The sequence below is a fragment of the Psittacula echo genome (genome assembly GCF_963264785.1).
Source record: "Psittacula echo genome assembly, chromosome: 16".
Taxonomy (NCBI): domain Eukaryota; kingdom Metazoa; phylum Chordata; class Aves; order Psittaciformes; family Psittacidae; genus Psittacula; species Psittacula echo.
In genome coordinates, this window is record NC_137752.1 from 9,150,304 (window position 1) to 9,271,914 (window position 121,611).

Below are 121,611 nucleotides of genomic sequence, written 5' to 3' on the forward strand. Positions count from 1 at the left end.
TAAGTGACCACTTAAATGCTGTCGTTTGTACAAGGAAAGGGAGGGCATATCCTGAGCCAGCAAGGCTATGGACACTACAAGAAGCAAGCAGGAGCAGTGGGAAGCCAAGGTGGGACTGAGCACTCTGCACTTCCACGTCCCTAATGGCTCAGAAAGCCCATCTGTGAGATGCAGATGGGGAGCACCCCATCTGAGGTGCCCTTGCAGCTCTAAGACCTGCTTCTGAGCTAAAAGAGCAAAGGGAACAGGAATACACTCACACAGCAATAGAGCCATCCAGCTACACCAAGAGCTCATTTACACTCAAAGACTCAACAGCCCTCTTGACACATCATCTTCTCCCAGGGAAATCCTATTGGGGGAAGCAAGAAGGAGCTCAGGTGGTGGGAGACTCCAAACCCTGATGAGTGTTTATTGGGAGAAGGCAGACCGGCTGGAGGTTATAAGAGGGGAGGGTAGCAACCAGCTACTCCTAGGAGGAGTGTAGTGTCTGTGTCTGCCTTGGGTTTTGTTGGCTGGAGGAGTTTGTTTTCTAGTGAGATCTTCTTTAAGGGTAGCATCTTTCCAAAGTAGTGAGAAAATGTGGCTAGAGAAGGTGTTCTGTTACCATCTTACCTTTGCTGGAGCCCCAGTGCAGCACTGTGGTTGCGTTTACCACCCTCCTTGTGTGCGCCCAAGGGGAGAGAGGATGTCAGGCACCTCCTGTCTTGCTCCCTGCCTGTCGATTGGCAGCACTTCTCCTTCCTCATCCTTGCAAGTTTTATTGCCAAGTTCTTAGGCAAAGTAAAAAAAGCCTCATTAATTGATGCTGGAAGTGCTCCTCTGTTGATGCTAAAATGTGGCAGCTGTGTAAGGGAGCGCAATGTTCTGTTTGGGCTAATGCCTTGTACGAGTACAAAATGACCCTGCAAGGTGCAGAGCAGGGAGAAATCAGGCCTGGAAAGGAAGGTGAATGGGCTGAGTTCTCCAAGTGTGTCAGTCTCAAAGCTGGGAAACAAGCCCAGACACCCTCACTGTAAGTTTAATATCCAGCTATACATGCTAAGTGTCCTCTGATTTCTCTTACAGAGCTCCAGAGAGCAGATCCAGAAGGACAACTATGTCCCCTCTGGTTTGCTCTGGTACATCAGCATTGCGTGTACTCCGTGGACATAGAGAGCTTGGTTTCATGAGGCCTTTGGGGTTGCACTGTTGTGATCCTTTGGGGTCTGGTCCTCAAGCTGATCATCAAGTAGCTCTGATGCAGCCAAAGGTGCTGTTGTGGCTTATGCCAGCTGAGATCGTCCTACACTTCTTCATGGGTACAACTCCTTCTGTCCATCCCCTGCAGCAGCATCTGACCCATAAAGCATCAGCTGAGAGCAAATCCTTGTGGAGGAGATCTAGGAGTTATATTCAGACATGGTTAACAATTAGAGCAACACTAACCATGAGCTGGATACCCAGATGCTCTGAAGAGCCCAGGACCTCCTGCCTCTGTATGCAGCCTCCATGGAGGGTGGGGGGAGAAGTTGCAAACTCTGGTTTTTCAGCTTTAGATATTACAACAGAAACCCATCGAGCTGGGGGATCACTGATAACACCACTGTGCAGAGAGCTCTGGTTTCTGCTGCTGAAACCCTGCAGCTGCTTTGCCTGGGGAGACACTTCTGGGCTGCTGCCCCCAAAACAGGGCTGGACAAGAATTACATCTTCCACTGTTTGTGTTTCCTTTATTATGGAAGTCCCAAAGATTACAGAAAAGGCACCACTGCATTAAGTCTGGGCCTGGGAGTGGGGATCTGATTGCTTCTCTTCTGCTTATGCCATGTAAACTTGTTTTCCTCTGTCTGTGATGGGCTGTGCTGGAAAGCATAGAGTGTATAACTGCAGGATTTGTCAGCTAAAGTAGTGCTTACAATGTCCCCTCTCGCTGCATCCCATTACAGCCCTTCTCCCTGTTGTTTGTCTCATTCAGGCTACTATTAACTCAATTGCTTTAGCGGAGGCTCTGCTTTTACAGCACATCATCAAGTCAAAATATAGCAACAGCTGCTTGAGAGGCAGCAAAATTCATCTCCACTTTCTCTTAGCTGGAGGCTGGCGGCCCACATGGGGAAGAAGGTAAAAAGCAATTCATAAACGAAAGCTGGGAAATTAAATGTTGTACCGCAGAGGAAGATTTAGACCACATAAGAATCCATTTACTGCAGTCGTCCCTGCTGTCATTCCTGATATCCAGCAAGGATGTGATGACTGGAAGATGCTGGCATGGAGGAGGCGATCTTCATTCAACTGCCCAGGTGAGCAGCTCTTCAGGACTTCCTGTGTATTCAGCTGTCTCAATACAGCTTAGGCTGAATGGAGATATTCCAGGCTAAATGAGATGTTTTTAATGTCAGCTGCTAAATTATCTCGTGTAATCTAGCTGCTGCCTCCTGCTGCAGCAATGTCTTGGTGCACGCAGAGACGGAATCATTTCCCTCTGACTGTCTTCAGAGCAGTGTGATGGTGACCTTACTCTGAGGCTCCTTTCAAAGGTGCTCTGGCAGCTATGCCAGGAGCAGAGATCTCCTGCCCAGCCCGGGGTAGGGGATAGGACAGTCCATGTGAGGGACTGGGATGCTGGGCTGAGACCTGTTGCTGGCTCTGCCACTGAATGTGACGGGATCCTTTCCTCACTTAGCTTTGATTTAGCACTTACCAGATTTATTTAGGTGGGAATCTCATTAATAGTATGTAGGGGCAGAAACTGGATGGGATGGGCACCATTACCTCAGGGTCAGGCCGGTGATATAGGAATGGTCACTAACTGTGCCCATAGAGTGAAGCCAGCTTCCGCCTTCAGTGTTTGACTTTTGATGGCAGAGGGAGAGAAGAGGCAGTATTAGGAGCAAGCCTGAGCTTCCTTTTCTCTGCTTCCCACATGGCAGCATTTCCCTCTTCTCTCGGAGCAAGCCACTGAATTGTTCCACATACAGCAGTGACTCCTGCAAGCCCTCCATCCACATGTGCCTCTGCGGGCAGCTCCTCAGGCTGCTCATGCATCAGTGATGCAAGGACCATGGCCACTTTTAGGTGCTGCAGTCACAGACCCTGTCCTCAAAGATTTGCCTGCAGGGATCTCTCCCCTGTACCAGGGGAGCTCTGCTTTCCTTACGATACGGGGAATCAGTTAACTGCTTCATGGGTGGGAGCTGTGCTCGGAGCAAATCTGCTGGGTTCAGAGCTTCCAGGGCAAGATAATCCTGCTCTAGAGGAGAATAAATACCTTTAAAATTGTAATCAGAGTCATTGGGGAAATGTGACAGGCTTTAAACAATGACATAACACGCTTGTGTCTGCTGTCTGTGCTAATGAGCATGAATTGAGAGCATTAGAGATCTATCCATGTGCATTAGTGTGTGTGAGTTGAGATCACAGGCATAATTAGTCTCATCTCTGCTGGCAGCCAAGGCACTGGCCTGGCTGCTTCAGTCACAAATCATAGAATCCCAGCCTGGTTTGGGTTGAAGGGACCTTAAAGCTCCTCCAGCTCCAACCCCTGCCACGGGCAGGGACCCCTTCCACTGGAGCAGCTTGCTCCAAGCCCCTGTGTCCAACCTGGCCTTGAGCACTGCCAGGGATGGGGCAGCCACAGCTTCTCTGGGCACCCTGGGCCAGCGCCTCAGCACCCTCACAGGGAAGAGCTTCGGCCTTATCTCCAACCTGAACTTCCCCTGTTTCAGTTTGAACCCGTTACCCCTTGTCCTGTCGCTACAGTCCCTGATGAAGAGTCCCTCCCCAGCATCCTTATAGGCCCCCTTCAGCCACTGGAAGCTGCTCTGAGGTCTCCATGCAGCTTCTCTTCTCCAGGCTGAACAGCCCCAACTTTCTCAGCCTGTCTCCATACAGGAGCTGCTCCAGCCCCTGATCATCCTCGTGGCCTCCTCTGGACTTGTTCCAACAGCTCCATGTCCTTATGTAGAGGACACCAGAAGTGCACACAGTGGGGTCTCACCAGAGCAGAGCAGAGGGGCAGGATCCCCTCCTTCGACCTGCTGGTCACGCTCCTTTTGATGCAGCCCAGCACATGGAGGGTTCTGGGCTCAAGCACATATTGAAGCAGGGTCATGTTCAGTTTCTCACTGACCAGCACCCCCGGGTCCTCCTCTGCAGGCTGCTCTGAATCACTTCACCCAGCCTGTAGCGTGCTCTCCAGTGCTTTGGTGTTCCACAGACTTCAGCATGCCACCGCGCTGCTGTCCGTCACCTCTCCAGGCCAGACCAGGCAGTGCCTGCACCTGGTTGTAGAGGGTTTCTCCTATTTGTCTCCTTAGGAGGAGTCTAAGTGTGGTTTCTTCTGTGCTGGGGAGTTTCAGAAATGTGATGACAACTCTGAGACGGTTTTATTCCCCATCTGTTTTCCATTGAGCATTTTTCACTTCAGGAGAACTTTCCACATTCTGAGCAGCTTTTTTTGCTAAAACCTATATTTATTCTCCCAAATGCTTCATTTCTACAAGAAAAGGGGGTTTGGGGCTGGAGGTGAACAAGTGAAAGCCAGCAGAGGAGAGATCCAGGATTCAAGCTTATCCTGGCTTCTCTTCCCATCCCTGCATGCTCCTGATTCCTCACTGTGGCCTTCCCAGTGAAGGAAGAGCCCCATCAGCAGTGATGTGGCTGCTGGGCAGGAGCTGAGGCTGTGGCTGGCAGCCAGCCCTGCTCCCTGGGCTCCTCTGGCCTCTCTCAGCACCTCCCTGATGCTATGAAATCAATTCTGAACAAGCAAATCAAACGGCTGATGTGATTGATTAGATGCCTTTGCCCAGCTGTGTGTAGTCAATGGCAGTGGGTATTTATTGCATTATATACTACAAATCAATAGTGATTAGTACATCATTAACCTTTGCTTTTGATTGTCTTCCTGTAGTGTTGTACTCGCAGATAATCCCTCTCCAGCCGGGCAGAGATGGGCTTGTAGGCTGAAGAACATGAGTGTTGATCTTTCAATGAGGAGCATGACCCTGCAGCCCTATTGCTTCTTTAAGTGGAGGAAACACGGTGTAAATCACCCCTACCAGAAGAGATGCTTGTGGGAAGTTTCACTCACCTCCAGGCTCCCTCAGCAGAAGCTGGTGAGGGCATACAGGCATATATGTCATAGATCTCATACAGGCTGGGTGCAGGTTGGATGGAGCACCAATGAGGAGAAGGACTTGGGGGTGTTGGGTGAGGAAAAGCTCCCCATGACCCGGTTTAGTGAGCGCTTGAGCCCAGAACCCCCCCGTGTGCTGGGCTGCACCCCCAGAGCGTGAGCAGCAGCTCAGGGAGGGGATCCTGCCCCTCTGCTGTGCTCTGGGGAGACCCCCCCTGCAGCCCTGATCCAGCTCTGGGGCAGCAGCACAAGAGGGATGTGGAGCTGCTGGAGCGAGGCCAGAGGAGGCCATGGAGATGCTGCGAGGGCTGGAGCAGCTCTGCTCTGGAGCCAGGCTGAGAGAGCTGGGCTGGGGCAGCCTGGAGAAGAGAAGGCTCCTGAAGGGGAGACCTGAGAGCAGCTCCAGTGCCTAAAGGGGCTGCAGGAAACCTGGAGAGGGGCTTGGGACAAGGGCCTGTAGGGACAGGCCAAGGGAATGGCTTGAACCTGCCCGAGGGGAGACTGAGCTGAGCTCTTAGGCAGAAGCTCTTCCCTGTGAGGGTGCTGAGGCACTGGCACAGGGTGCCCAGAGAAGCTGTGGCTGCCCCATCCCTGGCAGTGTTCAAGGCCAGGTTGGACACAGGGGCTTGGAGCAAGCTGCTCTAGTGGAAGGGGTCCCTGTCTGTGGCAGGGGTTGGATCTGGAGGAGCTTTAAGGTCCCTTCCAACACAAACCAGGTTGGGATCTCAACCCTGTAACTGTGGCAATGGTTGAATAAGGAACAAAACTCAGCAGTGCAAAACCTCTGGTGTGATGAATATGCCTGAGGAAGGAGGACTGCCTGATGTTCTGGTGGCATTGGAGGTTGTCACAGCAGGAGTGAGCTGTGCTGTTTGTGTTGCACTCGCCATAGGACAAGGGATAGTCTCCATTACAATGGTGCACACAGAAGGAGATAGTCTCAGTGAGAAGCTCTAAGGAGTAACCCTCCTTTCTCTCCTGATGGGTTTATTCCTGCACATCAGACCCTGAAGTTGAGTTACCCTGCTTGCTCAGCTGTGCTGTGATGCAAACCTGCAGGGATAACATGTGCCACTGTGCTCAGACAGCTGGAATTCCACTGCTGCAGAAAATAATGTGGGGAGAACAGCCCATAAATCCTGCCAGGCTTCCACAACAGTAGATTTACATACACTTACTTGAATGAGATAAAGGTCCTCAAATTGCATAGCTTCAAATTAGATTAGCTCTGTGTGAGTTTGTGAATCCTCAGTGTGAGTGAAGCCATGGAACTTCTTGCCTGCTGGGAGGCTGAACTTGTGCAAATGAGCTCTGCAATGCTCAGGCCTGTTTGGAAGCTGTCAGGTATATAGAGAGCTCTTCAGAAAGGGGCTGTACTTCCCCCAGGTTCATTCAGGTGCTCTCAAGCCACAGGGATTGATGTAGGTATGTGTGATGTGCTGCACTGGCTTAGGTGCCTCACCTGTAGCTCCAGGAGAGGTCAAGGCTCTGAGGTGCAGACACCCAGGATGAGGCAGTCCTTGTCTGAGGGGTAAGTGAAAGCCCTTGACTGAAAGGGGAAATGATGTACCCATGAGAGGGAGAATGCAGGAGTGAAGGCACCCACCATGTGCTAGGTAGACCCTAGAGCATGTGTAAAGGCAACGCTAAGGAGAGAGTCCGAGTCTCCCCTCTGTCAAAGCACCCTGCAACATCACATCCTCTTCTGCTGCCCAGCTCATCACTGGGAGAGGGTTAGATTTGCTTAAGAGTTGATATAAATAAGTCCAGTCTTGTGGAGTGAGTTACTTGCACCCCTAATGTTGGCTCCTTCTGCACGTGTTGCCTATGCCACTGCTCTGGAGACTTCACCTCTTGCACCTCAGGACCCTCTTGAACAGGCTCTGTGTCCTTTCTACACAGAGTTGAACCGCCAAGGTGCCCAAGTTGGAGCCCAGGCAATGGCAAAGGCTGATCCTCAGCAAGGCTCTGCTCTGCCTGGCTGTAACATCCAGGGCCACATCGTGCCTTACAGATGATTTGTGCTGGGCATAAAAAAAGAGCCAGTGACGCAAGTGGCTTGTTCAGGCATTCAGGAAGGGCTGGAGAGGGGAGGAGGATTGCAGCGTTTACACCCCCTGGCACTGCTGCAGGGTTATGCTGTGCTGTTGGCACGGTGGAGAAATCACTGCAGGCAAACCTGAGGGAAACTTCTTGATGTTGGTTTTTCTCACCAGAGAACAGAGCTCTATCTAAAGCAAATGCTTTCCTAAAATGTGGGTTTGGTTTAATCGGAATTGCTTTGGCTTTGGGGTTTAAGATGTGTCAAAGCATTCCAATGGCACTAAAACAAAGGGTTTCTGTTACAATAGGTGAAACGCTTGCTCTCTGATTCGATTAACTTTTTAATCCAGGCAGTATCTAAAGGGCTGAAAACATCCTGTGATGTTCACCCTATGGAAACTCCAGTTTGGAGCGAAAATTCTCAGCTTTGGTAGTCTCTTGCACAACAGAAACCAGCCAGTTCTCACCCAGTTGAACCTGTTTCAGGCTGCCTTTGCTCAGTAACGGGCTCAGTGTGGCACTGAGCAATATGAGCATGAAGATTTGTAGATACCCAGATATAGGAGGATTTAAAAGGTATCTGAATTCCCTCCCTTTGCTGCCTGCTGGAACCATGCTCATAAGTATCTCTTCTGGCTGTTGGCTGAACTTGGTTTGATTAAGCATGGCAGCACCCATAAATTGGAACATTTCTATTGGGAGCAGATTACGTTTGTGCTCATAACTCAGGGTTTAGAGAATCACCTTTAAAAGAGTGATTTCTCACTGCTCCTTGGGCTGTTCGTTAAGTCCCCCTTCTGCCTGTTCCACCTGGGGCTGAAAAGATGGAGCGTGCAGCTTCCAGCGCAGCGGGGAGCTTGTGTTGCATTGTGCTGGACTCAGCTTTAACGCAAGACACTGGTGAGGTGGTGCTGGAACGCACCGTACCCAGGGCTTCTGTTAGAAAACCCTCAGGATGCGTTTTTCCTTGCATTGGCTGTTTCTCTAGACCACTCAGCTGATTCTTGCCGATGCTGAGGGAAACGTGTATGGAGACAGGCAGAGAACGCTGGGGCTGTTCAGCCTGGAGAAGAGAAGCTGCGTGAAGACCTCAGAGCAGCTTCCAGTGGCTGAAGGGGGCTACAAGGATGCTGGAGAGGGACTCTTCATCAGGGACTGTAGGGACAGGACAAGGGGTGATGGGTTCAAAGTGAAACAGGGGAAGTTCAGGTTGGAGATAAGGCAGAAGCTCTTCCCTGTGAGGGTGCTGAGGCGCTGGCCCAGGGTGCCCAGAGAAGCTGTGGCTGCCCCATCCCTGGCAGTGTTCAAGGCCAGGTTGGACACAGGGGCTTGGAGCAAGCTGCTCCAGTGGAAGGGGTCCCTGCCCCTGGCAGGGGGATGGAACTGGATGAGCTTTAAGGTCCCTTCCAACACAAACCAGGCTGGGATTCAAACCAGTCCAGCCAGGCAGGGACAGAGGATAGGGAGCCAATCTGCTAAATAAGGATTTAGCCCAGAGGCAGCCCTGTGAGCCAGCCATCTCCTAATGCTTTCTTAAGGAACCTGGCAGCACAGGCTGCTTCCTCTTCCTCACAGTTCGACTCAGTCCTCCAGCTCTGCAAGACGTTTCCAACCAGAATCACATTTTGTTGTCTTCTTGGTACAGTGCCTTTTAATTAGGAGCACAGCTGCTCTGGAAACATGGAGCTCACTTCTCAAAGAGCACTCTGGAACGTGATTACAATGGATTAAAGCAGAAAGGTTGAGCAATTTATTCATGTGGCGCTTAGAATGCAGTGGATTACTTCGTGCTGTAAAAATGATTTAAGAGAAAGAAGGAAAAACACCTTTCTGGCTCTTGCTGGCCTTAAGGCTGCTAAACAGGAGATTGAGATGAGCTCTTAGGCACAAATTCTTCCCTGTGAGGGTGCTGAGGCGCTGGCACAGGGTGCCCAGAGGGGCTGTGGCTGCCCCATCCCTGGCAGTGTTCCTCATATCAATGTTGTGTACAGTTCTGCTGGCTAGCATTGGATTCAACTTCTCTTAGGCTTGGGAAACTGGCTTTGTGATGGTTCCTGGTTGAAAAGACCGGGGACCCAGAGCCAGCACTGGGCAGCTCTGGTCCTTGAATACCTGCTGTGGCTGTGGTTTGAGCCATGCCGTGCTCTGCTGGAGCAGGGAGAAGTGGATGTGCTGCTCCAGCCTGGAGCTGGTGCGGAGCAGGGGCAGCTCTTGTTGCTGTTAACACACTTGGTGCCTTCTCGTAGGATAAAAAGGCGTCGAAGCTGCTCACATACGGTGCTTGTGGGAGCAGTAGTGCTTCGGAGGAGTCTTTGAGCGGAGTGCTAAGCATGAAGATTGTGTTTGAGTGCAATTCAAAGCCAGGCAGTACCTTGCTTGCCCTTATTTTGTTTGGCTGATGTAGGCGTGTTTTTGTTTTTACTCACTTCTCTCTCCTATATTGTCCCTTTTTCCGCAGCAATGTTGACTGTTCCATCTGCTTATTTATCACCCCCAGTTAGAACCTGCATTTCAATTAGCAATCTGCTTTGTTTAGCTTCGTCTTCGACAAGGCACTGAAAGCACCAACAAAGCTTTAGTACATAAAGCTACTTGTAATGCAGCTGTTCCAGCTCTTCCATCATATCCACGAACAGAATGAATTCTATTGCTATCAAGATTTACCTGATAAATTGGGTTTAATCCTCCTGTGCTGTAGCGGATAGAAGGCACTTCAGCAACTACAGAAGGGTTTCAAATGACTGGGATGGAAAATGGTCTTTGCTCCAGAGATGTAAAAGAAACTAAAACCTCGTGTGGTAGGAAACAATTCATCCAGCAATGAGAACAGCAGCCCCTGGGTTCCTGTGCTGGTTTCTAATCCCGATCTTTCCCTTTTGGATGGGATGTCACAGGTTAAGGAGGTGATCCTGCCCCTCTACTCTGCTCTCGTGAGACCTCACTTGGAGCATTGTGTGCAGTTCTGGTGTCCTCAACATTAAAAGAACATGGAACTGTTGGAACAAGTCCAGAGGAGGGCCACGAGGATGATCAGGGACTGGAGCACCTCCTGTATGGAGCCAGGCTGAGAAAGTTGGGGCTGTTCAGCCTGGAGGGGAGAAGAGAAGCTACGTGGAGACCTCAGAGCAGCTTCCAGTGTCTGAAGGGGGCTACAAGGATGCTGGGGATGGACTCTTCATCAGGGACTGGAGTGACAGGACAAGGGGTAATGGGTTCAAACTGAAACAGGGGAAGTTTAGATTGGATCTAAGGAAGAAATTCTTTACTGAGAGGGTGGTGAGGCACTGGAATGGGTTGCCCAGGGAGGTTGTGAATGCTCCATCCTTGGCAGTGTTCAAGGCCAGGTTGGATGAGGCCTTGTGTGCCATGGTTTAGTGTGAGGTGTCCCTGCCCATGGCAGGGGGGTTGGAACTGGATGATCTTAAGGTCCTTTCCAACCCTAACTATTCTATGATTCTAGATTAGGGGTGTGGAAGCAGGATGGAGGGGGGCCCTGCATCTGGCAGGTCCCAGGTAGGAATGTGGTCCCCTGAACGCCACTGATCCATGCTGGGTTTGATCACTGGATCTAGATCAGCGGGATCCCACACAGGAAGGGGTTCTCCAGGCTGGATTTGCTGAGTGAAGGGGGTAAATTGGCAGGGAGTCGGGGATGGACTCCAAGACCGACATCATCAACTGCTTCACCGCCGTCAGTAACGCACTGACCTGTTGATTTGGGATTAAAACGAAGCCTGTGCTGAAGTTCTCATTGACCCATAAGGGGCTCACCGGTGCGATGAGCTGCGCGCAGGGCTCAGCCTGGGGGGAGCCGCGTTAATGAGCGGGAGCGCTAATGAGGGGCGGGGCCTGGGGGGGGTGTGCAGTCCCGGGGCCGCTCTGTATAACCCGTCTCCTGGCAACGGCGGGGACGTCACTTCCTGGGGAGCCGCCGCGAGGCGCCGGCCAGCGAGCGGGCAGGTGGAGTAGCGCGGTCGGCGCTGCTCGGGTCCCAGTCGGGTCCTCTCGGTTCTGGGCCGATCCCGTTCGGGTCTGGTCGGGTCCCGCTCGGGTCGGGCCGATCCTGGTCGGGTCCGGCCGGTCCCGCTCGGATCCATTCGAGTGCCGCCGCGATGAGCGCGGAGCTGGACGGCGTCTCCGTGCACTCTTCCTCCTCCTCCTCGGGCTCCCTGGGCTCGGCGGCGGGGCCGGCGCCTCGGCCGCTATCGACCAACGTGCGGCGGCTGCACCAGGCGCTGACGGCGCTGCTGAGCGAGGCGGAGCGGGAGCGCTTCATCCTCTGCCTCAATGCCTACCACGGCCGCCGCAACGTCTGCGACCTGGTGCGCTCCCTCCGAGCCCTCCTCGACGGGCCCCGCCGCCGGCAGCTCCTGCCGCTGCTCCGGCTCGTCCTGCCGCGCTCCGACCAGCTCCTCTTCGACCAATACACGGCCGAGGGGCCCTACCTGCCGCCCCTCGTCCCGTCGCCGCCGGTGGTCCCCGGCGAGCTGCGCCAGGTCACCCTGCGGCGGAGCAAAGCCCACGAGGGTCTGGGCTTCAGCATCCGCGGCGGGGCCGAGCACGGCGTCGGGATCTACGTGTCCCTGGTGGAACCGGGCTCCTTGGCCGAGCGGGAGGGGCTGCGCGTCGGTGACCAGATCCTGGGTGTCAACGGCAGGTCCCTGGACAGGGTGACCCACGCCGAGGCGGTCAAGGTAATAACGGCTCCGGGATGGGCTCTGGCGGCCGTGCCCGCTTCACCCCTGCGGTGCGCCCTGTCCCGCTCGGCTCCCCCCGGAGCCGGCGGCTGTGCGAGCCCCGCCGGGCGCCCCGTCCAGCTTCGCCCCGTCCGGCCTCAGTGGTCGCTCTCCCGCCCCGTCCCATCCCGACTCTGCTCTCCGGACGTGGCGGTGAAACCTGCGGCGCCCGGTTCGCACCGTGCCGGAGGGATCGGGCCCGTCCCGCCGGGGAATGGGGCAGCAGGAGCGCGGGGAGCCGAGCCGGGGAAGCTACCGGTGTGTGCGGGCAGTAACGCGCTGCCGGGGCCGGCCGGGCAGCGACTGCAGCTCCTGTCCGAGCCAAGAGGTTCTCCTCTGTCACAGCATCTCTGGAGCGCAGCGGAGCTGCTTGCGTTTTCCTTTCAGTCCGGGAGGCTTGTGGAAGTTGGCAACCCGCGTGATCCAGGTCCTCAGGCGGGTACTCGAGCTGCTAGACCGTGTTTTCTGCTCCAAAAGGTGGGCAAACTGAGGCAAGGAGGAGCAGAGCAGTCTCCCCAGGACCGCAGGAGCAGATCCTAGATCCCCTTCCAACTGTATCAGGGAGAGGGAGAGCAGTTACACAACCGGGGTGCTCTTCCCGCTGCGCAGCGTTTCCCTGTGTCCCTGTTGGTTACGTTGCATCAGGGTGCTATGGATGGAAGCTTCCCTGTGAGGCTTGGTGTGGGAGCTCCGTTAACTGTGCGATTTTCCCCTGGAACTCAGTGTTTTGAGCCAAAGTTCATGTCCGAGTGACCCATCCCATTCCCAGAGATCATCTTGTGCCTGGTGGGCTCAGCTCAGGGCATTCCCATGGTATAGCAGCGCCAGGCACAAACCTGTTAAGCTGAAGAATCAACTTGTAGGGCAGCAGTTTGTAAGGCAGAGTGTGGTGAGCCAGGGTCTGGCCTGAGCAGAGTTTTCCAGCTGTTTGTGCTTTAATTTTCCCATAATAAGCTAAAGCACTGCTGTTTGCAGCCTGCTTCGTGTGGTGCATTCCTCTGACAGCGCATTCATCTTGCACGGCTTTGATCAGCATCTTCACAGCTAGCCTGTGTGGTCCCTGCCCTGGCTTTAAACCTGCCCCACAGGCAAGGGCATGTCTTCCATGCTGGAAACGAGTCCCTGCTAATCCTGGGACCAGAGAAAGGATTGCATAGAATCCCAGCCTGGGTTGGGTTGGAAAGGACCTTAAAGCTCCTCCAGTTCCAACCCCTGCCACAGGCAGGGACACCTTCCACTAGAGCAGCTTGCTCCAAGCGCCTTCCAACCCGGCCTGATTTGTAGGAATTCCTTTGTTTTTTCCTTCCTAATGCTATGACAAAAACAGTGTGAGAGCTTTTGGAAGTTTGTCTGCAATTTTGTGTCCTGAAGCCTGCAAAAAACCACCCCAAACTGCTGTATTTTGGCTGTGGCTTTGGGATGGGTAGAAATGAGGTGGCAGGAGTGCTCTGGTCTGTTAAATGACCTCATCTCTAATTCATCCCAGTCTGCTGGGTAATTCACATCACTTTGTTTGTTCTCTATTACAATATGCATGATGTCTTTTAGACGCTATTAATACTGAGAGAAACTAAGGGCTTCCTGCACAGAAATCATTCCTTTAGGATGTGGGTTGCCAAGGGTTTGCTCTGTGACATTGCAGGAAAGAAGGAAAGAGAAGCTTAGAAATGGTCTGCTTGTGAGCAGAACTTCTTTAAATGACAGCTCTGTCACTCACCCAGTTGTGCTGGCATCTTGGAGAGCTCTTGCACTCTTGTTACCTATGGGAAGGGTTTATGACCCACAGAGTGGTGGGAGAAACACTTTCCTTGGGAAGAGTCACAGTGATTTACAGGGCAGCTCTGATAGTTCCTCCCTAGGGTTTAGAATAAAGCCAGTGTCCTTGCGTGCTGCAGTGAGGAGTGGATTGCATTCAGTGATGCTAAAGGGCAGTCTCTGAAGGATTTCCCTGGGGTTAAGATCCAAATACCTCAGCCTAATGGTCTGAACATCATGCAGGGTGTCAGAGCTGCAGGGAGGAGAGGTGGTGATGCACAGGGCGGCTTGACCCCAGGTTCTCTGCATCCCCTTCAAACCTGGGAGCTCAGTGTCGGTGTGTTAACAGCTCCACAAAGGCCTCTGGCTGTGGTCTGGTCTCCTCGAGCAGGGCAAACCCCACCATGTCCTGGCACCCTCACTAATGTCTATTGGTCTGCTCTGTAGTGGATCAATGGAGAGAGAAACAGGATGAAAACAGCTGGGTTTGGTCCTGGAATTTCCACGTACACTGTATTTGGGTTCAAATGAGGGGGAAAAAAGGTGAGCAGAGGCTTTCTTAATACAAAACCATGGCTACGTAGCTCCCAAATGCTGTCTGCCTGCTTTAGATGGGGAGATGTGAATTCTCCCTCGGTCAGAAGCTGTCTGATTAAAGCGCGGCTCCCATTTCTGTGTGTGAAGGATGCTCTGGCTCTCCATCTGTCTGAGCAGGAGCACGTTCCTGTGCTGCTCTACCATCTTGCCTGTCCTGCAGCAAGAAGCTGTCCGTCCAGGGCAGCATTGTTATTCATAATATGCAGTACGTGCTGTTGTGAGAGGAGTTGTCAGAGCTTGCTCTTCAGGGCAACTGCAGTAGATGGGAAGGCTTTGGCTGAGGCTGCTCCTGGCTATGTCGCACTGTTGTGAGCACCACAAACTTACTGAACTGGAGATCAACTTTGTGCCTGTTAGGATGCTCAGCTTCAGGCATGAAGCAGCTCTGCAGATGGAACATGAATGAATGCATCGTCTCGACTTGTTTGAGTGATCTAAGAGCATTCACACTAGATATTGCATTCATTGTACAAGTCGTGGTAGCTCACTTGCTGCCTTCTCATGCCTGGCCGTGCAGCAGTACGCCAGCACTCCTCTCAACGAGGAGAGAGGCACTAAATGTGGAGCAGGAGCAACTTCTATCTCATCAGGCATGGCTCGGAGCCGTGATGTACCAAAAGTGGAATCCTGGCACGAGATGACAACGGCCACAACACTGTGCAAGGATGCAAGTTGGGAGCTGCATCCCATCCCAGCCAACAGCTGATGTGTGCTTTGTCACCGCTGCAGTGGGGCTTGTGGATGTTTTAGTGTAAATAAGTTAAAAAGTGGAATTCTGCCTTAAATGAGAAGATTACCTAAGCACTCCAAACCCATTCACTTAATGACCAGCTTCTTAACCTTTATGTGAGCAGTGCAGTTTTATGCCTCGCCTGCTTCGTGCTCGCTGTTTCATCCAAATCAAAATGAAATGACTCCATTACAATTATAGCTCTATCACTCCAGCATTCGAGAGTGCACTTCAGTAATAGATCACTCTAATTTGAATTATGGGGTAAGTGGAGAAGTTTGTATTGGTTGTCATATATTTTTAGAGCTTGCTTGGCTTTCAGCAGCCTTTCTACGTAGCACAGGGTTGATACTGCAGCAGTTGTGCTGAAAGTTTGCCTTGGTAAGTTGTAATATTTTGCCCAAAGTGGTTAAAATTGAGGTGCTTGTGTGTTTAGACCACCAAAACCCTACACAGGGAGGTATTTGTCCTCTGCTCTGGGGTTTGCATTAAGCTCACACTCCCTTTCCCCTGACTTTTGTTGCTTTGCAGTAGGGTTTTATGTCCTTTACATCATTTAGGGAGGAAGGGGAGAAGAGAAAGTGTTAATGTATCATGACTGATGGATCATTCCTGCTTGAGGATTTGATTTCGTGAGCAGCACCAGCTTCAAAAGAGCTGCACTGATTCCATCATTTGCCCTGCTGTGTCTTTCTGTGCTGGCAGCAGGGCAGATCTGGATAAGCTTGATCAAAATCCCCTCAAGTAGACTCATTTGTGTGTGTTGGGCAGGGAGCGTGGTTCTTTTCATCTTGATGTTCGTCCGTGGTAGCTTGGTGAAGTGGGTTTATTCTGAAGGACGTGAGGGGGGTTGAGCCCAGCCTATGGGGCTCTTCAGATGGCTTTGGAGAGAAGCTGCAGGGTTTGTGCATGGTGGGGCTGGGGGAAGCTTGTGAGGAGGTTGGATGGGGCTTGGAGCAAGCTGCTCTAGAGGAAGGTGTCCCTGCCCATGGCAGGGGTTGGAGCTGGAGGAGCTTTAAGGTCTTTGCTCAGAGGGTTTCACCCCTTCTAAACCAGCCTTGCCTTCTCCTGCTCAAAGTTGGCATTGAAAAATAATGAAAAGAAGATTAAAATTGGTTTTTTATTATCTTCTAATCATTTGGACTTTGATGGTGGCAAACAGGGTGATCTCTTCCAAGGAGGTGATACTCCATATGCTGTCAAAAGAGCTCCAGCTGCTTGTGGTACTGCTACAAGACCAGTGAGAAATGACACAGGAGCTGTGCAGCCTTGAGCCTCGGAGGCATATTTAGAGTGCTTTTACTTTCCAGGCAGCTTAAAGAAGGCAAATCTCATTTCATTGTTTCTTGTGATGCCCAGTGAATTGATTGTCATCATCTGAGACTGCTGCTTTGCTGTAGTCAGTAATCACCACTGCTCTGTACAGGCATTGGAACAGCCAGTAGGAATGAATGCAGCTCGGTTTGGTTGGGTTTTAACCCTTTCAAGTACTTGGAGTTGTGGACCATCACACACAGTCAGGGGAAGAATGAGGAGTGAAAGCAATGCATCAGTCCCTGGATTCCATAAGGATACCAGGCTTGTTCCTTTAAATGTCTGCTTGCTTGTTGTCTGTATTTTTAGAAGTCACTGATCCAGAGGTTGAAAACCTGTCCCCTTTCCAAGGGATCTCAGGTGGCTGGAGCATGGAAAAGAAGGATGTGACTAGCATCTCCCTCAGTAGATACAGTGGTAATGTACTCCTTGGTCTCTGAGTCGGCTTAGAAACACAAAACCCCCCAAAACGTGCCCACAAAAAAGGCCCTGCAGCCTCAGATGCAGGTGCTGTGCAATGCCATGCACAATGCTCTGCCTTGCTGTCCGGCAGACAGTTCCTGTTTTCAGTTTTGTAGCCAGCTGAGCTCAAAGGAAGAGGGTGGGAAGTGTAAAGTCACCAGGATCTCCTAGGAGAAAAAGGGGGAAGGAAAAAGGTCACTCTGCAACCTGGAGACATCTGCATTTTAAATTGGTTTGAATGCTCCTTGAAGGGAAGGGCACACGGCAGTGACGGTGTCAATGGGACAAGTGATGCTCTTGGTTACGGAGGCAGATCTGATGACATGCAATGAAGCAGGCTGGACCTCACCTGCCTGTCGGGTGCCCTGCAGCAGGGTTGGGAAGTGATGCTCCATCCTCACTGTGAGCTAACCTGAGCTAATGAAGTTAATACCACGTGTAGCTTAGAGTGGAGGGAACTTGCACCTACAGAGAGCATCTGTGGGAATGCAGGTTTAGTGCTGGAGTTGGGAGCAGGTTGTATTTGCTGCTCTGCCACTCATTTCTCTCAGTGGGCAAGTTACTCAGTTGTCTGTTTCCCTTCATTACACCAGCAAATCACAATCAGCCCTAATGAAATCAAATGACATTATACTGATGCGAAAGATGAGAATGAGGTCCTTAATCTCTCCTCTGCTCATAATGCAGGGATGATAGTACTTGGCATTGATATTGGCTTCTTCATGTTAGGGCATCCTTGAGTTCTTGTAGTGTTAATGTTATTTAGTGGGCTCCTTGTAGATAAACAGTTCTGCCTCAGTAGAGCAATGGATAAGAAAGGACAAAACCCTCTTTCCTTCCAGTGCCTATTAGAAGAAAACAGACGTGTTAACGTGCAGCATAACCTGGAATCAAAGCATCTTCTACTCAGTTCCCCTGCCCTCAGGGAGGACGATGGATTTTGTTGACACCTTCCTCAATGCCACGTCTGCTTGGAGAATCATTCAGCTCCAAATCCCCTTGCCTGAACTGGCAGCACATCTGCTAAAAGGATCTGGCTTCGTTTCCTTTGACTGGGTGCTCTGTGAATGCTCCCTGTCGTGGACCACCAAGCGCTCAGTAAATAGAGGTGAAACAGGGACCTGGGCGGCCTGGAGGAGCACTGCTCCCGCCGGCTTCTTGTTCAGGAGCTGCAGCTGAGCCTCTGAGGGTGGGATGTGCTGGCAGGGCCTGGGTATCACAGGGTCATGGAATGGTTTGTGTTGGAAGGGACCTCAGAGCCCATCCAGTTCCAACCCCTGCCATGGGCAGGGACACCTTCCACTAGAGCAGCTTGCTCCAAGCCCTGTATCCTTGGTGCTTGGTCAAATGTGTTTCTCCTTCCCCCCCACACTGATTCCTTCCAAGTTGTTTTTTCCACCAACTAATGAACCATCCTATGATTCTTTATTATGGGTTGGTTTGTTGGTGGTCCTTATGATGTTTTTCAGCATGGTTTGATGTGGAGTGGAAAAAGAAGGTGACAGAGGAAGCAGGGGCAATGCTTTGGTCGAGATTCCATTCGTGCATTACCGCCCCTCTGAACGCACCTAAACAAGCTTGGAATAATGGGATGTGGACTTTCCTGCTCTGTTTTAAATTGTTCTGGGCTTGCATATGGATATTCTGGGCAGTGACCAGCTGTGGGAGGGGTGGCAGGTTACAGAGCTCTTGTCTTAAAGAGGGAATGAGGAATGTCAGCAATTAGAGGAAGGCAGACTTGAAGCTAAGATTTCATTTAACCTTTCCAGGTAAAAGGGACACTGGCTTCCCGATGCCTTGGGGCTAAATATGTGCAATCACCGTAATTATGCATCAATTTGCATTCATTTGCATAAGTGCCACTACTTGAAAGCCAAACTGCTGCCACCTTTGCCTTGGGAAAGGGGGAGAGGTTGGACTGTGCCTCCCGCAATTCCCATTAGTCTTCCTGACAAGGAGGACATCTCGCACCCTCCATCCCCTGCACTGTGTCACCACCGCTTCCTTCTCTGGTTCCTGTCACCCAGCATCCCATCTGGAGTGTCTCCGTTTCCCGTTATCCCTCCTCTTACTGATTTCTCTCTCCACCTGCCTCTGTGTCACCTTTGTCTTGTTCCACTTGTCTCTGTCTTCCCCATGCAGGGATGAGCTGTTTGCAGGTGTCAGTGCAGACCAGTCTCCTGGTTCCTCTGCACAGAAGCAGTTCCCTGCTCGTTGTCAGGCAGGATGGTGGGGATACACTTGATCCAAAGCATCTTATTCACTGCAGCAGACTGATCATGGGCTGGGGACAAGCTTTCCCTATGCATTTGTGCAGCGCTTGGCAGGCTTTAACCTGCCCGAGGGGAGACTGAGATGAGCTCTTAGGCAGAAGCTCTTCCCTGTGAGGGTGCTGAGGCGCTGGCCCAGGGTGCCCAGAGAAGCTGTGGCTGCCCCATCCCTGGCAGTGTTCAAGGCCAGGTTGGACACAGGGGCTTGGAGCAAGCTGCTCCAGTGGAAGGGGTCCCTGCCCGTGGCAGGGGTTGGAGCTGGAGGAGCTTTAAGGTCCCTTCAACCCAAACCAGGCTGGGATTCTGTGATAGTGCAGGAAAGAGCGGTTCAACTTCTGCATCTCCATGGTGCTGGAGCGTGCTGCAAAAGCTCCCTCTGCCTCCCTCCTGTGGCATCTCTGCAGTTCTTTCCCCTTTGCAGCTTTCCGTTTTGAACTCCGTAAAGCATCCCTTTGTGGGCACTTGGTGCAGCGTTGAGTGGTGCGCGGTGACTGGTAACCTCCACACTGACCTTTGCGGCTTGCAAATGGAGCGAGTGCTTGGATGCCCATTATCCGAGCAGCCCAAGAAGCCAAAGAGCTCTGGCAAGGCTATTACTGCCGGAAGAGAGCAGCTTGAGTCTGTAGCGAGGGGGAGGATGGCTCAGAGTTAATGCTTCTTACATCAAACTGTGCTCTACCCACTAAGGGCACAAATTGGAATAGATTGCTCGTTTCATTAGCACTGAAGGTAAAGGAGTGGGCTGCATCCCTACCAGAGACGTATTTAATTCAGGCTGCCAAAGGAATAGCGGCGATTAAGTGCCATTGGTTTCTGACATCCGTGTTCCTACTGGGTGCATTTTGGAAGGCCTGGAAGATGCTTTTACACAGCGTTCAACCCTTTGGCACCTTCAAAGTGGCAAGAACAAGGGGAGCATTATGAAGGTGGGAGGGTTAAGCCTTCAATAACGCAGGCCATGCCAGGCAGGAATGGCTTGGCATCATGGGTTTGGGAAGGGTGGCTGCTGCCAGGTTCATGTTAGGAAGGAACAAGCTGTATTGGTTTGGTTTTGTGGGTACATGAGATGTGTGTTTGCTTTTTTTTGACTACTTGAAGCAATCTACTTCATTCCCGAAGTTCTTGCTAGCTAATTCCATAGAGTGTTGTTAGGGGATGGGTGGCCTCATGGAACCAACCTGCCCTTCTCTCTGACACTTGCTGCTTCTAATAACATTTCTAGGGAGTCGGGGGCTCTTTCCCTGCTGAATGCTTTGGCACCGATCCCCATATTCAACTGAATTCTTCCCTTCGGCTTGTCTTGTAGCAGTGTGCTTACACGCTGTGGGGCCAGCGTTAAACCTTTCATAGCAGCCTTCACATGCGTTATTGATGGGGAAAGCCAGATTCTATCTGAGTTTGGAGCAGAACACAGCAGCTTGGAACTGGAGGAGCTTTAAGGTCCCTTCCAACACAAACCAGGCTGGGGTTCTATGAATTGTCATCTGTATGGATGGCCCCACTCTGCCCCACAGCAGGAAGTCCTTTGTGGGTGTCACTGTCCTCCGCTACCTGTGATCACCCAAAAGGTGCATGTGGTCGGGAAGGCAGCAGAGCCGTGTCCTGAAAGGCTCCTGAGTGTAGGGAAGGCCTGTGGTGGGGTGCCATTACCTTCCTGCCCTAGCTCTTCAATAGGCATCAGCCATGGGGATGCCAACCTTCATCAGCCTCCTGGTGCCCAGTATGGAGCTCTGCCTGTGCTGGTCACCTCTCCTGTGCCTGGTAGGGTTGAAACCCCAGAGGGCTCTCTTTGGTCCTCACTGCTCTGCTAGGATGGGTCCTCTGTGGAAGGGAGGAACAGGATCCTTGCATCAGTCCTGAACAGATCCACGAGGGAATGTTGTGGCAGTGAACGTGGAGGGAAAAGGGAGCTAGTGGAGGGGCCAACCCTTAGCTCTTGAGGTTTTCCTTTGCTCCTTAAATGACAGTGTTGGTCAGCAGCTGGCTTTGAGGGAGTCTATGAACATATCCAGGTGAAGAATGCCTGGGATCAGTGCAAGTGGAGGGGAAAAGGGTAGGAGCGCAAGTGTTAGGATGCTGTGGTGTTTCTGTGGCAGGAGGAGCACTGTAACCATGTACAGTTGGACAAATCACTGTGTATCCTCATCAGTGCCTGTGCTTGATGAGGAGCTGCAGCCCCATTCAGAGACGAGACTGTTCATGGGACTGTCAGTGCTGTTTGCTGTCTTGGTACCTAGGGAAGGAAATGCCATTATCCAGGCTTAAAGCAGGTTTTCAGGGAGATGACTCTAGTTTGAATGAATGGAGGATGTTTCAGGGGGAAGCTGAACCCCATCTTATAGGGGTCACTCTTGCACTAGTAACTTGAGGGTAAGTGAGAAGCCTCCCTAATCCCAACGCATTGCCGTGGAGTTCAGATCATCCTGAGCCTGTCTGCGGGGCAGCTCATAGAATCATAGAATCGTTAGGGTTGGAAAGGACCTTGAGATCATCCAGTTCCAACCCCCCTGCCATGGGCAGGGACACCCCACACTAAACCATGCCACCCAAGGCTCTGCCCAACCTGGCCTTGAACACCACCAGGGATGGAGCATTCACAACTCCCCTGGGCAACCCATTCCAGTGCCTCACCACCCTCTCAGTAAAGAGCTTCCTCCTTATATCCAATCTAAACTTCGCCTGTTTAAGTGTTAACCCATTACCCCTTGTCCTGTCACTACAGTCCCTAATGAACAGTCCCTCCCCAGCATCCCTGTAGGCCCCCTTCAGATACTGGAAGGCTGCTATGATGGAGCTTTGGGTCAAGCAATCCCAACTGTGCCTTGAAGCACAGATGGGTCCCTGCACTGTGTTGCCCTAGGGTGGACAACGGGTTCAGATACAGCTCCATCATCCCAGTGAGACTTGGAATGATGCCATCAAGCCTGGATGTGCTGCACATCTCTGTGAGAAGAGATTCCCGGTTGGCGATGTTTGTGGGACCAAGGGGACAGGGCCTGGCCTTAGTGAGCAGCTCAGGATGCTCGAGTGCTCTGTGCTTGCTCTGATGGAGCTGTTGGTTTCACAAGCCTTGTTTAAGCTCTCCAGGCACGTGGTGACCTTGGGAGCATGTGACAAACCTGCAGCCAAATTCCTATCTGTGATGGAGATGCTGAACTGGGAATTGGTGAGCTGGATTCCTGCCGGCTCTGAAAGGGAGAGACAGGAGTGGTGCCAGGGCAGAGCTGGGATCCAGCCAGCCCAGTATTACTGATGATATTACTCTTCACCAAAGAGCTGCTGGGATTTGTTCTTCCTGGTCACGAGCTCTGCTCAGCAGCTTCTCTGGTCAGTGGGAAGAGATCTTGTGGGATCGGTTCATCAAAAGGACATATATATGTGGGAAAACAACCCCAAAGCACTGCCTGAGAGCAGATCCAGAGTGTTAACATTCCAGAGGCCTCGGAGCACTTACACTTGTCCCCAGGTAGAGCTCCTACCTGTTCATTTAACTTTACTATAGTGCCTGTGGCAGCTCCTCACAGTGGAAGCTGGAGGAGCAATTGCAGATCACCTTATCTGCATCCCAGCATCATCTCTGTGCATGCTGCTTTAAATAGATATATATATACTTAATAACTATTGTTCTCATTAATTGCTTGTGCTGGGGAAGGCAGCTGGTAATGGAATGGCAACAGAGGCTGGATTTCCCTAAAGCATCAGGATCTCTTCCAGTGGCAGAGTTTGGGTTGAGGGGGAACCAGCAGTGGCAGCGCCTCAGCACCCTCACAGGGAAGAGCTTCTGCCTTATCTCCAACCTGAACTTCCCCTGTTTCAGTTTGAACCCGTTACCCCTTGTCCTGTCGCTGCAGTCCCTGATGAAGAGTTCCTCTCCAGCATCCTTGTAGCCCCCTTCAGCCACTGGAAGCTGCTCTGAGGTCTCCACGCAGCTTCTCTTCTCCAGGCTGAACAGCCGCAATGTTCTCATCCTGGCTCCTTAGTGGAGGTGCTCCTGATCATCCTCATGGCCTCCTCTGGACTTGCTCCAACAGCCCCACATCCTTCTTCTGTTGTCTTCCTTATGTAGCTCAGTCGTTCAGCCGGTGGGTGCAGAGTAGCTTGGAATCTTTGCACCTCAAGGAAGAGCACAACCACGCCAACCTGGAGTCCTGAGCCCTCCAGAGGCATTGACTCTCTGCTCTCTTTGGTTGCCTTCCAGGTGCTGAAGGGCTGCAAGAAGCTGAACCTGTCTGTGCACTCGGTGGGCCGCATCCCGGGGGGGTACGTCACCAACCACATCTACACGTGGGTGGACCCGCAGGGCCGCAGCGTGTCCCCGCCGGTGGGTCTGGTGCAGCACCAGCACAGCTCCCTGCGCAAGGACAGCGAGAAGAGGAGCCACCTCCAGCTCCTGCAGGAGGGAGATGAGAAGAAGGTGAGCACAGGGATGTGGCACGGCCCTGGGGGTCTCTCTGTGGTTGTTGCCATGTGTGTGCCAACCCTTTATACTGCTCATTCGTGTGATATCTCCATGGGGATAGCCTGTCTGTCCTTCTGGATATACTGGGTACTGGTTTTACCCTTGGTCTGTAGCTTCCCCCTGTCTCCCACAAGGAGTCATAGAATCCTAGCCTGGTTTGTGTTGGAAGGGAGCTTAAAGCTCATCCAGTTCCAACCACCTGCCATGGGCAGGGACATCTTCTAATTCCCAGTACTCTTACTGTGTAAACTGGCTTTACTGTAAGTGAAGCCAGCATTTCAAGTTCAGGTTTCAGTCCTGACTTGAGGGATTTGGTGTCTCTTCTCCCTTGTGCTTCCCATGCCCAAGCAAACCTAGAGACTTGTAGGTGCAGAGCAGCAGTGCCTCTTGCACTGGAGGCAGAGGCTGAAGGGACAGATTCTCTCTGTGATGATGGATAGGGAGCTTGTTTGTCTTGTCCAACCGTGACATGGTGTGGCCTCACTGGCATGCATGAGATACTGGCATATGGCATATGGGTGAGCATCGTGCTTTTCCCAAAGGTACAATGTTGCTTGGAGCCTGTTTCCATCCTGTTACCCTGAGATCTCTGAGGGTGCTGAGGCGCTGGCCCAGGGTGCCCAGAGAAGCTGTGGCTGCCCCATCCCTGGCAGTGTTCAAGGCCAGGTTGGACACAGGGGCTTGGAGCAAGCTGCTCCAGTGGAAGGTGTCCCTGCCCGTGGCAGGGGTTGGAGCTGGAGGAGCTTTGAGGTCCCTTTGAATCCAAACCAGGCTGGGATCCTATGATTGTATGCCCAAAGCATCCTCATATCTGCCTGGAGGGGGCTGTAAGCTGGAGCTTTCCACCTCAGCCAGAGAGGAAACAAATCTAATCCAGGCTGAGACAGTTTCTGATGTAAAATTCATGTGAGCCACAAGGGAGAAGGCCCCGTCAGTTTAAGGAGAAGAGCAGCTGTGGCTGGCTTGCTGGTGTCCCGTACCCCTCCATGTCGCCTTGATACAGCAGGCAGCAGCTCTTTGAAGCTGGAGGTAGGTGTCTCTGTGCACATTGTTCCTTTAGTCCTTGCTGTGTATGAACGTGAGATGCTTAGAAGCCTGTATGTGTGCCCTGTACCTTGTGTGGCACCAGACAGCCCCTTCCCGACAGTCCCTGCAGAGATGGGATTCCACGTGCCCTGGCTGTCCCTGGGCACCTTGGCTGTATATGGACCAGTTACCACCCCAAAGCACCCTCCTCTGGGCTGCTCCTGAGCTCCTCAGGGGATGCACAGGAAGAATCCACCTGATCTTTGCAAGTTAAAAGAGCTTTAATTACTGCAGCCGAATCTGCTTTGGAAGGAAATGAAGCCAAGTTGAATGAAGGCCGCATTAAACTTTGACGAGCATCGTGCTGGGCTTGCCTGCTGTTGGATGCACTCACAACCAAGGTGTGAGGGGTCCCCAGCTCCAAGTGGTCCCATTCTAGCTTAGCCAGGCTGCGGGACCTTGGCTCACTGACCCTTCCACTCCTTGCTCTGCCTTAAACCTGCCTCCAAACCCAGCTCTTCCTCACAGTCCTGCCCACTGGTGTCAGTGTGCAAGGCTTGGTGATAATAACCTCCACTCCTGAACTCCCATCTGCTTGACCTGCAAAAGCCAGCGGATGCTACAACTTGCATCATAGGATCATAGAATAGTTTGAATTGGAAGGGACCTTAAAACTTATCCAGCTCCAACCCCTGCCACGGGCAGGGACCCCTTCCACTGGAGCAGCTTGCTCCAAGCCCCTGTGTCCAACCTGGCCTTGAACACTGCCAGGGATGGGGCAGCCACAGCTTCTCTGGGCACCCTGTGCCAGTGCCTCAGCACCCTCACAGGGGAGAGCTTCTGCCTTATCTCCAACCTGAACTTCCCCTGTTTCAGTTTGAACCCGTTACCCCTTGTCCTGTCCCTACAGGCCCTGATGAAGAGGACCAAGGCCACTGACCCTTCTGTACCCAGAAGTTCCTTGCTTTGATCCCCATGGCCAAGCTTGCTGCAGTGAGGAGAGCCTTTCCTGGCTGGCTGTGACTGCCCCTGTCATTTGCTCAACTTCTGCTTCAGGGCATGAATTAGCTGAGCTGCTTTGTCCTGATGTACTGTGGACCATCAAGAGATGCAAATGTGTCCCAGAGCACAGGAACAGCCTGCCTCTAGTTTTCTCCCCTCTTTATTTGTATGTGTGGAGTTGTATCTATTTAACTGTTGAAAGTGGGGTCATTCTGTTCACAAATATCATGTAAATAAATGCCACGTACCCCTGGTGAATTCAGCCCAGTCACCCATAATCGACAGGTACTGCTGCGATCAACTGGTATCTGGATAGCTTTACATTGTGAGCAAAGGGGTGGGATTAGTTGGTTATTTTCCCCCCCCCTATTTCTGATTGATCTGATTGCCCTAGAATATGCATGCAAAACCTTTCAAACAGGGTAAATACAGCAGAGATCAGACTTCAGCCTTGCAGCTGAAGTGATGGAAACCAGGGAGGTTTTAATGCATTGAGATGCTGCTGTAGTTAACCTGATGTTTCCAGCTTTTCCAAGGTGAGATTCAAGGTTGGTGGAGACATCCTGCATGCATCAGGCAATAGAGATATCCCGCCTGGCTACCTTTTCCTCCATACAACTGCTCTGTATGTGAAACAAGTTTGCTTATCTGTAGGCAGAAGCATTCATTATCAAAAGGCTTGAAATGGAAACTGCTGCTGCTGATGTGTGTGTGACGGGGTAACTGATCTGCCTGGAAGAGGAGGGATCCGTGTACCTGCCCCAGGGCTGGCGCATGCCTGGTCCATGGATTTACAGTGTGTTTTAACTGGGAATACTGAGATTCTTTCACTGTCAAATGGAAGCCATTATGGGGATTTGGGCAGTTAGCAAAGCCCATTGGCTTTGCTTTCGCTATCCTGGTGTCCCCAGCATAAAAAGGACATGGAGCCATTGGAACAAGTCCAGAGGAGGCCACGAGGATGATGAGGGACTGAAGCACCTCCTGTATGGAGGCAGGCTGAGAACACTGGGGCTGTTCAGCCTGGAGAAGAGAAGGCTGCGTGGAGACCTCAGAGCAGCTTCCAGTGTCTGAAGGGGGCTACAAGGATGCTGGGGAGGGACTCTTCATCACGGTTCACATGATGGATTTTTCATCATGGAAAGCACGGGAATGTGCAGCAACTTGCCTGCCTCCTTCATCACTCCATTCCCTTTAATTCTTGCATAGAATCATAGAATGGTTTGGTTAAGATCATCCAGTTCCAACCCCCTGCCATGGGCAGGGATGCCTCACACTGGACCATGTTGACCAAGACTCTGTCCAACCTGGCCTTGAACACTGCTGGGGATGGAGCATTCCCCATGTGCTGGCTGTGGCAGGTTGAACAGATGACTCTCTTCCCTCAGGTTTGCTATGATTCGTTTCCCCGCTCAGGGCAGCCTTCCCTGTGGTTGGAATCAGTGAATCCAGAGTTTCCTCAGTGTCTATCTCCCCATAGGTGAAGTAGCCAGTGGTGGTGGTCAAGGATTTGTATGATCTGTCCAGTGAAGTCCTCTGATTTTTTTCACCACATCAGGGACCACTTGTGCTGTGAATTGCCCTTAATGTCCTTCTGGGATCCAGCGCTTATTCCATTAAAAGCACTTTGGAGACCATCAGCCAGCAGAAACTTGTAGGTGCTGCTGAGCTGGGAGGAAAATGAACTGTGCAAAATGCTCTGCAAGCGTTGGGCTGCTAATTCTCTGTGAAACACCATTTCATCAGCTGGATCGTGGCTGTAATGTGCTTATTGCCAGGGGAGCTGCTTATTCCTTTAAGCTTTTGGTTCAGCAGAAGAGGGGAAAGATACACAAAGAGAGTGTGAGCATCCCCTTGCCTCCAGGCAGTTCTGTTTCCACAAGGAGCTGTTGTTATTAGAAAAGAAGACAAATTTGATCTATGGTAACAGTGCATGGCTTAAATGTTTGAGGCACTAATGGTGCCTACTTGAGCATGAAGGAGAAGAGATGCAGGAGAGATAAGGAAGGATTTCTTTCTGTTAGATTCTAATGACATTTGCAGAGTGAAGTGATAGAGCCCACCACACCTCTCACTGTTTGCTTGCTGGGTTTGCTCTGCTTTACAGCAAGAAGCATGTTCAGAGTGCTCAGGGGTATGTGGTTTGTTCCCTGTGGTGACTGGGGTATGTGATATGAGCCACTGATCCCCAGCTCATTGGATCCTTCTGTCTGGAGCAGCATCGCAACAGACTTAGCCCAAAACGTGCTCCTTGGGGCAGAGCTCAGCTCAACTCATGCTGGTGGGCACCAGAGCATCTCCTTGTTATTGCAAGGGTTCTCTGCTGCATCTGCGCTCCTGGGGGTTGCTGCCAATGGAACTGTGACAGCCAAGTCCCCAGCATGGCCTTACACATCCTGCCCTGGGCAGGAGGGGTGCTGTTGAGGCAGCAGTGATGGATGCAGCACCCCCAGCAGCCGCGACTGCTGCTTCCAGTGCATCAGTTAAAGGCTGTGAGCTGGCTCTGTGCTCCTGTGAGCTGTGCCTGCCCATTTGCAGGATGTCTAGACATCAGCCAGTGGGGTTTCCTTGGTGAGCAGGAGCAGGATGAGCCCTGCGAGCCTCCTTAAGTGTTGTTTGTGTTGTGTGGTAGCACTAATGGCATGGCAAGAGCTGTCAGCATGGGCGAAGCCTTCCCGTGCGCTCCTGCAGCTGTGTGCTGAGCCGTGCTGATGGAGAGTAATTCTTGTCTGGAAGTGCTTTTTCTAATGGTAAAATTGCATCTATCAACAGGTAATTGCATAAACCCAGAGAAATGAAATCCCGTGTAAAAAACAGCGCAGAGAAAATGCCTTCTTGATGGTGGCATTTATTTCCCCTCGATTCCCTGCTATAGGAGGTGGCAGATGCTTCAGCATTGAAATTGAAATTAAAAGCATGACCTTCATCTTCCCAATGTGCCTGTTGTAGCCCGGGGCTGGACACAGCCCTGGCACGGTGTAGGGGAGGAGGTGGGGATGGGCAGCATCGGTGCCACAGTGAGCCTGGAAATGCCTTCCCTTCGCAGCAGGGTACATGGGGTGCCTTGCATGGGGGTCCTCAAGAATGGCAGAGGGTGCAGATAGTGCTGTGCTTGGGGCAGCTAGCACCACGCTGCCAACCCCACTGAGCATCACCTCTGCCCTGCGCCCTGGCAGTGGAAACAGCCTCTTCCCTAGCAAACAGTGTGCAAAACAGCCTCCCCTCTTATCCCTAAGCCCTTAACATGGAGTGACTCAGCCTTTGCTTTGTCCTGCAAGCAGCTTATCTCTGCTTTGGCTCCTCAAGGCTTTCTCTCTGCTCCTCCTTGCTCCGCAGCCTGTTCAAGCCGAGCGCCCTGCCTGCAGCCCTCGCTTTATTCCTCAGCTCTTCCCTAATTCTGCAGTTTGTCAGGAAGCCAAATGCTCCCAGAGCTGTTTTTTCCCTGGCCTCTACTGCTGCTGCCACTCTTTTCCCAATAGCCTCAGTTGCTATTGTGATTTCCACAGGGTTTATTCCAAGAGATGCAGGTATCAGTTGATTAAGAAATGCAATTAAGCCTCAGTAACCCAGCGTCGTGGCATTGCCAGCAGCGATGTGGGTTTAACTGGTGCTCAGGTTTATTCACTCAGCTTTGGGCTGCTGGAAGGTGCTTTCAGCCTCTGGTCTTTGGGGCTGGATCATTGCCGCCTGCTCCTCGCAGGCTGGGTTTGCTGGGCTGTGTGTAAATGAACCAGCTCATGCAGCAGCACCTCGGGTTTGCAGAGAGTATCTCTTACTCCATCTGATGGTATTGGGGTGGGGAGAGCAGCTTCTCAGCTTACCAGCACCTTGGGGTAGTGTTAAAGGGCAATGTAAATGCCTTCATGCAGAGCTACCATCCTGCTGACTCCAGTGAAGTGCTGCAGGATGAGCTGGCTCTTCTGGGCAGGATAGGTGGAAATACTGTCCTGGCATTATTAATAGAGATCATAAAGCACATGGCTGCATGGAGGAGCCCTGGGTGCCTTCTGTGCCTTCAGCTGAACCCACCCTGAGGCCAGGCACCTCTAAAGCATCCTTCAGCCACAGGCAGCCCCGAGTGTTTGTGTGGGCACAGGGAGGTGGACAAGAGATGTACTGAGGCGCTGGCCCAGGGTGCCCAGAGAAGCTGTGGCTGCCCCATCCCTGGCAGTGTTCAAGGCCAGGTTGGACACAGGGGCTTGGAGCAAGCTGCTCCAGTGGAAGGGGTCCCTGCCCGTGGCAGGGGTTGGAGCTGGAGGAGCTTTAAGGTCCCTTCCAACACAAACCAGGCTGGGATTGTATAAACCTTCTCTTCTCCCTCCTCTGCATTGCAGCAGGCAGGGGGTATCCCTGGTTTCAGGCTCCATGTGGGGCTGGGGTTGTCTGGAGGTACTTACGTACAGAAGGGCTTTGTCCCAGTGTGTGGGGAGCTGGGGCAGCAAGGGAGACGCCACATAAATGACTGTTCCTGGTCCTCTGCAGGTGAATCTGGTCCTGAATGAAGGGAAATCCCTGGGCCTCATGATCCGAGGAGGGGCAGAGTATTCCCTGGGCATCTACATCACCGGTGTGGACAAAGGCTCTGAAGCAGAGAGCACTGGCTTAAAGGTAAGAACAACCCCACAGTGGGCTGGGGTGGGAGATAGAGAGTTTGAGCCTCATACACTGAGGGTGCAGAGCCACGTTAGCTGCAGTTCCTACCCCTTGTCCCGAGCCAAACAGGGGTCTCAATGGAGAGGTGAGAGTTGCTTTCCTGGAGCTGGCTTTTCAGGGCAGGTTCTTTGGATGTTTTGGATATTAAGCCTTTAAGGAGAAAGGTGGTTGTGAAGAGAAGAAGCTTTTGGAGCAGGTTGTACCTTGTCTTCTGCCATAGCACAACCCCACACCTGGTTTCTCCCCTTTGAGACAGCTTGGGGATGGGTTTGATGTAGATACCTGAGTGCAGCCTGAGCTGGAAGTGAAGAAAGTCACTGCCACCTCCCTGAACTGGTAGGGAAGAGTTTGCTGTTAAAGATCCTGGTCTTGTGCCCTCTTCCTGCATCTCACATCCAAAGCCATGGTGTTTGGAGCTAGTGTTTTGCACAGGGTGCTCTTAAGCAGCTTGCAGAGCATGCCTTGAGCTGCTGTGTTGAGAGGAGGCCAAGCTTGCTGTGCCAGTGTCCTCGTGCAGCACTGGATTCACAAGCATCATGTCCTAAAAGGCAGAAACAGCAGGATCACCCTCAGGGATGGAGCAAAGCTCATCTGTCAGCAGCCTGGCTTGGTGTGACCTCCAGCTCTGTCAGGCCCCCTCCATAGTCTAACAGGTTCCTGCAGGGTGTCTGTGGGGTGCCTGGGTCCTTCTGAGGCTGCCCTGGTCCAGAGCTGGCTACAGAGACCTCTTATAAAGCACTGTCTTGCATCTCTTTCATCCCACCATGTACACACATCATCTCCAAGCTCCTCCAGCCTTCCCACTGTACCGGGCCTCAGAGGAGGACGGGATTGGGACCTCAGCTGTTCCTGAAGGGTCATTTGGGTTAAAATTATATATGTTCTAGGGGGTTTGCCAGTCAAATAAGTCGAAAAGGGAGCTGTTGGACTTGTGTATCTGTGCTGGTCATGAATGGGGCACGTTTGAAACTCGGACACCTCAGGTTGCAGCATTTCATCACTCGGGGTTTCTCTTCACGTGTGGTTTTTCTCTCTGAATGATCCAATTCCCTACAGTCCCCCCCGTGCCCTTTCTGCTTCCTCCAGTGCAATCCCATGGGCTCTGAGGGACGGTTCTTTCCCTGCTCCTTGTGTCAGTCAAGACTCAATAGATGTTAAACTCCTCTGAAATGGTGCTGGGCCACTGAGCATTGGTGTTAATCCACTCTGGTCCCCTCTCTGTATTGTGGTGGTCCATTCCTCCATTGATCAGCCCTGAAGGGTTTAGGGCTCAGCCTTCAGCTTCGCTCCAGTGGCCCCATAAAGTCGCTTAAAGCTGTCAAAGCTGATAGCGTGAGGTGTGTGGACAGTGTGGTGCAGGGCTGTGATTTAGGCTGGAACAGACATGGTCTTGTCCCTCAGGTTGCTGTGGCACATAACACTGCATCTAACTGGGCACTGAGATCACCAGGGTTTGCTGTATAGACAGGGAGCCATCGGTGGGGGTAATGGAACCAGGTCTAGACTTAATCATCCTCTGCTGGCTCCTGTTCCTTTCTCCTGACTCTTTTTAACACCAAAGGAAAATGCTGAGCTTGGAGTTTTGGATCGGTCCAAGTCTTAACCTCTCTGTCAGGTCCTTAGCAGGGAAATCATGGAATGCTTTGGGTGGGAAGGGCCCTTAAAGCTCCTCCAGCTCCAACCCCTGCCACGGGCAGGGACCCCTTCCACTGGAGCAGCTTGCTCCAAGCCCCTGTGTCCAACCTGGCCTTGAACACTGCCAGGGATGGGGCAGCCACAGCTTCTCTGGGCACCCTGGGCCAGCGCCTCAGCACCCTCACAGGGAAGAGCTTCTGCCTAAGAGCTCATCTCAGTCTCCCCTCTGGCAGGTTCAAGCCATTCCCCTTGGCCTGTCCCTACAGGCCCTTGTCCCAAGCCCCTCTCCAGGTTTCCTGCAGCTCCTTTAGGCACTGGAGCTGCTCTAAGGAATCAGCTCAATTCTGGTAACAAATTCAGTGGAAGCTGTAAAGCCCACAGGAGCATTCAGTGCCTGGGAAGTCAACAGGAACCTCCCAATGACCCAGCAAGGCTGGGCTGAGCTCCCATTGAACAGTACCACAGTTCTTCCATTTCAGAGTGCAGTGAATGACCCTGAAATCACATTTACCCACCAGTTCTTCCCTCCTGGTGGTGTCACATCCCTTTCACCACCACCTGGAGCAGCAACCTACACCCAGCCATCTCCAACAGCAGAGCATTAAACATGGCAGAGGGTTGGAACTCGATGAGCTTTAAGGTCCCTTTCAACCCAAACCAGGCTGGGATTCCATGAATCCATGGTAAAAGGCCTTTCTTTATCTCCAGACCTCCCAGCAGCTCTAAACTTAGAGCCTGCAGCACACACAAACCCAAGTGGGAAATGTCAGTGCATATCAGAGATCACATCAAGCCTGGCATTAAGGAAAGCCCCATCCTGCTGGCACTCACCAGGGATAAAGCTGTGTGTTCTGCTGCTGCGACTCCTGTGTGTGCTGGTTTGCAGTGACCTTGGCTGTGCTGAGCACACGGGTGTGGGGATTGAACCAAGGAAAGCAGCAGAAACAGGGGCTTGGATCAGTGTGGGAGCAGTAACCATGAAATGAACAGAAAGAACTGGAGAAAACCAATGCAACCACTTCTTCTTTTCCTGCCTTTCCAGGCTTCTGGGCTGCAGGAGATGGAGCCTGACACTGGCACAGGGTCTGTGCTGGGGACAAACATCCTCTGACTCTGCAAAGTCACCCATGCAGCACATGGAGCAGCTCCAGCCAGTCCCTCTATTCCCAGCTCTGCTGGGCAGAAACAAATTGCCCTGTGCCTTTTATCATCTCTGTCTTTAATCCTCACGTCCCAGAGCGCTGTCCCTGCTGCCTTTCACCGTGACCTTGCAGGGATTCATGCACTGACATCCCCAGGAGATGCTGTGTACCCTGGGAGGTGCAGGCAGAGTGGTGCAGGGCGGCCAGCAAGGGGTAGTGTATGGTCTGGGAGAGGAGGATGCTCTGCAGGTAGCCTCCAGCAGCAGCTCTCACTTCTTGGTGTCCTCAGAAGCACTTGGCCATCTCCATAGGATGCTCCTTGTCCCTGCTGCCCAAGTGACCCTCTCCTATAGCAGGGTCCAAAACCCCTCATGGAGCTTGGAGCAACCAGGCTGGGATTCTCTCATTCTGCCAGATTTTAGTGAAAATCTTCTTGCATCTATGGCACCAAATCCACATTTTTGAACGTTTTAATAACATCTTCCACATTTCCCTTAACATTTTGATACAGGAGCCATCAGTGGGGTGCTGAAAACCAGTCAAAACCAAGGCAGCTTCTCTGAGGCCCAAAAGCTCAGCTGGCTTCTGTCTGCTACAGAACCAGGGCTTGAGCAGTGTGTCACAGAGGAGACCTAGCCCTGCCGATGCCCATTTGGGTACCACTGCATCTCCATGGCCACGAGCAGAGTGCTTCAGGTGCCAGCAGAGAGCAGGCTGATTTCTGCACTCAGTCAAGCATTAAATATTCATACTCTTGGCCTTGGCTTCCTTCTGTTTATTCATGATGAAACTTCAGGTTCTGTCCCCCATGACGTCCACAGCGATGCCAGTGCAGGAGCTGAGCTTGTTCTGCTCATCCCCATTTCTTCCTCCTTCATTCCTTTTGCAGGTCTGTTTTGTCAGGATGTGGGTCTTTAAGCCAATTTTTCCTCTTCTTGACCTTTACATCAGAAATAGCAGATTTCAGGTGGCTCGCTTTGAACAAACAACTCAATATTGAGGTCCCAGCACAAAGGCTGGGGTAAAAAGAGGCCACCTCCATCAGTTTATGCCTATATATACATGAGTGAGTAAAAGAGAGACTGTAAATAGGAAGAAGTGAATGATTTTACGTCATTGGTTTTAGTCACAAAGCTGCCTCTCGAGAAGGGGCTCGTCTTTAGAGGTCTGCACGTAGGCAGGAAGCTATAAAAAGCCTCGTGGCTGCTCCGGGTCTGGGGAATCAGCTGAATAGGGAGCGATGCAGTGAGGATGTGCGTGGTTGCCGTGCACAGATGGAGCTCGGAGGCGGTGTGGAGTGGTCCTTCAAACCATGTCACCCTTATGGGGACAGGCAGTGCTTCAATGGGAGGCCAGCACAAACCAGTGCCGACCGGGAGACAGCCTCCTCTGCTTGAATGCTTCCGTTTCCTGTTTGCATCTGCTTTGTTCCGCATCCTTGTATGGCAAGGTTTGGGGAAAAGAGCATGTTTCAGACAGCACTGAACCCGCTGTTCCCTTGCCTTGCTCCCACATAAGGATCCTTCCAACAGGCTGTATCGGCCTCGTTGGATGTGGGTTATCTGCCCCAAGCCTGGGGAAGCTGATTATAACCTCTTTAGTTTTCTGCAAGTCTTGATTTAGACATTTCCACTTTCTCTTGCCCGTAGTTTCAATTTAAGGTCTCCTTTTGGTAATTCCTTGTGCTAAAGGGAGACTCCTTCCACTTCAGTAGTACCCATAAGTAATTTAACCTCTCTCCTAGCACATTAGTAGCATTTAATAAGGCTAGTGCTGGTGCCAAACCATTTGGCATCCCATTAGCCCTGTTATTCCCAGCTCAATTTGGTGTCATTTAGCATTAATTCACTTTGAAAAGCTCTCACTCACTGCTCTGTGTGACTGAATTCCTCCCAGAGCCAATTCTGATCAGTTTAAAGAGACTTCAGGTGCTCACAGCCCTTGCCTTGAGCCCATTACGTTTCTCTTGGTTGCGCCTCCTGTTCTTTCTGTCCCCAGGAAGAGAAGGAGCTGAGGCTGTCGTTGGGCTGTGTTGTTTCTGCTCTCTGGTTCTTGTCAGTCACCTTTCACACGTCCTGTTCAGCCTTTGCCTTTCAGAGTAGATTTTTCCTTAGGAAGTGAGGATGATCCCGTTTTCAGAGCTGATGCTGTTCCCTTTCCTTTCCTGGCTGTTTTCTGCAGGGAAGGTTCTCGCTGCTGCTGAAGGAAGGCACAGGAAAGCCCAACGATGCTTATTTTGCACATCCCGACTCAAACACAGGTCCTAGGATGAACTCTGAGCCTGCAGCAGAGAATCACAGAACGGAATCATAGAATCCAGGCAGTTTCTCCATCTCTTCTGTTACATTTCCATCAGGAGCTGGGTGCTCAGGGACAGGAACGTGCCTACAGCAAATAATGTGCCAGGGTCAACTTTTGCTTTCATAGATGGTTCTTTTGCATCTTTGCGGTTTTCTGTTACCTTCCCAATTGTCCTTGACTTTGGGGGGGTAAGGGGGAGGGAAGTAATTATTATCTATGTTAATTAGCAAAACCAATGCTTTCCAGCTCCAGTAGGAGCCTCTCATCCTGATAGGTAGAGGTGGGCTTGTGCTGGGCACTGTGCTGAGCACAGCTGGAGGCTGAAGGACAGGTATGGATGAAGTGGCTTGTCCAAGGCCCCTCTGCTGTCCCTGTTATGGCTTGTCAGGTTCCTTTTGGTCCTCTCTTGAAAGGAGAAACTAAAGGAAGGCTGTTAACTCTGTATAACGTGAACAAAATAAATAAGGACATTTTAATCCCTGATCTGGAAAACTAAGAAATCCATACTCACAATAACACTATCGAGCCGGATGTGGATTTTCACTGTTTGATGCTGCAATGAGCCTGATGCTCCTCATTTGAGCAGCAAAATCCACTCCAGTGGATTGCCCAGTGCATCAGAAAGACCTGAGGAGTGATGCTTATTGCACTCCATGCGTGTTTCTCGTGGCAGTTAAGGCACTTGGGTCATTTCCTCTCCCTGTTGTGTTGGTGCTCAGCAGTTTTCAGGTTGTCAGCATAGAGCTGCCAGAGCTCGCAGGGAAGATGAGGAGTTTGTGGAGTCTGATGATGGGGATGTGGTCATTTGGGTCACTTGCCTTTCCCTGGGCTCCCTCCCATGTCTTGGTCTCTGTTACCAGCTCAGGCTGCCTTTGGCTCCCTTTCTACACTGAGAGCATGAGAGACTGAACAGTCCTTGGTCAGGGAAAGCACTGCTAAGCAGCAGTTAACCATCAGTGTCTTATCAGCCTGACACTCAGACTAAAGCCACAACGCAGCACTGCAGCAGCCACTGGGAAGAAAATTAACCCTATCCCAGCCAGCATCAGGACATCGCCTTTGCTGGAGCAGTCATGGAATCACAGAATGGTTTTCTTTTGGGTTGGAAAGGACCTTAAAATCATCGATTTCCAGCCCTCCTGCCATGGGCAGGCGATGGATCCCGGGTGCTTTATGCTGGTGGTGCTCCTGGTGTTCACTTTCACCCCAGCAAAGTCCTGGGTAGCACTGGGGAAAACTGGGTGACAGCAGAGTCACAGCCACCCCATAGACTTGGCTTCTCCCTGGAGTAAGGGAACTAATCCCAGTCTGGGAGTGGGCTGAAAGGATGGTGTTGACTCTCCATGTTGTTCTATTAGACTTAGGAATTCTCCCCGTTCCCTCTCATCTCCTCCTGCGAGAGGGAGGCGAGGGATTTAACTGATGCCTCATTCTGTTTGCACTGCAGCACAAAGGGAATAAAACAGTTTTGACAGGGCTGAACAGAGCCTGTGCTTGAGCAAAGCTATGAAAGAGCAGTTTCAAAGAGGTGGCTGTCAGGAGCAGGTTGAATTGTGCTATGGGAGCGAGGAGGGCTGGCACTGAGAGCCTTAGAAACAAAGGGGAGGAGGACATGGGGTGCTCTATGAGTGCTGTGTCCTGAGTATGGCCAGCCTGTCAGGGAAGCCCCCACCGCAACATGAGAGCTCTTGGGAGGAGCTGGGAAGGAAACAGGTGAAGAGGAGAGATGAAATCCAGCTCTCTCAGCTCCTACAGGACCTCTTGGAGACTGAGGTGGGACACTCGAGTTGAACCCTCCCTCCAGCACACTGAGATCTGGGTTTGGAGCTTCCACAGATGGTCCCTGGCATCCCACATTGACAGGAGGGGTTGGGGCTGGAGGGCAAGATGTTCTCTGGGGGCTGTTACACCAAACGGGTCTGTAGATGCAGTTAGTGGGGGAGGCTGGGCGGACTGGTCTGGCTTGGGATCCTTGACAGGCTCCTCCAGGCTTCACTGGGCCTTCACTGGTCAGCTCGACTGCCTGGTCTCCAGCCACCGGCACTTGGCCCATCTCCCTCACTGATCCCCCCAGTTGCTGTGTCCCCTGTTTGAGGTGGGATGGACAGAGCAGCTCCTCCCTGGTGGGATCAGAAGCCGCATCCCTGGCAGGAAAGCCCCCAGGACGTGGCAGCCTCACCACATCCTGACTCCGCAGGTTGGAGACCAGATCCTGGAGGTGAACGGGAGGAGCTTCCTCAGCATCCCCCATGACGAGGCCGTGAAGCTGCTCAAGTCTTCCCGCCACCTCATCATGACGGTGAAGGACATCGGGAGGCTGCCCCATGCCCGCACCACGGTGGATGAGACAAGGTGGATAGCGAGCTCCCAGGTTGGGGACAGCCTCGTCACCTCAGCAGGGTACGTGCTTGGTGCACCCCACGCAGGTTGGTTATCAACGCAGAGCTCCTCTATGGTAGACACAGTCACCCAGGGGGATGTGGAGCTTCAGGACCTGGAATGTGCTGAGTATTGTGGAGCTCCAGTACTCGGAATGGTGGCAGCCTGATGCCATACAATGTGCGTGGGCACCCTGCCCGTGGGAGCACCGTGGCTTCTCAGGCATGTAGCCCCCATATGTGGGGCTTAGAAGACAGCATCTCTGGCCTGGAAGGTGAATCAGGGCTGGAGAGCACACTGCTGCCCCTTCCCTGTTCCCTTACGGGCATCACAGATCTGGAGCCAGGCTTGATGCAGTGAGTGATGGGCACGCGCTGCTCGGTGCTAACTGCTCTTCTCCCTCCTCGCAGGGCAGTGGGTGACCGTGCTGCGGACATGACAGCCAGGGTAAGAGATGCAAGTCCTTCCTGGTACCCTGGGGAAAGAAATCACCATTCTTGTCCCCTGCTTTCCGTGGGACGGAGGGATTTGTGCTCCTGGTTTGAAAGGGATGCTGGTCCTATGAGGTTGAACTGGCTCAAGCCTTCCTCCTCCCCACCTCATGTTGCCAGCTGTGTTTCTACAAGCAGTGACATGACCCCCTCTCCTGTGCCGCTGGTGGGTCTGCAGCACGTCTGGTGCCTCCAGCCTGGGAATGATCACATTGACAGGCAAGGACCCCTGCACCCCACAGAGGTGACTCTGATTCCTTCTGCATGGTGGCCGCCTCTGGGCCGTGCCAGCTCCTGGGATCATTCCCGCCTGGAAGCAGAGCTGCAATGCCGGCAGGGCTTCTGTCAGCACCTCCTTGCAGAGCTCCTGTCTTTGAAATGGAAATGAAGCAGCGAGGTTTCACAGGTGGCTCTCACTGATAACAGCTGTGTGCTGTTCCATGCAATGTTCACATCCTGCAGTTGTCTTCAGGGTAGTCAGGGTCTTGTCTGGCTCCATATCCCTCTGCAGACTGTGCCAGCACTGCCTGGGTGGGGAGCAGCAAGGACCTCCCCTTAGAAATCCCTGTCCAAGGCAGAAGCCTTTCATCCGCAGCCAGGCTTGTCTCTCCCTGGGCTCCTTTGGTTGCCAGGAGCTCTTTCTTCATCAGGTTCTGCTTGAAGCTTGCAGTGGGGGCAAGTGTGCCCTTTCCACAAGATGGGAAGCTTGCCTTTCCTCCTGGCCCCATTTCCCCAGCTCTGCCAGGAAGGGAATGCAGCCTGCTATTGAATCAAGAGCTGGCCAAGGGACAGCTTGTGAGCAGAGCCCTGAAGCTGCTTTGGTTATTCTGCGTGAGCTGGCTCTGGAGTTAGAGGGACAAGTGACACTGAGTGCGCAGCTATGCTGGTGAAGCCTTGTGGACACCTCCCTCTGGTCATTTTGGAAGCCTTCCCCTTCCATTCCCTTTGGCGCAGGCAGCTGGGTGAGAGCAGCAGCCTGTAATGCTGGGGTAGTGCTGGCAGCAGAGCGAGGGGCAGTTCCTGCGCAGCCCGGCTATCCCTGCTTCCCTCCTTTCAGCCGATTCCTTGGCATCCCAAGCCAAAGCCTCTCTCCTGTCTCCCGCAGCCCGTGTTCTATCGGGGCCTGGCCGGCTCGCAGGTGACACTGAGCACGATGGTGAACCAGACCCGTGTCATGCTGGAGGAGCAGGCACGGCACCTCCTCAACGAGCAGGAGCGGGCCACCATGGGCTACTACCTCGATGAGTACAAGGAAGGCAACATCTCCGTGGATGCGCTGGTCCTGGCGCTCTTCGAGCTACTCAACACACACGCTAAGGTGAGGCCCGCACCGTGGTCGGGGATGGTTCCTTGTTCCTGGTGGACTGAGCAGAGCCATTGGCACAGCAGAGAAGTCTTCAAAGTTACCTGCTCAGGGACTATGGTGAGGGTGGAAGGCAAACTCCAGAGGTAGGACACTATGGGGGATAGGGGCTGGTGTTCAGAAGCAGAGGAGCTCCTGATAAAGTTTTAAGACCGAACCTCCTCATGCATTACATGGAATGGGTTGGGTTGTGTTGGAAGGGACCTTAAAGCTCCTCCAGCTCCAACCCCTGCCACGGGCAGGGACACCTTCCACTGGAGCAGCTTGCTCCAAGCCCCTGTGTCCAACCTGGCCTTGAACACTGCCAGGGATGGGGCAGCCACAGCTTCTCTGGGCACCCTGGGCCAGCGCCTCACCAAAGGCTCTGTTACCTGCCAGTGCATCCCATTGCCACTGGTGGACAGTGTGGGAGGCCTCCCGGGAAGGAGGCCGTGCTCCAACCTGTCCTTGGTGCCTGTCTCCTGGTGCAGTTCTCGCTGCTTTCGGATGTGCGCGGCGTCATCTCCCCCCAGGATCTCGACCGCTTCGACAACCTGGTGCTGAAGAGGGAGATCGAGTGCATGAAGGCGCGGCAGCCCTCAGGGCCCTCCCTGGCCACTGACTCCTATTCCATGATGTCCTACAGTGACACCGTCTCCTCCTCCAGCAGCCACTTCACTGCCACCACCGTCAGCTCAGCCCGGGTGAGTCCCTACAGCCCCCCCATATCCCTGCGGTGCTGTAAAGGGTGTTCCACTCGCAGGAGGAATGATGGATTCCTTCCCTGGTGGATTCCCCAGAGCTTATCTGGGTGCAACAGTGTGAGTTGTAGGTGCGTTGGATGGTGCCAGGACATGTGCTTGGTATCTCCGTGCTCCTGAGACTGTGGTGTGACTGGCCTCTCCATGGGGGCTTGACCTGGTGCTGTCGCTTTGTCCCCTGTGCAGTGCAAGCTGCATCCACACAGGGATCTCAGTGACTTGTCCCTGCTGTGCCTGCTGCTATTCACCAGCTCTGGTGCCTGAATCACCTCCTTAAAGACTTTTGCTGCCTGCTCTGCATCGCAGCAGGGACCTCGGTGGCCTGTGCAAGCCCCTGCCCACTCTCCAGCATTGAGTGCAGCTCTCCCACATCTCCCTTCACTGCATGCACCCTCTGACTAAGTTCCTGTAATCGCCTCCAAGTGCACGTTAATCTCCTGGCCGTCAAATGCCTTTCACCATAAATGCATCAGCAAGCTTGGAAATGAAAACCTTCATGAAAGGAAAGAATGCCAAGGGGCTTTCTGCTGGTTGGGTACAAGGAAACCAGCCCATGGCCAGGGAGAGTGGGAATGTGGGGCAGAAGGTGCAGGCAGGGTGGGAGTTGGGGGCATTCCTGGGCTGTCCCTGCCTGCATGGGTCAGTCCAGCATCCCAAGAAGCCTCAGAGAGCTTCAGAGCATCAGAGCCTGGCTTTTGTCCCATTGACTTCACAAACCCCATAGGAAAGCCATGTGCTCTGTTCACAATGGGTTACAGTGAGATGCTTTCTGGATCAAGAAAAACAAAGGTCTTGCTCCCGTTCCATGGCACCAAGCGTGGCTGCTTGGCCTGGTGTGTGAGCCATGGTCCGGCCGTACCTGGCACACGAGCCCTGAGGTCAGGGATGGAGACTGGGATGCTGTGCTGGCATAGAGGAGAGCGTGTGTACACTGCTTTAAGGGCTTCCTTCAATCATCCCTCAAATAGAGTCCTAGAACAGTACGGGTGTCCTTTGGTCTCACTCCAGTCCTCCCTGGCAGTGGGGCACCCCTTTCCATGGGTGTGGAAACGTGCCCTGCTCCAAGCTCTGCCTGGGGTGTTGGGAATGCTAACACGAGATGGTTGTCACTGCTGCTGCTGGAACAAGTGCCAAGCACATGGATGGATGCTTGTCTTAGCTAGCAGGAGACATAAAAGGGGCAGAGCTCCCAAATGGTTTCTCCTGCCCTGAGCTCTTGCTGCTCTCCGTGCCCAGCACTGGCTGCAGCTGGATGTGGATCCTGCAGGATGGGTTTGGAGGGAGGAGGGATGCCTTGTGCCGGGTTTGCTTATCTCCCTCACTGGTCCTGCACCCCCCTGATGGTCTGTTTTGCTTTTGTGCTTGTTTCAATCTGCTTTTCCCCCTGCACGTCCCCAGGAGCGGCTCTTGTGGCTCATAGACCTGATGGAGGTAGGGGCTGCTGGAGCGCTGCGGTTGCCATAGCAGAGGGGATGAGTGTGTGTGTGGATGGGTGCTGGGAGGGAGGCAGGGAACAGGCTGTGCAGGGACCAGCATGTCAACAAGGACTGCATGAACAGTGCCTCAATTCGTCCTTTAGCCCTCCTGAGCCATTCCAGTCCCTTTGCTCCAGCATAACTTAAGGCCGTGGTGCTGCAGAGCAGACAAGACTCAGCTTTGAGCCAGACCCAGTGTTCTGCTTGCACTGGAGCCCTGTGTGCCACTGGCAGCTCAAGGATGGGCTTTTAGGACCAGCAGCATTGATGGACCCCACACTGCCCTTCCTGTTGCTGCCTGCCTCTGCCTGCTGCTCTGCTGCCTTGTGTATGGGCACCCTGGCTAAATAACAGCAGGACGATCACATCCTGTCATACATAGAATCCCAGCCTGGTTTGGGTTGGGAGGGACCTTGAAGCTCATCCAGTCCCAGCCCCCTCTGGAAACAGCACTGCTGTACAAGGGGATGCTGTGGTGTTCCCAGATGGAGTTTATCACAGGCACCGTGGTACACAGAGTTCCTTGCCTCCCTGACAACTGAATTGTAGCAGCAATGATCAGGTGCAAGCTGTCGATGAGAGCAGGATGAGTTTGTCATTGCTCACAGGCCAGGCAGCACTGCCTTGGGCACTGCTCAGCCCTCGTTGTTAGCATTACCCCCAGCAAGGATGCTGCCATCGGAAGGTGCCTTCTCCTCCAAGGGCCTGATCCCACAGGCTCTGCCTTGCTTCCAGCTCCCTGAAGCTGCAGGATTGGGCCCCAGGAGGTAACCCAGTTTTGTTGCTAAACCCTTGTCTGTCTGTGGTCTCTTTGGTCTCTGTTCCACAAGAAGTATAAGTAAGGAGAGGCTGGCACTGAGCTGTTCCTCTCTCTGGGCAGTGAATCTCAAGCACAAGAGTCCACAGCCTCTTTGGCAGATGATCTCTGTGTCCCCATAGGGAGAACAGAACAAGAGGAGAGGAACAGGGGGCATTCTCCTCACCGATATCTCCTGTTATTGCTGCTCCAGCTCCTGGTGTCCTCTGACCCCTCCAGGACAGGCACAGACATCCCATGTGGAGGGTTCTCATGTGCTTGGCATGATCCTCTCAGGCAGTGAGGTTAGAGACAGGGTGAAGCCACCACATGGGTGCCATTGTTGCCCTCAGAGCCCCCAGAGTCAGGTCTTTGTGCTCAGGCTAGGACAGGGCAGGGGCTCTGGGGCTCCTCCAGCCCTGTGGATCCATTCTGGGATGGGAGAGGGAAGGGGAGAGCGGAGGGGAGCCGAGCATGGAATGGTGCCGTTGTTCCAAAGCGAACCCTGCAGGGTTCAGGCTGAGTGGCTCTGCAGAAGTCTCATTAGCAGTAAGTGGAAAATAAGGGATTCCTTTGGAGCTGTGAGGTTAATGAAAGGTTGGGTTGTATTCCCCAGGGAGCCGGGAGCTCCTCCATCACTTAAGCAGTGAATGGAAACTGGCTGGCTGAATGAAAGATGCTCTGACAGAAAGATGCTTTCCAGCTCCATCGCTTCCTGCCCTGGGCTCCAGGATAGGAAGGGCCAAAGTTTTCCATCTGAGGGGCTGGAAGAGCCTCGTCTGCCTCCGGTTTCCATAGGAAACTGGAAAACAGGTTGGGTAAAGGAGCAGGGTCGGTGGGAGGGAGCAGCCTCCTCAATAAATACCTCTCAGAGCAGCGGCACCGTAGCTCCAATGGCTCTTCCAAGGGAAACCCAAGAAAGCTGTCTTAAAATAGCCAATGCATGAAAGCAAATGTGCTCAGCCTCAAAGCCATTGCACTGTACAGCCCGGAGCAGTTGCTGTTGGATTGCTTTTGCTCCCAAAGTCCTCAGCATGTGGAGAGGACACGGTTCAGTGTCAGTGTCCCTGGGTGCTGAGGGAGCACGGAGCCGGGGCTGGGACACAGCGCATGGTGGATACTGGATGGAATCAGGCTTGGCCAGAGGAAGGAGTTTTCCCAAGCTCAGGCTTGACCTGTCGCTCTCTGAACAAGCCTTTTCCTTCAGTTCTCATTCTCCAGGGAGCTCAAAGTACTTCCCATCAGTGGTTTTGCTGCTTCTCTAATGCTCTTCATTGTCTCCCGTGTCTATTCTGGGATGCTGACATCTCACAGCACGGCAGCAGGCTCCAGCGGATGGGGGATGCAGCTGCAGCCGTGGCTCAGCTGATCCCTTGTTTACCCTGCAGTAAATAACACACGGTTGAAAACAAACTGTACCCGTCCCACTCCAGCGCCAGGGAGCAAACAGCCCTGGGAACATGACAGGAACGATGCGCAGCGCCGCTCCGGATTGGGAATTGCTGTGGGAGAAGGATGCTGAGCACGGATTTGCTCGTCCAGGGCCTTGCAGGGGAACCAGATGGAGCTGGGGATGGCAAAGGCAGCAGCAGAGCCTGGCTCTGAGCTAAAGTCAGGAGGAGCTGGGTTCAGCCCTGGCTGTGCACCCCATGTCCTCCCATCCCTGCTGGTACTCAGCCAAGGTGCCTGTTTGCTCTGCTTGACCACATCCATGTCCTCTGCTTGGGTTCATCCTGCTGGCAACTGCCCCTGCACAGACTGACAGATTCCCATCACCTACCTTGCTTGCTGGAGCTGGGATAGGTTTGGAGCTGTGTTGGGACATTTTCTATTGCCACCTAAAGGGAAAGCAGTGGCAGCAGGTTCTGCTTGCATCTCAGTGCTCTGGTTTGCAAGGGAAGGAGGTTTTGCCCTTGTCTCTTGCCCTTCTCCCAGGAAAGATGCAGGTATTGAACCTGCCAGGTCCAAACCAAACAGGAGGAGCTGAGGTTTGGATTAGGAGGAGCACATCCTCCACTGCAGGTTCACAGCATGCTTTGAGCACGCTTCCTAGCTTGGGAGAGCCTATATCCCAACAAAGCTGCTTTGCTTTGGATCCCAACACAGTTGCTTTGCTCAGGTGATGTGTGGGTCTGCAGGGAACCTCCAAGGAAACAACCCTTTGGGTGAAAGACTGGCCTTGCATGGGGGGGCTTGGGTGAGCACACTGCATGGTCCCCATCGTGCTGGTGCTGTGCTGGGTGCTCAGTGCTCCTCTAACCTGGTTTTCTCTTCCTTCTTTGCCCTCTCAGAACACGTCAGAGTCGGAGGGAGGTGGAGATGGCCACCAGAGCAGCATCAACACCCTGCCGGATGTCTCCCTGGTAAGGCATCAAACAGGAGATGGAGGTGTCAATAGTGATGCTGAGGTTTGCCTCCACTTCTGTAGCTCTTTGCTTCATCAGCACCCCATGGATGTTATTGAAGCAACTTAATCAGACTGGTTTGGAAGGATTCTGGCTGGATTAGCATCTGTGTAGAGCAAAAGCTGGGTAGTTTGTGCTCTGATCACCCTCATTTGTGAGTTATGTTCTTGTCAATAAGGTCAGGAAGGTGTTTCTGTGGAAGTCAGCTCGTTTTTGCCATCGTCACCATGAGAAGGCAGACGGAGGTGGCTCTGAGCCTGGGGAACGTCCTAAACAGTGTCCTTGCTTTGGCAGGATGACCTCTCCTCCTTCCCAGATGAGCCACCCAACTTCAAGCCTCCACCTCCTCCTTCAGCCCCGCAGATGCTTCAGGCCCCCTCCTCTGCCCAGCACAGGACCCAAGGGAAGGACAAGCCCAAGCGCCCTTCCTCCGAGTCCTCCCAGTCAGGCCTCTTCTTCATGGCCCCCCGGCACCCCACGCCCCCCCCCAGCCACCCCGAGAAGGACACGGTCAGCATCGCCTCCACAGCCACCGCATCCACCGAGGAGTCAGCCCCAAGCCCCATCTATGCCACCATCTCCCCAGCCCCGCACAGCGCCAGGAGGCAGATGGATGCTCAGCTCTCCTTGGTCAGCCAGCACCACATCGGGCCCTTCCCCAGGGTCCAGTCCCCAACCAGGTTGAAGAGCCTGTCCCCGGAGGGGCCTGCATCTGGTGGGCTTCAGAGCCCCCCTTCGCCATCCCCTCCTCCTCCTCCATCCCACCCGGCACCCCCTCCTCCGGACAAGGGCAGCCCCCCGGCTGTGCCCAACCAGCACTTCATCATGGTGGAGGTGCACCAGCCCAACAGCGAGCCTGACGTCAATGAAGTGAGGCCCCTGCCCCAGGCCAGAGGTGGGTGATGCCTTATGAGCCATGGGGTGGCAAAATGAACCCTCTCTGAGGTGCTCCTCAAGAGAGGAGTGATGGATGTAAAGGGCAGGAAGGGGTTGGAGGGTAAGGCCTGCATCAGACTGCTGGAGTGTGAGGCTTGGTTGAAGGGTTTCCGCATTCCCACTGGGAATGGAGGCTTCCAGCACATGCTGGTGAAGAGCTCAGGGGGAAAACATGCCCATTTTGGTTCAGACTCCTGATCAGTAGGGTGGGGGGAAAGCTTCAGAGCCTGCATCAGTGCTGCCGTGCCCTGTTCTTTGGTTTGTTCTTCGGTTTGTTCTTCGTCATAGGTGAGTTTCCATTCAGACAACAGGTTGTGGAGTCAGAATCCCAGCCTGGTTTGTGTTGGAAGGGCCCTTAAAGCTCCTCCAGCTCCAACCCCTGCCACGGGCAGGGACCCCTTCCACTGGAGCAGCTTGCTCCAAGCCCCTGTGTCCAACCTGGCCTTGAACACTGCCAGGGATGGGGCAGCCACAGCTTCTCTGGGCACCCTGGGCCAGCGCCTCAGCACCCTCACAGGGAAGAGCTTCTGCCTAAGAGCTCAGCTCAGTCTCCCCTCTGGCAGGTTAAAGCCATTCCCCTTGGCCTGTCCCTACAGGCCCTTGTCCCAAGCCCCTCTCCAGGTTTCCTGCAGCCCCTTTAGGCACTGGAGCTGCTCTCAGGTCTCCCCTTCAGGAGCCTTCTCTTCTCCAGGCTGCCCCAGCCCAGCTCTCTCAGCCTGGCTCCGGAGCAGAGCTGCTCCAGCCCTCGCAGCATCTTCAGGATCGGCCCCGTGGGCTCTGACTCCGCTGAGGCTGCGGTACCCCGCGGATGTCCCGTTCCCGTCCATGCTCAGGGACCAGTGCAGGTGCCGTTGTCGCCCTCTTGTGGCACGGTCCTCCCACTGCAGCTCATTCGCCTCGGGGCTATGGATGGGGACTGAGGGACCCGCTCTGAACTGAGCGGGGTCAGATTCTGCCCGCAGGGTGTCAGCACTGTGAGCCCAGCTCCGCCAAGCCCTGGGAGAGGTCCCGCACCCGCTGCCCTCTCTGCAGTGCTGTCAGACCTTGTTCCCTGGTGCTCATCTCAATCTGCACCCATGCTCTTCATCCTCAAAGGGGAGAAAGCTCCTACCTGGCAGCTCCTCTGCTCGGGCCTATCCCCATCTCCTCTCAAACCCTGGTGTGGAGCATGGGCCACCTCCAACCTGCCTCCAGCAGCATCCCTGAACCCATCACCCCCTCATTCCATCCTAGTTCAGGATTTGGGTTGGATCCTTGAGGCCCTTTGTTCCTTGGCACTCCCTGTGCACAGCGCTGCTGTTATCACAGAATCCCAGCCTGGTTTGTGTTGGAAGGGACCTCAAAGCTCCTCCAGCTCCAACCCCTGCCACGGGCAGGGACACCTTCCACTGGAGCAGCTTGCTCCAAGCCCCTGTGTCCAACCTGGCCTTGAGCACTGCCAGGGATGGGGCAGCCACAGCTTCTCTGGGCACCCTGGGCCAGCGCCTCAGCACCCTCACAGGGAAGAGCTTCTGCCTTATCTCCAACCTGCATTTCCCCTGTTCCAGTCTGAACCCATCACCCCTTGTCCTATCGCTACAGCTCCTGATGAAGAGTCCCTCTCCAGCATCCTTGTAGCCCCCTTCAGACACTGGAAGGTTGGGAGCCTCCCTCCAAAGTCCAGGTCTAAATCCCAAGGGCCCTGCTCGTCGCTGGGAGCGGTTGGGATGTCCCTGCCCTGGGGCCATCCTAACCCCACAACCTGCCTGGTGTCCCGCAGCCTCCACGCTGTCGCAGCTCTCGGACAGCGGGCAGACACTGAGCGAGGACAGTGGGGTGGACATCGGCGACATGGAGCTGGGCAGCAGGGATAAGGGCCAGCAGCTGATCTCTGGGAAGAGCCGAAGCCTCCAGGAGGCCCGGAGCAGTGATGGGGCGGCAGAAGGAGCCTCCAAGCCGGTGAGGGTGGGTGCCCATGGATGCTGGTGCTGGTGGTGGGAGGTGGGCATCGGGGCTGCCCCTGCCATAGGCAGCACCCCCTCTTCTGTGCTTCCATGCACAGACCTGCACATGGAATGTTGGGAGTCAAGGAGCATTTGCAGGCGGTGTGTCTGTTCCTCTCCTGTGAGCCTTCCTTGGGGTGACCCTGGGCAGGAAGGGAAGGGACAGGGGTGGCTATGGGGTGATGGCAAGGGCAGGTGGGAGTGCAGCAGCCATGGGGAAAACTGCCCCATCCCCCCCATGGAAGGCTCCATCCTCATCACATCCCCATCCCCTGCCAGGGGCATCTCTGGGACTGGGGATGCTCCATCCCACCCCCAACCCATCCGCATTCCATCCATATCCCACCCCTGCTAGGGCCATCCTGGGGACTGGGGGTGCTCCATCCCGTCCCATGGCTCCCAGTCCCCCTCAGCAGCACTGCCCATCTCTCCCCAGCCGGGGCTGCTGGAGCCCACATCCTGCCTGATCCGCGTGTCCAAGAGTGCTCCGACCCTGGGCATCGCCATCGAGGGGGGAGCAAACACGCGGCAGCCGCTGCCCCGCATTGTCACCATCCAGGTAGGACTCAGCGCACATCCTGCCCATCCCTCTCCTCCTGAGCACCCTTTGGGGAAGGAATTGTTCCTCATCTCCATCTAAACCTCCCCTGGCGCGGTTTGAGGCCTTTTCCCCTTGTCCTGTCCCTTGTTCCTTGGGGAAGGGGGCATTTTGGAGGTGCGCTTCCCCCCGTAGCATCTGCCCTTGTCGTTAGCATCGTTCTGCTGCGGGGGGGTGCTGAGGGCTGCATTGGTGTCCCATGGAGCATCCCATACCATAGAGCATGTCCTGGGAGCAGAGGGTTTGCTGTGAATCCAGAGGGGGTCTGGCAGCCCTGAAAGCTTGGCTCTGGTGTCTCCAGGTGGCTGGAAACTCCCTTTCCCTGCTCAGATAGAGGGCTGGGAGAGTGGGAATGGTGGGGGATAGCTGGGATGGATGCATGGCTGGGAATAGCAGCTTCTTCTGCTGCTTACCTGGGGCAAAACACAAGTCATTGACAGCAAAACAAAGCAGAGCCGAGTCCACCTTGGTTCTTCTTGGCCATTCCAGCGGGACAAGCAAAACGGGAGCCCAATTTATCCCTTCTTTCGGAAGCATGAAATGTTTCTCGTTTTCCCCCCAAAACATCCCTGGGCTGGGTGATGGGATCGGGATCTCACCACCTCTATCCTGCAGCGCGGGGGCTCAGCACACAACTGTGGGAAGCTGAAGGTGGGCCACGTCATCCTGGAGGTGAACGGCACGGGGCTGCGGGGCAAGGAGCACCGGGAAGCCGCCCGGATCATCGCCGAGGCCTTTAAGCTGAAGGAAAAGGACTACATTGATTTCTTGGTCACAGAATTCAACGTCGCCCTTTAGGGATCCAGACTTTGGGATGGGGAAGCATCCCGAATAGGAGCGAAAGGCAGCGCCGAGGTGGGAAAGCTGAATTCCCACCCCGCGGAGCCCTCTCCCGCTGCGCCATCCCGCACGCACAGACACCCCCAAGCTTGTCCCCAAGTGTCCCCTCGCCTGCTGCAGACTCATGCCTGGGTAGGGCAGGCTGAGAACAAGCAGAAATCAGTGCGCATCCCATAATGTCTCTTGGATCGGGGGGGCACTGCTCTTTGGGAATATCCCCTGGTTCTCCAATGTGGGAGTGGGGCAGGAGGACAGGGGAAGGTCCGGGTGTCCCCGCTGCCATGTGAGTGCCACACAAAGCACAAGGTGGGCCCGCGGCTCAGGCTGGAGGGGGTTTGGGTGGTCCCTGCGCCCTCGGGTGCTGGCCCAGGCGGGTGGCACGGCCATAGGTGGGGATGCAGAGGGAGCAACCGGAGGCCTTGTAAATCGCTGGCAGAGTCCTTGTGTTTCTATAGACAGAGCTTGTGCTTTAATTTTTCAATAAACCGATCAGGATAGACAAAGGCTGGGATTGCGGGATTCCTCAGGGCTGGAACAGGGGGCAGGAAGGGAATGGACGGGGGTGCCTGTGGGGTGCTGGCAAGGGCAGGTGGGAGTGTGGCAGTCATAGTGAAAATTGCCCCATCCCCAGAAAGGGGTGCTCCATCCCCATCTCCTGCCAAGGGCTGTCCCAGGGGTTGCGGGTGCATCCATCCCATCTCATCCCCTATCAGGGCCATCCTGGGAAATAGGGATGCTCCATTCCATCCCTATACTTATCCCACCCCCTGCCAGGGCCATCCCAGGCACTGGGGATGCTCCATCCCGTCCTATTCCCATTCCCATCTTCATCCCCGCCAGAGCCGCCCCGGGGCGGGCGCAGGAGTTTCCCACCAGGGGGTGCCGGCGATGCATAAATTATGCTAATGAAGCCCCTCTGATTGGCCATTCGCAGCAGGCTATGCAAATACAGGGGAGGGCGGGTTTTATGCGAACGACCTCCCGTTCCCTGCTCTGCGGCGCGCTCCGATTGGCGGGTAGCCGCTGGTATGCTAATGAGGGCGGAGGCCCCGCCCTCCCGCCGCCGGCTGCCCGCGCTATTGTCCCGCGGGGCGGGGCTGGGGGGAGCGCGGTGGGACCGGGACCGGGACCGGGGCCGTGGCCGTGGCCGTGATCGCGGTGCGGAGCCGCCCCGCATCGGGCGAGGAGCAGGCGGCCGGGCCCTCCCTGCAGGTGAGCAGCCGCGGGGCAGCTGTTGTGCGCGCGGGTCGGTGGTGCTCCTCCAGCGGTGCCCAGATGTGCTCCGCACATGGGTTCCGGGAGGCCGGCGCAGGGCGATGCGGCCGGGGCCGCTGCTCGATGTGCTCCCTCTGATCCCTGCAAGGCGCCTTCTGCAGCTGGAGGGAAGGAGAGGAACACAGCTGGATGCGCAGCGGGGGGCCTCGGGAATGGGCCCATGCTGGGGGGGCGCATCCTGCAGTCCCCGGCGCTGCTGAGCCCTGCTCGGAGCTGGAGCTGCTCGGGGTCCCTGGGCTGAGCGGGGGATCCCAGGCCGAGGGGATGCACCGGGAGAGTGCGGGTCATGCCTAGTGGAAGGTGTCCCTGCCCGCGGCAGGGCTTGGAACTGGATGAGCTTTAAGGTCCCTTCCAACCCAACCCAGGCTGGGATTTCACGCCGCTGCGTCGCTTCTGCCCACGTTGTCCCCAGGCCACCGGAGCCTTGGTGGCCCCGGGGAAACTTGTCTGAACTCTTCTTATTCCGGTGCTTCCTCCCCGCCCAGGGCTGGCTCTGCCGCCCGCAGGGTTCCGGAGGCTTGCAGAGGGTTTCATCAGGCTGCGAAGGGCGGCGCGGAGCCATGGCCGGGGCTCGCACGGAGGCTGTGGGATACGAGGCCGTGCCGCTGCCTGCGGCTCCTCCGAGGAAGCGGCCGCTGCCTCCAGCTTCAGTTCCTTGTTTTACTTAAAGAGCAGCTCTGTTCCGGTGGGTGCCGGCAGCGGGAACGGGGTTTCTGTCGCTCTGCAGCAGCCATCCGGGCAGGGATGTTTAAAGGACCCCTTGGAGAGCACCCAAATCCAGCTAATACGGGATCGCTGCTGCCGGCTCTTTCCAGACAGGGATTAAGGCCGCCCTTTGCAAGGCATTACTGCCATCAGCAGCCCCCAGCTCCTTGTATATAAGGAGAGGTTCAGCCCTGGATCTTGCCGTGGGGACAAAGCTGTCCCTATTGAGGACAGGATCATGTGTTGGGGACAGGAGGGTTCATGAAGCAGGCAGGAGGTGGGGAAGAACCGTGGGGCTTTGCTTTTGTGGAAGTGATGGAGAGATGCTATTTCCACAGGGATTTGGTACCTCTCCATGGGGATATGTTGGTGTGGAGGAGCTGGGGGGGGGGTATGGCCCCTCCAGGCAAAGGAGTGGGGTGACCCATGGGGTTTAGAGTGATGGTGCAGTAACAGGCATGTGCTTTCAGAGAACAGAGGGGGTTTGTGAGGCTCTTCCTCACTAGGATGGTTTCTCCCAAACTAAGCAAGCAGCTTCTCTGCCCTCTTTCATGCTCATAAACCAGGACTAAACTTGGAAAGAAAGGGTTTATAAACCAGGAATTCCTCCCTCCTGGAGTGCCAAGCTTCATCCTGAGGCTCTTGTTGTGGCTTCCTTCAACCCACTAAAAGAGATGCTTTGGGTGCAGCACGAATGTGTCATAGATAAAAAGGGAGCTCATGAGGGGAAGGGGAGCATGGAGGTGCCACAGGAGACCCATGGGAGGTTGGATGCTGTCTGGAATTGAGTTTTGGGTGGGAATGGACGGTTTAGGAGACTAAAATAGCCATTGCTTACTTGGGGGAGGGAGTAAAGCCTGTTTTGGAGTTCAGCGGGGGGCTTTAACCCCCCTCCTAGAGCAAGGGATGTCTATTTTAGGGCATAGGGAATATCATTCCCCATTGCCATGTGGATGGAAGGGGGCATTAGCACCCCCCCAACCCACGCACACCACCCAGGGTTGACAAGGCAGCAAAGGCAGAGTGACAGCCCTGTCTCCCCCATTCCATGGCACTGAGCAAGCCCCGGGGCTGAGGATGTGACAGTCTCCTCGGCTTGTCACCACTAATGAGGCCGGGAGCCCTGATGGGGCTGTGCGCTCTGCATCACACACGGAATGAGTTGGGGTGCCTCAGCCTTCATCAGTCCCATGGGATCCGAGTAGTGGAGGTTGAAGATGCCTAAAGAGAGGAGCAGGGATTAGGAGGTGAGGGCAGGGATGGGCAGAGGTAACCCCTCCTGCCTGCTGGGTGTGCTGAGGCCTGGCAGCACTCAGCACTTCCAGTGCTTGAAGGGGCTACAGGGAACCTGGAGAGGGGCTTTGGACAAGGGCCTGTAGGGACAGGCCAAGGGGAATGGCTTTAACCTGCCAGAGGGGAGACTGAGATGAGCTCTTAGGCAGAAGCTCTTCCCTGTGAGGGTGCTGAGGCGCTGGCCCAGGGTGCCCAGAGAAGCTGTGGCTGCCCCATCCCTGGCAGTGTTCAAGGCCAGGTTGGACACAGGGGCTTGGAGCAAGCTGCTCCAGTGGAAGGGGTCCCTGCCCGTGGCAGGGGTTGGAGCTGGAGGAGCTTTAAGGTCCCTCCCAACACAAACCAGGCTGGGATGCTGTGATTACCCTATTGCAAAACCCTGGCTTTCCCATAGCAAGGTACACAAGCACACACTTGGATTGTTTGCATTCACTTTGTGGCTCCTGACGATGTATTCACACCACTTCTCCAGCTTTTCTGTGTTACCATAACAGCGACCAACAAGATCCCAAGAGTTTTCTCCCTTCCCGATGTGACCATTGGTGGAGGCACTTCCTGGGACAGTGATGAGTGTGGCTGGATTTGCCAGCAGACCCTGCCGCCTGTGGCTGTTGCGGGCAGAGCAGCTCTGAGGATGGGTTGGGGATGGGATGGAGAACGGGGGTGACAGCCCTCGGTGTGTGGGTAGGGCATGATCCAGGCACCAGCCTGCCAAAACCAGGTAGGAAACAGTTTAACCCTGTTTGCCCTGAGACAACAGCACCCACCAGCTCCTTTCACCCACCCGTGGGGACCCCCCACAGTTGGTGGTTTGGCTCCTTATCTCTTGGGGTGCTGTGGGGCTCGAGCTGGGTTGGGGGGCACTCGCTTTTCCAGGCAAGACCTTGGGGCTGGAAACATCCCAGCTCCAATAGGGGCTAAAGCCAAAACCTCTCTTTAGCTCCACTGAGCAGCTGCAGAGCCTGGAGCATCCCATGGGCAGCCCCATCCCTGCTGGCAGCAGAAGCCATGGAGCCCCTCCATGGAGTGGAGAATGGAGTTGCCCAGCCGGGGTGTGGGATAAAGCCTTGGGCAAACACCCCAAGCAGGTCTGCAAGCCCTTAGGGATGCTTTGGGGTTTGCTCCTTGCCCTGCAGAAGGATGCGGGCACGGCTGGGAGCGCGCTGCTGGTGCAGGAGGATGCTGAGGACCTCCATGCTGGGTGGCACCAGCAATCAGCCCCCAAACCCTCATCAACAGCAGGATTTAAGCCATGGAATCTGTAGATCCGAGGCACTGCAGTGGGTTAGGAGCGTTTTCCCCTAGCATGTGGGTGCCATAGGCTGATTTCCTGCTCAGCAGCATCCTGCTAAATGCAGCCACCCCAGGCCTGCGCTGTGGTGTCATCAGCTCATGCAGCCTCTCCACATGCTGCTAATTACACACTAATGAGCTGGATTAATTGTCTGCCTGGGAGGGAGCCAGGATGGGTTGTGCTATCTGGTTGTGCCCATGGGCCCACAGCAGCACCTCGGGGCGGGTTTGGGGGGGTTCTGCCTGGAGCTGGAGGCTGAATGCTGAATTTTGGGGCTGCTTGGCATCTTGGTGTTCCATGTTGATGTTTCATGGAGGCTGCAGCTGCTGCTGGTCTTAGGGATCCCCCCCCACATTTTGCTCTGGCATCGTGCTCCGCATTGGTTTAAAACCCCAAAGGTTGGGGTGGAAAGCACTGTGGGAGCAGGGTTTGCCCTCCCTCAGGGCCTGATGGGGTTAAGAGCTTTGCAGCCACCTGCAAGCTCACAGGAAGCTTCGCTTCCTCCTTCTACAAAAGCCCTGCAGCTGCAGAGAGGTTTTGGGGTGCTTGGAGCAAGGCTGCTTTGAGAACCCTCAAAAGGGTCACAGTGATGAGCTTGTCTCATGGATGCTGGTGCCGGTGAGTGCACCCCACCTGCACCCCCCTATGGGCAAAGCTGGCTTGTGGGGGGGCTCAGATCTACCCCAGGGAATGGTTGGAAACCCCAGGGCCTTTCCTGCTGCCTGCCCTGTGGCTGGGTTTTGGCGTGCGGCATCGCTTGAGCTGCAGAGGGAGGAGTGGGATGAGGGTGAGCTCCTGCTTCTAGGTCATCAGTGGAGCAAGTGTGCCAGGCCTCTGCTGTCATCCCTTTTGTGTCAGCCCTCCAGAGCCGGAGGGGCAGAGGGGTGCTCCTGCTGATGGTCCCCAGGCTGTGGCTGCCCCAGTGGGGTGATGCTCATAGGGTGATAGTATGAGCTGGGTGTCCCCTGATACCCACCTTGGGGAGGGGGGATAAAAGCCTTTTGGAGTGGCCCAGAGAGGCTTCTTCCTCATGGGGACCTCTCTGGACCACTGTCACCATGAGAGATGCAGCAGCTCCAGCTTTATGGTGGGATGCAGTTGGGTGTCACCCCTCATGGCCTTGGTGGGGGTAAAAGCTTTTTGGGGTTGCCCCTGGGGGCCTCCTTCCTCATGGGGACCATTGTGGCCATGGAAGATGCAGCAGCTCCAGCTTCACAGTGGGATGCAGTTGGATGTCACCCCCGTTGTTGGGGTTGTTCTTGTCCCCAGGCTCTGGGGGACAGGGGAAGTGCCAGCAGGGGGGGGGGCCACCCCAAGCATCCGCCTGTGTTGTGCTGAGCACCCTGCCTGTCCCTCACCCCTGTCAGGATGCAGCGGTGATGACGTGACCTACATTCACGGCAAGGATGTCCCCAGCCTGCCACCGCCGGGCCATGAAGCGGCGCAAGTGATGGTGCCGCGGTGCCCGCGGGCCATGGCCAGCCCAGCACCATGGCTGCACCGCACACAAACACAGCCGAGGCGCTGGCAGGGAGAGGAGGAGCAGCAGCAGCAGCAGCAGGAGGAGGAGGAGGAGGAAGACGACGGCTTCCAAAGGCAAATGGACGAGTATGGGGTCATCGGCCTGGGGGATGATGCCAGGAGCCCACCATGGGGTGAGTTGTCCCCTCCCCGCTGCCCAAAGACCCTCCTGGGGTGTCACTGGAGCGGAGGGGGGCTGCAAGAGGCCCGGGGTGATGCAGCAGCCCCGCGGTGCTGGTGTTTTGCAGGCAATGGAGAGGACCTGGAGGAGAGGTCCCCAGTGCAGGAGGGTCACTGGCACCCCCAGCAGGACCTGGTGGAGGAGGATGAGGACCAGGGCAGCTCTGGTGGGGATGAGGGGACCTGGGGGGCAGAGAGTGATGGGGACCCCTACCCCGAGCTCTCCTATGAGGGCCAATGGGGCTCGGGGCTCAGCGGCAGCCCTGAGGCGTTACGGGGTCCCCAGGCTCTCTGTCAGCCCCATGGCTGCAGCACAGATGGGGGGGACACCTCGGAGCTGTCAGATGCCAGCCCCGGCCCTGCCACCCCATCTCACTGGGGCTGGGGCACGGCTGGGGATGCTGGTGGGGAGCCCAGGACCCCAAACCAGAGCATCCTGCTGCGCTGCTCCACCGAGGATCATTGTGATGCCACCAGCAGCAAGCCTGTGCCAAAGATGGCACCCACCAGGGCCCCCCAGAGCACTGGGGACCCCCCTGCACCGCGGGTGCCCAAAAAGGCAGCACCCAGGGTGCTACCCCCCCGGCAGTCCCTGGGCCCCCGGCGGCAGCACGGTGCCAGCAAGAAGGCGAGGAATCCCTCGGGAATGGGCACCGGCTATGGCCGGGGGCAGCTCAACCACCCCCTGCCCGACCTCTCCAAGGTGGAGGCGCGGGTGAAGGTGACCCGGAGCTACCGGCCACCACGGGGCCGAGCCGTGCCCAGCGCCCCAGGACCCAGCATCGGCTTCAAGTCCCCAGCTGAGATTGTCCGCGAGGTGCTGCTGAGCAGCGGGGAGGGGGTCCCCCCGCAGCCCCCCACCACCGCAGGGCTGCCGCATGGGTTCAGGTCCCCCGAGCAAGCCACTGAGCTGGTGCAGCAGCTCCAGGTAATGCCCAGCACCCCCAGTGCAGCCTTAATGGGGGGGGTGTGCTGGGGAAATGCCCCCCCCCCCGGGTCTTTGATAGTAGGCTTGGTGCTGATCACCCAGGCAGGGATGCTCGTGGTCCCCAACCCCTTGGTGCTTGTACCCCCGCCCTGATGCTGGCTGGCCCCGGGATGCTTGTGGCTGGGGATGCACTGCTGCCCCTGGGAGGGGATGGAAGTTCATCGGGGCCACATCTGCACCAGATGGGTTGGGGGTTTTGGGGGTGGGTTTCTGCACCCCTATGGAAACCCCATTGTCCCGACACGGCTCCCTCTGAGCCGCATCCCCCTTTGCCACCCCAAGCCCCCTTCCCCATGCTGGAGGCCATCCCACGTGTCCCTTCCCTGCAGGACGACTATCACAAGCTGCTGACCAAGTATGCTGAGGCTGAGAACACCATTGACCAACTGCGCCTGGGTGCCAGGGTGGGTGCCAGGGCCGGGGGGGGGGAGGTCCCTGCTCTGCTCTCCTCCTCCAAGGGTTATAGAATCCCAGCCTGGTTTGGGTTGGAAGGGACCTTAAAGCTCCTCCAGCTCCAACCCCTGCCACGGGCAGGGACCCCTTCCACTGGAGCAGCTTGCTCCAAGCCCCTGTGTCCAACCTGGCCTTGAACACTGCCAGGGATGGGGCAGCCACAGCTTCTCTGGGCACCCTGTGCCAGCGCCTCAGCACCCTCACAGGGAAGAGCTTCTGCCTAAGAGCTCATCTCAGTCTCCCCTCTGGCAGGTTCAAGCCATTCCCCTTGGCCTGTCCCTACAGGCCCTTGTCCCAAGCCCCTCTCCAGGTTTCCTGCAGCTCCTTTAGGCACTGGAGCTGCTCTCAGGTCTCCCCTTCAGGAGCCTTCTCTTCTCCAGGCTGCCCCAGCCCAGCTCTCTCAGCCTGGCTCCAGAGCAGAGCTGCTCCAGCCCTCGCAGCACCTTCATGGCCTCCTCTTCACTCGCTCCAACAGCTCCAGGTCCCTCTTGTGCTGCTGCCCCATATCTGCACACAGAGCTCCAAGCAGGGCCTGCCTGGAGCAGAGGGGCTGGATCCCCTCCATGCCCTGCTCTCACACTTCTCTATTTGCTGCCTTCCTCCTCCCGGCGAGCTGCGGTTGAAGAAGCCCAGCCCAGAGATGTGTTTTGAGGCCGCCGCTGTGCCCCTGCCCTCCATGGCAGGGCCAACGCCACCCCAAAATGGCGGAGGGGCCGTCCCCAAGATGGCGGCTGGCAGCGTGCCGCCATCGCCCCCTCCTGCCCTGTGCGGGTGGGGAAGCCGAGGCAGGGCTGCAGTGTGGCTGCTCCTGGGTGCTGCGGGCACGGCGAGTGGCAGTGCTGGGATGTGGGCACAGGGTGGGATCCGAGTCCTGTTCCCCTCTCCCAGGTGAGCCTGTACTCGGACCCACCGCGGCCCAGCCGCAGCCTGGCCATGGGCTCCATGGGCTCCGGCAGCCGGGTGCTGGCCCTCAGCATGGCACAGGCCAGGACGGCGGCGTTCAGCACAGCCACGGGGTCCTCGCCGGGTGGAGGTGGGTTGGACCCTGTCCCCTTCCATCACCCTCCTGCTTCTGAGGGGATCCTCAGCAGAGACCCCATGACCATGGTGTGGAGGGACCCCACATCCCCTTGTCCTCGTGTTTTCATGCAGCTCCAGCACCTCCCGAGCAGGGGGGAGCACCCCAGCCCTCTCCCAGCTCAACAGCCATGAGGGGCTGCCCCACTTGCCTGGGGACCTGCTGCTGCCCTGGGACCCGGCTGACACGGACCCTGGCAGGGCAGGCCCAGAAGCTGCAGGCACAGGCATGTGATGGGCACTGCAATGGGGACTGTGGTGGGGTTTGCATTGGGCTGCAATGAGGGTTGCATTGGGGCTGCAATGGGGTTTGCATTGGGGCTGCGGTGGGAATTGCATTGGGGCTGCAGTGGGATTTGCATTGGGGCTGCAGTGGGAATTGCATTGGGGCTGCAGTGGGAATTGCATTGGAGCTGCAGTGGGGTTTGCTGTGGGGCTGCAATTGGGTTTGCTGTGGGGCTGCAATGGGGTTTGCATTGGGGCTGCGGTGGGATTTGCATTGGGGCTGCGGTGGGGTTTGCATTGGGTTGCAATGGGGTTTGCATTGGGGCCACAGTGGGAATTGCATTGGGGCTGCAGTGGGAACTTCATTGGGGCTGCAGTGGGAATTGCATTGGAGCTGCAGTGGGGTTGCTGTGGGGCTGCAATTGGGTTTGCATTGGGGCTGCAATGGGGTTTGCACTGGGGCCACAGTGGGGTTTGCATTGGGGCTGCAGTGGGGTTTGCATTGGGCTGCAATGGGCTTTGCATTGGGGCTGCGGTGGGGTTTGCATTGGGGCCACAGTGGGGTTTGCATTGGGCTGCAATAGGGTTTGCATTGGGGCTGCAGTGGGGTTTGCATTGGGGCTGCAGTGGGGTTTGCGTTGGGCTGCAATGGGGTTTGCATTGGGGCCACAGTGGGGTTTGCATTGGGCTGCAATAGGGTTTGCATTGGGGCCACAGTGGGGTTTGCATTGGGCTGCAATAGGGTTTGCATTGGGGCTGCGGTGGGGTTTGCATTGGGGCTTCAATGGGGTTTGCATTGGGGCTGTGGTGGGGTTTGCAGTGGGGCTGCAGTGAGGTTTGCATTGGGGCTGCAGTGGGGTTTGCGTTGGGGCTGCGGCGGGGTTTGCGTTGGGGCTGCGGCGGGGTTTGCATTGGGGCTGCGGTGGGGTTTGCACTGGGGCTGCGGTGGGGTTTGCATTGGGGCTGCGATGGGGTTTGCATTGGGGCTGCAGTGGGGTTTGCGCTGGGGGCTTGTGATGGGGTCTGTGGTGTGGGGCTGCTTTGGGGTGCTGCATTGATGTTCCATGGTAGTGGGGTGCTGTTATAGGGGCTGCAGTGGTGGGTTGCCTGCATTCGGGTGCTGCAGTGTGGGGCTGCAGCAGGGCTGGTCTTATCCCTTTCTGTCCCTGCAGGTGGATTCCTTCGAAGGCTGGACACAAGCAGGAAAGCCCACGCCGCAGGAGCAGCTCCAGGTACATCAGCCCCTTCCCAGCGCCCGCTTTGGGGATGCACCCATGGAATAGGAGGGTGGCAGGGACCGAGCTTTCAGGCTGCGATGTCTCCTCCGTTGTGCCGCAGCGCTTTGGGAAGCTGAAGGAAGCACAGGATGCTCTGGAGCAGGCGTACCTGGGAGCGCGGCAGCACCCGGGGGCCTTGGGAGACTTTGACCCTGACCGGTGAGTGCTTGGTCCTCTCCTGGTGCTGTGGGGCCCGTGCCTCCCAGCGCTGATGCTCTGTGTCCTACAGTGCTGTGGAAAGGGAGATTTTCCACCTGGGATTGTGCCTGGAGGAGCTGAAGGAGCGGCTGGAGCCCAGGGTCAGGCACCAGCCCCCCTCCAAGCGCCTGGACCAGCCCCAATCCCCCCCAGCCCCTTCCCCATCACCAGCTGCCCGCTGCCTGCACCCCGAGGTGAGCTGGTGGGGGGGCAAAGCTGATGGGGTGGGGATGGGGTCATGCTTCTTGACCTCCCCCTTGTGCTGTGCTCTACAGAGCCCCATGGTGATGGATGGACCCCAGGGGACAGCGGGGGACACCGAGGTGGTGACAGAGGAGTTGCCTCAGCCCCTCTGGCGCAAGCAGCAACAAGTGGAGGAGGATTTTGGGGACCTGCTGGAGCAGTGAGTGTCCTGTCAGGGATGCGGCAGTGAGCAGGTCCCCAGAACCACCACCTCCTGCCTGTGGGTGTCCCCCCCGCAGGTACAAGCACTTCAAGTCCTTGCCGGAGTCGCTAAGCCTGGAGCAGCTGAGCCTGGCAGAGAGCAGGTCACAAGAGGAAGCAGATGGAGCTGCAGCACGGGATGGTGGCCCCAGCAAGGTCCCCTGCAGGACACGGTCACTGGAGGAGGGGTCTGACCTCAAGACCTCTCCCTTGTAAGTGCTGGGGGAGGCCAGGTCCCCTACACAGGGCGAGTGGGAGGTTTTAGGTCAGGTTTTACATGGCTCGTTATTGATAGGCTTCAGAGTTAACAGCCAGGCTGCAGCGGGGCATTTCCCAACATCTGGGCTTGCTCTGCCCCATTGCTCCTGCTCCATCCTCTCCCTGCAGGCACCCTCTGGAGAGAAGAGCGGTGCCACTGTCCCCTAGGGAGCCCCCATGGCCAGGGGGGACACGGGACCACCAGCCCCTCCCCACTACTGAGGAGCCACCATCTGCAGCCATGACCCACGTGGGGCTCCCCAAGGCACCCCTGTCCCGTCAGGTGGGCAATGCTGGCACTCAGCACCGGCCCCACAAGGTGAGTGCCCATGTGCTGGGGTACCCCCAGACCCTGCCGGAGGGGTGCAGTGGGTGCTCAGCACCGATCCTGCCCTCCCCTTCCTGCAGGAGCTGCGCATTGTGTCACCAGAGACGGACAGTGGCTTCGTGGGCTCGGAGGCCAGCAGAGTGTCACCCCCTGTGCACACCCCTGAGCACCGGCCCCCCAGCACCGGGTATGGCTCAGGGTCCCCACTGTCACTGGGGGGGGATTGGGGACATGGGCTGTTGGCTCTTGTGGGGGATTTGGGGTGCTGAAGGGGAGCAGGGAAGGGATGCTGGGGGGGTGGAGATGTGCAGGGTGGCCCATGGCTGGCGGACAAGCCATGGGGGCTGCCTCATGACCCATTCCGTCCCCAGGAACCCCGGCTCACTGGGACCTTCCATCCCCATCCCTGCAACCCTCCATCCTCCATGGAAGAGAGAGGTGACGCCGCTTCCCACCGAGACCACGGTGATGGGCACCACAGGAGGGACCTGCCGGCCCCCCAGCACCCCCTCGCAGAGCAGCTCCCCCCAGCACTGGACTCGGAGCCCGGGCAGCGAGGCAGGACATGACCATGGTGGTGTTGGAAGTGAGTAGGCAGTGTTCCGTGTCCCAAAGGACTGGGATCTGGGGGGCTCCTGCTCTGTGGTGTTCCCCCAAAAACCCCCTTGGGGTGCTGGCCTGAGGGTTCCTTCCCCCTGCTGCTTGCTCTCCATGGGTTCTTCGGGGGGGAAACCCCAACACCACCAACCTCATCTCATGATGTTACCCCTTCTTCAGCTCACACAGACTCAGAGGCCGAAGGCAGGAGCTGTGCCAGCACTGGTGGCCACCTGGGCACCACCAGGGGCCAAGCCAGCCCCCCAGCATCCCCCAAAACACCATCCCCAACCCCGCTGTCCCTGGACCCACCATCCCTCAACCTGGCTCACTGTGATCTGCTGGGCTCCCGCTTGGAGCGCGAGTGAGTGTCTGTGTACCCCCAAACCGAGCTAACCCCCCCGTGTGGTGCACGGACCCCACCAAGCAACGTTCCCAAAGGCATCAGCATCTTCTGGAGATGCTTCTGTCCTTCTTGGAGAGCCTGGACCTCGACTGGGCTCATGGTGCATGGAGTGGCTGAGAATGAACCACCCCAGCCCAGTCAAGCCCTAAGCTTGGTTTTGGGGAGCATCACAGCATGCCCTGGCCGGGCGGATGGGGAGCATGGAGCTGCTCCCCAGCACTGCTTGGCTGGAGATGCCCTTCACCGTGGCCTCTGTCCCACGGCAGCCAGGCCATCCGGGAGCTGCAGGATGAGGTGTGGCGGCTGCGGCTGCAGCTGGAGGAGAGCCTGCGGCATTCCCACAGCTATCCCAAGGGAAGAGCCACCCCGCGTGTCACCCTGGGCAGGAGGCAGCCGGTGACCAGTGCACCATTGTCCCCCAAGGATGCAGCACCCGTGGGGTAGGTGGCTGAAGGGACACTGGACTGGGTGGGAGGGTGGCAGCACCATATCCTATGGGTGTGGGGATACTCCCATCCCATCCCATCCCATCCCATCCCATCCCTGCTGTGACTATGGAGAGGTTGAGCTGGCAGCAGTGGGCTGGGGGGATGATGCCTATGGGGACACTGTGGTGTCTGTGTGGTGACAGCAGCTCTGTCCCCTCCACAGGGAGCCGAGGCCCCCGGTGCGGGGCAGGGTGGCCCCCAGGATGGCCCCCACGAGGAGGAGGAGGAGGTCGGTGTCACTGCCACGGGACAGGCCGGAGCTGGACCTCAGTAAGTGGGACCCCACCAGGGTGGGGACACTGCCCCAATGGGAGCGTGGGGCTGGTGGGGCTGCAGGTCCTGGTGACCCTCTGGGACCTGCTAAATGTGGGGCACTGGATCCCACCCTGCTTCCCTCTCCTCCACCCCAGCCTCCGAGTCAGACCCCTCTCCCACTGGACCCCGGGTCACCCCCTCCCCATGGAAGACCCCCCGGAGCCCCCCAGATGCGGCGACGTTCCGGGGACAGCACACAGGTGGGTGTCACTGTGCTCAGTGCTGGGGACACAGGGTCCTCACCGCCACACTGAGGTCCTCGCGCTGTGTTTTGGCAGGGACACGGTACCAGGCAGGGGTGCCACGAGCCAGCACAGCACCCAGGGGAGAGCCGCGCACGCCCGAGTGCTCCCGGTGCCACCAGAGCAGGACTCCATCAGGTGAGTGACCCTGGAGCAGCTCCCAGAGCCTTCTGCCCTTCCCTAATTCAGCTCATGGAGCTGCTGATGACTTTAAATCATAGAATTAGAGAATCCCAGCCTGGTTTGTGTTGGAAGAGACCTCAAAGCTCCTCCAGCTCCAACCCCTGCCACGGGCAGGGACCCCTTCCACTGGAGCAGCTTGCTCCAAGCCCCTGTGTCCAACCTGGCCTTGAACACTGCCAGGGATGGGGCAGCCACAGCTTCTCTGGGCACCCTGGGCCAGCGCCTCAGCACCCTCACAGGGAAGAGCTTCTGCCTTATCTCCAACCTGAACTCCCCTGTTTCAGTTTGAACCCGTTACCCCTTGTCCTGTCGCTACATTCCCTGATGAAGAGTCCCTCTCCAGCATCCTTGTAGGCCCCCTTCAGACACTGGAAGCTGCTCTGAGGTCTCCACGCAGCGTCTCTTCTCCAGGCTGAACAGCCCCAATGCTCTCTGCCTGGCTCCATACAAGGAGCTGCTTCAGCCCCTGAGCATCCTCATGTCCTGCTCTGGACTTGCTCCAACAGCTCCATGTCCTTATGTTGAGGACACCAGAACTGCACACAGGGCTGCAAGTGGGGTCTCAATTCATTAATTGCATTAATTCATTCATTAATTGCAGACATTCAGGAGCTATGAGCCCACTCCCCATGGTCTGGGGCTCTCCCCACTCCTTGCTGCAGGCACTGGGAGCAGTGAGAACCTGTCCCCAGCCCTGTCCTTTAGCTAAAGGTTAACCCAGCCTGTTGTGGGTGGCAGCACAGAGCCGGGCATTGCTGTGTCCTGTGGCTGCCTGCAGCTGCACTCAATGCATGCAGAGGGCTTTGCAGAACCCCCTATTTTGCAGACCCCCCCATTGCAGCCCACATTGCAGCTTGCAGGGAAAGGCTCCCCCTCCTGTCCCAACTGCTCCTCCAGACTGATCTGCTCTTCCCAACCCCCTTGCTTGGTCTGTGGGGACATTCCTGGACACACTGGCTCCTCTCTCCACAGCAAGGCAGGCAGGCAATGCTGCGAGGCAGCCCCAGCACAGCACTCCGAGGAGGACATGCTGCCCTGCCTGCCGGGTACCCATGGGCGCCCCCTCATCTGATGGAGCCACACACGGTGGGTGACAGGGGTGACACATGGCTTGGCCCTGCAATAGGGATGGGGTGTGGGGAACAGGGATCACCGCTCAGACCATTGCCTGGCAGACTGCTTGGGGACAGAAGTGACAGCGCTGGTGCTCCCCATGGGGCACGTTTGTTCCCAGCCAACCCAATGTGGCACTGAGGGGCTCACGTGGGGATACCGAACACCCCTGGGGACATCTAACCACCTTCTCCCCACAGCAGAGCATGGCCCTAGTGCCACATCATCCCTAGGCTCTCACATTGGTCCCCGAGCCCAGAAGCTGGAGCAACCTGGACTTTGGTACTTGGCCAGCCCCGGTGCCAGCGCTGCCATCGGCTGCCTGGCGCCAGTCCCCGTCGTGCCTTATGCACCCTCTGTGCTGTAAGGATGCTCTGTGATGGTGGTGGGGGACTGGGGTGAGGTCAGCATCTCCTGGGGAGGGGGGTGAAGCCCAGAGGGGCTGTGTCCCCCCAGGGAGCTGCTGGTTTGCCCATAGAACCCAGGCAGGTGCCTGGAGTGGGTCGTGTAGCCCCTGGCTCCTTTTTGGAGTGGGGGGGTTCATGGGGTTGAGTGTATGGAGGTGGTTCCTGGGGGTTGAAGATGCATGAGATGGGGGAGAGGGATGAGAAACAAGGCAAAGGGGGGGCACAGAGAGCCCTGGGGGGCACAACCCATAGAGCAAAGCCAACCCCCTGTCCACTTCTTCTTTGCAGCTACTGCTCCCCAGTGGTACCTACCTCACCCCACACTGTGGGGCAGTGTGGGGCAGAGCATCCCCCCCGTTCCCCTGCCGCTGGTCCCCACCGCTGCCTCCCACTGGAGCTGGAGGAGCTGAACTGGTCCCTGAGCAGGGCCATGGCTGCTGCCCAGAGCGTGAGGGTCACCACCACCCGCATGAGCCGGGTGCTGGAGGCTGAGCTGAGCCAGGCACGGGGCCTGCGCCACTCCTGCCTCTTCTGAGCATCCTGCAGCCCCTCCTGCTCCTGCAGAAGCAGGATGGTGTCCTCCTTCATCAGCATCCCCGCACTGGATGCTCCCTGCCACATCTGGGGGCACTGGGGCTGGAGGCATCGCCGTGGGGTCCTGGCTCCCATCTCCATCCTGCTTGCCTTGGACCTTCTGCATCACTTTGTCCATCTGTGCACTTTCAGGACCAGCCACAGTGCAAGAGTTCGGGCAAGACAGGGCCAGAGGTCCCCTGGGAGCTGCAGCATCCCATGGGATACAGCCCCACTGGGATCACACCATCCCCTGGCACCCATGGGGTGACCCCATGTCCCCCAGGGCAGACACCCCCCCTGAGCTGAGCACTTCTGGGGCTGCTCTGGCATTGTGTAGGTCCTACCACAACACAACCCCCATTGTGAGCTGTGTTTACCTCCATGCCTGCGTAGGCAGAAATACATGCAATTCCCTAAGTTAACCCCTTTCCCAAGCTTTAGGCTTCTTTGGGAGCGGGTCATGCCCAGGGTTTGATCCGGGTGTCCCCTCCACCCTCTGCTCTGCCCTTGGGCTTGAACCCAGGTGGGTTTTCCCTGGAAAAATGCTTCTTTTTGTGATTTTATGTGAATTTTTTCTCCTTTAAGGTAGCTAGAAACAGCTCCACCACTCTGTAAGGGCTGACTGATGGTATGGCACGTGTGTGTGTATGTATATGTATCTATATATAGATAATAGTATATCTAGATATGTATCTGTAGATATATCCAGATATGTGTCTATACAGTATATACAGATATGTTTCTGTATATAGTTATAGCATATATAGATATGTATCTATAGCCATAGTATATATAGATATGCATCTATATATAGATACATCTATATATGTTCTGATTTTAATTTCAAGCATAATCCTTAGGGCATTTTTATGGGGTGTTTTTGGCCGCTCCTGGATGTGGCCACCCCCCTGTCTCACCCTGACAGAAACTGAGAAGGATTTGGGCTCTTCCTTGGCATTCCCAGGGGATCTGGGCTCTGGGCAATCACCCTGTGGGACCCACGCAGGGGCAGGATCCAGCCCTGAGAGGGTCAGCACCCCATGGGTCCAGCCCAACCCCCTGCTCCATCCCGAGCATCTCAGCCTGCAGGAGCCCCTGGCTGTGTTTATAGGTAGGACCTACCTTAAGTGCTCATGTTTATACTTTACTGTGGCTGTACAAAGCCCCCCCCTTTGGGGGGGGGAGATCACAAATGCCCCCCATGAGTTAACTCAGGTTTAGAGCCTCCCCAAAGCCACTGAGCCCAGACCTTGCAACCAGCCCAGGTTGTGGTGATGGGCTGCGAATGGGGGGGGTCCCAATGCTGTGGTTGGGGGGGGATTGGGGCACACAGAGGGGCTTTTAAAGAGGATTTCTATGTCTTTGGTTGCATCTGCTCATCCCTGTGTTTCAAGTGTCCCAGCTGGGAAGCATACAGGGACCATGCAGCCACATCCAGCTCTCCCAAAGGCACCAGCCAGGAGCAAAGATGATGTTTTTTACCGTATCTCTGATTTTGTAAGGCCGAGCAGAGCCCTTTGGCTGCTATTTTGTACTGAGAGAATCACCTATTTTTGAACAAAATAAAGGCAGTTGGTTGCTTTGTGGCTTTGCCTTCCTTTCCAAAACCGCTTCTTGGGCCAATTTCGGCATCGCCGCACCAGGATCCTTCCCTTTGGAAGCATTTGGGGTCGGGAGAGGAGATTTCCTTGTCCCTGAGCAAGCGGCACGGCACAGGCAGGTTGCACTAGGGATGGAGATCGCTTTTATTGAGTCACTCGAGTGCTTTAGTACAGAAGAACAGATATACAGAGATGATACATGTTTGTGCTTCAACACTTTCCAACATTTAGATTCCAGTAATTCCAAGGTAAACAAGGTCCAAGACAGACTAGATTAATTCTTTTTTTTTTTTTTTTTTTTAAAGTTTTCCTTTTTGATAAATTATTTTTTATATAAATAACTGTTAACAGAAAAAATAATAATAATAATAATGTCCAACATACAAGATCCTGAAGCATTTGCATTGCTAAAACCAAGGAAGTCAAACAGGGCAGGAGGACCAAGGAGGAACCAACAAAGATCAGTGCAATGATACAGCCTTTGCCCTAAAAATATATATTTAACTTTATGGGCAAGGAATAGATGGGGAAGGAAAGGATTTGGGGGGGGGGGGGGAGAACCACCAACGAGGCAAGAAAGAGCGATTTAAGGGAAGGAAAAGGGGGGTCACAGCCTTCAAGAACAAAACGATGGACCCCAAAATATTGCAGTGCACCTAACGGCAGGGGAAAGGGGGGGGGGGGGCAATAAAAACCAACTAAAAACCCGAGGTTTGGGTAAATCACTATACACCAAGCTTGTAAGAACATCACAGACACAGTCATTAATATACACAGAGTCTGGGGGGGGCCTCGGGGTGACGGCACGCTCGGGGATGCTTCACCACGGGATGACACAAGGAGCCGGGCACGGGAGCGCCGACTTCCATGGGGATGGATGGAGAGGGAGATATATATGTAAAAATCCAGGGGCTCTGTCATATATATCTCTCTTTCTGTATGTATATATAGAGACCCAGAGAAGGGGGGGCTGCAGCAGGGCAGAGGAGCAGCCATACAAGCAAACAGGCCCCATCTCCAGGTTTTGACCATTTTGGTCCCTTTCCACATGGGAATTGCCACAGCGTGAAGCATCTCGGGTGCAGCCTGATACCCCCCACCCCCGTGCCCTCTGTGCCAGATGTTGGCGTGCACATCTGGCAGGAGCACCCACCATCCCATAAGAGGGGACAGGCAGAGCCGAGCCCAGCCGTGCGCAGAGGCTGGAGCCATAGGGGGGTGTTCATCCATTATCCATCCGCATGGAACCACATTCCCTGGAGAAGCGTTGGGAAAAAGGCCAGCAATGGGCTGATGGGGCACTCAGGGACGAGCTCCTGGGTGCTCCCGATAGCTGCAGCTACAAATAGAGAGAATTTGTGTTCTTTTCCTCTTTTCAACGCAACGCATCGGGTTTGATGTGTTCCTTTTTGGCTGTTGTCCCCTCCCTGTGGATAAAATGAGATTGGGAAAGCGCTGGGAGGGGAATGGGGGGAATCAACACAAGAACAAGATCGAAAGCCGGGCTGGGGCCGGGGCCGGGTGCTGCTTGCACCCAGGGGGAAGGTTGGATTCGGCATCGAGTGGTGGCGGCGGCAGCGCTTCCTTTTAACTGCTGCTTTCCTCCTCTGTCTTATTGAGTTTCTTCAGCGTGTCCAGCAGTTTCTGTGGGGTGAGGATGTGCGTGGACCCTGCAGGGCAGAAGAAACGGAGCGGGAGCATCAGTGATGGCTTTGGGATGCCCCGGTTCATGTCCGCGCTGGCCCCGGTACCCCCACCCCAGCGAGGCCTTACCTGGTGGCCACAGCCCCGCACACCAGTGGAAATGCTTGCGAGGAAATGTATGTCTTGGGAGCGGTATAATGGGAAAGGAATGGAAAAGGAGACATGGAAGAGGTGTACGGAGCAGGGTGGGATGAGGCAGGGGCCGGGGGTGACTGTGAAGCAGGATTACGGTCAGTGGAGATGCTCCTGGACACTTTGGGGATGCCAAAAAGCCACAAGGGATGAGGGCAGGCAGCATGTACGGATCTTCTCCAGCCCCCAGGCTCTTCCCCTGCCTGCACAGAGCATCCTTGGGTCAAAGGGGTGGCTGGGAAGGGAATGGGTGGGAGAGGAGGAGGTAAAGGGCTCTTGCCTTCCGCTGCCCTTGCAGCCTGCCTGGATCCGTGCGCACCAGCACATGGCTCATGGGAACGCCATGATGGGCCTCACCGGCAGCCTTGGGAAAGGGACCACAAGAGCAAACCTGAACTTTCCCATCAGGATTTCAGCCCCATCACACCCTGGAGCTGGGAGCAGGGGTGTCATGGCAGCACCCAGCTGTTGCTGGAAGGGATGAGAGGGTCTGGAGCCAGGACAAGCACTGAGCTCTGCTCCAGGCACTGAACCTCCAGCCCCATTGCTGGATGTGGGATGTGGGCAGCATCCCGGGATGCTCCGTCCCCCTGCCTGACCCTGCGATGCTGCTGCTGGACCCTGACCCACCACCCCCAGCCCCTCCAGCCCTGGCAAAGGGGGAGCTCATGGCATGAAGGAGCTGGCCAGGACTGGCCAAGAGACATGGCAGAGGGATGATGGAGCGACGCTGGATGCTTTTCCACCCGGTAGGAGGAACTTGCAAGCATTTTCCTATCGGAGAACCAAACAAATGAACCCCCCAATAACAATAATTAAAGAAAGGAGGAAGAATCAAAGAAAACCCTTCCAGGAGAAAGAGTTTCTTTTTCATCAGTAAGCTGCCTTTACTTGGTTTCTTTGGCTCACTCCATTGCTGGAGCCTGATCCTCAAATGATACCCTAGTGGAGTCCCTGAAGTCGGGGTGCCTCAGGTCCATGAGAAATTTGGTGGGGGTGAGAATGTGAGTAGAACCTGCAGGAGAACAGAGCGGGGCTGACGGCTGCGCCCGGGTCCCCCCACACCCTGCGCTGGCGTGAGGAGAGGAAGGACGCGGCTGCCACCCAGAGCATCGCAGGCGCATGCAGGGGATGGTCCCCAGAGAGAGGAGGGATGAGATGGGCAGCGGTGCTGGGGGAGGTGATGGAGAGGGGGCTGCTGCTCCCAAGGGAATACAAGGAGCGGGATGAGATGCCGGCAAGAGGCTCTGCACCTCTGAGATGGTGAGGGGCTCCTGCCCTACAAGAGGTGTATCCAGCCATGCTTCCTGGGCGGAATTTTATGGGACCTAAAGCTCCTTGCTAACATCCGGCAGGAATCCCACCGTATCCTCCACGCCTGACCCACGGCTCCTCCAGGAGCTGAACGCACATCCTGTCACACACGTGTTGCAATGTGTGCAATGGGAAAATGCACCTCCTGATGCACTGCACATGCAGTGTGTGTGCAAGCCAAGAATGCACCTCCTGCTGCCCACACAGTGCCCATCACGGTCACTGCGCGCTGTTGCACGCCTCTATTGCATGTTTCCTCCCTGTAACAACCCCAGTGCCGATGGTGCAATGAGGCTGACAGGAGCGATGCAAGCTGCAAAACCCCCTTCCCATTCACCCAGCTTTGCTTGACCAAAACCAGCCGGGCAGAGGAGAACTGGGAGCAAAGGCAGGGATGGTGAGGGACATGTGCTGGGGAGGAGGGACAGAGGGGCGATGCCGGACGGCAGGAGGAACCCTTTCCACAGCATTCCAGCTCCCACAGTGCTGTGGAGCCGGGAACAGGCGGGATGGAGGAGGTGGGATGAGCAGCCAGCGCGGCGGGCGCGGGGACAGGGTCCCAACTCACCTATTAGCACTTCCCACTTGCCGCTGGCTTGTGTCACCTCGTAGGCGCAGCGCATCTCGTTCATGCTCACACCGCCCAGGATGAAGATGATGAGGCGGGGACCACTCCGGTACTCGCCAGGGGCCTTGTTCTTGTGCCAGTGGCCGTAACGGGCACTAAAAAGAGGAAGAGGAGGGTGAAGGATGGGCATAAAGCATCCCAGAAACCCAGAGCCCCTCCCGTGTGCTGGGCTGCACCCCCAGAGCGTGAGCAGCAGCTCAGGGGGGGATCCTGCCCCTCTGCTGTGCTCTGGGGAGACCCCCCCTGCAGCCCTGATCCAGCTCTGGGGCAGCAGCACAAGAGGGACCTGGAGCTGTTGGAGCGAGGCCAGAGAAGCCCATGGAGATGCTGTGAGGGCTGGAGCAGCTCTGCTCTGGAGCCAGGCTGAGAGAGCTGGGCTGGGGCAGCCTGGAGAAGAGAAGGCTCCTGAAGGGGAGACCTTAGAGCAGCTCCAGTGCCTAAAGGGGCTGCAGGAAACCTGGAGAGGGGCTTGGGACAAGGGCCTGAAGGGACAGGCCAAGGGGAATGGCTTGAACCTGCCAGAGGGGAGACTGAGATGAGCTCTTAGGCAGAAGCTCTTCCCTGTGAGGGTGCTGAGGCGCTGGCCCAGGGTGCCCAGAGAAGCTGTGGCTGCCCCATCCCTGGCAGTGTTCAAGGCCAGGTTGGACACAGGGGCTTGGAGCAAGCTGCTCCAGTGGAAGGGGTCCCTGCCCGTGGCAGGGGTTGGAGCTGGAGGAGCTTTAAGGTCCCTTCAACCCAAACCAGGCTGATTCCATGGTTATCTCCCAAGCTGCTGTCAGAGCAAGTCCAGCCGCGAGTGCTGCTGCACAGGGAAACGGAGGCACAGGATGCTTGAATGACCGCAGAGCAGCTCGCAGATGCACAGATGAGGGCTGGATGCTGCCAGTGATGCAGGGATCTGTGTCTGGGAGCGGGGTGTTTGGTACCCACCTGACAGCAGTGGTGCTGAAGGAGGCGGAGGAGCGGGTGGAGATGTACGGGTAGTGCTTGGTGTCCAGCTTGTCATCGATGGCATCCTGCGGGCAGAGATGGGGTCAGCAAGAGGCAGGCAGAAACCCAAGAGGCACTCTATGGGGCTGCACCCGACAGGACTGACCCACTTAGGTCAGGATTCATTTGCATATATTTGCATAGGCTGAATTAATGGGACAATTTGCCTGTGTTCCTGTCATAGGGCGCACTTAGGGTGAGAAGGGTGGTGTGATGCTGTGGGGCAGCACGGGGTAGGATCTTCCCCAGAGTAAGGGCCCTGCTCCTGCTTTACTCAGTGGTGATTATGGAGCTGGTGAGATGCTGCTGCCTTCTGCAGTCCCCTCTGGTCCTGAGGATGAGGTTTAGGGCTTCCCTGGGCAAGAAGCCACTCCCAAAGAGCTTCCAGGTGAGCTTTTATGGGCTTGTGGGAACTGCTGGAGCTGCAGCTCTGCTTGCTGGTGGTGCCTGGGAGCAGAGGTGGCACTGACTGCATGGATGGCCCCTTCCCCAGATGTGGCTCCAGGGTCTGTGTCTGAGCAAGTGGGATCTGTCCATGTTGGGGAGCAGTTCTGGTGCTGGGGTCCCCTGGCCATGTCCAGGAGTAGCTGCTGATGGTGCCATGCCTGTCCCCTGGCTTGGCTGGGACATCCCTGTGACAAGGCCACCCAACCGTGCCCATCGTGGCACACAAGGAGCAAACAGGGCATGGCACAGGGTGCCCAGAGAAGCTGTGGCTGCCCCATCCCTGGCAGTGCTCAAGGCCAGGTTGGACACAGGGGTTGGAGCAAGCTGCTCCAGTGGAAGGTGTCCCTGCCTGTGGCAGGGGTTGGAGCTGGAGGAGCTTTAAGGTCCCTTCAACCCAAACCAGTCTGATTCCATGGAGAGGTGTCATGGTCCTCTGCAGCCCCTTCCTGGGTGGTGCTGAGGTTCCTGCTCCATCCCTGTCCTTGCTGCTCACCTCCATGATGTCCTTGATGACCGGGGTCCATCGGGAGAGCTGGTAGGTCTGCTCGCTGATCCGCTCCTTCCGCTCCGGCTTGCTCCGGCGGCGCAGGGTGGACTGGGCAGAGGGAGAACACAGGCACCCTGAGACTGGTGTGGGACCTCACAGGGGTGCTGGGGGTATCCCATAGGATAGGCACATCCCAAAGCACGCCGGGTGCCGCGCATCGTCCTCCCGAGGCACAAGGAGGACCATGGGCAGTGGGAGGTGGACACTCACGTCTGTGATGATGGGCACCCCGAGGTGGGCCATGTTGGTGATGATCTCGCTGTCCTCAGCTGGGATCTGAGCGTGCTGGATCAGCTTGTTCAGGTTCTCCTCAGTGATACCTGGAAATGAAACAGGGAGACGGTGTCCTCCTGAGAAATGCCTTCCCATGAGGGACACAGCCCCTCCACTGCCACCCCAGGACAGTGGGACCGGTGGTGGCCGGGGATAAAGGGCTTCTCCCTCCAGCATAATCCTTCTAATGGGTGACAGAAGCTTTTCCATCTGGCTTATGTTGGTTGAACCCTCAGCTGTTTGCCACCATTGCCCATGTGTCCTCCTCACCATTCTTCAGGAAGATGTAGAGCAAGATGATGCGGATCTTGTCATAGGTGCTGACATTCCCATCCAGCAGGATGGGGACAATGGCCCTCATGGGGTCCTTGATCTTCTCTCCTTCCGCATCGGTGCCCATGGCCAGGTCCTGCAGATAACACACATCATCCCTCAACCCACGGCTCAGTGCTGAGCTGTGGGGCAGGAGCTGCCAGCTCCAGCTGTCCCCACTGGGGACGTGGGGCTGGTGGTACCTGTTCGACTCGGCACAGCTTGTCCACCGTGCCCTGGTAGTGCTTCATGCAGTCCTCAGCCAGGTGAAGGTGGGTTGAGTACTGGCGAGACACGAGTGCTGTGGTCACCACCAGTGAAGGGTCTCTGTGCCACCACCCCAAGCCCCTGCCTATGGCCAGGGACCCTGCGGGGGGAGCCTGCTCCATAGAGGGGCTCTCTGCATGGACATCCCACCCTCCTCATACCTTGCTGAGCTCCTTCTGGTACTGCGGCATCTTCTTCAGCATCTGGGACAGGTCTCTCATGGTGGTCTGCAAGGGAAGGAGCCACGGTCACTCACCCTGGGGGACCAGGAGCAGGGAGGGGGTGACCTGGCATTGGCAGCTCTGCAAACTGCAGTGATGGGGGGAGAAACCCCCTAAGGACCCTCCTCTGCCCCCCAAGTGCGCTTGGTTGAGGCTGAGATGACGCTTCCAGCTTCTGGCCACTTTTACATCCTGTTTTCACCAAGGCCCCCTCACTGCCACCAGCTCAGGGAACCAGAGGCACCCACATGGGCCCCATACCAGGGGCAAACTGACCCCAAGTCACCCCCTTTCTCCAAGCCCAGGACATGGGTCCAGCACCCCAGAGCCATCTCCCCCCGTCAGGAGACCTGAGCACCCTTTGTGGAGGTCCCCATGGAGTAGACCCCCGTGTGCCCATCCCCAGCTTGGCGGACGCAGTTGTCACCTTATCGCCTGTGTTCATCCTCTTGCTGGAAGAAAACTCCTTCAGGGACCGGGTCACCTCCCTGGGGAGAGGAGGACAGCGCTGTCAGGGAGCAGGGACACCACCAGGGGTGTGTGGCAATGCCAGCAAGCAGGGACACTCACTGGGACACCTCGGCGATGTGCTTATGGCGCAGGGTGACCCACAGGTCGTCATCCTCGTCCAGGAGAACCTCCTTGATCCGGGCTTCCCCAATGCCACTGGTCTCATACCTGGGAAGAGGACAGGGAGCATCACAGTGGGGCCTGTAGGGACGTGATGTCCCCCTTGGTGCCTGGGTTCAAAGCAGGTGGGGGACCAGGGTGCCCAGAGAAGCTGTGGCTGCCCCATCCCTGGCAGTGTTCAAGGCCAGGTTGGACACAGGGGCTTGGAGCAAGCTGCTCCAGTGGAAGGGGTCCCTGCCCGTGGCAGGGGCTGGAGCTGGAGGAGCTTTAAGGTCCCTTCCAACTCAAATCATTCCATGATTCTATGATTCTATGACATGAGGGCTCTTCTTGGCTCTGCCAGAGCCGGGTGAAGTTGCTTCAACTCAGTTTCACATCTCTCCTTCAACTGCCGAATGTTGGGAAGAGGTCATGGGTTGAAGGCAAGAAAAGCCCCTTTTGCACCACTGCTGCGCATCATTCCCTGCCACGCTGCAGGCAAGAATGGTTTCTCCCAGCCAATGGCTTGTGATGGATGGAAGGACGAGCATCCTGCTGCCTCTCATGCCCTGGGTGGGACCATGGGGCCTTTGGGGCCAGCAGCACTGCACTCACTTGTAGACATCGTTCTCGATGGGCAGCAGGTCGTAGCTCATGGCTTGGAAAGTCAGTTCATGGAGCACTGGGGATGCAGGGTCAAAGCCACGGTCCAGGATGAGAAGCTGGGAACGAGCCTTGTCTGGACCCTGCAGAATAGGGGGAACCATCAGCAGTGGGGCCTGGGGCTCCTCCAGCCCCACAGGCAGTTGGGTGATGAAGGCAACGTTTTGGGGTGCCCACTTGGGGTCTGTGACTGTGACTTGAGAGCTCCAGTGGGACTTTAGGAGTGAAGCATCACCCGAGCATCCTCCCCTTGTCCCTGCTCACCTCACCCATGGTGGGGTCATCAGCTTTGTAAGCATCCAGCTTGTCCTGGATGAGCTGTGCCAGCATGGCGTTGTCCTTGTAATCCCTGCGGGAAGCAGAGGGAGAGATCAGCTCCCCGGGGCAGTGGCATGGGATGGGGAGGAGCTGCTGGTTTCCCTTTGCTCATGGGAGAGGGGACACCTCAGCCAAGTTTTGTTGCCTATTCCCACCTCCCCTTCGAGTGCTCCACTTGGATTTAAGGATCCCAACCCATCTCCCAGAGCATCCTTAAGTCTGTGGCACTTTTACACTGAGCACTGTGTCCATCCCCATCTCCTCCATCCCCACGCTGTCCTCAGCCACATCCATGTCCAACGCTCAGCATGGCCCCAGCTCCGCTGTGCTGGGGATGAGGATGTGTCCCCATGTCCATAGGGAGTGCAGGGGGTGCAAGGGGTGCAGGGATGCAGGGGTGCAGGGATGCAGTGGGTGCTGTCCTTACCCCCGGTACCGCACGGCCGGGTACTCCTTCAGCGTGGCGCAGAGCGTGGCGATCTGCTCCGCCAGGCGCTCCAGGATCGGGTTCTTCATCTGCGCCTTGTGTGGGCTGTAGAAGCTCTGGAAGGAGTCAGCTGAATCCAAGGAGTAAACCTGGAGGAGCAGCGGGAGCGGGGTCAGAGCGAGGGAGCAGCCCCGGTGGGTTTGGGAACTGGATTTAACCTCAGCTGAGCTCAGTGATGCTCGGAGCATCCTTTGGGCTTTCTGCGGTCCCCAGTGTCTTCCCCAGCTCCATGGCATGGTCCTTACCCAGGGTGAGCAGAGGAGGCAGTCCCACAGCAGTCGTTTGCCCCAAGCAGGGACAGAGACCTGGGGACACGCGGCTCCCCTGGTAAAGACCAGAAGCCAGTTTGGCTGCATGTGGAGATCATAGAACCACAGAACCAACCAGGCTGGAGAAGCCCTTTAAGCTCATCCAGTCCAACCATTCCCAGCAGTGCCAAGGCCACCACTGACCCATGGCACTGAGGCCTCGTCTCCACGCTGTGTGAACACTTGCAGGGACGGTGCCTGCAGCCCTGCCCTGGGCAGCCTGTTCCAATGCCTGAGCACCCTTTGGGGCAGGAATTGTTCCTCAGCTCCATCTAAACCTGCCCTGGCGCAGCTTGAGGCCGGTTCCTCTTGTCCCATCCCTTGTTCCTTGGGAGCAGAGCCCAGCCCCTCCTGGCTCCATCCTCCTCTCAGGCACTTGTAGGGAGCGATCAGGTCCCCCCTGAGCCTTCTCTTCTCCAGACTGAACCCCCCAGGTCCCTCAGCCCTTCCCCATCACACTGTGCTCCAGGCCCTGCACCAGCCCCAGTGCCCTTCTCTGGCCCCGCTCCAGCCCCTCAATGTCTTTCTTGTAGTGAGGAGCCCAGAACTGGACATGCCAAGAGCTCATCCTCCACCCGCTGCCTCCCCAGAAACACTGAAGCGTTAATGGCACCAGCAGGTCCGGCACCATCTGTCCCTGCGGTCCCCCTCTTCGCATCCATGCACCCAGGCGGGCTGGCTCCCTGCTAAACCCCCAACAGCAGATCAGCCCCGACAAGTAATCAAAGCAGACAGGGAGGAAGGGCTGAGCAGGGGCTGAGGAGCCAGCCTGGGGTGTGAGGCTGTGACACAGACCCTGAGGGGCTGGAGGAGGAGCCCGGGCATCCCCTGGCTGCCCCATCCCGGCCTCACCTGGGACTCGGAAGGGAGGAAGGCAATGTTGATCTCCGTCAGGGTCTTGATGACCTTGGCAGCACGGGACTTCACCAGCTCATTGAAGAGGGCATCGGGGCAGGCTGAGAGGGGAGGCAGAGGAGGAGCTCAGCATCCCCGCATCCCTGTGTGCCTTTAGTGCCAGGGACCTTCCCTCCCCTCTGGGTACTCACAGTCAGTGAAGAAGACATGGGCAGCTCTGTACTTGGAGGTGGGGGGATCCTTGAAGTCGTTGATGAGGGAGTGGACGGACTGCAAGAGAGAAGGGACTGGCTGGGCTGGGCACGGGGCTGGCACCAGCATCCTCCCTCCCAGCATGAGGCATGCTCCAAGCCTCTGCTCCATTGCACCATTGGCCTCGTTGGAGCCAAGATGCTCCCTATGGGCACAGCGTGGGCATCCCACTGCCAACCCCAGCCCCACGCTGTGTATTCACCTTCTCGGAGGGGGTGATGAGGTACACGGCCTCCAGGCTGGGCAGCGGCTCCCGGCGCTTGTTGATGTCTTCCACAACTGGAGGGGGGAAAACAAGGACCATGGCAGGGATGGGCGAGGGCAGGAGCTGCTGGACATCCCACCGGCCCTGCCAGACCCCTCATCACTGCGCAGCCAGGAGTCACAACCCCTGGGGCTGTGTGGAAGTACTGGTAAGGTCACAGGGGAGCAGTGGGTTTGTCTGTGTGCTCCCATCCTGCTGTTGCTTTGGGTTATTCACACATCCCTCCACTGGAGGGGACGACCCGGGGTAGGGGATGCTTTGGTGGTACCCAGGCTGGGGCAAAACCCCTGCCCCAAACCTCCCAGTGCATGGCCTAGGGTGTTCTGCTGCTTTCTGAGTGCTGCAGGGAGCTATTTAGAGGGCTGACATAAGAGAACACCTTGCCTCCTCCTCCGGCTGAGATACCACCAGGGAATGAGGTGTCTGGGCTCCTCTGGCCCCAGCAGGTAAGGAGGGAGGCTGTGAACCATCAGCCTGGCACCAGGACAGTGGTCCATGAGCAACAGGAGGTACCGCGCCTCCATCCCAAGCGGGACGGGCATGGATGGACTGCCTTGTGCCGGCCTTGAGATGTCTCTGCACGTCCAAGAGGGAGGTTTTCCCTTTCCCATAGCGAGGTTTGCTGGGCTGGGGGCTGGTTACTCACTTGTTATGCCCTCGGTCATGATGTCAGTCATCTTGCAGCAGGAGGAGAGCATCCGCATGCTGAGCTGGTCCACCACCAGCACCTGCAGAGAGGGCTGTGAGCTGGGGCACAGGGGGCAGCCACAAGCTCCCCTTTCCCATCCCTTCCCCATCTTTGTTCCATTCCTTCCTCATCCCTTGCCCATCCTTGGGGGCTCCCTGCCTGCACCTACCGCCTGCTTCCTCCTCCTCTCCTCTCCCCCTCGCAGGGGTTGATGCTCACCTTCCATTCTCCCTTCTTCTTCACTTTCCGGATCACATCGTGCATAATCTCTGCAAGGAAAGGAGCACAGGGCAGGGTGAGCACACCAGGGCCTGCTGACAGCAGCATGGTAGGCACTGCACCCCCAACCCATGGTGAGCCCCACTCCCCAGCACCTTTCCCAGGGATGTGGCAGGAGATGGGGATGGGTTTGGGGTACCCAGGGAGGGTCGGTCACCCCCAGCCCTGTTTCTATCTCATGTTTGGCACTAATAGCAGAGCCCACAGCAAGTGGGGAGCTATGGGATCACTGGGGGGGGTCCCACCCCCCCCCATGCCTCAGCCCTAATCTGAAGCACCAGGAAAACAACAAGGGCTTAAGAGCTCCTTTTAGAAACAAGACTCAAGCGGCCTCAGCCTGGTCCTTGTAATCCCCCAAATCCCATTTCACCTCCCGCGCTGGCCGGGTTTATGCAACCAACAGGGACAGCAGCAGCCGGGGGTCCCCCGCACCCCTCGGCCCTATGGCCCCCCTGCACCCATACACCATGGGGTGCCGGTGGGGCTGCTCCCTGTGGGGTGCAGGTTAGGGCCATGTGAGGAGTGGGATGCAGTGGGTGTCACTTGGGGGGCTGGACTGCGGGATAGGGGTTTCAAGCCCTGCTAGAACCAGTATTTGCCCTCCTGCCACACACATGTGCTGCCAAACACCTGCACTTGGGGGTCCCTGAAGGTCCCTTTTGCACCCCGGTGTATGAAGCATCACCCCTCGCACAGCAGGGATGGGCTGGGAACTGCCCCGCTTGATCCTAAGGGAGAATCTGCATCCATGTCCTCCCCATGGTGCTTCTCCCTGGCTTTCTGCCCTGGAGGGCTCTGCTCTGAGCCTCTGCTTCCAGGACCAGGGATTGAAATGCCCAGTTAAAACCCAGCTAAGGAATGTTTCTATGCTATTAAACACATGTGCAGCCCACTATTGAGGTGTCACTGCCTTGGGTCCCCCAGTAAAGCTCCTTTGGGATTTATAAAGTGTCTGCCCCCTTCTTCCAGTCTCTTTGGGGGGGAGCAAGCAAGCGGCTGCGTGGTTCTGAGTTACCCCCAGGGTTAAACCATGACACAAAGCTTTTGGAGGCAGCCGCTGCACATCATCTCCTTCCCAGTGACGTTTGCCTATGGGATGCTCCAGAAGGATGCTGGCCATCAACCTCGAGTCCTGCCTGCCCTTGGCCACATCCTTTAGCCTTTCCATCGGTAAAGGGGCTGCATGGCCAGGGAAAGGGGATGGAGCTGGACACAGCTGGGGTGGGAAAAGCTGCTGCCTGCACCCATACGTGCTGCCCATCCGAATCCAGGTCATCCACACAGCAAAAACGTGGAATGGGAATTGTCCTCCCCATAGGCAGGAGCCTGGCCCCATCCTGAGCTCTGGTCCTTTGCTGGTGCAGGAGCACGGTCAGGAGCAGGGATGCCAGCCAGAGCATCCCTCCTCTTCCTTCCATTACTCACATTTGGCTCCTTCCCTGGAGCAAGGCTCCAGGAATAACAGAGCTGTTTACAAGGCAGCTCCCGCCCTCCATCCCATCCCAACAACCTCAACTGCGAACTATGTGGAGTGAAGCACAGGGGCCATGGTGGTGCCCCACTGATGGTGACCAGGGTCAGGGTCCGGCTGTCAGAAGACATCCTGCCCCTGTGATGGCTTTGCTCTAGGGCTGGGAGGGGAAGGAAAGAAGGAAGGAGGTTGGGAAAGAGCATCCTGGGGCCCATTGGTGCAAAGGCTCCATTGCTGAAGCAAGGAGGGGACAGCCCAGAACATGGAAGCCCCAGAGGTGGCAGGGAAAGGGTGGAATGTGGGAATTCTGGGGTGCAAAGGAGATGGAGGAGGGTGCAGCCTATCCCTGGGGCTGTTCTGGCTCATGTGGCTGCAGGCACTGGAGCTGTGGATGGGATGCTGGGCAGGACGTGAGCACTGCTCACACCATGGGGAGGAGCACGGAGGTACCCAGGCATCTCCGACCAAGGACCCTGCATCTGCTGCTGGGTGGGAGATGAGCACATGGGGATGGATGAGGCACCAAGGGCTTGGCCAAGGCCAGATGTGAGAAGATATCAGACCTGTCCTTGAGCAGGGCAGTTCCTAAGCAGCACCTCTGGCACAGGCACATCCAGCCAGGAGAAAGGATGCCAGCACATACTGTGCTGTTGATGTCTTGATGCTATCAAGGATGAGCGACGCCAGGGAAAGCAACATTAAGCCAATTCTTTATGGCCCCTTCCAACCCTAACCATTCTATGTTTCAGTTCCACACTCAGGAGAAGTTATAAGATCACCAAGAGACTCCTCCATTCCCTTAGGTCCTCAAGTCAAGCCTGGCCGCCTCTTGTGAACCATCAGCCTAGCACAAGGACAGTGGTCCATGAGCAACAGGAGGTAGCACATCTCCATCCCAAGTGGGATGCTCTTGTGTTCCCACATTAGCAGGTCATTGCCACCAGTGTCCTCAAGTGGTCTGGCCAGCCAGGGCTGTTGTACTCTAGCATCAGTCAGTGATGCTCACAGCCAAGCTTTTCATCTTCCCTAGGGTAAAAAAATGCATATGTGCATCTCATCCAGTGCCTTCAACACTTGGCTTGTCTGGACCTACCACACTGCATCCGATTCCTTTAGGCTGGAATGATTTGAGTTCCAGTATCTACCAAGAACAGACCATATAGGCGGCTCCGGACTTCTCCTCCAATGCAGAGACAACATCAGTACCTATGGACAAGGAAGCACACCCCATCTGCCAATGGAGGACCGCAACACGTGGCATGGAAATGACCCACTGCATCATTTCCAAGCAGGGCCAGAAGGTGGTGACACGGTGGCCTAGTAGGACCTGAGCCTATCCATCACTCCAAGAGGCTTAGCCCATGGTATTTACAGCAAGCTGGCCGGGCAACAGCAGCCAGCCCCATGTCTCCAACTGGTTGTGGGGGAAGAGGAATCAACCCTGCCATTGTCTGTGCCCACACAAAGCCTGTGCTGAGATGGACCCATCTGGGACGCCCCAAGCCCGTTATCCTGCTTCAGAAAGAGCTTGGAACACAGTGAGCAGCCCTGACCTCCACCAGTGGTGCAAGCAGTGGAACCACATCCACCAGGAGCAGCAGCACGGGTGAGGGATGCTGCAGGCAGGGACCACAGGAACCCAGAGTGAGGTTTGCTCAAGACCCACTTCTCCTCTCAAGCTGTCACGCTGCATCTCCAAGAGGAACATGCTTGGTCTGGGTTGACTTGGCAACTGCTTTTTGCTGGTTCATTAACTAATTGCTTAAGACAGTGTGAATGTTGCATGGATATAAACCACGACCGAATGTAGTGCAGCACGGATCTACCTCTGAGCATCCTCAGCAGGGATCTCAAGGTGCCAGCACTCCATCCTCAAGCAGTCCCCAGTAAAACAGGCTCCATGGAGCAGAGGACGGCAGGAAGGCCAGCAACCCCATTGAGGACGTACAGCATAACTTCGCTTACAGGAGGCAAAGGCTGGCTGGTGTCCTTCAGTGCAGGTAAGAGGCACTTCAGGGATGATTTCAGTCTGGAGAACACTGTGTCCATAACCCAAGGCTCAAATGTCTCCCCTTCAGTACTCTGTGTCCTCAACACCTTGCTGGAGGAGGTGTTCCTCACCTGGGAACCTGACAATGGTGCAGCCCAGATGCCATCCGGCTCCATTAAGTCCAGAACCGCCCAGGCTCAGCACCACCCTTCCCTCCCCAGCCCTGGATGAGGCGATCTTTGCTATTTTCACCCACATTCCTCCTTTTCCTATTTACTCTGCTCTTGTGAAGGATGCACCAAAGCCATGGGAAACCCGCAGAGCCCAGAGAGGAGGACAACAGGGACCTGGAGGTCTTGAACTCAGTAACAACAGCCAGAAGGGAGGAAGAGAAATGAAACACAGGATCACAGCCATGAATGGTTCCCGCTGCCTGCACTAGAGAATTGCAGTGACATTCACAAGGGTGACAGTCACTCCTGGCACTGATTCCTCAGGTGTGCACAAGGATGTGGGAGCTGAGCAGGTCTGGGTTGGGTCAATGGGGCACAGAGCACATCAGGTGCCTCCTGAAGGCATTACCCTTCAGTAACACTTGTCCTCTTCCACCGGGTGATTCCATCCCTGGCAGAAATGCTGTACCCGGACGCTGTACCTGGATGCTTTGTGCCACGAGGAGCTGCAGCAGGACAGCACACACGGGGTGTCAGTGTCCTCGAGGGGAGGTGACCCTCTCCCAGGGGTAAGTCACCCTTTCCTATGCGTGTGACCATGACTTTCTGAGCTGGTTCTTCTCTGCCTTGAACCAAGAGGGTCCAGCTGATGTGTGGCAAGGTCCTGATGATCTTTGCTGCTCCCTTAGGGACACAACCGATGGGCTCCATCAGTCACCCTACAGCACATGTGTCAACATGTGTGTGTACACGTTCATATGGGAAACACGGAAGCCCATACGTTAATGCACCTCCAGCTCCATCTATTTTTGCACTCTCCAAAGCACAAGAGCCAAGTCCCTTCCCGCACCGTGAGTTGGTGGACGCAGCATCTGCTTCTCAGCGTGCAACCAACAGCCATGTGACAATGATTCTCTTTTTAACCGTGTTGGTTTTGTGGGAAGAGGGAAGGAATCGCTCCTGGGATGCTTTTCCTCAGAGGTGCAGCGGAATCAGAGTCTTCTCCCTTCTTTTTAGAGGGAAAGAGTCCAAGTTCCTTTCAACCTTCTTGCACAGGCAGACATCGGTGGGTGGATGTGATGCCAAAGTGAGGTTTGTCATTCCTGGTACCCTTCCACGGTCACGTGTAGGCAAGTATCCCTCAGCCCTCCTTCCTTCCCTGCCCCTGGGACTCCCCGGAGCGGGGCACTGGGAGGCTGGGCTGCCCAGGAAGAGACTGGCTTCAGCTTCAGGGTCCGCTTCCACCCACAGGGGACAGGGCACAGAGACCACCATGTGCAGGCAGGAGGATGCAAGGTGCATCCCTGCAATGGTCCAACCAGGAGCAGCCAACCCTGTGCCCTTCGCTGCCTCCTCTCCCTTGCCAGACCTGGCTCCGAGGCAGCACACAAGCCTTGAGCTGGGCTTGGAGCATCCTCCATGGGCACCATCTGTGCCCTTTGCACAGGGATGGGGGGAGCTATGGGGTGCCCCATGCATCCTGGGGGAGCGACACATCAGCAACTGGCAGCGGGTCCCCATGGCCCCTGCCTGTGCCTCATCCCTGTCCCTGGAGGTGCAGCATCTCATGTCCAGCTCAGAAGCCTGCATCCGCCAAGTCATCACATCCCAATGTGGACCCTCGAGAGGTTCAGATGGGGACACTGGGTGGCACCATGCAGCTGTTACATGGGTGCTGCGGGCCCATCAGACCTCACCCGGGCAGGATTTAACCATGGGGCTCCTCGGTGGGGCTCTGGCAGCAAGCGCTCCAGCACAGGAGGCTGTAGAGCAAGGATGCTCCGCAGGAAGATCAGCTCCTGTCCTGGGGGAAAGGTGTTTTCCTGCTGTCTCCAGAAGAGAGCAGGGCTCTCCCTTATCCGAGGGCTGCTCTGCTTCTCCCATCTGTCCATGACAGCATCACGAGAAAAAGGAAGAAGCCCTTGGGGAGGTTTCTCTCCTCTTGCAGGGGTCCGGGGTTTCAGATCCATTGTGGGCATCACTCCAGCTGCGTGCCTTGCACCAACCCATGGCGGTGGCAGGCACTGTGCAGGTGTCACCCCTGCAGCAGGCCCGGCTGGGTGATGGTTCAGTGAAGTAAAACCCAGCCTCCTCCTCCTCCTCTCCACTGCAGGGTGCTGCAGGAGAGCAGGGACCAGCCTGGGCAGGGGAGGCTGAGGGCAAGGAGCTGCAAGGAGGCCCTGGGGCAAGAGAGGATGGGGAATGTGAATGTGATGGGGGTTAGAGGAAGATTTGGGGATGGGGGGGGCGGTCAGAATGGGGCTCAGCTCCATGCTTGGGTGAGGTTTTGCTAACCAGAACCAGAGCAAAGGGACTGGTTTGCCAGTGGGGTCCTGGGGAGGTGGCTGCAGAGGGAACAGAGGCACAACAGGAGGACGTGGTCCTTGGGCATCGCACTCAGCTCCAACCCCGGCTGAAGGAAAGCAAGTCCTGAAGGGATGCAGCCATCCCTGATGGATGCTGCGGGGAGGTGCAGGGACACCCCCAGCCTGCACCCCATGGCTCTATGGGGGGGACAATCTGGTTCTGCCCATCTCCTGCAACACTCACCCACCTCATCCCCCTTCCCACCTCTCCAGGGGCCTCCAAACCCTGCCGTGGCACCAGTTGGTCAGAGGAATAATCCGGGTCTGGAGGGAAGCCAGGGCAGAATGCAGTGACAGAGGGGGGGCCTGGGCAGAGCGAGCCATGGCAACGCGGCAGCATCCATCCAGCTTTCCCTCCCTCCTTCCATGGGGGAGATAACCTGGCCCAGGGGTCAGCCCCAGCCTTGGACCTCTTGCTCCTTAGGAGCATCTTCTGCAGGAAAACCTTTGGGAATCCCTTTAGAGCAGGCTGGTGCAGTGAGGGAGAGCCGTGTGCCATCCGCATTGGTGCCCAGTGGGGGAGGTCCTGGTACCCTGCTCCTGATGCCAGCTGAAAACAGCACCTCAAGGCAGGAACGGACCCACCAAGGCCAGGAGCTTCCCATGGGATTCGAGGAGGGATGGGGGGGCTGGAGCCCGCGGGTGCTCCTCAAGGGCCCCGTTCCTCACTCCTCTGCAGCATTTTGCCTGCACATCCCTGCTCCCTCCTTCCCAACACCCCCGCTTCCCTGATGCCCAGCTCCCAGTTATCGTTTCCAGTCTGGAATGAGATTTTTCAGGGAAGCACAGAGCAATTTGTTACCCCGAAGGGGAGGATGGAGGCAGGTTTCCATGATGTGTATGTGTGTGTGTTGCTCTCCCCCAGCATATTTCAGCGCAGAGACAATGAATGGAATAAGGGACGTGCAGAGGAGCTGGTCCCCGTCTCCTCTTTCAGGAGGGCACTGGGAGAGCTGGATGGGGCCTGGGAGCGGGTGGATGGCAGGGGGGCAAGGGACCCCTCCAAAAGCAAACCCAGCGAAGAGCCAACCTCCCCCCTCCCCAAAGCTCATCCCGCAGCACAGAAACAACCATTCCCTCGCCTTTTCCCTTTGGTTTTCCAGACGGATGGGCTCAAACCCCCAATGCAGCACCCCAGGGTGACGATGATGAGGAGGGAAAGGCTCAATCCCCCCATCCTTGGGGCAGGGTGATGCCTGGGAACAAAGCAGGGCCATCCATCCAGGGGGATTCCCCCCCCCCTTTCCCATCACATCACCACCCACCCGATCACACCACCAGCCCCGGCTGCACCATCCGCATCCCCGCCGCGGGGATGTCACCCACAGTCACACACATACAACAACCCCCCCCTCCCTGATTACACCCCAAATACCGCCCCCATCCCCATCCCAAAAAACACAGGAATCCGGGCCCGGATGCCACGGAAATAAATCCCGCAGGAGGAGCGGGGAGGGACGAGAGCGGCTTTTCATGGCTGCGGGGAGCACGAGGGAAGTTTCACCGGTTCCTGCCCTTTCTCCTCTCGATTTCAGTCCAATTTATACATAATAAATACAGCGGGGGTCGCTTTAATTTGTCCTTTGGAAGGAACCCCCCCATTCCCCCCCCTGCTTCCAGCCTGGAGCGTTTTGGGAACCCCCCTTCTCCTTCCCCCCCCCCCCCAATGGAGACGTTGCAAACACCGGCTGCAGGCAGGAAGCGATCGCGGGGCCCGGAACCGCCGCAGGACCGGGACCCGAGGGGCAATGCCCGTGGGAAAAGGGGGATTTAGGGGGTTAAGAGGGGGCGCATCCCGCCCCCGGGAACAAGGAAGCGGAGCCGGGGCCGGGAAAACACCGATATCCATAAGGAAAACCGGTGAAAGCGGGCTCCCTGCGGACAAAGCGAGAGGCCTGAACCAATGGCCCCCCCCGGCCCTGCTCAGCCCCCCCGAAGAGGGGGGAGAGCGGCTTTTCCCCAGGATGCGATCGCCCCTCGGCCTTTAGGAGCTGGGGGGGGGGGTGCAGATTCAAGCGCCTTTCACTTCCCTCTTCCTCCACCCTCCGTTTTCCACCCCCCCCTTGTCCCCTCCCCTCAGCACTGCAGAAAAACCCCAAAACCCCCCAAAATGAATAACCACGGGGGGGGGGGGGGCAGCAAACCCCGATCCCACCGGGCCGCCCTGTCCCCGCGTCCTGCCGCCTGCCCCACGGGGGTGTCCCCTGTGTGCCCCCCCAGGCGCTGATGCCGTCCCGAAGGTCCATCTTGCGCACCCGCAGCATCCCCTCACCCGCGGTAAAAGGCAGGGGGGGGTTCCTGAACCCCGTTATTGTGACCCCCCCCCGTCCGTCCCCGCCGCGGACCGGACGCGGATCTTACTTTCTCCCACCACAGCCTTGAGTCCGACGGGGGCCATGGCTCCGGGGGGGGGTGAGCAGCGGCTGGGGATGGGCGATGGATGGGGGGGGGGGGCACCCGCACGCACCGGAGCCGGGCGAGGCTGCGGGTGGCTGCGGCGGGAGGGGGGGGGAAAGAGCGAAGAGGGGGGGGGAGCGCGGGGAAGGGGCGGGGCTTAGCTGACCGCGCGCGCGGGGGGGCGGGACTGCGTCACTTGGCCCCGCCCCTCCGTCGCCGCAGCGGAGCGCCCCCTGGCGCCGGCAAAGCGAACAACAACGCGCCCCGGTGTGGGGTGAGGAGGGGGAATGGGGAGGGAGGGAACGGGAGCACATGGCTGGGGGTGAGGGGATGTGCCCAGGTGTGTGAACCATGGAGTCATGGGATGGCTTGGGTTGAAGGGACCTTACAGCTCCTCCAGCTCCAACCCCTGCCACGGGCAGGGACCCCTTCCACTGGAGCAGCTTGCTCCAAGCCCCTGTGTCCAACCTGGCCTTGAACACTGCCAGGGATGGGGCAGCCACAGCTTCTCTGGGCACCCTGGGCCAGCGCCTCAGCACCCTCACAGGGAAGAGCTTCTGCCTAAGAGCTCAGCTCAGTCTCCCCTCTGGCAGGTTCAAGCCATTCCCCTTGGCCTGTCCCTACAGGCCCTTGTCCCAAGCCCCTCTCCAGGTTTCCTGCAGCCCCTTTAGGCACTGGAGCTGCTCTAAGGTCTCCCCTTCAGGAGCCTTCTCTTCTCCAGGCTGCCCCAGCCCAGCTCTCTCAGCCTGGCTCCAGAGCAGAGCTGCTCCAGCCCTCGCAGCATCTCCGTGGCCTCCTCTGGACCCTATATCTATATCTATGTATCTATACTTATATATCTATACCTATGTATCTATACCTGTATATCTGTTTCTATATCCATATATATAATTTATATTCATTTTTAATATATATATGTATGTCTGTGTGTCTGTGTATGGCCATACATCCATGTTCACCCCATCACTTAGAGATGAAGCAGGAGGGGGGTGCCTGGGGCCACAGGACAGCAAAGGTGAGTCTGTGGGGACAGGATTGGGATGAGATCCCGTGCTCCATCCCAGCCACGCGTGTTCCCAGCAGCCCTGCGCTGTGCAGACGTGCGTCTGGATCCTTTGCTGTAAAACCTGTTCTCTCCAATGCTTCCTTTCAACTCAGCTGGAGTGGAGTTTGTCAGAGCCCTGGACTCGGTGCCAAGCGCAGGCTATAAATACAGCAGCTATTTAAGAGCGAGGTATTTATTTGGCTTTCCCAGTCTTCCTGCGAGGATGAGCATCGCTTGTGTGGCAAGGATTATGTGGCGCATGTAGGGAGCAGGGACCGTCTGCTGGGGGTCCCATGATAGGGGTCCCTTCCTCAGGGGTGCTCAGCCCGGGCACATGATGGGGATGTGGTTGCTGCTCCCCTCGCTCCGTCCTGTGCTGGGTTGGTCCAAGTGATGTGAAGTGGGGTCTGGCAGGTGGGAGCTCTGCAGGGAGCAGCACTGATGGTGTGGGATTTAACCCTGACTAAATCATGGAGGGAGCTGGGATGTGAGAGAAGGATGGGTTTCAGGGGCAAGAAGCTGGAGGGAGCCGGTTTCCTGACAGACAAGTTTGAGAATGTTTGTGGCACTGAGGGGGTGATGGAGGAGACACTTTAGCCCTGGGGCCACATCCTGACCCTTCCTTGTTGATCCTCTCCTAAGGCATCTGGGCCTCGGAATGTGTCCCAAGGGAAGGTGGCTGCAGGCCACCCATTGCTTTCATCCCCAAGTGCCCAGTGCTCCTGCTGGAGGCAGTGAGGGTGATGATTGCTCTGAGTGCAGGCAGGGACCAGGCTTTGTGCTTTGGGTTTTCCCAGCTGTTCCCATTGCTCAGACATAGGCTTCATTTTCTTTCCCCAGTGCAAATGTCACAGCAGTGGCTGCAGTGACGCAGGACCAGGCCTTGTGTGATGTGATGCCCCATCCCTGCCCTGGGTCTGGAAGTGGGGCAGAACCCACAGGTCAGAAGCCCACACTTCACAGTAAGAGGCAGAGCCAGGGCTGCATCCTGGCCTGATCCATGCCAGGAATAACCCCCAGAGAGGCCAAAAGGGTGAGACCATCATTCCCATGGTTACTGGTGTCTGCTGCTCCTTGGGGAAGCTGACAGAGCCTCTGGCCCCTCCAGGCTCCCCACAGCGTCCTGCAAGCATGCCATGCCCCATTCTCATGCCCCATTCCCATGCACATGCCATTCCCATTCCCATTCCACCCACAAACATGCCCCTTGCCAGTGTCCATTCAAATGTCCCATGATCCTGGTGCCAGCACCCCATGCTGGTGCCTGTGCCCATGCCTATGTCTGTGCCTGTTCCCACACCTCCTGCCCATGCTGGTGCCGCTGCCCGAGGCAGACAGGCTCTTTGCCATGCCCATGCCATGCTGGTGCCCATTCCTGCACACCCTGCCCATGCCAGTGCCCATTCCCAGACCTCATGCTGGTGTCCATGCTTGTGCCCATTCCCACACTCCATGCCATGCTGGTAACTGTCCCCACACCCATGCCACGTCGGTGTCCATGCTGCTTCCCATTCCCACGTTTCATGTCTATGTCAGTGCCCATGCTGGTGCTTATGCCAGTGCCCATTCCCACACCCCATTCCAGTGTTCATGCCATGCTGGTGTCCATGCCCATGCCATGCTGGCTCCCATGCCCATGCCATGCTGGCTCTCATTCCCATGCCCCATGCTATTCCAGTGCCTGTCCCCAGACCCATATCATGCCAGTGTTCATGCTGCTTCCCATTCCCACACTTCATACCTATGCCAGTGCCCATGCTGGCGCTTATGCCAGTGCCCATTCTCACACCCCATTCCAGTGTCCATGCCATGCCGGTGTCCATGCCCATGCCGTGCTGGCTCCCATTCCTACGCCCCATACCCGTGCCCATGCCCTGCCGATGCAGCCAAAGCTGTCGCGCCCTCCGCAGTCTCCCTTCCTGCAGGCTCCCAGTTATCCCAGTCGCGACCAGCAGAGGGGAATGCTGATCCAGGAGAGGGGAATGCTGATCCAGGAGAGGGGAATGCTGATCCACAGCATCCTCCTGCTCCACCCGTGCCCGGGTTAGCGCAGCGGCTGCTGTCCCCGGCGCCGCGGTGCTCCCCGTGCAGCGGGCAGGCGGGTGGATGCTGACCCACGGAGGGCTATGACCCCTCAGTGCTCACCCCGACCCTGTGCTGCCCCACAGCCCCTGGCACTGGCTGGAGGGTGCTTTGCAGGGTCTCCAGGTGCCCCCCGGGCAAGGCTCCCTCCCTCGCGTTGTGTGGCTGGGGCTGGATGTGCTTCATGGGCTCTGGCTCTGATGCAGGAACAACGGGCTGCAGCAGGTCTGAGCCAGCATTCCCTAATCGCCCTGTTGTGTGGGATCGCTGCTCCGGCACAGCAAATCCCGCTGGAGTCAGCGGGACTGAGGGTGCAACAGCCCATGGGGCACATCCCCACACACAGCACTGCTGATACAAAGGGACAGGCAGAGGTGCCGCTGCTTTATCAGCACAAGGCAGGTTTACTGCTGCAATTACACAACTGTTAATGGCTCCAATACGGGTTCCATGGAGGCCAGCAGCTCCCAGGGCACGAGCAGGACACGTTCACACCTGCTTGCCAGGAGCTTTTCCCTTTTGGCCCTCTCAGACCCCGCACCACAGCAGATCCCTGAACAAGGATGGGTCTTATTCACCTCTGAGGCCGTAGAGGTGACCTCGGCTGGGTTTGAATGTGCCCATTCCTCATGGATGGGACCTGACCCTGGCTGCCAGGGTCACTGCAGGGATGCAAGCAGCTCCATTTGCAAAGGACACCCTGAAACCTGCCTCTCCTTGCCCTAAAGCACCCCCAAAACGATCAGGTTTCCTGGTGATGCAGGGAGGTGGAAACAGATCCTCGTCCCAGGGTCAATGAGAATGAAAGGAAAACTCCACTGATTGCTCCTTATGACAGAGAAAGGGAAATAAACACCAGCTTGAAAGCTTTCTCCTGCAAGGTACCCCTGTGCTTAGTGCTTGCAGGAATTCAGCACGTGGCAGGTGATGGGGAACACCATGTTCTGGGTGCTCTGCAGGTGCATTAAGCTTTGCTGCTGCGAGGTCCGATTTTACTCTGTGGTGATGATGGCTGGGGTGATGCGTGGGTAGCAAATCCAGAGGGACCAGCTGAAGTGTCAGGTTCGGTTTGACTGCTGTAAGCATGGAAATGCACCAAGGAATCAACTTCTTATTCTTAAATGCTCCCTCACATACATGGATTGGGGCATCAAGAGCAACCAGGAGATGTGCTGGGTCCCCAGGATGGTGAAGGAGAGGTTTGAAGTACTCTGCTCATCATGGTCGACTTCGGCACCAGCCTCAGGCTCATTGAGTCATGGAATGGTTTGGGTTGGAAGGGACCTTAAAGATCACCCAAATACAACCCCTGCCATGGGCTTGAGTCCAGAGCAGGCCATAGAGATGCTGCGAGGGCTGGAGCAGCTCTGCTCTGGAGCCAGGCTGAGAGAGCTGGGCTGGGGCAGCCTGGACAAGAGAAGGCTCCTGAAGGGGAGACCTGAGAGCAGCTCCAGTGCCTAAAGGGGCTGCAGGAAACCTGGAGAGGGGCTTGGGACAAGGGCCTGTAGGGACAGGACAAGGGGAATGGCTTGAACCTGCCCGAGGGGAGACTGAGATGAGCTCTTAGGCAGAAGCTCTTCCCTGTGAGGGTGCTGAGGCGCTGGCCCAGGGTGCCCAGAGAAGCTGTGGCTGCCACATGCTCAGTGTGCAGTGCTCCTGTGCTGACAGGGGTTGCTTGGGATTGGCTTTGCAAGGCTAGGGCTTATGCCATGTCCTTGGTCTGGTTAGCAGGGCTGTGTGTGCACTGCCTGAAGCACACTCCAGACAGTGCTTCTTTTAAAGGAATGATGCTTGGTTTCTGATCCTGAAGTTGGTGCCATGGGTGGCTATTCCCTGTTTTGTTGTTGGTCTTCATTTGAGAGAGGTGGATGCATTTCCCCCCACCTTGAAAATGCCCTCGCCGCACTAAGGCTGACTTCTGAATGAATTCAGAGCCAGACTCCTCTGGGATCAGTGTTCAAAAGCCTCTGGTGGAAAGATTTTCTATTTTCAATGAGATTTTGCTGTAGCTCAAATTCCCGGGGGAATCTCTTGATCTCAGCAGTGTTTTGGCCAGGCAAACAACCTCCAAACAAGCCCAGTGCTCAGGGAAAAGCCTTCTGATGGGCACTGCAGAGAGGAAAAGGTAAATCACAGAATCCCAACCTGGTTTGGGTTGGAAGGGACCTTAAAGCTCCTCCATCTCCAACCCCTGCCACGGGCAGGGACCCCTTCCACTGGAGCAGCTTGCTCCAAGCCCCTGTGTCCAACCTGGCCTTGAACACTGCCAGGGATGGGGCAGCCACAGCTTCTCTGGGCACCCTGTGCCAGTGGAAATGTGGAATAGAAACACTGGAATAAATACGTTAGCACTGAAGCCATTTACCCTTTGAAATGACTCGCAGGGGTAAGAACCTGTGCTCGGATGGAGAGGGCTCATGTGCGGTGGCAACCTCAGGGGTGAGCCCAGCCCCTGGTCACAGCCCACACCCAGTCTCCTCACTCCCATGGGTGCTGGGGCTGATACAGGTGACATCTGGGTGCTGTCCTGATGTCCTTTAGCCTCCTATTGAGTGTTTTGCCTTTAGCAGAGCCCAGCCTGCCATGGCAGCACCCGCATCCCCCCTGCTCAAGAGGATGCTTGGCCCCAGGCTGGCAGCACCCTGCCATGGCTGCAGGGGGGAAGGACCCCCAGTGTCCCCCTGAATGTGCTGGGCAGGGGATGGGCACATCTGAGCTTCAAGGAGAGGTGTGAGCAGCCTCCATCCCCTCCCCATCGCAGCCGCTGTGGCTGGCCAAGAGCTATTTCAGGCAGGATAAACAGGATGCCTCGCTCCAGGCTGGCCACCTCCACTCCTCCTTCCCACTGCCGGGTAAACAGCCCAGCCCAGGAAAAGATTCCCTGCACAGCCCCAGAGCCAAGCAACCTGGCCACGGTTGAGCCACCAGCCAAGGCTAACGCTCTGGAAGCAGCCATGGACCGGAGTGATCCCAAGGCATGGATCCATCTCGGCAGTGACTCCCTGCAGCCGGGAACAGCCTGAACGTTCTGGTCACACCACCACATCTTCCCCCTTCCTCCTCCTCCTCCTCCTCCTCCTCTTCCTCCCTCGGTCACACCGGGCTGTGTGCTGTGCCCAGCGGCTGGGAATGATGCAGGCAAGGCCTTTCCTCCGGCCGGATCATGCCCAGGCAGCGCCGGGGGATCCTGTGCGGGCTGTTTCCGCCTGTTGCTCTCGGGAGAGGAGCTGCAGCAACAGGAGAGGAAGGAGGAGCTTTTCCACCGCTTCCTCCAGCTCCTCGGCTGCTTCCCTCGCTGGGCCTGAGAGCTCAACCCGTGGATCCAGCATGTGCTGTACTGATGAAGCATTATTGGTCCCGCTTGGAGCGTGCCCTCCTGCTCCACAGTGATGCCAGATGCCAGCCTGCTCCTGGCTTCCCCCACTATGGAAGAATGGTGCCAAACGGGGGTCCAAAATGCATGGTTCAGTCTCTATGGGGAGTGATTTAAGGCAACTTGAGCTTTCCCGTCCCATTCTCCCGCATAGCGAGGGAGAGCGGCCCTTCGCCTGCATCCCGCTCTGCCCCATCCCGCTCCCACCGCCACCCTCAGCCTTCCCATGGCTGGGTCTGAGCGCAGGTAGCAGAGGGAGGAGCCGCTGTTGCAATCGCCCCATGGAGCAATGTGAGGCAAGAGGAGGCCGGTGCCAAGCAGCCGGAGCTGGTTTGCCTGGCGCCGGCAGCCGTGGGAGCTGGCGCGGGGCCCTGCGGTGCGGGCACACGGCATCAGGACCGGGCATGGAGGGGGGGTACAGCTCTTCCCCGTGCCCCGGTGAGCTAATTAGAGCAGCTAATTACAAGGCGGGGCAGGGAGAGTTGCTTTTACAGGGGCATGTAGTGATAGGACAAAGGGGAACGGCTTGGAGCTGAAAGAGGGGGACATTGAGAGGGGATAGTAGGACTTTCTTTAGTGACAGGCTGCTGAGATGGGGAGGGGATGGAGGCTGCTCATACCTCTCCCTGCAGCTCAGATGTGCTCACCCGCTGCCCAGCACACCCCGGTGGGCACTGGGGGTCTTCCCCCCCCCCGTCACCATCACCGTGCCAGGGTGCTGCCATGGGACCAAGCATCCTGCTGAGCAGGGTGGGATCTGGGTGCTGCCATGGCAGGCTGGGCTCTGCTAAAGGCAAAACACTCAATAGGTGGCTAAAGGACGTGAGGACAGCAAACAGATGTCACCTGTATCAGCCCCAGCACCCATAGGAGCCAGGGGGCTGAGTCCTGGCTGCAGCTGGGTGCTGCTGGAGCTGGGCTGGGCTTCGCCCCGAGGATGCTACCGCACATGAGCCCTCTCCACACCCTGAAAGTCGTTTCAAAGAGGAAATTGTTCCAAAGCTGAACTATTTATTGCGTTTTTTGTATTCCAATAGTTTTCCTGGCACAGGGTGCCCAGAGAAGCTGTGGCTGCCCCATCCCTGGCAGTGTTCAAGGCCAGGTTGGACACAGGGGCTTGGAGCAAGCTGCTCCAGTGGAAGGTGTCCCTGCCCGTGGCAGGGGTTGGAACTGGATGAGCTTTAAGGTCCCTTCCAACACAAACCATTCCATGATCCTGGAACACGCTCGGGCCCAGCCGGCGCTGACGCGGTGCAGGAGGCGGTGCGGGGGGAGTGGCCGCGGCTCGCTGGGGCGCCGCGCTGCCTGGACCGCCCTGGGCGCTGCCTTCCTCCTCCTCCTCCTCCTCCTCGCCCGCCCCGGCCCGGCTCCGCTCGCCATGGGAGATGTGGTCTCCACGCACCTGGACGAGGGTCGCCGCCAGCACATCGCCGGTGAGCTCCCGACCCCGCTCCCCTCATCCCATTCGGGCTCTCCCCATCCCTCTCTTCGATCCCCCCCTTTTCCCCGTGTTCCCGCGATCCCCCCGCCTCCTCTTTCCCACACTTCAAACTTCCTTATTTTCCTCGCCTCCCTTTTTTAATTCCTCTTCCCACCACGTTGCATTTTCCCTGTGTTTTCGCCTATCCCATGGCTGGACACATCCCGGAGCGGGGCGGGGGGGGATATCCCGAGGTATCTGTCTGCTTCCCAAATGAAGGGCTGGGTTGTGCCGACGGTGTTTGTGTTGGCTCCGCTGTTCCTGCGCTTGAGCTTCCCCGGGCTGCGGGGAGGGAAGGCGAGGAGCCGGGATCCGGATTGGTGCTGGCAAGCCGGGTCCTGTGCCGGGAAACCACTGTCAGCGTGGGATTCGCTGGGGCTGGGCCGGCAGATGAACTTTCTCCCCATTAGCAGTGCTGGAGGATCCCTAGGGAAGCACTTCCCAAGGGGGTTTTGGGGTGGAGGGAAGGACTTGGCTGCACCCTTGGGGTACCCCTGTGCATAGACAGGGCTCGGCGTTGCCCTCTCCAAGCGCTGTGGGACGGGGAAGGGTGACAATGTGCTCATTGAGGGCCCGGGCGTCGCTGCCCCCGGCACAGGATGTCTGGTCCCTGCCGCCTGGGAATTGCCTGGGAATCGCTGGACGTGGGATTACGGCTTCTGTGCAGTGGGGTTGGGGCTGGGAGGGCGGCCGGGGTGTCTCATTGGCGACTGACGTGACCCCTGTAAGTGGGGCCACCCCCCCCAAGCCGCTTTGCGTCACTTGTGCTGTGCTCCTGGGGCTCCAGAGCAGGCAGGACCCGACCTCCCAGCCCTTCCCTGCCAAGCTCCGGCTCCAGTTCCAGCTCCCCGGGCTGAAAACCCCATAGGCAGCCCCACAGCGAAGCCGCACCTTGGCTGGTGGCTTCGTGCTGGACCTTGTGCAGAGAGCTCAAGGGCTGGGGTGTGCCGGGGGTTTGGAGGTGGCTCTGTCCTATCTTTCCTCTATCTCCACCATAAAGCCATGGGAGCGGCTCTGGAGTCCTTTATCCCCAAGGGCTGGCATTGATGGAGCAGCGTGGGGTGACTGTGGTGGCACCGGTGCATGGACCCGGTGTCTCCCGGTGTGTGATGGAGCCCATGGGCCATGCTGTGCGGGCTGGTTGGCAGGAATGCTGCCGTGGTATGTGGCTCAGCAGGGCGCCAGCAGGTTTATGAGCTTTGGAGGAGGGTTTGTAACTCGCTATGGGGTTCGTGTGTTGCACAGTTGCAGCTCAATGGGGTTGCTCCAGCACCGACTCGGCCCTGCTGCTCGCTGCATCGGGTCCAAAGCACATCCCGAAACTTCCTTTAACTGCGCTCCCTGTCCAAGCCCCGTGATCTGAATCCTGAAGAATAACAAGGAATAACTATGCAAGAATAACTATGCAGGAATCTGTGTCCACTGGGCCAGAAATTCCGCATTTGAAGGTCGAGGTGGATGGTTGCAGCCTGGCCGGGACTGAGCGGTTACCCGGGGGGGGGTGCAGATGAGTTTTCATGGGGAAAACAGGATTCCTGGCAAATTGGATGATGGAGATGGGGCTGGTGCGTGTCCTGTGCCGTGCTGCAGCTCGGGAGGGTCGAGGTGGGTAGGAGGGACCCTACTGCACTGGGAAACCTCTCTGGGAGATACTGGAGGCACTGGGTTCACTGAGCACAGAGGCTCCTTGCTGGGTGAAAGCCCCAGAGCTGGGAGGAGCCAGAACCCACCAGGCAAGGCAGGACTTGCTGTCAGAATGCAAAGCAATGTGCCGGGAGAACTCCAGGCTTTCCTGCCTGGCTCGGCCTGTTCTCCTCCTGCTGCTCCTGCGGGTGCTGGGGATCGATCCATCCCCTTTCCAAGCGGCTTTTCCTGGTTGTCCTATCAATTCGGGGGAGCTTGGAGGAGCTTCCAGGCTGCTGTGGGCCCCTGATTGCAGCAGGGATGGGGACTCAGGGCTTGGCAATGCCCCCTGTGGCTGCAGCCCCTTCCACCAACAGCAGGCCCTGGGCAGTGGGGACATGGGAAGAGCCTCATTCGGATCCCGTTGGGAGCTGTGGGATGAGCGCTGCAGGAGGGCAGTGGTGAGCAGCCTGCCCATGCTCTGCAGTGTGGTCTCCTCTGCGCCAGCACCTCCGACATCAAACCTGCCTCCCCTATGAGGGTGCTGAGGCACTGGCCCAGGGTGCCCAGAGAAGCTGTGGCTGCCCCATCCCTGGCAGTGTTCAAGGCCAGGTTGGACACAGGGGCTTGGAGCAAGCTGCTCCAGTGGAAGGGGTCCCTGCCTGTGGCAGGGGTTGGAGCTGGAGGAGCTTTGAGGTCCCTTCCAACACAAACCATTCCATGGCTCCACCGTTTTTTTCCCCCACTGCTGGTGCTCTGCTGCACATCCCAGACTCCCTGCACTGTCCCAGCATCCCTGCACTGGGGCTGATGGGGCAGCCCAGGGGTGGGATCTACCCTGGGGTGGTTTTAAGGCAATGCTGCTGCAGCTCCTGCATCCTTTACTCCGGAGTCTCTGTGACCGCTAAGTGCTTCCTCCTGCTGCCCTGCTTGAGACATCGTCCTGGCCTGAGTCACCCAGCTCTTTGCCAACACCCTTGGGCTGCCCTTCTCCTCCTCCTCCTCCTCCCAAATGTGGGTTAGGAGTTGCTGCCGAGGGCCTGGGCTCTCCTCCTTGCTCAATGATGCCCAGCACACGCACCATCCCTGGGAACACGAGGGTGGCAGGGATGGGGTGGAGAAGCTGAGATGTCACCGCGTACCTTTGGGTTTGCACAGTGTCCTCTCCTGTCCAGGGCAATGGGTGCCACCAGCAAGGCACTGGGTGAAGCTCTTCCCTCGTGTGTCCCAGCCCCATGGGGACCCCTTCTCCAGGGGGTGAGGTGGAGCAAGGCGGGCAGGAGCTGGGTGGCTCGGCCCCCTGGTCCTGGGAGAGCTCAGGGCTGCTGCAGGGTGCTCCGGGTGGGATGGGGAGGTGGGTGGCAGCGCAGGGAGGGTCCCTGGGAGCTCACACCTTGCTCTGGCATTCCCAGGGAGTTGCCAGCTCCTTAATGACTGACTAAAGCAGCTGTTAACTTGGGGTGGGACCTGTGCAGATGCCAGCCCACACAGTGGTGGCATTGGTGACACCAAGCCTCAACCCCACAGCCTCCCCCCTACAGTGCCTGCCAGGCATCAGTGGCTGCGTACCCCTGATAGCATCCCAGCCTGGTTTGCGTTGGAAGGGACCTTAAAGCTCCTCCAGCTCCAACCCCTGCCACGGGCAGGGACCCCTTCCACTGGAGCAGCTTGCTCCAAGCCCCTGTGTCCAACCTGGCCTTGAACACTGCCAGGGATGGGGCAGCCACAGCTTCTCTGGGCACCCTGGGCCAGTGCCTCAGCACCCTCACAGGGAAGAATTTCTTCCTTATCTCCAACCTGAACTTCCCCCGTTTCAGTTTGAACCCGTTACCCCTTGTCCTATCACTACAGTCCCTGATGAAGAGCCCCTCTCCAGCATCCTTGTAGCCCCCTTCAGACACCAGAAGCTGCTCTGAGATCTCCACACCACTTCTCCATCTCATGCCATTGAGGAGCATCCTTCTCCTCCCTGGAAGCTGTGTGCCGATGGGATGGGCTGCGGGATCAGGTCTGGTGATGCCAGCAAATGCCAAAGGCTGTGGGAACAGGTTCCCAGCAGTGGGAAGAGGTTTGCTGTGGCTTCCTTGTGCGTGACACTCATTTCCTAGCCTGGCCACTCATCAGCTCCTGGATGTGGTGGCTGCCGGTGACGGGCACTGGGGCTGGTGTGGGGCTGAAACCCTCACCCTGCCTCAGGGGGACCAGAGCAGGGAGCTCCAATGGGTGCTGGGATGCGTGTGGTGTCTCCTAACCAAGCCTGTGTCTCCTTTCCTCATGGAGTAACCATCTCCCTGGCACATCAGGGCTCCCTGCCAGGGCAAGGGCTGGTTGTGGCACGCCAGGGCTTTACCTGAAGCTCTCGTGTTGGGACATGGGGCTCGCTGGACCAACGTGTTGGGGCAGGGGATGTGGTCCTCATGTGCTGGTGGCCTTCCCATAGGGGCAGCAGGAGCGAGCCCTCCCTGTGCTCAGCCTGACCTCCATCCTGGGAGTTCTTCCCTCCCCAGCAAAGGGGGATAGGAGAGAGGGGATGGAGCAGCCTGAGGAGAAGGACTTGGGGCTGCTGGTCAAGGAGAAGCTCCCCATGACCTGGCTTCAGTGAGCGCTTGAGCCCAGAACCCCCCTGTTTGCTGGGCTGCACCCCCAGAGCGTGAGCAGCAGCTCAGGGAGGGGATCCTGCCCCTCTGCTGTGCTCTGGGGAGACCTGAGAGCAGCTCCAGTGCCTAAAGGGGCTGCAGGAAACCTGGAGAGGGGCTTGGGACAAGGGCCTGTAGGGACAGGACAAGGGGAATGGCTTGAACCTGCCCAAGGGGAGACTGGGATGAGCTCTTAGGGCTGAGCTCATCATAGAGCTCAGCTCTGTCCCACCCTTCCAGGGACCATCGGGCTCCTGTCCCTCTGCCCCAGCCCCACATCAGGTTGCAACAAGCTCCCACCCGTGGCGCTGCCATGCTGGGGGCAGCAGAGGTGATGCATGGACATGGGGACAATCATTGAAGCAAGCACTAAAAGCACCCACACTTGAGTGTACCCACAGCTCTGGTCCATGGGGGTCCAATGAGTGCTGGGTCTCATGGACAGACCTTGTGTGCAGGAGCCTGATTCCAGGCTGTGGGAAGGAGCCGTGTCAGCCCCCCCATCCCATTTCCACCCCTCCTGGAGCACTCCAGGCTCTATTTCACATCCTGCCCTGCCCTGGCTCCCAAGGAGCAGGGATGTGGGGAAGCAGAACGCTGTCTGCTCACAGGGTGGGCTCCTGCCTCCACCACCACCGCTGCCTCTGTGCATCTCAGCAGGGATGCAGGGATGCTCATCATCATGATCAGGGATGCATCATCATCATCAGAGATGCAGGGTGAGGTGTGAAGGCAGGCGAGCTCCGGGTCTCCACACAAAGCTGAGCACCCCCTTTGCCCCTGCAGGACCCAGCTCTGGTCCTGGAGAGCTCGGAGGCAGGAGGGGAGGAAGGGGCAGAGCAGAGCTGCTCATTCCAAGCATGCTTCCTGCGGCTCCTGGACCGGATGGGGAGGAAAGAGTAAAACTCCACCTTTTCCCCCCTTTCAAAGGGAAAGGGCAGCAGTGTTCAGTGCAGGTCCCAGCTCTGGCTGGTAGAGCACGGTGCCCTTCTCCATGCCCTCCTGCCCTGGGAGGGCTCAGACGCCCTCTGCGATGGGAGTCCCCAGGATGGGATGTCCCCATGCAGCAGGGATGGATGGGACAGCTCAGGGCCTGGTGTGATGCCCCTTTAGGGGTTTCTCTGCATGACAGGATGTGCCCCAATGCTGGGGTGACCTCAGTGCTGCTGTGTGGGGCAGGAGAGCAGGGCTGCCAGCTCCCAGGCACCCAAAGTGATGGTGGAGCTGCCATGGGAAGCATCCTGAGTCCCTTACTCTGATCCCAGTGCATGCAGGGCATCACCTGAGGACAGAGCCCAGCCTTGGGAACATCCCTGCCTTGCCTAGGGGCCACGTTGCTCTGCTGGCTGTTGCCCAACTCCCACAGCAAGGAATAATAGAATCATGGAATGGTTTGTATTGGAAGGGCCCTTAAAGCTCATCCAGTTCCAACCCCCTGCCACAGGCACAAGAGCTTCTTCCTTATTGTCTAACCTGAACTTCCCCTCTTTCACTTTGAACCCATCACCCCTTGTCCTATCACAACGGTCCCTGATGAAGAGTCCCCCTCCAGCATCCTTGTAGCCCCCTTCAGACACTGGAAGTTGCTCTGATGGAAGATGCTGGTCATGCTGCCAGCCCCATGGACCTGTGCTCCGGGGCATCACCCTCGATGAGGAGCAGGGAGCATCATGAGGGCACAGTGTGGGACAAGCACCGTGGGGCATGCAGAACCCTGTGTCCCACCGGTCACAGCAGCAGGGGCTGTGCAGAGCCCAGGGCAGGCTCAGGGCTGTTTTGTTCAAACACCTCTTGGGTTTGGTTGGGTTTTTTGTCCGGACACATAAAGGGCTTTGTTTGGTCTCCTCCCTTGGTGTGGGATTCGGTTTCCCACTGGCACTGAGCAGCTCAGAGTGTGCCAGGTCCAGCTCCTGTCCCTGGGGCTGGGCACAAGGGGCTGCTGCTTGTCCCTGCCAAGCACAGGAGCATTTGCTGGGGCATCCCACAGATTGTACCCACCCCCTGGTACTGGGAGCCTGTGGGACCCAGAGATGCCCAAGTTCCATCATAGAATCCCAGCCTGGTTTGTGTTGGAAGGGGCCTTAAAGCTCCTCCAGCTCCAACCCCTGCCACGGGCAGGGACACCTTCCACTGGAGCAGCTTGCTCCAAGCCCCTGTGTCCAACCTGGCCTTGAACACTGCCAGGGATGGGGCAGCCACAGCTTCTCTGGGCACCCTGGGCCAGCGCCTCAGCACCCTCACAGGGAAGAGCTTCTGCCTAAGAGCTCATCTCAGTCTTCTTTCCCCCTGCTCTGGCCCCTTTGCCTTGGGTTCGCAGCTCTTCTCCAGCCTGGCCATGTGCTGGTGGGACCCTGGGGGATAGGGGCCATGCGTGGTGATGTGCCTGCAGCCAGCTCCAGCACCAGGGTTTGGGGACATCCAGCTTGAGCCGAGCTGCTCCATGGGAATGCTTCCTCTCCCCACAGCCACCTCCCTGCCTGTGGGACGTATCCTGACTGTCCTGCGAGTGCCATCACATCCTCTGGTGGGCTTGACTCTGCGGTGGGTTTAGCCCAGCTGCGGTGCCTTTGTGGGCCCCATGGCTTTGGAGCATCACCACTAAAGCACCAGTCAAAGTGAAAGGGATGAGGGATCAGGCAGGAATGGGAGGACAGGAGGGGGATCCTCTGCCCGGCTCCCCCAGCGGCCGTTTGGGCAGGGAGGTTCAATGCACACATCTCATGCTGGGCTCCATCCGGCCCCAGCCAGCTCCTCCAGAGACGTGTCAAGGCCCCAGATGCCGTTTGTGACTCACGTGCACATTCCTCGCACGCAGCCTTGTTCCCGGGGAGCAGCGGGACACCAGCTGCGGGAAAACACAAATCCCTCATCCATGGGGCTGGAAGCGCTGCCAAGCCCCGGGAATGGGGGTGATGCAGGGCGCTGACTGTGGTCGGGTTGGGCAGCAGGAGAAACAAGTGAAGGGCACCAAAGAGCAGGGTTTCTTGCCTGTTCCTGTGCTGAGGAGGTGCCGCTGAAGGTGCTGCTTCACTTGGGCCCCATGGATTTCATGCCTTAGATCCTGCCGCAGCCGTGCTGGGGCAGGTTTGTTTGCACTGGGCTGGGAGCAGCATTGTGCAACCACCGCAACTGGGTGAGGTGCGGGGGGAGCAGGAGGGTGCTGCCGCCGTGGGGACGGACCCCTCTGGGATGAGCATCTCCATGAGCGCAGCCGGGATGCAGCCGGGATGCAGGATGCTGCAGGGGGCTGGTGCAGGCACCAGCAAGGAGCCGTGTCCCCAGCGGGTGCCCCAGCCCGGAGCTGGCACCGCGGCTGCTTCTGACTCATGTGGGGGCAGAGCCTTGTGATGCAGGGGCAGGGAGAGGATGAACCGGTTCAGGCCTGGGCCCATCTGGTTTCTCCTCCCAGGCTCTGCTGCCTCATCCCTTCCTGCTCAGCCCCCGTCCTGCCCACCCTTCCCGCAGCGGTGTGAGTCAGAGGGCAGCGGCTGCTTGGGAAGGGGGGCGGTGCAGGATGCTGCCCCATTCCCATTTGTGCTTCCAGCTGTAGCTGGAAGTGTTCCCGATGGGGTTTGGAGCGTGCTGGAGGCAGGAGGTGATCCCTGTCCTGCCGGGTCCCGCGGTGCTGAGCTGGAGGGGAGCACAGGGAGCTCCGCTCCCGGTGTGCTCCAGGATAAGCTCAATCCAGATAACAGCCTGGGGCAGATCCAGCCTGGGCTGGGTGTGGATGGGTTTGTGTGAAGGGTGCATCTGGGGGGTGCAGGCAGGGAAGAGGGGAAACTGTCCCCATCCTCTTCCTTGATGTTTTCCCGTTTCCCCTCTCTCCTGCTCTGCATGAGAGGGGATGCTCGGCTGGGCTGAGCCAGGCCCATTCGAAGGAGTTTGTGTTTCTGGGTGGGAATGAACTCGGATTCACATTCCCAAATTTGCTGTTTTGAGGTCTGCCTCAGCACCCCATCCCCGGCACGCTGGGCACCCCATCTGCATGCGCACCCTGTTCCTGCCATGCCATGCACCCCATTCCCAGCGTGCTGTGTACCCTCAGTGGGGGTGCCCAAACACATCATCTGCACTATGCCAGGATTCATGATCCTGAAGGGCAGCGAGCAAACCCCTGGGTGCATTTAGACCAGTGCAGGATTGCAGGAGCAGCCTGGCCACCCCTCATCCAGCCACTGACATCACCCCCCTTGTGATGGGCTTGTCCTTCTGGTGGGTTTTCCTTGCTGGACAAACCATCTTCATTGTCCTCCTGGGCCACCAGGAAGAATGGGAGCAGCCGGAGAATGGGACGTGAGGGGCAGGACAGGGGGATCAGCGTGGATGCTTGGATGACTTTCCGGGTGCTCCCCATGCTCCCTGGTATGCAGACAGGATGCTGGGACCATCCTACCCCTCTCAGCTGCTGGGTATGGGGACCACTGGCTGGGTGATGACCAGGGATGTCCTGGTGACAGCATCCCTTGCACCCTGGAGCCGGTGTCCCAGTGGGAAAGGGCCCCTTTTGGTTTTGCTGCCTTTACCCATGTGAAAATCGGAGCCCAGGGGTGAGCTGGCTGGGCCGGGACCACCATGTGCCACCCCCGGGTGTCCCTGTGGGTGCCACCGGTTGTGCTGCTGCCCCAGCAACCCACCTACGCTCTCTAATCATTTACTGACTGCATCAGTGATTAACTTCAGCTCCTTCCCCAGCAGCCTTGGCCATGCCCTGCCGGCGGGATGCCCGTTGTCACCAGCAGCATGGGCCAGGTTTAGATGGAGCTGAGGAACAATTCCTGCCCCAAAGGGTGCTCAGGCATTGGAACAGGCTGCCCAGGGCAGGGCTGCAGGCACCGTCCCTGCAAGTGTTCACACCCCGTGGAGACGAGGCCTCAGTGCCATGGGTTAGTGGTGGCCTTGGCAGTGCTGGGAATGGTTGGACTGGATGAGCTTAAAGGGCTTCTCCAACCTGGTTGGTTCTATTACACCCAGCAAAGGGATGTGATTTCCTGGTCCTCCTGCGTATCTGCTCCTCCACTGCTCTGCAGACACATCCCTTTGCACCACCCATTGCTGAGGTGGCAATGAGGGGACGTGGGATACAGGGAGAGCCGGGACTGACTCAGGCTGTCCCATGGGCAATGAGCCAGCAAGCATCCATCACGCATGCGGGGGCCAGGGCTCCACAGCCCCGGGCTCTGCCTCAATGGGCCTTTGTGTCCTTGGCTTTATCCTTCTTTCTGTGCTGGAGCAGGAGGAAAATTCCCTGCCTCCGGTGAGGCATCCCTGCGGCATCCCACAAGGGTTGGTCATGCTCCCACCCGTCCCGGCCACAGAGACTGGGGGGGTCCTGGGGAATTTGAGATGTCCAAGGCTCCCTCTGCGCTGTACATTTAAATAGCAGGATGATGGGGGTCTGGAAGGTGCGACAAGAGGGAGGGATGGGCTCAGGAGCTGGAAAGTGGGATGTGGGCTGCAGCGAGGATGTGTCAGACGCTGGGCTCCAGCCTCTCCTGGGAGTGTGTGCATGGGTGTACGTATGGGTGTGCGTGTGGGGTACGTACCTGTGTGTGCAGGGGGAGTGTGTATGGGTGCTCATGTACATGCATGCTTGTGCATGGGTGCTCCCTGTCCTGTCCCTGTCCCTTGGGGCCCGGTGGTGCTGCCAGCACAGGGTGGGGAGCAGGGGACAGCTCTGCGTCCCCAGAGGCTGACAGCACCTTCCTGCAGGGTGCAGGGGGATGAAGGCTGGTTTGGGTCCATCCTCCCTGCCTCTTTCCTCTTATGCTTTAACCCTTTGCTGCCCACCCAAGGTCTTGCCACATGAGAAGAGGGCAAAGTCCATCTCCATCCTCAGCTCCTTGGGTATCTCTAGAGGGGCACAGTGGTGATGCTCATCTGAGGAGCTGCTTTGCCCAGCGCTGTGCAATGCATCCCAATGCTGGGAGAGGCCGAGCTGGTCCCCAAACCCCAGGAGACACCAGGGTTGAGCCATGCCCCTGCTGGGCTCTGTCCTGGGTGGGATGTGCTGTGAAGCTGCAGATGGGTCCTGGATGCATCGGGAGGATGCTGAGCGAAGGCAAAACAAACACTGCTGTTGGGTATGGGCCAGGCAAGCTGCAGCAGGACCTGCAGAGGCTCTGACCTCCCATTGCCAGAGCTGCTGATGCTGCTGGCCTTGGCCTGGGCTATATAAAGCATTGCTCTCATTTTCACATGGTTTTGAGGGGAATGAGGTGTTGAGCTCCAGAGCTCTGCAAGCAGCAGAGGTGGTTCTGTGAAGAGCTGCAGGCAGCACATCCAAGTAGCTGGAGGGAAGGATATGGTCAGGCTGCCCGTGCTGCTCTCCAGGTGATAAGGGCTCTGGGCTGGACCTGGAGCTCATGGGCTGTGTTTTCCCCTTGGCTTTCCTCTGATGCTGGAGTTGGGGTTGGCCCTGCTCCTGTGGGAGGTCAGGATAAGAGCTGGCTTCTGCCTGGAGATGTGCATGTGTGTGGCTGCTGATGGTGCTGGAGATGCTCCCAAGGCCAGGCTGCTGGACCAGCTTGGGCAGCTTCCTGTGGCTTCTGAGGGTGAAATCCACCTCCTGCCCTGGTTCAAAGGGATGGATGCTGGACCAGGCCTGCTCTGCCCAGGCTGTGACCTCTCCATAGGCGAGGGCTGCACGTGCCTTTGGGCTGCAACCCTGGCTGCTTGAGGACTGCTGCCTTCCCATTGAGACTGTTGTGCTGGAGATGCCTTGGGCTTGGTGACGATGCTTCGGGCTCCATGACGGCTGCGCTGGCACAACCGGTTGGGGAGATGGGCAGGAGCAGGACCTGGATGGTTCCATCCAGACGACCCTCGGGCTCCTCTGGCCTTGGGTGTCATCAGGACAAGGGCAGACCTGCGCTGCCTGTTGGGTCACCCTGCCAGGGTGTCCCTGGGGTGCTGCTCTGCTGTGCCCTTGGGGTGCTGGTGGGTGATGGGGAGGCTGTGCGGGTCCCTGGAGATGTGATGAGGAGGGATGGAGCGTGGCTGGGGGTGTGGAGCTGATGTGCCATAGAATCATAGAACCATAGAATCAAACAGGTTGGAGAAGACCTTTAAGAGCACCAAATCCAACCGTTCCCAGCACTGCCAAGGCCACCACTAACCCATGGCACTGAGGCCTCGTCTCCACAGTGTGTGAACACCTGCAGGGACGGTGCCTGCAGCCCTGCCCTGGGCAGCCTGTTCCAATGCCTGAGCACCCTTTGGGGCAGGAATTGTTCCTCAGCTCCATCTAAACCTGCCCTGGTGCAGCTTGAGGCCGGTTCCTCTTGTCCCATCCCTTGTTCCTTGGGAGCAGAGCCCAGCCCCTCCTGGCTCCATCCTCCTGTCAGGCACTTGTAGGGAGCCATCAGGTCCCCCCTGAGCCTTCTCTTCTCCAGGCTGAACCCCCCAGGTCCCTCAGCCCTTCCCCATCACACTGTGCTCCAGCCAGGCACAGAGAGCAGAGGATGGGAACCCCCTGCTGATGATGCCAATGGGTGCCCTGGCCCCCCCCAACCTGCAGCACCCTGGGCACTGGCTCCTCCACCTCCCATCCCTCTCTGAGCAGGTCCAGGAGGGACAGGAACTGGGTCCCTTGCCACATCCCAGCCCCTCACCAGCTTTGTGGTCCCAGCGAGGTGCCAACACCTGTCCCAGCAGGACCCCCGGCACCCCTGCACTTCCTCAGCCTCCCATTCCCCCTTCCCCACAGCCATGCCCAGGACTAAGCCGCAAGTGGCTGCAGGCAGAGACGAAGGGATCAGGAGCAGCTTTTGCTCGGGGAGGCCCTGGGCATCCCAACCACGGGGCAAACCCTTCCCCATGGGTGCTCAGGCACTGGAACCGGGTGCCCAGGGCAGTGCTGGAGCCACCATCCCTGGGATGTGCCCCCCGTGTTCCCTCTGCCCCCCGCTGAGCTGGGCAAGGTTTGATCACTGCAAGTATTTGACTGCGAATCTGCTTCAGTGTCTGCAAGTCATCGGCTCCTGCTTCCCGTTGCCTTCAACGCTTCCAGTCGGGCCCTGGCTACCCAGGGACAGTGAGGAATAAAGGAGCTGCTTTTTCCCATGATCTGCAAGGAAATGCACCCTCGGGATGGCCTTCCCAACGCGAGCTGCCTGCGTCGCTGCCCGGAGCCGCGGCCAGGCTCAGCCGGAGCTGCAGCACAGGCTCTTTTCCAGGGGAAAATGCCAAGCTCGGGGGTGAAGGAATTTCCCTGCTGGGATGTGCAGGCGCCTCGCTCTTTGCCATCAGGAAGGGTGGTTTAACTGGGAAGGGGTTGTCAGTGCGATGCTGGATGTTTGCCTCCATCCCCGCTGGGATGGCTTTATCCCAGTGGTGTTTTGCTCTCTTCCCATGGGATGTGCAGCATCCCCTGCGGCAAACGGCTCCTTCCCTGCCTGCTGCTGGGATCTTGGCTCCCGTGAGCGGTGCCAGGGCCAGCGTGGGGGGTGTTTAGTCTGGGTTCGTGCCCCCAGCGCTGCGTGGCTCCTCCTCAGTGCCTTGGCACCGGCTCCAGCCGTCGGGAAGGGCTGGGGGAGACTTGGATTCCTTCCTTTCACAGGCTCCAGGGCGAAGTTGAGAGCAGGATTCAAAGGGGAGGCCAAAGGCAGCCCTGGGGAAGCTGCGATGCGTTGGGAAGGGGTTGGTTTGGTGCAGGAGCTTCATGGAGCTGGCATGGGGAGAGGGATGGGTGCTGCGTGGGGCAGGGGTTGCTCCATGGGGCAGGGTCTACATGGGGAGGGTGCTCCATGGGTCAGGGTCTGTATGGGGCAGGGTGCTGCACGGGGCAGGGGTGCTCCATGGGACAAGGGTTTCTCTATGGGGCACAGTGTATGTGGGTCAGGGGTGCTGGCAAAGACTGGGGGGATGCAGCCCCACTTTCCCCTGTGGCTGATGGCCCAGAAGGAACCCTGGGGCTGGGGGGTGATTGTAATGTTCCTCCTGCCCCCGGCACCCATGGGGCTGCCAGGGAAGGGGATGCTCTCCAGCACTATGGGGTGATGTGGGGGTCTCTGCCTCACACAGGGGGGTGACATGGGGGGCCTGGTGGGTCCTTTCCCATTCTCATCTCCCGGCTGGAGCATCGGCTCTTCCCCGCCCCTCTGTAGGCTGGTCCTTATGGGGCACGGTGGGGTCAGGGGGGGATGAGCGATGCTTGGGGCTGGAAAAGGGTTGCCCCCAGCCTCAGTGACCCAGGCACAGGAAGCGATCAGCATCGCCGGCATCAGCTCCGTGCCAGGCATTCCCTGCTGGGGAGCGGAATCCCTGGCGTCAGCGGGAAAAGGCCAACACGGAGCGATGCTGCTGGCCCCGTGTAGGGCCTGTGCGCACGGGGAGGGTGTCCCAGCGGGGAGGGTGCAGAGGAGCTCCCCCAGGTCCACCCCTGCTAACGCGGCCGCGCTGTCCCGCTGCAGAGAGGACGGGGAAGGTGCTGGGCGAGTTCTGCCGGTGCTATCAGGAGCAGTTCGGGGTCGCGCTCTTCAACAGCGTCCGCTATGAGATCGAAGGCAACGGAGGGCCACAGGCTCAGCTGCTGCACCGCAAGGTAAGAGCTGACGGGAGCTCCATCCCCATTCCCGCTGGGCCTGGGAACGTCCCCTTTCCCCATGCCATCCCATGGTCCAGCCCATCCCTGTGGCATCGTGCACTGCCCGTGCAGCACATGGGGCTCCTCGGGGTGGTTTTTCTTCCCAATCCATGCAATGAGCACACCCGGGCACGGCTGGCTCTTGGCTGCAGCCCCTATGGAGGTCTGTGTGTGATGACAGGGCTGGCAGCTCCTGGAGCCCACTGTGCCCAGTGGAGCCCCAAGCAGGGTGTGCTGGGCTGTTGTTGGGTGTGAAGGATGCTCCAAATGCCTGTGGAGGGCAGGAATCCCTTGCAGGCATCCCTGACCCCATAGGGAAGAGGAGCTTGTTCCGAGCTTCCAGGAACCTCGTGCCTCCTGCCTTGGGAAAGGTCTCCAAGCATCATCCCTCCTTAGTGCTGTGGCTGCAGCACCTATGGATGGATCCTGCCCTCCCTTCCCACCTCCAAGGGCAGGTGCACACCAGGCAGGGCTGCTCATCAGCAGACAGGGTTTGGGGTCCCTCCACGGCCGGGTCAGTGGAGCCGCTGCCCTGGGGGTGCTATGGAAGCAGGAGGAGACGTGGTCGCACATGGGAATAGGCTTCTGTGTTTGTGCAGGGCTGAAAGGAGGGGGCTTTCAAGACATGGATGGGGCTTGGAGCAAGCTGCTCCAGTGGAAGGTGTCCCTGCCCGTGGCAGGGGTTGGAGCTGGAGGAGCTTTAAGGTCCCTTCCAACACAAACTGATCCATGGTTCTATGAAACCACCCCATAGAGCCCAGCACCAGATGATGCTTAAAAGCTCTGGGCCTCATGGAGGAGCAGTGCCAGGACCAGGCTCCCTTCTCCTATCAGCCCTTCCTGCACATCCAGACCCTGGTCCCGGTCCCTATCGCTCCCGGTCCCTGCAGCAATGGTGCTGACAGCACAGGGCACTCCCAGCCCAGCCCAGCTGTTTGGCACATACCTGCCTGTCCCAAATGCATGCCAGGGTTGGGTGGTGACCCCTTGGTGACTGCCTGGGGCAAGGAGTAGGTGTGAGGAGGGACAATTGTGCTGGAGCTCCCCGAGTGCTGGTGGCCATGGAATCACTGAATCCCAGCCTGGTTTGTGTTGGAAGGGACCTTAAAGCTCCTCCAGCTCCAACCCCTGCCACAGGCAGGGACACCTTTCACTGGAGCAGCTTGCTCCAAGCCCCTGTGTCCAACCTGGCCTTGAACACTGCCAGGGATGGGGCAGCCACAGCTTCTCTGGGCACCCTGGGCCAGCGCCTCAGCACCCTCACAGGGAAGAGCTTCTGCCTTATCTCCAGCCTGAGCTTCCCCTGTCTCATGGTCAAGTGTTCCCATGTCAGAGCTCAGCACTCCATTGGCATCCAGTCTCTAGGGCTCCATCTGCCTTGGGCAGTGCTTCTGTTCATCAGGGACTGCAGTGACAGGAGAAGGGGTAACGGGTTCAAAGTGAAACAGGAGAAGTTTAGATTGGATCTAAGGAAGAAATTCTTTACTGAGAGGGTGGTGAGGCACTGGAATGGGTTGCCCAGGGAGGTTGTGAATGCTCCATCCTTGGCAGTGTTCAAGGCCAGGTTGGATGAGGCCTTGGGTGCCATGGTTTAGTGTGAGGTGTCCCTGCCCATGGCAGGGGGGTTGGAACTGGATGATCTTCAGGTCCTTTCCAACCCTGACTGTTCTATGATTCTATAAAGCTGCTTCTCCTTGGATGAGCCACCCTGGGGAGATGCTGATGCTCTCCTGGAGCTGGCACCCCCTTCCTGTGCCCATCCCTGCTCATAGCCTTAGGGTCTGGTTCCCATCCCTCCCTCTGTCCCCAGCCCTGCCGGACTTTGTGCTTTCTCCTCCCCCTTCCAAGGTCCTTTGGAAGCACTGAGGAGCAGCGAGTGCCTCTGAGCCTGTTTGCTGAGCTGAGCTGCTCCCACAGCTCCCATTGCCCAAGGTGTGAGGTTGTGGGGCTGAGGGAAGGCAATGGGGCTCCTGCGAACCAGGAGATGGACACAGCAGGGAGAGAAGAGGGAAAGGTCCTGGGCATGGTGGGACCCGAGCCCTGGCTGGTCCCTCCTGATGGCCACCATGGTGGACGGTGGGTGGCCAAGGCAGCAGAGGCGCCGCTGCACGCTCCCGAGCTCTTGGCTCTCGTTTGTGTTCCTGGGATCATAAAAATTCCTGGCAGGAATTCTGGGCTCGCTCAGCCTGTGTTTGGAATGGAGTAAATGCTGCTGCTGTGTGAGCCAGAGGGGCTGGAGAGACAGCCTGCTCCTGACACTGATCCTCTGGGAAGTCCAGAGCGTTTAAGCATCATCTGGTCCTGGGCTCTACGAGGTGGCTTCATGGAACCATGGAATGGTTTGGGTTGGAAGGGACCTTAAAGCTCCTCCAGCTCCAACCCCTGCCATGGGCAGGGACACCTTCCACTGGAGCAGCTTGCTCCAAGCCCCTGTGTCCAACCTGGCCTTGAACACTGCCAGGGATGGGGCAGCCACAGTGCACAGGGCACGAGTGGGACTGCTTGGTAATGGCCACCAAAGAGAAGGTCCCAGCGGGGTGCAGGTCAGAGGCAAGCTGCAGATGGCAGGAAGCAAGCTCTGCCCTACCATGGTCGCCATATGGGACATGGAAGAGGCAAACCCCCAACACAAACCAGGCTGGGTTCCATGATTCAGACACCAGAACCTGCAGTGCTATTGGACATAACCCAGAGGTGACCTTGGGCACCCTCAGCACAGAAACCCTGACCCAAAAAGACTTTGCTGAGCTCCTTGCGCCAGGCTGTGGCTGTGGGATGGAGCTGCCCCTCTCCCTGCACCCCCTGTGCCACCTCCCCTACGTTCTCCTCTCTGCAGGTGCCCCTCGAGGACCACGTCATCTACTCGGGCAACCTCTTCCACTACATCGAGGAGAACAAGAAGTGGAGGAACCGCTTCTGCGTGGTCCCACACAACTACGGCTTGGTCCTCTATGAGAACAAACTGGTGAGGGGCATCCCCCACCGCTGGTGGGCCCAGCCCACCCCATCATCACTCCCCTTCATCCATCACCGTGTTTCTCTGCTCAGGCCTATGAGCGGGACCTGCCGCCCCGTGTGCTGATCAACAGTGCTGGCTACAAGATCCTCACCTCGGTGGACCAGTACCTGGAGCTGGTGAACAGCAGCCTGCCTGGTGAGTGCTCCTGGTGCCTAGGGGTGAGCAGGGATGCTCGGGCTCCCCTGCGCCCCAGTGCTGCTGGGCATCCCTTGGGGACCTTTGGGGAAGGAGTGGGTTTGGGATGTGGCATCCCTGGGGACCTTCTGGAAGGGGTGGGTTTGGAGGGTGCATCCTTAAGGACCTTCTGGAAAGGGTGGTTTTGGGCTGTAGCATCCCTATGGACCTTCAAGAAGGGGTGGTTTTGGGGTGGAGCATCTCTTTGGACCTTCTATAAGGACTGATTTTGGGGTGCAACATCCCTGGGGACCTTTGGGAAGGGTTTCTCACAGAAAATAATGATTTTCTTGGGTTTTTTTGTGAATTTTCACTTCTGATTTCCTTTTTGGAAGAATTTGCACTTCCTTTGCCCATGGTTTTGGTAGAACTCACAGCCAAGGCACTGGGAAGGAGCTGAAGGATATTTTGTGTCGCTGCTGCACCCCCAGCCCTACATCCCCATCCCTGCTCTGCTCCTCACAGCATCCTCCCCTCTTTGGCAGGTGTGACACCCAAAGTGGGGCAGACCCCCATCTTTAAGTGCCCCACGGATTTCCCCCTCATCCTCTGGCACCCCTATGCCCGGCACTATTACTTCTGTGTGATGACAGGCAAGGAGCAGGAGAAGTGGAGGGCAGTGTTCCAGGACTGCGTACGGCACTGCAACAACGGTGAGGGATGCTGGGAGGCTATGGCGGGGGGAAAGCATCCTCCTGCTCCAACCACCCCCCATGGAGGTTGGTTTGGGTTTGGGGCCAAAAGGGATGATTTGAGCATTATTGAGCATCTCGTGGTCTCTGTGAGTGAGGGTGGGGAGAGGGAGGGATCATAGGACTATGGGATGGTTTGTGTTGGAAGGGACCTTAAAGCTCCTCCAGCTCCAACCCCTGCCACGGACAGGGACCCCTTCCACTGGAGCAGCTTGCTCCAAGCCCCTGTGTCCAACCTGGCCTTGAACACTGCCAGGGATGGGGCAGCCACAGCTTCTCTGGGCACCCTGTGCCAGCGCCTCAGCACCCTCACAGGGAAGAGCTTCTGCCTAAGAGCTCATCTCAGTCTCCCCTCTGGCAGGTTCAAGCCATTCCCCTTGGCCTGTCCCTACGGGCCCTTGTCCAAAGCCCCTCTCCAGGTTCCCTGCAGCCCCTTTAGGCACTGGGAGCCTCTCCTCCTCCTCAGCATGCGATGGGAACACCCCATGGGGTGCGCAGGGGTCCCAGGGATGCTCGGTGCTCCTGGATTCTTGCATTTCCACAGCCTGGATTTCTCTTTGGAATGGTTCCTCCCTCCTGAGCCCCATTTCTGCCTCTCTCTGCTCTTGCAGATGCCGTTTCCAATTCCACGACAGCTCTTTTGTTGTTGTCAAGCAATCCATTTATCCTCGTCCCTATTAGAGGCTCTGGTTCTGCCTCTGGTCGCAATGAGGGTGGGAATTTTCACCTCCCTTTTGTCCAGCCTGGTTTTCCTGGAGCCTGGGTGCCTTTGGCTGCTCCAGGAATGTCCCCTGTCCTGTGTGATGCCTTTTGCCCACCGCACTGGCTGTTATCCCTGGTTTAGCTGTGATTTGGGCAAAAAGTGGCTTCAGACTCGCATCTCTTCTCCGGTTTCCCCAGCAAGAGGGGATTCTCCTGTGCTATGGGACAAAGTGGCAGGTTTGGAGGGTGAGGTTTGGCCATAGAGTTCTGGTATGGCAGGAAGCCCTTACCATGGTGTTAAGCCCATACCATAGTGTGAAGCCCACACCAGGCTGTCCCGCCCGGGAGGTGATGCTGAGCTGCAAGAAGCCATGGATGGAGAAGCTCCAGGCCCTGAAATCTCCCACCAAGCACTGAGAAAGGCTCAGACCTGACTTCCTCCGTGTTTTTTCCCCTCTGCCCCTTAGGAAAAGCTGCTTAGGCTGGAGTTCAATGTAATCATCTTAGGAAAATCTGTGTGATTGGAAGAGATCCGCTCCCTACCCTGGGCTGGGGAGGACAAACCAGCCCTGGCTCCATCTCCACAGCTTGCTGGGTGGTCCAGGGACGTGCTCTGACCCTTCACTGTCACCCCATGCTCTCGGGCCATGCGCCACTGGGCTCCTGCCCATCCATTGCCCCTTCCTCCTCCTCCCCATGGGCTCCCAGCACCCTGAGGGGTGACTCACTCCCAGCACGTGCTTTCCTCTTCCTCCCCACATCCTGCAGGGCCCCCTCCTTCCTCCAGCCCCCCCCCCCCAGCTGCCCCATCCTGCTGGTGGGGGCCCCATAGAGCCCTGGGGGTCACTGAGCCCCCTCATCCTGCCCAGCCCCTGCTCCTGGTCCCTCCCTGCCCTCGGTGTGCAGATTGGGACCCCCCCAGCCACTGCTGGCCCCCAGCCCGGTCAGAGGCTTGGGATGGGATCTCCCAGTCCTGGTGAGAGCCCCAAGCTCCTTGAGTGGGTCCAAGGGTGTGGGGGACACAAGGGACCCCTTGAAAGTGATTGGGGGCTGCAGCAGCTGCTCACTCATCCCCGTCCCCTTCATCCCTCATTTCCAGGCATCTCCGAGGACTCCAAAGTGGAGGCTCCAGCCTTCACGGATGCAGTCCGCATGTACCGCCAGTCGAAGGAGCAGTACGGCACATGGGACATGCTGTGTGGCAACGAGACCCAGGTGAGGTCCCTTGCTCCCCCCATGGCCCCAAGGCAGGGATGCGGGATGAGCAGGGTCCCCACAGCCTCCTGCCCCTGCAGGTCCTGAGCAACCTGGTGATGGAGGAGCTGCTTCCCGAGCTCAGGAATGCCATCGGGCCCCGCCTGAAGGGCAAAGCGCAGGAGCGCCAGCGGACGTGGATCCAGGTATGGGGCTGCTGGGGGAGCATCAGCACCTGCACTGCCTCTGCCCTGTGCCACAGCCAGCACAGCCGCCTGCATCCCTCTCTGCCCCCTAAGAAACCATCTTTATTCTCCACCATCCTTGTTCTCCGCCTCCTTATTGTCCCCCATCCTTATTCTGCACCATCCTCATCTTCCACTGTCCTTATTCCCATCAATCCTCAGTCTCCACCATCCTCAATCTATCTCCTCCATTCCTGTTCACACACATCCTTATTCCCCCGTCCTTATTCCTCTCCATCCTTTATTCCTCCTCTGTCCTTTATCCCCCTCCATCCTTTATCCCCCTCCATCCTTTATTCCCTTCCATCCTTTATTCCCTTCCATCCTTTATTCCCTTCCAGCCTTTATTCCCCTCCACCCCTTATCCCCCTCCATCCTTTATCCCCTTCCATCCTTTATTCCCTTCCATCCTTTATTCCCTTCCATCCTTTATTCCCTTCCATCCTTTATTCCCTTCCAGCCTTTATTCCCCTCCACCCCTTATCCCCCTCCATCCTTTATCCCCCTCCATCCTTTATCCCCTTCCATCCTTTATCCCCTTCCATCCTTTATCCCCTTCCATCCTTTATTCCCTTCCAACCTTTATTCCCCTCCATCCTTACTCTCCACGCTGTCTCCTTGCTGTCCCCGCAGCTGCACTGCCTGTCGCTGGGGTGGGGAAGCAGGCAGGAGGAAGCCCAGCCCTGGAGCAGAGCCCATCCTGGCTATATTTAGTGAGCCATTTTTAGAGCAGCACAAGCTAAATCCAGGCTGAACCCTTGCGAAAGACCAAGGGCTCTTTCGAAGCGCTTGTTAAATCCCTAAGAGCTGATGGGTAATTACCACCAGGCCTGGAATGTGCCTCCGGAGCAGCACAAAAACGACCAAACGCTGCTTTTCCGGGAGCTGTGGTTGTAGCTGCAAAGCTGGGAAGCCCCAGGGAGATGGGGGGGGGAGTGCTGGGGGGGTGGCTCTGCCTTCTGCCAGCCCCAGAATCACTGCGTGTGCCTGCAAAGTGAGTGTGAAGCCTCAGTGAGCAGCTTCAACCCCACCATGGGGTGGGCTCCTGAGACCCCAGGGAGGGACCAGCCTTCAAATGGGATCATGAGCTCTCATGCCCGGACCAACAGGCCCCATCCCTGCAGCATCCTCATCCCTGCAGCCTCCCAATCCCTGCAGCCCACCATCCCTGCATCTCCCCCATCCCTGCATCTCCCCCATCCCTGCATCTCCCCCATTCCTGCAGCCCCCCCATCCCTGCATCTCCCCCATCCCTGCATCTCCCCCATCCCTGCATCTCCCCCATTCCTGCAGCCCCCCCATCCCTGCATCTCCCCCATCCTTGCATCTCCCCCATTCCTGCAGACCCCCACCCCTGCAGCCCTCCCATCCCTTCATCACTCCAATCTCTGCAGCTCTCCATCCCTGCAGCCCCACTATCCCCGCAGCATCCTCATCCCTCCATCACCCCCACTCCTGCAGCCCACCCATCCCTGCAGCCCCCCCTCATCTTTGCAGACCCCCTATCCCTGCAGCATCCTCATCCCTGCAGGCTCCCCCATTCCTGCAGCCACCCCCCAGACCTGCCTGGAGGTTAACAGAGGCAGATGCTCAGCTCTCTGCCCCTTGGGTACCACTTTGAACCATCTCCGCTCCATGGGAGCTTCATCTCCCCCAGCTGGGGGTTCCCTGGTGTCAAAATCTCCTGTCAGCCTGGGACAAGGTCAGGGCATGGTGAAGGCTTGGCGGGTCCTGAGGGCATCCCTTGCTGGAGGTGATGGGCAATAGGGAGCATGGGTGGGTGCTGCTGACCTCCCCATCTTGCCCTCTCCAGATCTCAGATGCTGTCTATAGGATGGTCTACGAGCAGACCAATGCCCAGTACGATGCAGCGATGGCCAAGTGCGAGCAGGAGCGGCCCCAGATGGAGAGCACTATCCGCACGGACATGGACCAGATCATCACCTCCAAGGAGCACTTGGCCAGCAAGATCCGAGGTACAGCCCTGCAAGAAGACAAGGCTGTGGACATGGATGTAGCTGTGTCCCTGGTGTGGCACTGCCGCTGTTTCACCAAGGTGTGGTGCTCCTGGGGTGCAGCATCGCCTGGAACCCTTGGGAGATGCCAGAAGGTGCCGGGGTGCGCATCCTCATCGGCATTGTCCCAAGAGGTGGGGGGCAAGGTGGGCAGTGGGTAGGAGTGGGTTCAGTACAGACGGAGGGCCCTCTGCATGAACACCCTGTGGTGTCCTGCAAGGCAGGAAGCCTTCTCCTATAGGGCCTTGTGGAGAGGGGCATGTCCCCCTCTTTGGGGTGGGTTTAGGAGCTGATCTGAAGGGCTGGAAGGAGCCTCACCGTGCTCACCCCTGCTTTCTGCGCAGCGTTTGTCCTCCCCAAAGCGGAGGTGTGCGTCCGTAACCACGTCCAGCCCTACATCCCCTCCATCCTGGAGGCCCTGATGACCCCCACGAGCCAGGGCTTTGCTGAGGTGCGGGAGGTGTTCTTCAAGGAGGTGACGGACATGAACATGAACATCGTCAATGAAGGTGGCCTGGAGAAGCTGGTGGAGGTGAGACCCTGCAGGCTGGAGGGCTTGGGGGTGGCAGGGCCAGTCCTGCTGCATCCTCAGTGTAGGCAGCACTAGGGGATCCCAGGAAGTACATGGGGATGAAGCCCCTGTGCGTGTCCTGCCCTGCTGAGCCTGGCTTTGTCCCCAGTACATGGAGAAGCTTTCCCACCTGGCCTTCCACCCGGTCAAGATGCAGTCGTGCTATGAGAAGATGGAGCAGCTGAAACTGGAGGGTCTTCAGCAGCGCTTTGATGTCACCAGCACATCCGTCTTCAAGCAGAGGGCCCAGATTCACATGAGACAGGTGGGATGGGGACCAGGGTCCCCCTGCGTGCCCCTGCGCAGAGGCAGAGCAGAGCCCAGGCTGGTCCACCCTGGCTGCCCTGTCTCAGGGACCTTCATGTCATTGGTACCCACCTAAGGCTGTGTGATGGATCTGGCCATTCCCTTAGGTCTGGAGCCCAAGCAGTGGGGCAGTCTCCATGGCAGCAGCATAGGGCATCCTTCTAGCTCAGCACCCAGACTGGAGCATCACAGCACAGTTGCCCCTTTGCCACCAAGCCCAGTGGCACCAGCAAACCCAGCAGCCCAATTCTGGGGTCTAACCCAGCCAAACCTAGAGCAGGGTGCAGGGGAAGGGAGTGCAGCCCATCAGGGTGGAGGGATGGTCCCTTTGGGTCCGCGGGTGCTGACCATCTGCCCCTGCTGACAGCAAATGGATGATGCTGTGCACACGTTCGAGACGCTGCTCCACCAGGAGCTGGGGAAGCTGCAGGGAAAGGACGACCTCTGCAAGTCCATCCAGCGCATCCTGGAGAGGGTGCTCAAGGTGAGGTGTGCAGATCCGGGCTTCGGTGGCATTCAGTGACCTTGGGCCAAGGGAGGGGATCCTGCCCCTCTGCTGTGCTCTGGGGAGGCCCCCCCTGCAGCCCTGATCCAGCTCTGGGGCAGCAGCACAAGAGGGATGTGGAGCTGCTGGAGCGAGGGCAGAGGAGGCCATGGAGATGCTGTGAGGGCTGGAGCAGCTCTGCTCTGGAGCCAGGCTGAGAGAGCTGGGCTGGGGCAGCCTGGAGAAGAGAAGGCTCCTGAAGGGGAGACCTGAGAGCAGCTCCAGTGCCTAAAGGGGCTGCAGGAAACCTGGAGAGGGGCTTGGGACAAGGGCCTGTAGGGACAGGCCAAGGGGAATGGCTTGAACCTGCCCGAGGGGAGACTGAGATGAGCTCTTAGGCAGAAGCTCTTCCCTGTGAGGGTGCTGAGGCGCTGGCCCAGGGTGCCCAGAGAAGCTGTGGCTGCCCCATCCCTGGCAGTGTTCAAGGCCAGGTTGGACACAGGGGCTTGGAGCAAGCTGCTCCAGTGGAAGGTGTCCCTGCCCGTGGCAGGGGTTGGAGCTGGATGGGCTTTAAGGTCTCTTCAACACAAACCAGGCTGGGATTCTGTAAGAAGGATGTGAGGGGCAGGGAAACCTCCCCCCCCCCCAGCCCTCACTGACCCATTGACTTTCACCCCTCAGAAATACGACTACGACAGCAGCACCGTGCGGAAGAAGTTCTTCAGGGAGGCCCTGCTGCAGATCACCGTCCCCTTCCTGCTGAAAAAGCTGGCGCCGACCTGCAAGGGGGTAAGAGGGTGAAGTTTGGGGTGAGGGGGCTGGAGCATCCCTCCCTCCTGCCCCCCTGGCTGAGCGGCCTCTTTCCCCATGGCAGGAATTAGCCAAGTTTCAGGAGCTGATCTTCGAGGACTTTGCCAGCTTCATCCTGGTGGAGAACACTTATGAGGAGGTCGTGCTACAGTCGGTGATGAAAGACATCATGCAAGGTAGAGCCCTGCAGCGCCAGGGAGCTCCAGCACCCCCGGTGGGTGCTGGGTGTAGTCAGTGCAAGCCAAGCCTGGGCTCAGCATCACCTGCAGGGTCCATGATCAGTGCTGGGGACCAGAGAAGGTTGATCATAGAATCATGTGGGTTGGAAGGGACCTTAAAGCTCCTCCAGCTCCAACCCCTGCCACGGGCAGGGACCCCTTCCACTGGAGCAGCTTGCTCCAAGCCCCTGTGTCCAACCTGGCCTTGAACACTGCCAGGGATGGGGCAGCCGCAGCTTCTCTGGGCAAGATAACCCCATGCAGAATACTGGGAATGTACAAGGGAAGATGGTCCTCTGCAGGGTGCTAAGGGAGGCTGTATGAGGATGGATGACCCCATGCAGGATGCTGGGGGCATCTTTCCCCCTGTCCTTCCCACTGTCAGTGCTGAGCAACAGGATGCTGAGCCCTCTGCCTGGCTCCATACCCCCAAAGGGCTGCAGTGGGGTAGATGCCTGGATTTGGTGGGCTCTGCCCCATGCCCACAGCCCCTCTGACCCCTCTCTCTCTGCCCGCAGCTGTGAAGGAGGCGGCCGTGCAGCGCAAGCACAACCTGTACCGCGATAGCGTCGTGATGCACAACAGCGACCCCAACCTGCACCTCCTGGGCGAGAGCATCCCCATCGAGTGGGGGGACGAGCCCAGCGCGCAGCCCGAGGCCGAGCCGCACGGCGACCGGCGCCGCAGGGCCAAGCAAGTGGTGTCGGTGATCCAGGATGACGACGGGGTCCTGCCCTATGCGGTGGGCGCCGAGGCGCTGCTGCAGCCCGGGTCCCCGCAGCCACCGGAGCTGGAGGAGCCACCGCCGGATGGGGTGGAGGAGATCCGGGAGGGGCTGGCCAAGGAGAGCCGCGGGGGGGCCGGTGAGGTGGAGGAGCGGCTGAGGAACGGGACTGATGCCAAGCGGGAGAGTGGTGCCACCGAGGAGGTGGTGGTGGCGGCGTCTGTCCCAGGGGATGTCCCCTCCCAAGGTGCAGCCAGTGATGGGGACAGGGTGCACTGCGCCACAGCGGCATCGCCTGCAGCTGGAGTTGTGTCAGGGGCTGGGGATGCTGCAGCGGCATCAGCGGTCCCTGGAGCCGAGGTTCCATCAGGGGCTGAGGTGCAAGCGGCTGCACCAGCATCACCCGTGCCTGGAGCTGACACCACACCAGAAGCCAGTGTGCAGCACACCATGCCGGCATCACCCAAACCCAGAGCCGATGTCCCACCAGAGGCCAAGCTGCCCCATGGTACACCAGCATCACCTGTATCCGAAGCCAAGACCCCATCACCGTCCACCGGCGCAGTTTGCCATCAGCCCAGTGACAAGGAGACAGGCGAGCAGGTGGCTGTTACCCCCCCACAGCCCCCAGGCACAACAGAGAGCGGTGAGGGGGTGCAGACGGAGTTCTAGCCTGGCCCCCCACCATGGACTGGCCCTGGTGATGCTGGGGGGTGGGACAGGGGGAACAGGACCCACTGTGCTGCCAGGGATGGAGGGCAGTGCTGTGGGAAAGGGAGGGGATGGGAAACACCGAGACCTTATTGCCTACGGGGAGGGGGGGGTCCCCGCTGTGTGTTTGGGGCTGGCTACAGCCAAGTGGTCCTATTGGGTCAGACTGGGGAGGCCCCAGCCCGGCCCCCCCCCTGCACTCTGCTCTGTCCTTCTTCTGCCTTAGTTTCTTCTTTTCTAATGAGGAGATGCTTTATCTGCCCCCCGAGCACTGGGTGGGGGCTGGCACTAGCCCTGCTGTGGATGGGTGCACGGGATGCTCCTGGCTGCCCCAGGGTTCGGCAACTGGTCCCAGTTGAGGGGTTCCTGGGAATGCCCACCAGCAGTCCACCCATGCCCTGGGGATGCCCGTGGGATGATGGAAAAGGTGATGACAAGGATACAGCAGCGCTGGGTGGCTTGAACTGCTCCTGATGGGGTGAGAGCTGGGGCAGGCGTGGGGTAACAGCATCCAAACTGGGGTAACTGCATCCGAACTGGGGTGACAGCACCCATCCCTGGCTGCCCTCACTCACCCCAGGCCCTTCTAGCAGCTAAGTTCAGATTAAAAGCTCAGCAGTGAAGGCGATGCTCACCCCGTGTCCCCAGTGGGACTGGGCTGCCTGGATCCAGGCAGAGGAGGGATCCCAGCTCTTGCTTCCTAGTTCCGCGCACAGATGACGGCTCCAGCTCTAGGGCTTTGGCCAGCGCAGTGCTGGTGGGGCAGAGCTGGCATCCACTGTGGGGCCGGGGACAGGCATAGCCCCATGCAGAGGTGCTGGTGGGGTTGGCAGGACTCGTGTGTGTGTGCATGGAGCAGGGACCAGCACCCCGACACCCGCCTGTATTTTAGGTGCTGCTGTTTCTGCCTCTTGAAGGGGGGTGCCCAGCCTGAACCCCCCCAAAGTGCCTTGCTTGGGGAACTTAAAACCTGTCTCTTCCAGGATATTTTATTAAGAAAGTTATACAAATGTTTAAAAATATGCTTATAATAATTAATAAAATGGAAAAGCTTTATTTAAAGCCAGAGGAGACTGTGCTCATCGCTGAACCCAGCCCTGGGGCTGTGCTGGAGGGGCAGGGATGGGAGAGTCCCCACTGTGATTGGGGGTCCCCCCCTGTGACTGAGGGGGTGACATATCCAACACAAGCCAGGAGCTGAACCACTGAGATGGTTTTATTAAAAGGGGTGTCCCAAAGAAGCAGCAAGAGGCCCCCAAACAGCAGCTTCCCCCCAGCACG

At 57.4% G+C, this 121,611-nt stretch overlaps 4 protein-coding genes across 4 annotated transcripts; 3 read left to right on the forward strand and 1 right to left on the reverse strand.

Moving 5' to 3' along the window:
* Window positions 1–11,271: 11,271 nt before the first annotated feature.
* Window positions 11,272–49,204, forward strand: WHRN (whirlin; the record flags this gene model as incomplete). The annotated part of the gene is made up of 12 exons (XM_080630695.1): window positions 11,272–11,853; window positions 23,222–23,437; window positions 29,993–30,118; window positions 37,439–37,696; window positions 39,217–39,429; window positions 39,945–40,157; window positions 41,613–41,645; window positions 44,777–44,848; window positions 45,185–45,785; window positions 47,586–47,764; window positions 48,245–48,367; window positions 49,022–49,204. 12 exons carry the CDS (start codon window positions 11,272–11,274, stop codon window positions 49,202–49,204), a joined length of 2,799 nt encoding a protein of 932 aa, XP_080486821.1.
* Window positions 49,205–50,274: 1,070 nt separating this feature from the next.
* On the forward strand, window positions 50,275–66,315 carry AKNA (AT-hook transcription factor; the record flags this gene model as incomplete). The annotated part of the gene is made up of 25 exons (XM_080630381.1): window positions 50,275–50,458; window positions 50,706–50,798; window positions 51,007–51,206; window positions 52,989–53,154; window positions 55,178–55,465; window positions 55,580–56,439; window positions 56,829–56,903; window positions 57,841–57,985; window positions 58,105–58,256; window positions 59,427–59,486; window positions 59,593–59,690; window positions 59,761–59,923; window positions 60,005–60,132; window positions 60,212–60,385; window positions 60,561–60,750; window positions 60,840–60,946; window positions 61,131–61,345; window positions 61,537–61,720; window positions 62,029–62,202; window positions 62,414–62,520; window positions 62,661–62,765; window positions 62,844–62,945; window positions 63,963–64,076; window positions 64,304–64,466; window positions 64,799–66,315. 25 exons carry the CDS (start codon window positions 50,275–50,277, stop codon window positions 65,043–65,045), a joined length of 4,494 nt encoding a protein of 1,497 aa, XP_080486507.1. The 3' UTR covers window positions 65,046–66,315.
* Window positions 66,316–66,807: 492 nt separating this feature from the next.
* On the reverse strand, window positions 66,808–86,688 carry LOC308227874 (syntaxin-binding protein 1). The gene is made up of 19 exons (XM_080630770.1): window positions 86,608–86,688; window positions 78,187–78,236; window positions 77,926–78,007; window positions 77,217–77,293; window positions 76,954–77,032; window positions 76,760–76,863; window positions 75,540–75,688; window positions 75,059–75,143; window positions 74,747–74,877; window positions 74,093–74,200; window positions 73,950–74,010; window positions 73,463–73,528; window positions 73,238–73,318; window positions 72,993–73,131; window positions 72,660–72,769; window positions 72,396–72,497; window positions 71,396–71,481; window positions 70,406–70,560; window positions 66,808–68,357 (listed from the first exon to the last, which is right to left on the reverse strand). Exons 1-19 carry the CDS (start codon window positions 86,642–86,644, stop codon window positions 68,275–68,277), a joined length of 1,785 nt encoding a protein of 594 aa, XP_080486896.1. The 5' UTR covers window positions 86,645–86,688; the 3' UTR covers window positions 66,808–68,274.
* Window positions 86,689–94,521: 7,833 nt separating this feature from the next.
* NIBAN2 (niban apoptosis regulator 2) lies at window positions 94,522–120,291 on the forward strand (the record flags this gene model as incomplete). Its single annotated transcript, XM_080630415.1, has 14 exons — window positions 94,522–94,576; window positions 108,293–108,423; window positions 111,302–111,430; window positions 111,514–111,619; window positions 112,144–112,311; window positions 114,152–114,267; window positions 114,348–114,452; window positions 116,305–116,467; window positions 116,851–117,038; window positions 117,187–117,342; window positions 117,751–117,867; window positions 118,549–118,656; window positions 118,742–118,853; window positions 119,414–120,291. The coding sequence occupies 14 exons, from the start codon at window positions 94,522–94,524 to the stop codon at window positions 120,289–120,291; spliced, it is 2,532 nt and encodes an 843-aa protein (XP_080486541.1).
* Between the last annotated feature and the right edge of the window lie 1,320 nt (window positions 120,292–121,611).

Bases quoted from the DNA above. Each gene is read 5' to 3' on its own strand.
- LOC308227874 (XM_080630770.1), bottom strand. From the start codon at position 86,644: ATGGCCCCCGTCGGACTCAAGGCTGTGGTGGGAGAAA. The intron at 78,237-86,607 runs GTAAGATCCGCG...CTTTCCTTGCAG, and splicing joins CAAGGCTGTGGTGGGAGAAA to AGATTATGCACGATGTGATC. The intron at 77,033-77,216 runs GTGAATACACAG...TCTCTCTTGCAG, and splicing joins TCATCACCCCCTCCGAGAAG to TCCGTCCACTCCCTCATCAA.